A 144,179-nucleotide genomic window follows, 5' to 3' on the forward strand; every position below is an offset into this window, starting at 1 on the left:
AATTATCTTTCATTCCATAACAAAAACACATAGGTATACATTACAATTATGTTTAAGAAGTGAGAGGAAAGAAGTGTTGATATGTTAAATATTCACATAAATAAAGTGTAGTTGACATTAACAAGTTTACGTGAGATTAATCTCACTATAACCTTTAGAAAATAAATAACATTAAAGGAGAAAGAACGAAACATGATTGAAGATTTGAATCAACATCTAGTAAGAGAATATGAGAACAAAAGTGCTACATCAAATTAATTTTATTCTAATAATTATTTTTCTTGTTATAAAAAGTTCATAACATTTTTGTAATAAAACACACTATAATTTCTTTCTTTTTATTTTGTAGGAAGAGAAAACTTAAAAAAAATAGTTTTCTTTGTAGTTATGTGTTTTTATTTGTAAGAGAATATTATTATTTTTTCTTAAAAGATGAATTTATTTTTGTTTTCTTTAAATGTTGATCATTTCTTACCTTTCTAGAGAAAAAAAAATGCAGCATCTTATAATTTTGATTAACTACTAAAAATAACAAAATGAAAAACATAATTATGGTTCGTTTAAAAGACAATGTAATAAATAAATAATAAATAATGTAAAACATAAGTATTTCATCTAATACACTATCAACACTAGACAATCTTAAATAATTGGAATTTCATCTAATACACGATCAACATATTAAAAACGTAATGGAATATTATCTGTTACATTTCTCCAAAATTTTAGTTAGGCACGATATGCTATCAGTCTCGGCATAATATTGTGAGTGTAAATTCATTCTCAAATGAATGTACAATTTAAAGATTATTTAGTAACAGCGTAAAACTATTTTAGTATTGTCATTAATAAATTATCATTTATAATAATTTTTTTATTTTAAAACTATATCAACAGTTTTCTGTAATTGACTGTGTATTATTAATATCTCTTATTTTTAACTCAGTATCACTTTTAGGGAATATCAAATTTTGGAGTTTCTACAACCGACATGAATAAATATCTTTTTTCATATTTTATATTTTAAATTAAGTTAAAATGAAATCCTCGTCAAATTTTAAACTAGCAAATGTGTTTCCATATATATACTTTGTTGGGAGGAATTAGCTTTCAATCTTACGATTGAGTCTCTAATTTTCCAGTGTCCACAAGAGAAGCAAAAGAATGGAGTACCTTCTTCCACTTCTTCAGATCACCATAGTGTGTGTAACCATTTATGTACTCATCTCAAGCTTCAAACCAATGAAAACATCAAAATACCCTCCAGGGCCTCACCCTTTTCCCATCATAGGAAACATCCTGGAGCTTGGAAATCAGCCTCACCAAGCACTTGCCAAACTTTCTCAAATTTATGGTCCTATTATGAGTCTCAAGCTTGGTAGCACTACCACCATCGTCATTTCATCTCCACATGTTGCCAAAGAAGTACTGCAAAAACATGATCAAATCTTTTCCAACAGGACAATCCCAGATACTCTTCGAGCTCTTGATCATCACATACTTTCAGTGGTGTGGATGCCACCTTCAGCACTGTGGAGGACCCTTAGGAGAGCTTGTGCCACCAAAGTGTTCTCTTCTCAGCAGCTTGATTCCACGCAAGTTTGTCGACAGAGGAAGGTGCAAGAATTGATGGATTATGTCAAGGAAAGATGTCAGAAAGGTGAAGCCTTGGATATTGGTGAGGCTTCCTTCACAACTGTGCTTAATTCCATATCAAACACTTTCTTCTCAATGGATTTAGCTCACTACGCTTCTGACAAGTCTCAAGAGTTCAAGGACATCATTTGGGGCATCATGGAAGAAGCTGGAAGGCCTAATGTTGTTGACTTTTTTCCAATCTTTCGCATGGTTGATCCACAGGGTGCTCGGAGAAGAATGAATGGTTACTTTGGAAAGTTAATTGCGTTTTTTGATGGACTCATAGAAGAAAGATTGCGTTTAACGGCATTAGAAAATGAAGCCAAGGCATTCAAGGACGTGTTGGATTCTGTGTTGGAACTCATGCTTGAAGACAATTCACAAGTGACTCGCCCTCATGTTCTGCATTTGTTTCTGGTAAGTGGTCGTGTGTGTGTAAAATTTTTATGTGATGTTGTATATTATTTTACTAATTGGCCGCATATGTCAGGATTTATTTGTGGCTGGAGTAGACACAACATCAAGCTCTATAGAATGGGCTATGGCTGAGTTGCTACGTAACCCAGAAAAGCTAGAAAAAGTGAGGGAAGAGCTTCACCAAGTTCTTGTCAAAGGTGAGCAACTAGAAGAATCACATATCTCAAAGCTTCCGTACCTACAAGCAGTGGTTAAGGAAACTTTCCGCTTGCATCCACCTATCCCAATGTTAGTGCCACACAAGCCAGAAGTTGATGTTGAACTATGTGACTTCATGGTACCTAAAAGTTCCCAAATTCTGGTTAATGTATGGGCCATGGGTAGAGATTCAAGTATTTGGACAAACCCAGATGAATTCAGACCTGAAAGATTCTTGGAAAGTGACCTTGATTTTAAGGGCCAAGACTTTGAACTAATACCCTTTGGAGCAGGAAGAAGGATCTGTCCTGGATTGCCATTGGCTTCCAGAACTGTGCATATTGTATTGGCCTCTCTTCTATGCAACTATAATTGGAAGCTGAAAGATGGACAAAAGCCACAAGACATGGATATATCTGAGAAATATGGGATTACCTTGCATAAGGCACGACCTCTCCTAGTCATTCCAATCCAAGCATAATACCTAGGAAGATTATGTGTAGTGAAAATACTCTTGAAACCCTCTATTTAGCATGTAGATGGATTAAAATAAGTGAATGAGTAGTAAAACCTTGTTACTTTTATCCCTTTTACTTTTTCCTAACTTGGTTATACTAAAATTTTTTAAATTCTAGGATGACCTCTTCTTTCACCTTATATTTTACTTTTCACAAAAAACACAAGGTTAACGTATGATAGTCGCAAATCTTTGATGGAAGTAGATAGTAAGATTCAGAACAGCATTTTTAACACTAATTTTTTATTGCTACTGGTATAAAAATAAGCTATGACAACTGCTCGCTGTAATGACTTGGAAATTCCTACAAGGTGTTGGTTTTCATTAGCATTATATGTTTGTTAGCTGATAGTGTGATACCTAACTTCACCCTAATGACAAATCAATTGAAACATCACAAGCTTATGGGAATCTTCAATTTGAGTCTGCAAAGCAGTTCGTTAATCAACTTATGAGTAGTGAATTGAGGTATCTAAGGAACACAACTCTTTCTTACATTTGTTAGCATGTATGCTTCATGAAATATCTTTCACAAGCTACTTAAAGTCTGAGAGTAATAAAAAAGGTAGCCATCTGAGAGTAACAAAAGAAGATGGATTTTTCTTGACCAAAGTTTCATATTGAAAGAATAGAGAGGTTAAAAGAAGTCTACCAAAGCCTCTTAGCATGCCTTTGATAGGATTACTAAGGAGTTAAATAGTTACACTAATTTCAACATCCAAAAAGGGTTAAATAGATCTTTAAAACACTTTCACCTATGGGTAAACAGTCTAATAAGATGTTTCCTGGTTGAAAATAGAGTTTGAAATCATAAGATTACATAAGTATTTTTTTTTGTCAGTTCTGTCTTACACAAGTTCACAGAGTCATTCTTGACTACTCTTTTATCTTCCCACATACAAGTATTATTTTAATTGACACCTTTTATTATTTCTCTCAACTTGGTACATATTAAGCAACTGTTATTTTAAACATCTGATCAGCTTGAGCATACAATTCTAGAAAAGGTAGGTTTATTGTGTCAAAATCGACACTGGTTTTCAAGAGTCAACTTGTTATTGCTTCCAAATGGTCCAACAAATTCAAAAATGAATTTGTGTCTCGTATAACATGGCAGGTCTTGATCTGATTTGGCTTCTCAAGATGCATCGTTTGTGGTATTCGTAAAGAGTAGGAGTTTTGGTGTTAATAATATGGTGACTATCGGATTATCTTTTGTTTTGTTTAACACACTTAGTTCAAAATATCAGTACATCAAATCTTAAAAGTACTTTTTATGATAAAAAACATATGGTATCTTATCCAAACTGTACAAGATAATTAAGACTAAACTGTCAATAATAGACGGCTAAGATTAGACTATCCAGGTCTAACAGCAGTGACTTGTGTTTTGCTTAATGAATTATGAGTTTAGATTTTGTTGCTAGCCTGGTGTTCGAAACTTGAGCTCTTTCATGCACTTTATAAAAATTCTGGTATAAATAAGCATGTCTTTTTGCATAGTTCTTTTTCATGAAACTTCTCTTCTGCCTAAACATTTGGTAATTGAATTTGCATAGACTACAAACAAAAAACATAAAGAGTAAATGCTTGAAGTTGTCTAGTACTGACCCAAGAGATTAATCCTTAGTTTGAAGTTTGAACATTAGATGCATAAATATGTTAATGTTGCTGATTGAAAGTTCCAGAACAGGTAGTAAGAGCTATTAGCTTAAGTCAGACTGAAATAATCCTTTTCAGATTTCAGGCATCGTCATTTACTATTCTGTGGCTAAATGAATTAGATATTCCTTTGTTTGGTTCTCTTTTTTGTCTCCCACAATGAAACTAGTGTGTAGTTACTCTGCCTTTGGATTATGTAATCTGTTATTCTAATTATTTTTCTCTTGTATAAATTTTTGTCCAATATATTAGTATGTTCTTTTCCTGTTTCTTGCAGCAATATGTTGCTTGGTAGATGGGCTTGTTCTTGCATTGAATTTATGTGGATTCATTGTTTGGAATGTATGAAGTATGAACCTCATTAGGGTTGTAATCCTAAATTATATATATATGGAAGTAATTTGTTACTGAGTTTTGCTCAGAGAACAACTGATGGTCCAATATTTGCTGGCATACCTTCTGTTCTTCCTTGTGAGGCACATCAATCTCTTCATGCAGTAAAAAGGTTGTGATCCCTATTAAGCCTCAACCAAAATTTCTGAGATGGACTAATTCCAATGATGGATTGTTCTGTCTTGAGCAATCTTATCAGCACATTAAAGGTGCCTCAGCAGGTGTTGGATGGTAAAAATCTATTTACCATAATGCTATACCCTTTTCTAGATCTTTTCATGTTGTGAAGGTTGATCTTTAGCAAGCTACCAACTAATGATATTTTGAGAAAGCAAGGGCTTTTATGATTCATCTTTTTTAGAATGTTGTGTGGCGAGTAGAATTTGGTCTTGGTTACTTGATCTACTAAGGATTCCAATTCTTATTCATTCCTTGGATAATGCTTGGACAATCTTTCACTTGGAATGGAGTGCTCAAATCTAGTTTATTCAAGTTGCTGTGATTGGGATTATAGATGAGATATGGAACAGCAGGAATGAGATCAGATTTGATAACAGCAAGATGAACTATCTTGGCATTAAAAGTAGCATTTTTTTTTCCTTTGTTAACACAGCTGGAATTTGTTGCTCTTATTCCATGCATAATAATATACTTGAGCTCTCTCTTTTGAAAGTACTTTTATGTTGGAGCTCATTCCAAAAGTTAATTAAAGTTACTCAATTATATTGGCAATTTCCTCCTATTGCATATGTAGGCTCCAGAAGCAGATAAAGTGTGCAGTCGTTCAAATTTGTGAGAACAGATAAACTTGTTTCTCTTCTAATTGGTTCATGACCCCTTTTTGGTCCAAAATGCTCTAACTTTTATGTATCAAATACACTGATATGTTTATTTTGAAAATAATAAGATACGATGTACATTGAAAAATATACAAAAATTCTTAAAAACATATAAATATATCATTGTTATGGTGTAAATTCAAATTAAAATCATATATATTAAACTTTGATAAAATATAAAATAAAAAATTATTGTCATACTACTCTTTTATAGATTAGATATTTTATAAATAAATATGGATAAAGTATCCTAAAGTATCGAATACGGATAGGTTACCTAAATTGAGGTATTGATACATTAGGTAATTGATAGGTTCAGTGGGAAAGTGTAGGTTTGGAGAAATAAGAATAACATGCAATTATAATTGCCTGTTATGGGGTTGTAGTCTATATGTGGGTTGTTTTGGGAGTTTTTTTAGGAAGTTTTTGTAAAAGGAAGGCTAGGGGGAGTCTGGTCTTCTCGAAAGACCAAGGCTAGTGTAATAGTTTGGATTATTGTGTTTGTTTTATTGTTGACAAAGCTATCTGGCTTTTTTTGAACATCCAAGAACTTGTCTTAATAGTCTTATAGTTTTCAATAAATCTGAGTACTTGTCATTAATAATTAAAATAGATAACTTTTAAAAATACTATATAAGTTTAAGAAAATTACGGAAGAAGTCGTTATCACATCGTTAAATAATTGACAGTTTCAGTTTTTATTTTTAAACTAGTCTCTTGACCTATGCTTATGCATAGGCTTTTTTATTTAAGTAGAGATGGTAGAAAGGATTAAGTCTAACATACCAACCCATCTATTGAGTCTAGAGCCATCGAATTTATTTTAGTCTGGTACGTTTGGCTAGTACGACCATCATGTCAGATTAACCAGCCCATCCATCAGGGCTAACCTTTCAACACGTCTAATGCAACCAACTCGACCATCCATTACATCCCAGTCGATCCAGCCAAATCGAATAATATATTCATTCCGATCATTTCGTCAGCACATCAACATGGCCATCACACCAACCTGCCAACTTTTCCAGCCCGTCAATCCCATCAGTCTGCTCATCCAGTCCATCTTGACCAGCTCAAGCAAATAGTCCAGCTCGTCCATGTCAGGCATTCCGTTAACCAATTCATCCTAGCCATCCAATCAATCTGGTTCATCTTATCCAACCAGGTCAATTGGTCCATCTCGATCATTTCGTCAGTTTGTCCATCCTAACCAGTCCAACCACCTTGTTAGAACGTCTATTTAGTCATCCTCGACCTCCCGTTAGCACACTCAACAGAGTTAGTCCAACCATCTCGTCAGCACACCCAATATAGTCAGTTCAACCATCCCGTCAATCCTAGCTTACTCAACCAGATCAACCAGCAAGTCCATCCCGGCAGCCTGTCTTACACGGGCATCCAGTTAGCCTGGTCCATTTGTTCCATTCTTTTTATTCTGCCTATCCCTATTAGTCCAACATCAAGGCATGTCCTGTCAAATCTAACATCCTGACCATCTCATCAGCCCGTCCATCCCTTTGTCCATCACAGCCATTCCGGCCATCCCGTCCATTTTGGCCAACCTGGCTAGATCGTCCAACAGGTCCATCCATGTCATCCGTTTAGCCCGTCAACATGTCCATCCTAGCCAGGCTACCCATCTTGGCCATCCGTATTAGCCGAGCAATCCCGGCCAGTAGGTTCATCTTGGCCATCTTGTCAATCGATCCATCCCGACCAACCCAATCATCCCTTCAGTCGGTCCATCTCGTACGTTCTAGTCATCGAGTCAGCCCAATCCATCCCAATCAAGCCCTCCATCCATTTAGCCCAGCTATATCATTAGTTTGTCCATCCTGACCATGTCTTCAACCTAACCATCACAGCCAACTGGGTCATCCTATCCATCCTGGCTTGCCTGTCCAAATCGATCAGTCAGTCCTTCTCAATCATCCCATCAGCACAGCCATCTTTGTCAGTCCGATCATCACATTCATCCCTACCATCTAGGTCATTCATCCCTCCATTACAATTAACTCGTCCATCCTAAGCATCGACATAAGCTCGACATCCCAATCAGCACGGTCATGTCTTTTAAAAAATCAATAAATTTTACAAGTGTCATGATACCAAGCTTGACATTTTCATTCAAATGGCCAAAAAAACTATGGTTTGGAACAGGTATCAATAAAGTATATGGTAATTTTCTATGGTTTTGTTTTCTCAAATATATAATTGATTGTCATGGTAATTTCCTATGGTTTTGTTTTCTCAAATATATAATTGATTGTCAAATAGGTTGTGTTATATATATATATATATATATATATATATATACATTTAAATTCAAAATATCATAAAAAGAATAAAGCTGAAATTGACACTTAATTTATTAACTTTAGTTAAAAAAAATCAAAGTCAATGACTACATTTTAGTAATAGAATCAGAATTTGGCTTGTGATTTATTCAAAATTTTAATATTTTGGACGTTCGTTTACCTATTTTAATGATATTAGAGAACTTGTATTGGTTTTCTTGTTTAAATCTTGATATAAAGTGAATTCGTTCTGGAGAAAAGAAAAACAAATCATTATTCCGTGTAAGAATGTGGATTAGGCTTTTGCTTCACAAAAAGAAAAAAGACCCAAACATATTTCACCATTGAACCACACTACCACTGTCACCATCAAAATGAATTGGTTAGTATAATATTTGCTTTGTTCCATATGGTGGATTAACACAATATTTACTTTGGGAATCCTATGGGAGATCCAATTACAGCATATGCTTATGTTGACGAGCACTTGCAGCTGGAGTTTAATGCTTAAAGTTCCTCATACAGGTTAAAGTGCAACATACCGGCCATCAACTTCAAACATACTTTTCTACCATTTTTTTTCAGGTTAATTTGCATTTCCAGTTCTGGCGAAATACACCTAGGAGTAAAACATGAATTTCTCCAAAGATGCAAATCAACAAAGAAGCAATGTCATACTTTTGTTCACCCGGGTGACAAACCATGAAAAGGCCATTAAATTGTTTATGGGAATATTCAAATTGAGTCTGCAAAGTAGTTGGTTAATCAAGTCATCAATGATGAATAGAGATATGTTAAGAACACACCTCTTTTCTCATATTTGGTTGCGTTCATGTTTCGTGAAATATCTTTCATAAGCTACTCAACAAGGTAGCGTCTAAGAGTAATAAGAAAGCCTTTTTTTTCAAATTCAGATTTTCTTTCTGAGAAAATCTTAACCAAACGGTTCCTAAAACAAGTAACCTAATGATAATGGAAAATACATCCCTCCTACAAGTACATAACACAGACTCAAAAGACTTCCTAGTAGCCAAGTGCCACCAATTCATTCCCCGATGATTAGTAAATCTTCAAGAGTCACAAATTAAATGCCATGATGCCATCAACAAACGTCAATATTCAATCCCCAAAGCTGGCAGCCAGAAAACATATATTACTTTTCTTTTTGGTGCTATATTCCAGTATATAATTATAGCTTAAGAAGCTACAAAATTTATTCGGCATCACCAGATCTACGATACGGCATGTATCTGTGGTCCTTAGCAGCATTCCTTCTCCTCCTTTTCTCAACAAATGCTTCAAGTTTGCCAGATGACTAAAAATGATGAACAGATAGATTTAGCAGAAAAGAGAGACAGTAAACAAGTGGTATAATTGGGTGGGGGCAGGGGTAAACACAAAAAGATGTTCTAAGATGTATACCTTGAGCTGATTATATTTCTCAATCAGCCTTTGTTTCCGTATTTCAGCTGCAAGGAATGGAAAAGGATGTGAGCATATATAGTGATGCTTCATTAAATTCATTTAACATGTATTGATCTGTTTGTGAATAGAAATGAGAGCAAGGCAGGAAGGATCACATTTCTTTAGATAAAAAGGACGTTTCCCCTGCTTTGCTGCTTCTCTCTCTTTCTTTTTATGATTCGTCAATATTGCTGTATCAATATTCTTCGTTGAATCCGACTTCATTTGTTTATCCTGAAAAAACATAAATATATGATGAGGAAATCAATAAATATCATACTTTTGGAGGTAGAAGACAAACTAGTAATAGTGAAGTACGTACAACCCATGATATACGTTCTTCTATTTCACTTATGCGCTTCAGATCTTTATATTTTTTCAGTTCCTTCTTCAGAGCCTGGTACAACAAGATGATGTAATCAGAGTTCATAGAGTAAGCCCTACAAAAAATTCTACACGTATAATCTGGAAGACTACCTGTCTTTCAGCAGGAAGATCGTTTTCATATAAGAAATTATACCTCTTCTTAAACCTGCAAGTCCAAGCACATATTACAAGAGAAGTTCCCAGATTTAGTTGAAAGCATTGTTTAAAATGAAACTACTTGGTTATGCACTAAGATACAGATCAACATAAGGATCCTTCAACATAGTAGACGCATAATATGTTTTAAGTAAGGATATCAGAAGCTTTTTATATCTTGAAAGATAATTATTTATGACAGTGAAAAGGTTATTATCTACAACAGGAACTATGTCATACTTGACTGTTTAAAATTTCCTCACATTAAGAAAGTCATTCATTTGAAATTTACATGTTTCTCTTCACTGCTTTAACCACTCTCACTAAGTTGACTCCTCTATAAGAACGGAACTAGCGTCTTCTTAAGATATTAAGTAGTGGCACTTGGCTAGACATGCTCTAAAACAGCAAAGGCAACCAGAACTAACACAACTTAAAAGTAGCACAAAATTTCTTGAAGTTTATAATGATAACTGCATTGCAACTAAACAAGTGTACATGATAACAACATTAAAAAGGAAAAGAAGAATAAAGAGCACATGTCAAGAGGTGAACATACCCTTCAGGGTCAAGTGTACCACAAAGAGATTCAAATCTTGGATCACGTACAACCTGACATTATTAACCGTGTAGAAACTCAGAATAATAAACGACACGTAAAATGATGAAAAAATCATTAATCATATCAGTTTTCAAATTTAACATAACTTCCACAACTCAACATCATAGCAACAGCACAAACATTTTAAAACTTCTAATAAACACTTACATAGCGAGAGGTATTGCAATAATTCACTTAACCCATCTCACATCCAAAGTCTACATACATGACACTCAGAGTCTTCATAATATGTGAGAATGTGTGCCCATGTGTAAAGCAAACAAGATATAGACTGCAATTGATCTTCCTACTCTACACAAGCTTGCAAATGGCCCTATAGGGTAGAAGCCTAGTAGGTCTAAAATGTAAAAATGCTACGCAAGCTTCTACAGGGCCTCATTAGAGTTTAAGGAGTTAAACCTCACGAACTCAGTGACAGAAAGTAACATAAATTTAAAGCAAAAACTAAAAGAAAGTTACACTCTTTACAAGGAACAAATAAATCTACCTTCTTTGGAGCTTGGATGACTTCTCTAAAAGCAGAAACTGGCTTCTTGCTACTGGCCTCCATCGGCCTAGTAAAACATTACAGATTTCTTTGCATGAGGTTTCATGGACAAAAGAATCAGAATTAAAAAAAAAAAACTCTAATAAACTGTTAAAATGCAATACCTATTCTTGTTAGCCCTTTTTAACTTTTTGTCTTCTTTGGGTTTCTGAATAAAAGCATGTGCCCCGTTCGAGCGTGCTTTCTGCAATTCCTCAAACGTTACATCTGCTAACTCCTTCTCTATCTCCTGCTCCTCCTGTAGTCATCAAAATCAATCACACTTCTCACTCACTATAAACCTAGTTTTGAAGAAATCCAAAAAAACAAAAAATATAACTTTATGAAACTTTGTCAAGTTACCCACATCTTCTGAGGAACTGTCGGTAATAGAGTCTTCTCTCTCGAGTTTTTCATACTGCGTTTCCATGGATTCTGGGACTCTGGCTCCTTGCTTTACCCTTTTTACAAGTAAATGAAATCAATTAGTCCCCAAGAAAAAAAAATTGTTATCAATTTTACGTGAAAAAAAAACGTTGAAGTTGAAAATGCATAAATTGATTGTGGGAAGAGTACCTTAGTCAAGTAATTTAGGAGCAATGGCGAAGGAGACAGTTAAAAGGTTCAGATTTTGCGACGAAATTAAAAGGACTGTGGTATGGTGGCTGAAACGAAAGGAAATTAGGCATAGAATGAAAACGACGACGGTTTGTGACCAGTAAACGGGGAAGACAATGACTTCTGCACCCTACTCTTGCTACCTGCACCTCCTCTTTGTTGCAATCTAATATTTAATTTTCTTCTGTTTCGCAGTTGGATTTATACTTCAATAACAAATTAAAAAAATATGCACAGGCAACCTCTAAAAATAATACTGTATAAAATTAAAATTATCTTTTAATATTTTATTTTGATCACAAACTAAAAATACTTTTATTATGACATTAACAAAATTAATAAAAATATTTTGTAGATTCTCCTTTTAAAAAATATTTTATAATTTCAATATAAATATTAATGGCATTTTTAAATTAATTTAGTTTTCAATAATATAAAAACAATTGTTAATGCAATCTTTGTATTTCTTTCACTAGTTGAAATTTAAATAATTAACAACGTTACTATGTGAGATATTAACAATTCAAAATATTTATATATAATATTATAACTAATTACCATAATTCTGGTAACAGCATTTATTTATGTTATATATTTTTTATTCATTTATCTAATAAACCTTAAATACAAGATATTGCCATAACAGATATAATTCGATTCAGTTATTCACTATTGTATTCATATATTATGTTTTTTTTTTTAAGAACTCAAAGCTTTTTTTACTACGCGACAACCCGAAAATTTTTCAGTAACAAAAACATGCAATATCTTATAGATTAAAAAAGTTGAAATAAACTTAAATTTTAAGAATTTATTAATAATTTTGATTAAATTTTATTTTATTAGTTTTGGTTTTAATAGTATTTAGTTTAATTTTGATAAAGATAAAATAAGAATAGGTAATTTTGATTTTTTATTTATTTAGGTGGAATATTATTTTATTTTATTAATATAAAATAGAGATAGATTAAATATTTGTTTTTATTTTAAGTAAGTTATATTTTGTTTTTAGTTTTTATTATTTGTACTTGGCCTATTTGTATTTATTTAAAGGTTGTCAAGGTTCAATAAAAATAACCAGAGTGAATTGAAGAGTCTAATTATTTTTGCGAGTCGGTTTTTTTTTCTACTTTTCAGAGTTTGTGCTCTGAGTACGGAAGAAAAAAAAAGAAAGGAGAGAGTCCAACACCATGAGGGAAAAAAGTGAGTGATTGAGTTTTTTTAGAGATGACAAAGGAGATATCTGCATGAGGTAAGTCTGAGTACAAGATCTCGTAAGAGAGTTTGAACATATGGAGATGGATGAAAATGGGAGTTGCGGAGTTTATAGTTCGAGCAGTGCGGAAGATTGCCAGCCATGAACGGAGAAGAGGTGTCTCCTAACCGGGTTGCGAAAAAGATCTTAAGAAATCTAACGAATGATTTTGAAAGTATTGTGGTCAGAATTGAAAAGATGAAATTATATGTTAATTCTTATTGTGAGGAGTTAGCTAGGTAATTAAAGGCCCATAAACTGGGAAAGAAAAAGAAAGATAAGGAACTTGACGACAACCAAAGTTTGACTTGAATGAAACTTGGATTACTTAGAGCCGAGGTTGAGGAGGCCGAGGTAGACGTGGTCGAAGTAATTTTTAGGATGATAATCAAGAACAAACTGGTCAGCAAAATTGGCATGACCGAGGAAAAGGGAAAGGTCGAGGAGATCGGTCATGCCAATTCTGTTGACCGATTTGCTCTTCACTATCATTTTCAAAATTATCTCGATCATGTCCATATCGTCCTCGACCTCTTGGACCTATTCTTTGAGTAATCTGAGTTTCATTCGAGTCAAACTATGTCTGTAGTGTTTTAAGTGTGGCAAGCACAACCATTATGCAAACGACTGCAGATCAAGGAAGTGCTACAATTGTGATAAGTTCAGTCACACTGCTAAATTATGTTGAGTTGAGAAAAAAAAGTGAGAGAATCCTCCCTACAGAAGAAGAAGATGATGAAAAGGAGTGTATAATCATATATATTTTGTTTTTATTTTGGCTTAATATCCTATTTTGTCCCCAGTTTCGCTCGAAAATGTCAAATTAGTCCATCCTTTAAAAAATGCGTCAATTACGTCCTCACTTAATAAAATTTGCATCAATGAGATCCCTTCCGTTAAATCCGTACAAACGGCGTTAATTATCTAAGTAGAAAAAAGAGAAAAATAATTAACGCCGTTTGTACGGATTTAACGGAAGGGATTTCATTGATGCAAATTTTATTAAGTTAGGACGTAATTGACACATTTTTTAAAGGATGAACTAATTTGACATTTTCGAACGAAACTAGGGACAAAATAGGGTATTAAGCCTTTTATTTTTTGTACTTGTCCCTATTTACACTTATTAAAATAATGTCAAGGGTCAATGAAAATAACCATGATGAATTGAAGAGTCTAATTATTTGTGTGGATATTTTTTTTAACAAAAATGTCATTATAATTTTAAATTTTGAGTTTAAATATAAACAATTTAAAGACTATATATATTCATATTTTAAATTTGAAGTTAGAATTATATCAAAATTTTGAATAATGAAAAAATTCAATTCCATATTAAAATTTAAAACTAAAAATATATTTAACCTTTATATAATTACTTACTCTTAGTAATTTTATGGTGATATATATATATATATATATATATATATATATATTATTTTATAGTTAATTTAATGACAAAATATTATATAAATGATATATATTAAAACTTGATCTATAATTGACTTTATTCAATAATTTTATGCTCCGTAATAAAGTAGATTGATATATGATATTGAGTTTATTCAATAATTTTGACATTATGTTGCGATTTCGATAGGACGAAGAGGAACATGAAAATAAATAAAGTAGATTGATCTATGATTTTTCTTTTTAGTCTTTAATTTAATAATTAATTTTATATTTTTTTCTTTTTGATCCAATTAAACTTTACATCTAACATACGGTTAAAAATACCACAAAAATATTTAATTAATACAATAAAAAATAAGCACACACGTATATCCATCTATTCATATTTATATATACATATAAAATTACGAAATTTGTAAAATATATAAAATAAAAACAATTTTAAAAGTAAGGGATAAAATTATTTAAAGAAATAAAAACTGAAGTTTATAATATAAGAAATATTAATTTAGTCTCTATTTTAGGATTTTATTCAATTTAGTCCTTTTTCTTAAAATTTAGTTATAATTTTTGTCAATGTTGTTTAATTTGATTATTTTTTTAATATTATTTAAATGATTAATGTACGTTAAATCATATATGTTATTATCATTTGTGACTCTTTTTGTCTTTTATTTATTATTATTTTTTTAATTTATATGTCATGTAGTCATGGTCAATGTTTTATATTTAATTTTGTTTTATATTCGTTATTTTTATTCAATTTAGTCTCAATTTAAAAAAATAGAACAATTTTATTTTTTTCAAAGTTGAAACCAATTTTAATGTTTATATAGTGATATTTTTATTAAAATTAACATTTGTACTTTTAACTTAAAGTTATAGTAGGTTTAAAATTGAAACAAAAATTTAAAAAGTAAGGAGTAACACCATTTGTTTAAACTTTTAAGATTTTAAAGACACCTGATGCGTTAGAATATGACTTTTTTGTTTTCTTTAATTGTTTTAAAATTTAAAAGATAATAAAAATTTGTCATGTGTCAACTTGATTTCATGTCACGTGACACTGTGATAACTCAGAAAAACTTAGTCTTAAAAGTTGATATGATGTTTAAATGATAAGACCACATTATTTTAATATTAAAATAACTAAATGTATAAATATAATTTTCATTAATGGTCTCATTACTTAAAACACAAACCATCTTTCTAAAACTTCTTCTCTTAGTCTCCATTACCTTCTCTCTTCAAGTTCTAACCATAGAGTAATCTCTTTGAATATTAGGAAATGTCTAGGTAATCATGACAACAAAATCTTAATCCTTATTCAACTAATCTTCTTAAAAGAGTAAGTTAGTTTCTACTCTTTTCTTGAACTGTATTATCTTCCATGCATGAGTACATTCTTATGTTGCATGTGTCTCCTTAGCTTTATAGTATGTTCTCTATTGATCAATGATTCGAATCGCATATCTTGATCCGTGATTTGTAGGTGTAGATAGAGTTATTTGAGCTGAGGGAGTGATGGTTACTCCTTTATAGGTGTTGAAGCTTCCTATCGAGTAAGACAAGCTAATTGTGGTTTATAAAGTCTTGGTAAGTTGTTAATTTGTGTTGATGTTCTTTATTTCAAATGAAGTTTAATTGGTGTGATATTTAATATATAACTTGTTGAAATATGATATTATGATAATGAGTGTTTGAAATTGAACCAAACTGTGTTATATGGGTTGGAAGAGCTTTGATGTGAATCCTTGATGATTGATGATTGTTTTAAATCACTTGAGATGAGGTTATTGATAATGTTGAATTTTACTATATTTCTATAATGAATAAGTAAACAAAATCAACTCTTTCTTAGCTTTCTACCTTTTTTATGCCTCAATTTGTTGTGTTTCTAAGTAGTTACATCTTGAGTTGTATTGATTCAATTTCATCATTAATCCCCACTGATGTAATCCTGCCCGACGTAGTCCTTCTTTGTATTTTTACCTTTCATAGGTTAGCTTGTAAGGAGCATGGGTTACTATAAATACCCAGCTTCTCTATTGTAATGGGGACTTTTGAGAATAATGAATTAAACTTTATGCAGAGAGAACTCCAGAATTTAGTTCCCTTGAAAGTCAAGGCTAGAGAATCCCAAAGGATCTCCTCTAGCCACCTTCCATCTCACACTATCATTCTCTCATTTTCCATTATCATATTCTCTCTCCTCCGTAGCATCCATCTCACGCCACTCTCACCCATTACTAGCGTCCTCGTGGCTTGCGTCAGGTCTACTGCCACGCGTACCTTTTCTCTCACGAGATTCCATCAGCATAGCTTCCATATCCTCATTTGGCGTCTTCACCTACGTTTTCTCTATCGAAAACTCTTCAACCACAAACCTCATCCTCATCACCGCTGGACCTTCACCGTGGTGACTCTCATCACCAATCAGGTTCCTCGCTTCAGTTTGTCGTCGATCCAACCTTCGAACTACATCCATTCGAGCCTCTTCACCGAACATCATCAGGAGCCTAGGGTTTCTTCCGCCTCTAGGTTATTTCTTAGATTTCCTTCAGTTCCATCGGTTAGATCTTCTTCTCCACCGATCAAATCCTCCCTTACCTTCAACCCTAGAGTTTTCAGCGATCAAATCCTCCCTTACCTTCAACCCTAGAGTTTTCACCGATTAAACCTCCAAACCTAGGGTTCTTAGTTCTTCTGCTGTTTCCGCTGCTTCATTTGCTTCCTCTGCTTCTTTCCGCTACGCATCGATGTCAAGGAGGCCTCGAGGAGTCCAGATCTCTCAAGTTTCATTTTCTCCTCGGAGCGTCGTCTATCATGTGGTAATCAGAGCTCAGGTTCCTCCGCGCTTCGCAAGCTAAGTATCTCTCTCCATTGATTCGCGTCTTTGATCTGACTTTAAGTTTCTTGTGTTGTTATGAAATTCACGAGTTGTTTCGATTTTGTCTTGATCTTATTCATTCTTGTTGAATCTCTTCAATATTCGTGTTGTTCATTATGATTCCTTCTCTTTCTTGTGTTGATTCATGTGTTTTGGTGTTGATCTGTTCATTAGGTTCTGGTTGAGTCTATTTGTGTGTGCCAGCTTTTCTTTGAGTCTTTTCCTCATTTTAATCGGTCCATTTGTTCATTTCAGTCATTTTCATTGACGAATCATATTCTGTCATGTTTACAGTCATGTTTACAGTTATGTTTAATTGCTTAAAATGTCATAAATTCTGTGTTCAAAGCTGTATTTGATTTTTTTCTGAGATTCTGAATTATATGATCAGTGGTTGTACACCATATGAGCTATGATACAGTCATTGTGAGCTCGGGTGCATGCAAAAGTGACCTTAATCTCAGATTTAAGTGTTGTTGATGTGTATTCTGATTTGCGTTTATTGCCATGGCCAATACATATTATTTCGATGATAAAAGGCTTGAATGAGTTCGTATCAGATGCACACCACTTAAGCCATGAATTGCTGAAGCAAATAGCTTGGTGGCATCTTGTGAAAACTCCAACAGTATCAAAGTTGCAGTTTATCGATCTGCATTGTCTTGTTTGAGTCTAGTTTTTGTTTTAAAATTTGTTCTGGCATATAGATCTTGCTGGAAATCTTGCATTAACTTCCCCGTGTCGTGTTTAAGCTTCAAATTACTGTTTTAAAGTCATTTTCATCAATAATTTGTCAATTGACTCCATAAAACTTAAAACTGGTGGTGTGGTTGAGCTGTTTGATTGCATAATTGGCTATTGCAAGTTCAATTTTCGAATTACTATGTTCTGCATCCAATTTTAATGCAAAACAAGTTTGTTTTGATGTTTTAAACATGTTGAGATAGTTTAATTCGAGTTATATCAGCCTTTGTGCGTTTTTCACCTTTTGAAACCACCATTTTAAGTCAATTTTTTCTATGAAGCAAGTATGGTGCAGTACTGACATTTTGATTTGTGCATTTATGATTAAGTTGGATTGTAGTAAGAGCTAGGGTCTGTTGAATGAAATTAAAACAAGTGAAAAAGAATATCTATACAAGTTTAAAAGGCGTTCAGACCTTGTGCAATCCAACTAAGACAAGCTCCAAATCAGAAACTGAAAACATTATCAGTTATGAACTAATTTTGTTGGGGCATTTTATCAAATGCTTTTGTAAAATTCAGTACTGGAGTCACTTAACTGTTTATGCTCTAACTTGCTTGTTTTTCTTGCTTTCTTAATCCCCTCTAGAGCAATTCTTAGGTTCATTTTGAGTGCTTTCCTTCTTCATAGCTTTGTTTCTTGTTTGTCTTTGTTGGTTATCTAGTTTTGTCTGCAATGCATGTGAAATCTATTCTGCCAATCTTTAATTGAAGCTTTTAATTGCTTATTTCATCTGGTCTAGAGTTTCCTTTAGTAGAGTCTGCTCTGCTGTTTAAGTGGTTGTCCTGTTTGTCCATCACTTTGCCTTAGCCTAACCATTTTTTTTCTGAATTGAGAAATCTATTTCCATTCTGGTTTTTGGGATTTGAAAGAAGGTAAGTGTGAATGGTAGCATATTAGGTGGTGGTGATCCACAGGATTTTCTGGCCTAAACTGAAAATTTCCCTTTTAAACCTTTCATTTGAGTGCTTTAACTTTTTAAAGAGAAACCTCAGTGCTGTGAGCTTAGTGTCGCAACCGGAATCGCGACGGGACGACGATCCAAAAAGAAACGGGTTTCGAAAAGAGATTTTGGAGTCGCCACCATAGTTTATTATGGAAAACTATGGAAAAACCTCAAAATGATAAAGCATGATCCACGAAAACCATATTCTGGGTTCGGGAGTCGGTTACGTGTAGGGAAAGTGTTAGCACCCTACAACGCCTGCCCTAAGGCAGTACCTTTAACTAAATGCGCGAATATGATGTGGTTTTCAAAATGTTTAACTATCCCCTAAAATAAAATTATAAATAAACAAAATATATTTTTTTAGTTTTTTGGGCCCGACAAGGATTGACCTTGCTCCTACGTATTCTCATTCAAAATGAGAAATCAGGGTTACGTAGTTCTAGCTTGAAAGACTGTTTGTTTGTTTGAAAAAGCAGATGTTTTTAATTTTTGGAGATTTTTATGTTTTTAATATTTTCGAGAAAAAGAAGGTAATGAGTATTAGGCCGACGCGAACGGTCGCACGAGTACTCATACCTTTAAAATGATATTTAAATATTTTTAATTATTTTTGAAAAGAGAGATAACGATATTAAGCACTAGGCCGATGCGAACGATCACACGAGCACTCATACCGTTATCTACTTATTTAGGAAAACTTAAGGGTATTGAGTGCTAGGCTGATGCGGACGATCGCACGAGCACACATACCATTATTTACTTATTTAGAAAAACTTGAGAGTATTGAGTGCTAGGCTGATGCGGACGATCGCACGAGCACTCATACCCTCGTTTAATATTACGTAAATAAGAGAGAAAAGTATTGAACACTAGGACGATGCGAACGATCACACGAGTGTTCAACCTTTAAACGTATTTTTGAAATTTTATTTAAGAAAAGAAGAAAAAGGTTTTTAGCACAAGGACGACGCGAGCGGTCACACGTGTGCTTAAACCTTTAAAACATATTTTTGTAAATTTATTTAAGGAAGAAGAAGAGGCTTTTAGCACAAGGACGACGCGAGCGGTCACACGTGTGCTTAAACCTTTAAAACGTATTTTTGAAATTTTATTTAAGAAAAGAAGAAGAGGGTTTTAGCACAAGGACGACGCGAGCGGTCACACGTGTGCTTAAACCTTTAAAACGTATTTTTTGAAATTTTATTTAAGAAAAGAAGAAGAGGTTTTTAGCACAAGGACGACGCGAGCGGTCACACGTGTGCTTAAACCTTTAAAACATATTTTTGTAAATTTATTTATTTAAAATATTGTATTATTACATATATATTTAAGGCTAAATAGATGTTTAAAATAAATAGAAATAAAATAAATAAACAAAAGAAATGAAAATGGCTGAACGGACGTTGAGAAATTGAAGCTGTGACGAACGCTCGTTATTGAATGACGAACGAACGTTCAACAATGGAAGCTTAAAGACGAACGCTCATTGTTTGAAACTACAAACGGACGTTCAAAAATGGAACCATAAGGACGAATGTTCATTATTGACAGGACGAACGGTCGTTCAAAAATGGAAGCCTAAGGACGAACGTTCGTTATTGACATGACGAACGGTCATTCAAAAATGGAAGCTTAAGGACGAACGTTCGTTATTGACATGACGAACGGACGTTCAGATATGGAAGCTTAAGGACGAACGTTCGTTGGGGAATATAAAGGACGAACGTTGGTAACTAAGGCTGAATGACGAACGCTCGTTGATAGAGGATGAATGAACGTTGTGAATGTAGGCTGAATAACGAGCGTTCGTTGGGTGATACGACGAACGTACGTTGAGTACAGGAAGGTAGATGACGAGCGTTCAATGGATGATGTGACGAACGGACGCTGAGAAGAGGAGGCTAGTCTACGAGCGCTCGTTGGGTTGAGCGTTCGTTGGGTAGCTGAGGTGAGTGGAGGCCAAATGACGAGCGCTCGTTTGGGACGAGCGTTCGTTAGGAAAATGAGGTTGGATGGCGCATACTCGTTATGGACGAGCGTTCGTTGGGATGATGAGGCGGGATGACGAACGACGAGCGCTCGTTTGCACGAGCGTTCGTTGGGAAGATGAGGCTGGATGATGAACGACGAGCGCTCGTTTGGACGAGCGTTCGTTGGGAAGATGAGGCTGGATGATGAACGACGAGCGCTCGTTTGGACGAGCGTTCGTTGGGAAGATGAGGCTGGATGATGAACGACGAGCGCTCGTTTGGACGAGCGTTCGTTGGGAAGATGAGGCTGGATGATGAACGCTCGTTATTAACGAGCGTTCGTTGGGAGGATATGGGTTGGATGGCGAACGCTCGTTATGGACGAGCGTTCGTTGGGAAAATGAGCGTTGGATGACAAACGCTCGTTATGGACGAGCGTTCGTTGGAATTGTGAGGCTGGATGACGAACGCTCGAAAAACAAAGGTTCCCGGACGTACGCTCAATTTTGGGCCTGGCCCAATTGAATGGTTTCTAACCTAGAATTTTCTAGGGGTTCAGAGATTCATCCTCATTCTCACTCCTTCAAGCCGATTTGCACCTTCTCCAGAGATTCAAGGTTTCTTGTTCAATCACCACAACTGATCACCACCTCTGCCATGGCCGACCACCGTCACCTCAAACAGAACGCGCCTTGGCTTCACCGGCGACCCCTTCGCACCACCAGAACCACCGTCAGCCAAGACACCATCGTTTCCACTTCTCTCTCTTCGAAAACCAGCGATTCTCAGGGATGGTTTTCCTCCGTCTTCATCTCCGATCCGCTCGTGCCATCCTCATCCATCAACATCCACTTCACCATTGCTAAAACCTCCACGACGAGCATGCACTGTCACGATGATGTCCCTCCCCATGCCTATACTCATCCACCTCCTCGGCCACCTCCACGGCCACCAAATTCCTTCTCAACAGCTCCAGGCCGCCGGGACTCAATACCCTCGCGCCACTGCTTCCTTGCTCTTGTCTGCACTCTCCGATACCGGCAACCCAGGGAGGGGTTCGTCTCCGCCAGTTCAAACATACGAGCTGCCTCTTCTTCGTCGAGCTCTCCGCCTTTCACCGCTGAGACCATCATCGGCCATCGCTCCAGTTCATCTCTTCATTCTTGGATTGTGCGATGGGTTTTGGATTTTGATTTGTTGAGATTGGCCGTGAGCATGGGAGTTATAGCAGAGAGAGGAAATATGGTGTAACAGAGAATGAAAAGAAGGGGAGGTTGGTGATGAGGGAACTCATGGTGTTCAGAGGAAAAGCATTCATCATGGAATAAGCATAAGAAGCAGTTATGCAGTAAGCGTTCACGATGATTCTGGAAGCACAGAGACTTACCTGCTGTTAAGGTGGCTGCTATCGTTCGCTGCGTAGACGGTGGCCTCTTCTCGCCGGTGCCGGTGCCAATGCTGACTCTGGATGATGATTCCAGATAATGCTCTTCTCGTGTGCCCTCCTCCTTTCTATTCTCTCTCTCTGATCCCCCCAAAATCCAATTCTGCTCCCCAAAATCTTGGAATTATTCTCTTGTAACAACCTGGTCTCCCCTGCTGAGACACGTCTCTTCCCCCATTTCCCACGTTTTCTCCCCTTTTTCTATTTTTTACTTTTTCCAATTTTATTTTATTTATTTTTTTTACTTTATTTTTAATTTTAATTTTATTTTTCAATTTTTTAATTATTTTGATTAATTAACACTATTAAAACAAATTGAAAATAAGAAATAAAATAGAAAAAATTAAAAGCAAAAAAAATCTAAATACATAAAAAAAAATAAAAATAAAATAAAATAAAAGCCAATAAAAACACATTGTTTCAACCCGGACAAAATTGGGTGTTGACACTTAGTATGGCTGATTTAGCCCACTTCCTTGGCACATTTGTATGAGAGAATCAGTTTTACTTAACTGTGTGCTGACGGTTTACTTGTGCAGGAAAGTGAGATTGATTAAGCTGGAATGCAACCCATTGGACCAAGAGAGAAAGTTTTCTTGCATTGAATCTGATTATTACATTATGTTGCATTCATTTTAGATTTTAAGTTGTTTACTGAAATCATTGGTATATTAATTGTTTGGAATGTGAATGTTGAGTCTTATTTGATAAGACATATGGGAATTTGGTAGATGCATAAGAATTGCAAATAAGGTGCTGATTGTTTTATGAGCATTTCTGGAAGTGCAACAACACTATTTAAAAACTGCCAATTTCTGATTTGCCTCACATTACTCTTTGTCCATTGATTTGATTAACATGGTCCACTGATTTCTGAATTAGTTTAGGACATTATTCTTGACTGGTTTGGTCCATTGTTTCTGCCCAGTGTAATTCATTGATTTGTTGAAAAGGCTGCTCTTGTCATAATCAGTTGTGCATCAAATTGTTTTTAATTGCCAATGCATCCTCCAGTTTTAAGAAGTGATTAAAGCACCTAAATTCCAGTTCTGACTTGGCGGTTGAATTAATTAGGTGGTTAGTTTCTGCATTGAATTACATCCAATCTGAATTTAATTTACTGTCCATTTGCACTTGCTGGATTTTGTTGAGATTTATGTGTGCAGAGTTGATGTTTGAGAGTTTACTTTTTACTATGTTTAGATCGTTCACATGAAGCTCGTGTGTCAATCCAAAGAATCAAAGAACCATAGAAGCAAGAAGAAGTGTGAAAAAGAAGAACATTGAAGATGACATCGTAGCTTGGGTGCAGTTGATTCCCATTCATCTTGGCTTGTTGTAGCTAGGGTGCAGCTAGCCTGCAACTGAGTGCTTACTCTCTGGAACGTTGCTGCTAGGGTGCAGCTGAGCGCCTACTCTCTGGAAAGTTGTCGCTGGGTTGTAGTTGGGGTGCAACTGAGTGCTCTATCACTGGAATTCTTTAGTCGGATTGTAGTTGGGGTGTAGCTGAGTAGTGGCGACACTGATGTGGCAAATTTGGTTTATTTAGGGCTGAAACGTGAAGGGATTTGTATCTTTGGGCACCCAAACGTGATTGCTCTCTAGTGGAGCACTTGGAGGCGAAATAGGAGCTGTGGGAACAATCCTTCTTCTTCCTTGGGTTCTATACCTTCTTCAATTTCCACCATTATTGTAAGCTTAAGCTCTCCATTCATGGAGAGCTAGTTTCATTTATTGTTGGAGATTGATTTAACCATGAATCTCTTATGTAAACTACAATGTTTTGAATTATTGTATGCCTTTTTCATTGATTGTTAGTGTTTACTTTCTTTACTTAAAGTTTGTTATGATGTAATCAACCATGACATGATTTTAGGGTTTGCTTAATATTGGTAAATATTGTGTGAATCTGGAACTGGATTAAACACCTAAAGGAAATTGTATCTAGGAATAGAACTAGGACCTTTGGTTGTCGTTAATCTCAATTCTGAATGTGGAAATAATTGTTAGGTTTTCCAAGGGATTGGAATCTAATAAGGAAGTCTAATCTTATCGGTTTATACATGAAATGATTTGGTACACTTGCCAAAATCTCAATAAGTTTTTGGAGCCGCTGTTGGGGACCCATCTCTAAAACTAGACTTTTGTGTGATTTTTAACCGATTTAGACTCTATTCTTTTGTGTATATTTTTTTGTTTTATTGTAATTACTATCTCTATATTTTTGGGCTAACTTGTGGCTCGAGTTTGGCTGTTCTCTAATGTATGCAGGGAAATATCTGTACAAGGAGGACTGTGTCATCTAAACCACTCCTTGTCGACCCTGAGATCGAGAAAACAGCTCGCAGAAACAAAAGTGGCACAAGGAGATGACGAGTTATAAGTCAACAAGCTGCCCTTGAATCTTCAACTTCTTTCAACAATCAAAACAGTGAACTTCTTGATACTTCTTTAGTGAACGAAATGACTGGCACAAGACCACCTCCAAGGAGAACCATAGGGGACTCTATTGCTTACACAAGCCCGAGAAACTTCTCAAGCATTGTGAGGCTCACTATGAGTGACAAGTTGGCAGAAATGAAGCCTGGTATACTCCAGCTCATCAATTCAAATCAATTTTCTAGCATGGAGAATGAAGACCCTCATGCTCATTTGGTCACTTTCTATGAATTGTGTGGCTCTGTGGGTGTAATGGGACAGGATGAAGAAGCGTTGTACATGAGACTCTTCCCATTTTCTCTGAATGGAAAAACAAAGGCTTGGCTTCAATCACAGCCTAATCAAAGTTTGACTAGTTGAGAGGATGTGGAACACAAATTTCTTGCTCGCTTCTTTCCACCATCAAAGAGCACAAAAATAAAGGCTACAATTGCTACTTTCATCCAAGGAGTAGATGAACCACTATGTGAAGCTTGGGAAAGATTCAAAGCTTTATTGAGAAAGTGTCCCAATCGTGGATTTAGCCTGGAAAAGCAAGTGCAAACTTTTTGTAATGGGCTACAACCTCACACTAAGATGATACTAGATACATCTTTTGGTGGTTCGGTTCTATTCAAAACTACTGATAAATCCATTGCTATTATTGAAAATATGGCTTCCACTAACATGAGGAGTCAACATGGGAGAACACAAGCACAAAAGAGAGGAGTTTATGAACTTAGTGCTCAAGATGCATTGCTTGCACAGAACAAACTTCTCGCTCAACAAATGTGTTGATAGGGGGAGCACTGTGTTAGCTGAACTCAATCCCTATATGTTAGTTTTTAATGATGACAACACATTGATAATAAAAACATATGAATGTTGTCATGTCACAACATAATGTTTCTGTATTGTGTTATATGTTGAATGTGTACATGCTTATTGTGTAACATGCACATATTGTGTTTGTTCATTTGTTGGACATATTGTGTTGATTGATGCATATTATTGTGTTTATGAAGTGATTATATATGTGTATGCACAATGTATGTTTCTATGATATGAAAACCACATGCATAAAAGCATATCTGCATGACTTAATCGATTATAGTGTTGTGATAATCAATTAAGGTCATTAGACAACTTGAGTTTTGAACTGAGGCAAAACAACTAGATGTGAATCGATTACATTAGTTGATGAATCGATTAAAACTCGTGTGTTTGCACATATCTTTTTCAAAAGTTTTGTGATGTGTTTTTAGAAAGAAAAGTTGATCGATTACATTTGTTGGACATACTATGTTTATTGATGCATATTATTGTGTTTGTGAAGTGATTATACTGTGTATGCACAATGTATGTTTCTGTGATATGAAAACCACATGCACAAAAGCATATCTGCATGACTTAATCAATTATAGTGTTGTGATAATCAATTAAGGTCATTAGACAACTTGAGTTTTGAACTGAGGCAAAACAACTAGTTGTGAATTGATTGGATTAGTTGATGAATTGATTAAAATTCGTGTATTTGCACATATCTTTTTCAAATGTGTTGTGATGTGTTTTTAGAAAGAAAAGTTGATCGATTACATTTGTTGGACATACTGTGTTTATTGATGCATATTATTGTGTTTGTGAAGTGATTATACTGTGTATGCACAATGTATGTTTCTGTGATATGAAAACCACATGCACAAAAGCATATCTGCATGACTTAATCAATTATAGTGTTGTGATAATCAATTAAGGTCATTAGACAACTTGAGTTTTGAACTGAGGCAAAACAACTAGTTGTGAATTGATTGGATTAGTTGATGAATTGATTAAAATTCGTGTATTTGCACATATCTTTTTCAAATGTGTTGTGATGTGTTTTTAGAAAGAAAAGTTTTCAAAAATCTTCTAAGTGTTAAACCTTAATCGATTAAATGCTTTGTGTATTCAATTAAGTCTGTTATGTTTGAAAACTGACTTATGCTTGTCATAATTGTTATGACGGTCATATTTTTTAAATGTGTTTGAACAACATTTAATGAGAATCGATTGCATTAATTGTGTATTCAATTAAAAGCTGAATTAGTTGTATTTTTGTTACATCTATCTAATGTAACCAATTACATAAGTTTGGTAATCGATTAGTTTGCGTCAAGACTGATATAAACTATACAAACTATATATTGATGTAGTGATTGTTTTCTGTAAGAACTTTTGATTATTCTAACATTGTCATATCTGATTGTAATTGAGTTTAGAAACTTTACAGATTACAAAAAGGCTCCAAGAATCAAGAACGTGAGAGTTTGACAGATCTTGGAAGAATTCTTGTGAAGCAGATTAGTAGACTGCTATGACTGATCGCTTTAGCACACTGAAGGTGCATCTTGATTGATCAGGAGAGAAGACTTGCAATCTTTGATTTGTTATTTTCCTGTACATGCGGCGTTAGGAAGAAGAGTGGTGTACTCTTGACTTTGATAGGGGATATCTCAAAGGGTTTGCTGCAATGATAACAGTTGAAAAACTGTTATTTTCATGCTTAAATTGATACTAAAAGCAACCTTTAACACTTAGAAACTAGCTTGAAATCATGCTTTTAGTCATATTTTCAGAAATAAGAGAGCTGGACAGGTTTATGCTTGATTTCAGTGTTTTTGTGCAGGTTTTAAGGTGAATTTGGTGAAAGAAGTGAAGAAGGAGAGAGATGGAATCAGAAAAGACATCAAAAAGTGCAAAAGGAGAAGCCGCAACTGCCGCTCAGCGGCAGTTTACCGCTGAGCGGCACTCAGGAGTTCACGTTGGAACCGTTGAGGGGCAAAATGGCCGCTGAGGGGAAGAAACTACTCACGCACTTACCGCTGAGCGGCACTTTACCGCTGAGCGGCACACTTATGGGCTTGGACCTAGATTTTCTGTAATTTTAGAATAATATATAAGTTTTAGGACGTCCTAGGGTTTGTATCTTTGGCAGAAACGAAGCAAACACTCTCTCTCCCACCCCTTTGAAGGAGGATCTTGGATGCTTAGGCTACCTCTTCACCTTTCTAGGGTTTTATCTTTCATTCTTTCATTATTGTTCATCTAGGTTCACCATGAATATGGTGAACTAACCCTTATATGTTTGTTGGGGAATCAATGTAATCTTTTGAGGCTCTCATATATGGAATTTGTGCTTGCATCTTAATCTAAGACTTATGCTTTCTTTCATCATTAGTTAGGGTTTTTCCTCTTTGCTCAATGCTTGCTTTGTTTAACTCATTCAATGCATGATTATTGATTTTGTCGATACGGGAACGTACGGGGAAGTCTAGATCCGGGGAATTTCTCCCAATAGTATATTGGTTGCCTTAAGCTCCTGTGCTAAAAAAACTAATTATTAGGAATGATAGGAATCGTATGAACTCGTAATTAGGGAGAAGCCTTCTTGAAAGGTAATTTAGAGAGTGGCATTAACAATGATGACTTGAATGTTGAATTCCTAAAATATATGAGAGTGAATAAGATGAAATTGACCCCCAACAACATATTCATCAATATATTTCATTGAAAGTGCTTGTCTTTTGTTTTAGTCATTGATCAACCTCATGCATACATGTTTATTTTCGTCTTTTGCATAGTAAAATCCAATTATTTTGTTCTTAAGTCTTAGCTAATCAACAAATCACATAACTAAACTAGGCCGTGAGTCCTTTGGGAGAACGATACTTGGTCTTACCGAGTTTATTACTTGAAACGATTCGGTCATACTTGCCGATTGTTAAACAAGTTTGTGACATCATATTTTGGTGATCATAAATTTGTGCATCAAGTTTTTGGCGCCGTTGCCGGGGACTCGTGGTTTAACTGGTTAATTTGTGTGATTATTGATTATCTTTGACTTTAATTTTGAATTTCTGTTTTTATTTTCTGTTTTTATTTTTTTTCTGTTTTTATTTTTTCTGTTTATATTTTATTTTATTTTATTTTCTGTTTTTATTTTTATTTTTCTGTTTTCTGTTTTTATCTTCTCATCTCAAATCTTATATCTTCTCCTATATCTTTTTGTGCTAACCAAATATTCTAGGGTTTTGTGTTCTTGTGTATGCAGGAGGCAATTATAACAAGGAGCAAAAAAACAACCGAACCTCTTCTTGAAGGTCTAGACGAGAGTAGACGGAGGAGAAGAATCCGAACATCTAGAGAACTTTTCCCTCCTCCGGAAACTCTGTTGCAACCATCACCACAAGGTTCTGACTATAGCACAGAAAATATGGAGAACAACAATGTCAGAAGAACTCTTGCTGATTACACCAATATAGCTGGACCTCAACACTTTAACAGTATAGCTAGACCTAGAGTCAATGCAACTAATATGGAGGGCAAACCAGCACTGATCCAACTGGTGAAAAGCAACCAATTTAATGGGTTATCTCATGAAAGCCCATATGAGCACCTCACTACATTCAATGAGATTTGCAATACAGTGAAGATTAATGGGGTGCCAAATGAAGCGATCAAACTTAGCTTGTTTCCTTTCTCATTGGGAGGCAATGCTAAACTTTGGTTGAATTCTTTCCCAGAAGGAAGTTTCACAGAGTGGGAAGCAGTGGTAACAAAGTTTTTAAACAAGTACTTTCTACAATCAAAGGTGACAAAAGGCAAGCAAGAGATTTCTTCATTTAGGCAAGGCATGGAAGAATCACTGGGGCATGCATGGGATAGATACAAAAGTTTGCTAAGAAAAACACCCACGCATGGCTTTGAAGAACAGGAAGTAGTCTTAACTTTCCTTGGAGGGCTTGGTTCACAATCCAAGATGATGCTTGATGCCTCAGCAGGAGGCAATATTAAATGGAAAACTCTAGAGGAAGCCACAGAAATTATAGAAAACATGGCTACTAGTGATAATGAGCTGCACAGTGAGAGAGGAGCTCCTATGCAACAAAAAGGAGTTCTCCAATTACAGACACATGATGCCTTGCTAGCTCAAAACAAAATTCTAACTCAACAGCTGGAGACTCTTACTAAAACTCTTGCATAATTACCCAAAGAGTTGAAGATTGCTGCACAGGTACAATCCCAGTTGTGCGAATTGTGTGGAGGCGACCATATTAATGGTCAATGTGCCTTTCCAGTAGAAGCCGTAGAGGATGTAAACTACATGACCAATCAATACCGTCAAGGGAACTACAATCAAGGGTGGAAACCGCACCCAAGCATTGGTCAAGGACAAACTGGGCAAGCTGGTCAATTTAATAAGCAGCAGCAGCAACCCACCTTATGGCAGCAGATATCTATGCTTAATGAAAGGTCCATGAGGATGGAGGAAACTCTTAACAATTTCATACAGAAAACTGAGTCTACCCAAAAGAGCACTGAAGCTGCTATCAAAAATTTGGAGACTCAGATGGGGCAGATCACCAAGCAGGTGGAAGAAAGACCAAATAGAAATTTTGGGGCTAATACTGAGGTTAACCCCAGAGAAGAGTGCAAGGTGGTAGAGAGTGTTGATGATGAGAAAGTTGAGTTAGATACAGAAGAGAGAAGAGAAATAGAGAGCAAAAGCATTTTTCCTTTTCCAATACATCAAGGGAAACAACTGGATTTCACTGAATTATTCAAAATGGTGGATAATGATGCACCTTGGGAGCAGATTCTACAACAAATCACAGTTTACACGAAATCTGATGAAAACATCTCTACAAAGAAAAGACGTAGAGATGATGAGGTAAAGGAGTGTATAACTGTTAAAAAAGAGTCATTCCCTCATAAAGCAACAGATCCAGGAAGCTTTTCTATCCCTTGTACCATAGGGAAGAAAAGGGTTAAGAAAGCTCTTCTTGATTTAAGTTCAAGTGTTAACTTGATACCTTACTCTTTACTAGAGCAAATCAGCAATGTTAATGTGAAACCTGTAAAGGTTAATCTAGTAATGGCCGATGGATCTTCAAAGGAGCCATGTGGGATTGCAGAGGACATTATAGTTTGTGTTGGCAAACTTCAGTTCTTGGCAGACTTTGTGGTGATGAAGATGGAGACAGAGAAGATACCTATCATTCTTGGAAGACCGTTTATGAAAACGGCCAGAGGTATCATTGATGTAAATGAAGGTATAGTGGTGCTCCAGGATCGAGAGGAGAGAGTGGTTGTAGACGTCTTTAAAGATGAGACGCAAACACAGGAGGAAGAAGCTAGTTATAAAGCTGCATTTCAAGATGCACACATGACTAGCCATAAAGATGAAAATCCCAAGGTTGCAGGTAACCATTGTTTGTTGTTTCAGGTGCACAAGGAAGAAAAGATTGGAGGAGGAGGAGAAATTCATGATGATTGGGAGAAAGACCCCAACTTGGTGAACCCGTGAGAATCAAAAAAAGTTGTGGGTTGTGAAAGGCTTTAAAGAGAAGGAGATGATAGAGATAGAATCTCCACATCTTAGAAGAATCAAAACAGTTCACAGGAAACAACTGAGGAGTTGGTGGGATAACAACATCAACTATGAAGAAAGAACTTGAGCTTTACTAGGTCAAACTAATGACGTTAAAAGAGCGCTTGCTGGGAGGCAACCCAGTGATTTTAAAACTTTTAAATTTTACTTTGGTTTGTAATTTTTAAATTTGTTGAACATTATTGTGTAAATATTTTGTGGATATAGCATCTACTGAAGGATGCTAAGTAGTAACATCTACTGAAGGATGCTAAGTAGTAACACCTACTAAAGGGTGTTGGTGAGAAAATTTTGCACCTACTGATGGGTGCTAGTAAGTTTGTAACACCTACTGATGGGTGTTGGTGGATTTTGGGTCAGGCTCGTGACGTTAAACAAGCGCTACCTGGGAGGCAACCCAGTTGATTGATTGTTTTTGTTTGTTTTATTTTAGTTGCATAATAGGGTTTGCATAAGTATTTTAAACATTGAATTGCAGGGAACCAGTGAGGGCCTTGTCTAGGAGGCACGTAGGTTAAGAAAAGAAGGAGAAGAGCACATCACGAAAGTGCCGTTGAGCGACAACTTACTGCTGAGCGGTACTCTCGCAGATGGGCTTTAGTTTCCCCTCAGCGGGACTCGAGCCCATTAGGGTATTTTTATACCCTAAGCTGCGCATATGCTCATTCTTTCAGGCTCTTCTCTGCACAAACACTCTCACATACCTTCTCCAAGGTTTTCCACATCTTTTCACTCTTCCCTTATAAGAAAATTTCTCTTCCACTCACTTTTTCACTAGTGTGCCATCAAAGTTTGGGGTTAGAAGAGAGCATTCTAGCTTGGAAGCATTTTCATTGCATCTATTATCTCCACCCAAGTAAGTAAAAAGCATTTTGTTCATTCTAGGGTTCTTGATTTGAATGTGATTGTCAAAGCATGAATATTTAGGGGTTTTGGTTTTTATGCATGATTTAATGATATATTTGATGTTTGAACCGATTAAACTGCATGATTATGAACTGGAAAACTGAAAATTGCATTTGGGTGGAGTTAGGACAGCTTAAAAGAGATTTTTCAAAAATCTGCAGGGTTACCGCTCAGGGGTAAACTGCCGCTGAGCGGCACTCTGCCAGACTTGGTTTTTCTGTTTTTTTTTGTGATCTGGAATGTGGCACTGGTGGCGCTGAGGGGAAATTATGGCCCTCAGCGGTGGTTTAGCTTCGAAAGGAGTTGTGTTCTGTGTTTCACTAATGATTAACATCATGTTCTGTGGTTTTGTATTTATGTTGAATGCAGGAATGACATCCTCTTCAGGAAAGAGATTAAAAACCATGGCAACCAAGAGAAAGGAAAAGGAACCACAGCAAACCCACTCTAGCAGGTTCCTCTCTAGGAAACATGAGAAGCACTTTAGGGTGGTTCAGGACAGGAGACTTCTGATGGAAAGAAAAGTTGGAATGATACCTAACTTTGCTCCTCAATTTGGAGAGCAAGTGTTAGGAAATGACTGGGGAAAGCTAGCCACATATCCTGCACCTGCCAACATAGCTGTGGTAAAAGAGTTCTACACCAATGCAAAGAAGATTGGTGACTATCCAGCTGAAAATTATCTGGGCTATGTCAAAGGCCATGCTATCAGGTATGATCCTGATTCTATCAATAACTTCCTGGACACTGTGTGGGTTGGTGAGCAGTGCCAGTTTGCTCTTTGCATGGAGGAAGTTGCTGATTATGAGGATGTGGAGAGAGTACTATGCATACCTGGAGGACACTTCCAAAGGAATAGATCTGGCTTAGTGGTTAACATTAGGAGGACGGATTTGACTCCTCTTGCAAAGTATTGGATGGCATTTTCTCATGCCAACATTCAGCCATGTTCACATGTGTCAGATATTACTCTCAACAGGGCACTATTCATCTACTGTGCTATCAGAAACTTAAATGTTAATATTGGGCAGGTGATAGCTGATGAGATTAGTGTGTGTGCCAATACCTCAAACAACAAAGCACCACTAGGACATCCCTCCTTGATTACTCACCTTTGCAAGATAGCTGGGGTGGACACTTCTGCTCCACCATTTGAGAGGCCAAGAAAAGCTATTGATGAGGCTTATTACAGACAATACTATGGAGGTGAGGAGGCAGCTCAGCCAGTTCCACCACGCCGTGCTCGTAGAGAGAGAGGGCCAGCACAGAGCCAGACATCTGCTGAGACACATGAAGCAGAACCATTCCAGATGAGGGACATGTATATGTCTCTTATAGGTGCTCAGTTGCAGTCCATTCACAGAGGGCAGGTGGCTACTGCTGAGATGATTGTAGGAATGTATGATACACCTCCAGCCCACAGGTGGACTATGGATGAATTCCATAATGTGGTAGCTTGGCCAGAGGAGTCAGTGCATGAAGGAGGAGCTGAAGCAGCTGAAGCTTCAGTTAGAGAGATGGAAGAAGATGAAGCTGATGATGATGATGCATTTGAAGATGATGAAGATGAGGAGGAAGAGGAAGATACAGAGGACAACTCAGATTGATGAGGAGCTGAGATAGCATTTACTGATGAATGCTATCATATGCTTATGCTTTTGTTGGTTTAAGTTTTCTGAACTTATTTATTTGTTTTTATTTTTAGATTAGGGTTTGATGTACTCTATTGAACACCTGGTTTGTTATGATGGTTTGCTATTAACTGTGATTGTTTGATAAGTAATGCTTGATGATGCTTATTGATTGATTGATGTTGAGATGATGTGCACATTAAAATGCTTATACAGGTGATTCACAAGCTTTGTGAACAAATGCAGGATATTATGATTGTGATTGTGAAATTAAGCAGGATGTGTATGTCAAATGTGAATGAGCTTATATGTGAGGTTTTGAGCTCCAGAGTTGCTATTGTTAAATGCTATTACTTTGAAAGCATGAATGACTTTGCCCAGGTTTTCTATGATTGAATCAATTGCTTGTTTTGCATCATATGATCAAGGTCGTTTGTTGGAACCCTTTTTATTGGCCAAATTCATAAAGTTAGCCCACTAAAAGAGAACACTTTGTGTTCTATCCTTTGAACCCTTAGCCTTGAACATAAATTGAAAACCCTTGATTGAAAATCTTTACCTTGAGTTAAGTAGAAGATATTGTGTGGTATTGTTAAATGTTCAAGTTTGGGGTTATTGGGAAAACATGAAAAAGGAAAAGCATTGAGCTAATAGCTAAAAAGTAAGAATATGCAAAGAAAAAGAAAAGAAAAGAAAAAAGAAGCAAAGCTCAATGCAAATGCAAAGGCAAGTTGGAAAAAATAAGAATAATTGTGTTGATTATGATTCTCTTAACTTAAGGATTTAATGATCCAGAAAAACCAATTTTCTTGTTAGCCCAGCCACATTATAAGCCATTGAAAAGTCCTTGTGATGATGCATGCTTGTGAATGTTTTTGATTGTGGTAAAATGAAAGGCAAAGTTGATTCATGTGACATTGTGATAGTAGAGTGAATGAGTGATTACCTCTTATACACTTGTGTGTGAGTGAAACACTTTACCTAGTGAGGAAATATTCCATGAACACATGAACATCCATGCTTAATTGATTGATCATTCATGAAAAATAGCATTTGCTGGAATCTAAATGACTTTGTGAACACTAAAGCATGTGCACATCTTGATTGAACTCTTGGTCATAAGTTTGATTGTAGTCTTTACTTATCTTGAAAAAGAGCATCTTTGAATAAGTGAACCATCATATGAATTGGTAGAAGATTGAGTCACATCTTGTTTGCTTGAGGACAAGCAAAGTTCTAAGTTTGGGGTTGTGATAACAGTTGAAAAACTGTTATTTTCATGCTTAAATTGATACTAAAAGCAACCTTTAACACTTAGAAACTAGCTTGAAATCATGCTTTTAGTCATATTTTCAGAAATAAGAGAGCTGGACAGGTTTATGCTTGGTTTCAGTGTTTTTGTGCAGGTTTTAAGGTGAATTTGGTGAAAGAAGTGAAGAAGGAGAGAGATGGAATCAGAAAAGACATCAAAAAGTGCAAAAGGAGAAGCCGCAACTGCCGCTCAACGGCAGTTTACCACTGAGCGGCACTCAGGAGTTCACGTTGGAACCGCTGAGGGGCAAAATGGCCGCTGAGGGGAAGAAACTACTCACGCACTTACCGCTGAGCGGCACTTTACCGCTGAGCGGCACACTTATGGGCTTGGACCTAGATTTTCTGTAATTTTAGAATAGTATATAAGCTTTAGGACGTCCTAGGGTTTGTATCTTTGGCAGAAACGAAGCAAACACTCTCTCTCCCACCCCTTTGAAGGAGGATCTTGGATGCTCAGGCTACCTCTTCACCTTTGTAGGGTTTTATCTTTCATTCTTTCATTATTGTTCATCTAGGTTCACCATGAATATGGTGAACTAAACCTTGTATGTTTGTTGGGGAATCAATGTAATCTTTTGAAGCTCTCATATATGGAATTTGTGCTTGCATCTTAATCTAAGACTTATGCTTTCTTTCATCATTAGTTAGGGTTTTTCCTCTTTTCTCAATGCTTGCTTTGTTTAACTCATTCAATGCATGATTATTGATTTTGTCGATACGGGAACGTACGGGGAAGTCTAGATCCGGGGAATTTCTCCCAATAGTATATTGGTTGCCTTAAGCTCCTGTGCTAAAAAAACTAATGATTAGGAATGCTAGGAATCGTATGAACTCGTAATTAGGGAGAAGCCTTCTTGAAAGGTAATTTAGAGACTAGCATTAACAATGATGACTTGAATGTTGAATTCCTAAAATATATGAGAGTGGATAAGATGAAATTGACCCCCAACAACATATTCATCAATATATTTCATTGAAAGTGCTTGTCTTTTGTTTTAGCCATTGATCAACCTCATGCATACATGTTTATTTTCGTCTTTTGCATAGTAAAATCCAATTATTTTGTTCTTAAGTCTTAGCTAATCAACAAATCACATAACTAAACTAGGCCGTGAGTCCTTTGGGAGAACGATACTTGGTCTTACCGAGTTTATTACTTGAAACGATTCGGTCATACTTGCCGATTATTAAACAAGTTTGTGACATCATATTTTGGTGATCATAAATTTGTGCGTCATGCAACAAGGACAAGTTGTTCTATGTTGGCAGGTTTTGTTGTTCTATATTTGATTGAGAGTTTGTGAGGTGTTTACATTGGAGAGTTTCTCTATAAAGCCTTAGTTGTAATACTCTGATCATTATAGTGAATTACTCTCCAATCTAAGTTTGATTGTGAGGGTGACTGGATGTAGGCATTGAGGTTGAACTAGTATAAAAGTTGAGTTTGTTTTTCTTCTCTCTTTCTCTTTACATTTGCATTTGCATTGACATGTTCGCATATTGTTTTACTGCACACGTTTGATTGCTGCGCAAGAAAGGTTTCAAGAACATCATTGTTTGTGAAAAAGATTTAAAAAGTGAAGGTTTTTATAAAACACCAATTCACCCCTTCCCCCCTTTAGTGTTGAGAAACAAAGTCCATCAATTTTGACAAAATGGAGCTCCTAACTCAACATATGGCCAAGCTACCTCAACAGTTGCAAGCAAAGCAAGCTCATGCTCAATCGCATCATCAGGTAATGAGATGTGATCTCTAAGGAGATAATCATCCTAATGGTCATTGCCAAGTTCCTAGTAGTTCCCAGTCTGAAGGAATCAATTATATGGAAAACCAAGGACGACAAAATTTCTTCAACAACCCTTTTTCTAATCCTTTCAATCAAGGGTGGAGGCAAACTCAAGGAGCTTCTAGCAGTACAAATCCATATAAACCTGCTCAACATTATCCATCTCAGAATGATCGGACTTCAAAACTAGAAGAAACATTGCAAATGTTCATGCAGCAGTCCATCCAAAACCAGAAAAATACTGATGCATCCATAAAGAATCTAGAAGTGCAAGTTGGTCAGTTAGCTAAGCAATTGACAAACCAACAAGGTGGACAAGTTTCTGCTAATACTCAAGTCAACCCTAAGGAAGAGTGCAATGTTATATTCACTAGAAGTGGAAAAGAGCTTGGGAGTGATGAGTGCATATTTATGCCCATATTTATGTTTTAAAATTCAATTTTTTTATGAGATTCTTGTGCTTAAATGATTGATTTAAAATAAGATTTGTGATGATTGGCTTTATCAAGTTTCAGAATTAAAGTGGCTTAAAATGTTATTTTAGTTGCATAAATTATTTTGGATAATCTAATGTTTGTTTATGTACCTGGAATTAAAGTCTGAATTGCAATTCTGAAAAGAAAGATGTTTTGGTCAAGTTATCTAGCTTGATAGACTATCCTGATTCATGATACTAATGCTTGAATATGAAATGATGCTTGAGATTGTACAGTTAAGTTCAAATTGTGGTTGTTTTCATCATGAACAGTTTGAGAATGCTTTTTGTTTAACTGCGATAAATAATCAGGGCAGTTGCCTAATGATGTTTGTGGAACCTTGAGTTAACCTTGTGAGATGTTGTTCCTTAGATTTTTCTCGTGAATGCTATCATGTTAGATCACAATTGACTTTGCCTGAGTTTCTCTGTTTGAATCATTTGCTTGCTTGTGACATATGATCAAGGCCATCTTTGTCTTCTACCTCTTCTGCATGTTTGAGCCAAATAAGCCAATACAAACCCCTTGAACCTTAATGAAAGATGTGTTCCCTCTCTGGACCTCAAGTCTAATGAAAATTCCCTAATTTCCTTACCTTGAGCTGAATAAAGCAATCATTTGTACTGCAGGAGAATGGTTTAAGTTTGGGAGAGTTTGTTCTATAATGGTGTATTGAGAAAAATAGAAAGATAGAAAAATGAAAAAAAAAAGGAAGAAAGAAGAAGATAAAGAAAAATAATTTAATGAAAGAAAGTTGGGATATAAGTTAGAAATTGGCTGTAATTTAAGTGAAGCAAAAGAGAAACTTATGTGCATGATTTGAATTTTTTAATCTCTGAACTCAAGGTGTTTTGTTATCTAGGAAAACCATGTTTTTTTCTTAGCCCAGCCACAATACAAGCTAATGAAAGTCCTTGTGATGCTGACTTGCTTGTGAATGTGTTTAATATGGTTGAAACAAAAGACAAAGTTCATTTGTGTGACATTGTGATGGTAGAGTGATTGACACACATCCTTATACACTAGTGCATTAGAATGAAACACTATCTTGAGTGAGGAATGGTTCTACACATTTCAGTAAAGCATTCTGCCTTGATTGTTGATCTCTTATAAACTGTGGCATTTAAATGATTCAATGTGTTGTGAGCACCATCGTGGAAGACTAAGATGTTACTTATTTCTAGTTGTTTCAAAACAAGCGAGTATTATGAATTCTACAATGTTTTTGAAATAGTTGTTTTGTGTTAAGGCCAAAAATACCTTTTGCTTGAGGACAAACAAGGTTCCAAGTTTGGGGGAGTTGATAATATTGAATTTTACCTATATTTCTATTATGAACAAGTAAACAAAATCAACTCTTTCTTAGCTTTCTACCTTTTTTATGCCTCAATTTGTTATGTTTCTAAGTAATTACATCTTGAGTTGTATTGATTCAATTTCATCACTAATCCCCACTTTTTTCTATGTTTAAGTCATTCACATGAAGCTTGTGTGCCAATCTAAAGAATCAAAGAACTTTAGAAGCAAGAAGAAGTGTGAAAAAGAAGAACATTGAACATGACATCTGTAGCTGGGGTGTAGCTGAAGCCCCATTCATCTCGGCTTGCTGTAGCTGGGGTGCAACTGGCCTGCAGCTGAGTGCCTACTCTCTTGAATGTTGCCGCTAGGGTGCAGCTGAGTGCCTCCTCTATGGAATGTTGCCACTAGGTTGTAGTTGGGGTGCAACTAAGCGCTTTATCACTGGAATTCTTTAGCTGAGCTGTAGCTGGGGTGCAACTGACCAGTGGCGATGCTAATGTGAAAAATTTGGTCTATTTAGGGCTCAAACGTGAATGGACTTGTATCTTTGGGCACCCAAATGCGATTTCTCTCTACTGAAGCACTTGGAGGCAAACTAGGAGCTGTGGAAACAATCCTTGTTCGTCCTTGGGTTTTCTCCCTTCTTTCATTTCCACCATTGTTGTAAGCTTAAGCTCTCCATTCATGGAGAGCTAGTTTCATTTATTGTTGGGGATTGATGTAATCACGAATCTCTTATGTAAACTACAATGTTTTAAATGATTATATGTCTCTTTCATTAATTGTTAGTGTTTACTTCCTTTACCTAAAGCTTGTTATGATGTAATCAACCATGACATAATTTTAGGGTTTGCTTAATATTGGTAAATATTGTGTGAATTTGGAACTGGATTGAACACCTAAAGGAAATTGTATCTAGGAATAGAACTAAGACCTTTGATTGTCGTTAATCTCAATTCTTAATGCGGAAATAATTGTTAGGTTTTTAGAGGGATTGGAATCTGACAAGGAAGTCTAGGCTCTCTCTACCAAGGGATTGAGTTTGAGTAAATTTATAGATTGACATTGCCATTTTAATGAAGAGGAAGCAAATTACCATGCATAAAAGTGAAGTAGGTGAAATCATACCCCCAACAATATCATTCCATATAATCTCAAATCTTTCCATTCCTAAGTGTTTGAGTTACCAAAGTTCACTTTTACTATTCTTGTCTTATATTTACCTTAATTGCATTAAAACCCAAATTATGGAATCATTCTTTAGTCTAAGTTAGTTAGAAATTATATGATTGTTTGGTGACAACGAGTCTCTTGGGAAACAATATCCGGTCTTACCAGTTTATTACTTGAAACAATTTGGTACACTTGCCAAAGTCTCAATAGTTATGAGATCATAATTAGTTGAAGTCTACTGTTACTTCTTGATGTAGTTAATTAGAGTTTAGTTTTGGGTTCTTTTTGGGTCTACTTTGGGGATTTTGACATGTGAAAATTTAAAAGAGTGGATTAGGGAAGAAGGTAAATGTTTGAGATCTATTTTTGAGTTATTTGTGACTTGTTTAACCACTTAGATAATTAAAACATAGTTTTTAACATGTAGAAGTTAAGTTGTGAACTTTTGAATTATTGGTTTGATCTAGTGAATCTAATTCATGACCAAATAAGCAAATTGATATTCAATTTCAGTTATAAGCATGTTTCTCAATCAAAGTTTCAAGGATACCAATTTGGTCATTTGGATAAGTTTGGGATGAAACCAAATCAGAAATCAAAGTTTGTTATAATGGAAGATGAAAAATTAATAAGGATAATCGATTATCTTACTTGATAATAGATTTTTCAGTTATTAATTCATCTTTTCTTAAACACTCTTTGGAATAATCGATTATCTTACTTGATAATTGATTATTTTAGTGAGAAATTCATCCTTGCATAAAAAACTATATGGGATAATCAATTATCTCAAAAGAAAATCTCTATGTATCATATTTTTGGCTTTTTATGTTGTTTTCTGACTTTAAATCTTTTGTTTGGATTTAAGTTGGTTAATATGATGTTATGTATAGTTTGTAGTATGTTATGAATGTCCTTTGAATGGTAATGGCGGATATGTATTCAGTTTTAAGTTTATGGTAAAAGGAATTCCATGGAGAAAATCCTAATATTGTGTTTAGTGTAATGTATTGTTGTAAGGACTCCGAAATGGGAAAATGTTTTCGACACTCCAATAGTCATCTAATCTCAAGTCGAGAGGGATTGTTATGCGGTGAGGAGTAGTAGGAGATCTTTAGCCTAAGATAAGTTTAACCATAGGTGTATGATGGATTAACCTTATGTGGTAATTTGGTTTGTTGTTTGACCGCACATGCACAGGTCTCCTAATAGTTTGACATCAATATATGTATCCAGATGGTCAAGTCTAGAGTTTAGATGATTTGATTCTTTGATGGACTTTGAGAATGAAATTGTTATATTTTGAATTGATTAAATTGCATGTTTGGATCTTTCAAAATTTGCTTACCGTGTTACTTGTGTTGGTTTGTTTTGTGTGAATCTTTCTCTTAGTAATGATCTCATAATTTGTGTGAGCTGAGGAGGATATTTCAGTGGAGCAGATGTTGGGTGATGTGGGTGCTGACGCTTAGATAAAGTCATTTGATTTATTATCAATGTTTTGAAGAACCTTAATTATTTTATAGATATTACTAGTAGTATATGATATATTGTATATAAAGTTTTGATTTATGGTTTTATTTTGGATAACTGTAATCATATTATATATATATATATATATATATATATATATATATATATAATATATATATATATATATATATATATATATATATATATTAGTTAATTGTTCTTGTTTATTGAAATGTGATGATTCCCTGATAATTTTAACACTATAACTTTTAGGATGTTATAAATGTCAGTCTCACATATCACTATCATGTCATATGTCATTCTCTTAGTTTGAATTTAGTATTATTTTTATTTTGTCTTAATTAAGTTCTATTTTTGTTATCTTAAGCAATTTTGTCTCTCTCCATATTAAAACAAAATTTAATTTTTATATAAATGTAATACACACATTTTTATTAAATATTGATACAAATGTTAAGTTTATTATTTTTATATTTTACATTGAACTTTATTTAAAATTATTTTTCAGTTTTTAAATTTATTTATTTTAAATTGTTATAAAAGATTTTAAAATTTTACATTTTAATTTATAAAATTGTTATTTTCAAATCAACTTAAATTTTATATAGAAATAATTGAATTTTACATATTTTAAAAAATTGAAATGAATTTAATAAACAAATTTAACGTAATTGTTAGTTGAAATTAGTTTGGAATGTTTTTCTATTAATATTACTTTTTATTTATTGACAACTTTAAAATAATTTTAAATAAAATTCAATATAAAATATAATATAAATAGATTTATTAAAAATGTTTAATAAAAATATTAATTTTAATAAAAATATTTGTATAATATTTATATAAAAATTAAATTTTATTTTAATTTAAAGGGACGAAATAGTTTAATTTAAAAAAATTAGAACTAAATTAAAAAATAAAAATTAAAAAATTAAATTAAAACTAAAATAATAACAAGAAATAAAAAATAATTAAACAAAAATATTTTTAAAAAATGAAAAAATTATGAATTGAGAACTTACCATTGTTAAGACATTATTATAAAAAAAAACTGATGGTATTAAGATTTTTTTAATAAAAAATAAACTAAGATCTATAAATAAAAGATGATTAATTTGAGATATTTCTATAAAAATAGGAGCTATATAAATTATTTAACCTTGTGTAGACACATTAGTAAAAATGTTCGAATAGAATTGATGAGAATTAAAATTAAATTAAAAAAATATTATAATTAAATTGAATAAATTAAAAAAAAGGATAAAATTTAAAGAAGGGTTAAATATGTTTTTAGTCTCTAAACTATCAAGCAAATTTGTTTTTAGTCCCTCTTTCAAAATAAGGTACATTTTAGTCCTCCTCCTTATGTAAACTTTGATTTTAGTCCTCAAAAATTAACATCAGCTGATGTGACTAACGGTGGACTGACACAATTTTTTTTCTTGCGCTGACAGTGTTTCTCATCTTTTCTCCCTCTTTCTCCCTCGTCTCTTCCTTCCATCTTCCACCCAACCTCCCCACCCTCTGCCATTGACACTGTAAGTTCATTCTTTGTTTTCGTGCACATGTTGAAAAAGTTTCCACTGTCAATCTTCCTTATCCCATTCAAATGGAGAAAGCAAAGAAGATACTGAAAGTGGGTATGAACCATTTTCTTAGTTCCAGCTTTATTTAAATCTTAAGTGTGATTTGATAGAAGATAATGGAGAAAATATTCCTGTAACCATCAAACAAAAAATCAACTCAACAAAAAATGCTCCTAGACAAGGGAACACGACCAAGACCATGAAGATGCGTTTCCCAGCTCAGCTTAGAGGCAACTCTTTCATGTTGTGGAAAATATTCCTGTAACCATCAAACAAAAAATCAGCAAATAAATACAGACATTTACATGTAAAAAACAAACCATCATATTTTTCCACAAACATAGTCTATAACATTAACCATCATTCACAAACTGTTTTAAAACTATTAAACCAGAAAGAGAGATTGCAATTACCTCCATCTTTTTGACAAGCTCTTTTGATGATGGGGAAGATACAATTATGTGGTGAGCTTTGGGGCTAATGAAGCCTTCCTCCATAGCTTTGTCATTGAAAGACAACAAGGTATTGTAGTATCCATTTACATTCAGCAACCCCACCTTCCAAAACCATGATATCTTTGTTAAGAAATTACCTTTTCATTAACAAAAACAATTCTTCAACTTAATACATTGTAAATCTTTGAACATTAAAAAGGGTCCTTATTGGTTTATCAGATAATTAGCCAAAGCAGCAATCAAACTCGATTTCCTTCCAGGGGACCCGAAAGCAAGTACCCTCTCTTCCACGCCTTCCCAACACTCTTATATAAACCCTTCCTCTCTACAAACCTCTATCCAAATCCCTAATTATCATCTCCTTCAAGTCCTAATCCATCGTCATAGTCACAAACTTCGAAAAACTGCACCGCGACGTTCGATTTGCCGCGTTAGGACATAAGCCTCTACCAAAACAGCACATCGTTGAAGGCCAGATGTTAGCGGTGAGGGCAGTGGTTGTGGTGGTATTTTTGGAAGGTTTTGCGGTGAGGGACATGGCAAGGAATTTGAGGAAGCGGCGCGGGAAGGGGCAGCGGGTGGCTGAGGGGATCGTCGGTGGCTGAGGGGCAATGGGAACATCTCAAGGGCAACGGGGGGTGGAGGGGGGGCGTTGCGCCGTTTGGGGGTTGAGGTCCATGGTGGGGGATTGGGATTGGGTTGGTAGAAGAGGAGAAAATCCGACAGGAGTGATGTCAGAAAAAAAAATTATGTAGCACTACATCGTCAGCCAGCTCAGATGATTTTAACGGTGTTAGTTTTAAAGGATAAAAAATTAAAGTTTTCTTAAAAAGAAAGACTAAAATATACGAGAGGATTAAAAACAAATTCACTTGATTTAAAAACTAAAAATATATTTAATCCGGTATTTTTTCACTTTAGTATAAAATGATATATGCCGCTTCACTTTAAATAACGAAACCTCACAATAACCGGAACGAAACCGATGAACAATGAAATGACTTGCGCAGGAAAGAGGAGTAAGGCAGAGTTCTGTTGCATTTCTCACGAATTCTTTCGAACAGCGTACGCAAACCCTAACAAAATCGCAGTGATTCATGCTACCGGCGGGGCGCACCTTAGCCGGGAGTTTCGCCGGGAAAATTCCACCACCACGGACTTCAACGGCGACATTGCCGCCCTCTTAGAGAAGCACGTCGAGTCCATATCTCCGCCATTTTACGACGGGGACCGGTGCTTCACTTACTCTCATGTCTTGGATGCGGTTCGTTCCCTCAGCTCACGCCTCCGCTCTATCCTGCTTGGTGCGGATGACCCACACTTGATCACTGCACAATCTCCAGGTTAGTTATTCACTCGACGATGGAACGTTTTGGTACTTAGATTGTTAGCTAGTGTGTATAAACTTTTGAAGGAACACTTAAACAGAGAACAATAAAACGAGTTAAAATTAGTTTATGTATATAAGTTTTTTTGGTAAAGTTCTCTCATATTAGCTTATTCATAAGCTAATTTGAGTTTCTGGAAAAAGGTTATTTCGGTTTTCGTCTTCTAGAATTTTTTGTAGAGGAATTTATTCGAATATAGTGTTTCACTTAAATGCATTGTTTTAATTAGTTCACAACATTCAAAGTTTTTTCTGCTTTGCTTTAGTGGGTTCAGTGAGTTTAGGGAGAAGGGTGATTAAAAGCCGTCCTTGGCAACAAATACCTAGCACCTAATCAACGTGAGATTTTCGGGAGGGTTGCAACGGTTAGATAGGTAGTCAGTTTTCAGTTTCAAGAGCAAGCTTCTTGCTTGTAAATGGCAGCATTGAGTGAAATTGCCGTGAATTTTTCTTGTGCTGTTTGGTTCGATGAAATTGAAGGGAGAGTAAGGGAGTAGTTTTTTTTTTTCATTTTTAGAATTGTGAAAATTATGAAAATGTTTATAAAAGTGAACAACGCACCAACATTACGTTGCTTGGAGTAGAACTGGACTCGAATTTCTTATTCAAGGTATTGTGTTTTAGTTTTGTAAATGGAAAAATGTGGTTGGAAGGGAAAACTTTGCTTAAGGTGGCCAATCAGGTCTTATAATCAAAATTAGTTATCGGCGAAATCAGTTATATTTCACACCTATTACATGGTAACGAAAAAAGTAAATAAGGAATTATTGGATGGTTAGTCCAGGTTAAGAAAATATGTGATTCCACTTCTCAAATGTCTGTATTTGAAAAGATTTTACATATGCCTGAATGTGGAAAAGTTTGTGTGTATGAATGCGGAAAAGCTTGTGTTTGCATCCTGTATTCTGCTGCAGGTAGCAATGGTGTCAACTGTGAAAAGAGAACTGTGCAGAAACCTGAGTCCTTGGAAACTGTCATGCCCAGTGAAGAGGCGATAGCTGAATCAAGTGAAGAGTATAGGCCAAAGATAGTGGGGATTTATATGCCTCCTTCTGTTGAATATATCGTAGCTGTTCTTTCGGTACTTTGGTGTGGGGCAGCCTTCCTGCCTCTAGATCCTTTTTGGCCAAATGAAAGGATATTGTTAATTGCCTCTTCTTCAAACGTTGATCTCATTATAGGATCCCAATCTTCTTTTGGTAAAAGAAATTTGGAGAAGCTTGATGAATCACATTGGCTGGTAAAGTCAAGTAGTTGTCCAGTTTTGAATTACTCCATTGGCCAAAAACTACAAGATTGTAGTGGTCCAACAGATTTGGCATGGCCATGTGCTAATGGAAAACAAAGATCATTCTGCTATGTGATGTACACATCTGGATCAACTGGAAAACCTAAGGGAGTGTGTGGCACTGAACAAGGTAATTTACTATAGTGGTTTGCTGTAGCTGTTATTGCATGTAAAAGCAACATTTCGTTGTTAAAATGTTACATTCTTTCTTATCCTTGTTACACATGAGAAGAAGCATGTATTATTAACATCATTTGATTGTGTTTCCAAGTTTCTCCCATGTTTCGGTTGTTGACTCTGAAGCATAATGTATTATTGTTGCAAATTTCATGTCGACTAGAAATATAGCTATATTATAGTATATGTTGGGTTCTTCTAATGGATTTACCTGGGAGAGTTGGTACCTAACCTGAGACATGTGGATTTGATACTTCTTGAGCTATGAACCAACCCCTTATATTATATTGACGCCACCATTAACCTAAAATATTAAGACAATGAGTTTGTGGGTTTTTCTCTTTATATATATTTCTAATCTTACTTATCTCTACTCGGGGACTTTTGACTCCATACTTAAATTCCCCACAATCTTCCTCTCAAGTGTGAGTCTCCAGACATTGCAAACTTTCATTCCACCTCAAAAGTGTTCTACCCACGAGTCCTCTACTTGTATAACACCTTCGACAATGCCAATTGTTGTTGGGTTCACAACAGTAACAAAGCAAGAAACACTAAAATAAGATTGAAAGAAAGCACTCTATTATCATTGGAAGGTATCACAATACATCATACTTTCCATGCCCATAACAGTTTCTATATAAAACACCTAAGCTAAGGAATAACTTAAAACGATTCAATGAAAAACTGTTAAGATAGTTACAACAGAACTGACTACACGGTGTAATTAGCCCCAACATTACTAGATGGTCTCTAGTAGATAGTATTCTATTTTCTTCCATCAGACAGTTTAATCGTCTGATTGGGCTCTCTAACATATCATCCGTTGTACAAGATTTAGAGTCAATAATTACATGATAATTTTAAAATAAAAATATATAGTTTTTTTGGTTTTGAGACTATATTTTCTGTTTTTGTTTAGATTGATAGAATATAATATAGAACAAATAGGCAAATAAACAATAACAACCTTACAAAAAATGCTTATATATATATGAACTTTCATTTTTAATTTTTTATTAAAGGTGTAGGAAAGGAAAATGATTTAAAGTGATATTCAATTCTTTTATTCTTGTTATTGTTTATGAGTAATGCTTGATTGAGTGCATTTTATCTCTTCTTTTTCCTTGTTGTTAAGGTATACCTTGTTATTAAGGTGTTCTTCTTTCCTTTACAGGCTTTTTTTTTTTTCATGCTTTCCTACTAATTTTTTTTCTTATGTAATATTTTATGTATTTTTAAACATATGTAATAATAGATGACTTGGTGAGTAATAAAATTGTCAGCAACAATACCAAATTCTTCTAGTTCTATCTCAAAAATTCTAAGTTTATTTCAAAAGTTGTTCAACAAGTTGATTATGCTCCTTTATGGACTTATGTCGATTTATTAGACAAATGAACAAAAAGAAGGGGTAATAATAGATGGTCTTGTAATTTTTTTTAAAAGTTCTTAATCTAGAGTAGAAGCCCATTTATTGAAAATTTATAAGACTGAAATTATTATGGGCTCAAATGTCAATGAAAAATATTTGATGAATTGAAATTGGTTGTTGAAGGGTAGAAAATAGGGTGAAATCTAAGTATGTTTCCTTAGCCACAAAAGATAGACATGAGAATAATTCATTAAAAGGGGAGGAAGAGTAATATAGTAGAGAGAGCATTCAACACAGAAGATAGAGACAATCTCAAAGCTTTCATAGCTAAAATGTTATATTCTTTTGGGTTGTCTTTTAATGTTACAAGAAACCCCTAGTATGTGAATTCATATTTTTTTACTATAAATCATAATCTCAGTGGCTTTATTCCTTTGGGTACAATGCATTAAGGACAACTCTATTACCATAAGAGAAAACACATGTTGAGAGGTTACTTAACCTAATTTTGATGGATTGAGAAAATTTTTAATTAATTTTATTACTGCTAGGGGGTTCAACTTTTTTTTTAAGTTGTTGATGCTACCAATAAAATAAAAAATAAACATTACATAGCTAACACATTGATTCTAAGTTCTTAAAGAAGTAGGAGAATGCTCCTATGTGCAAATGGAATATCGTTGAAGTTTCATATCCTAAATATTTTTTTTGGACACCATCAAACACCTAAATCTTTCCTTGAAGAACATAAGTACAACAAAGAATACTAAAGGAAATGATGTCATTTGTGGGGAATATAGTTGGGTTACAGAAATTGCGAATGATGTTTCTTATGTTAGGAACTTTATAATGAACCACTTCCTGATATATTAAGGTTCACGTTTTGAATATGCTTTAGTGATTATGTTCATTGCAATCCATTAGCAATCAACTTCAAAGAAATGGTTGAAAATGGTCAATTTCATGGAAATGCAAAATGTGTATCCTAATCTGTCATAGAGTGGTTCATGATAAAGTTCTTAATATAAGAAAAATCATCAACCATTTTTGTAACCCAATTACATTCACTATAAATGACATAATTTCCTTCAATATTCTTTGTTGCACACATGTTTTTCAAGGTAAGATTAATAGAGCACACAACACAAGGTGATAGGCTTCTTTGGTCAAGAAGTCTATCTTTCTCTCAAAACAGCACACACCCACAAAAAATACTGGACAACAACAGTACTGAATATTATTCTGATGAACAACCCTCTCCTTCTCTGAAGAACACACCAAACAAAACTGAATAGAATGTATTATTGATGTATGAGTGAATCAGAATACAAAGAATCACCCCAAGGAAGCCTTTCTCCCTCCACTGGACAATATTCCAGTCTAACAATTCACAAATCCAAAAACTGCCCTCTACCAGACCCCCCTTGCCTTCTTATAAAGACAACCCACTTCTAACTACCCAACAACAATTAATTCCTAAAACTATTTTCTTTGTCCTGCACCTATTACCCATTATAACCTTGTTAGAATATGTACCCTATTTATCATGATTTTATTGTGTCTAGAGTTACCTTATTTATCATGATATTATTGTGTCTAGAGTTATCCTATTTATCATGATTATATTGTGTCTAGAGTTATCCTATTTATCATGATTATATTGTGTCTAGAGTTATCCTATTTATCATGATTATATTGTGTCTAGAGTTATCCTATTTATCATGATTATATTGTGTCTAGAGTTACCCTATTTATCATGATTATATTGTGTCTAGAGTTGTCCTATTTATTATGATTATATTGTGTCTAGGGTTACCTTATTTATCATGTATTCTTGTATCAATTTATTCTTATAAATAAAAGATTATGAGAGGGATCAATTAAGCCCTTAAGAATTATTTTACAGTTTCAATCTCAAGTTGGTATCAGAGCATGTTCTCTGAGTCTCTTCCTACCCTGTCTTTATTGCCGTTGGTGGCTAGTGGCCGCCGCCACCGGCGGCCTTAAAAATTTCATCTTTTCTGAAATACCTCAATGAGCAGTCTCGTTCTGATTTCTGTCTAGTCTCCAAACCTTAGTTGTTGTTCGCAACTTGTCTGACACTGTTTGTTGCTGTCCAACGCCGTTTGCCACTGTCCGACGTTGTTCGCCACCGTCCGTCCGTCGCTGTCTGTTGTTTCCCACTGTCCGTTGCTGTTCGTTGCCGACCACCATCCGCCAGTGTCCGCTGCCTACCATCGTCCACCATTGTCCGCTGCCGACCACCGTCCATCACTGTCCTCTGCTGACCACCGTCCATCACTGTCCTTTGCTGACCACCGTCCATCACTGTCCTCTGTTGACCACCATCCGCTGCTGTCTGCTGCCATCCACTGTCTATTGTCGTCTGTTGGCATTTGCTTCCACAATTTAGTTCAATGACTAATGGATCTAGATTTCCTCCTTGAGCGAGAGGGCTAGTTCTCATCTAGGTGTCGCCACACGCACCACATCTATCTGACGTCCGCCTTCGTCGTCGTCACATTTTCTCTGGCGAAGTTAGGGGTTTTGTGCGCCTCGAGGAGTGCGACCCATCCCTGTTGCCTCATTCTCATCCACACGCGTTGTCACGCACGACTTCTCTCTGATAAGCTTCTAGCGCGTGTTTGTCACATGTCACCTTCCCGGTGTCGGAATCACATCGTTCCACTGCCGTTCGTCTCACTCGACCAAATAAAAAAAAAAAAACTCTTTCAACATTTTACCTTTGTTCCTTATTGTGGACTCCTTTCACAATATTTGTTTAGCTTTGCAAATTGTAGCAACTATGATGTTCTTGATGACTTGTGTCATTTATTTAAAAGTCTCTAAGGAGAGTTGGTGTTATTAACTGGTTAACACCAAGGAATTTCAACACTAAAGTCATGGGTTGAAGGTTGCTCATGACATGAGGGGGAGTTTATTTCTGGCAAGATTAAGAATCTTAGTCAAAATAATTTCACCAGCCCCTTGCCAGATGTGTTTTTGGATGTTTTGATGAATTATGGAGACCATTATGATCTTCCACCTTCACGATTTGTCATCGGCGCGTCATCATTTCCGTCGTTCGCCGTGAGGAGGAGTATGTTTAAGCCACTACAAGCCCCATCAATCAATGATGACAATTTAGTCCTGTAGTTTGTTGCTTTCAACCACAGGCCCCCGTTAGTCAATGATGGCAGTTTAGTCCCTGCAGTATGTTTTCGCTATTGCAGATCCCATCAATCAGTGATGGAAGTTTAGTCATTGCAGTTTGTTTCAGCCACTACAGGCTCCATCTGTCAGTGATGGCAATTTAGTCCTTGTAGTTTATCGCTTTTAGCTACTACAAACCCCTTCCATACTTAATGGAATCCAATCTCTACAGTTTATCGCGTTTAGCCATGCAGGCCCCATCCTTACTTGATGGAAATCCAGTCTCTATAGTTTGTCGTTGTCTACCACTTGTCGTCCATTTTTTATGGAAATCAACTTTGTCAAAGTCATCCTACTTGAAGGTTCATGGTGCCAGTTGAAGTTTCGTGGTTGTCCAATATTATTCTCCATAAGCTCATGAGAAGTCTCTTTGGTTACGCTAGTTTGAGTCCAATTTGGTTTATAGACATTCTCTCTCTATGGTCTAAAGCATACGTGCATCTTGTTTGAAGCCAAAGTTATCATGTCTATTGTCTTGACATTCGAGACAAGTTGATTTTGTTGGAGTGAGTTTATTTATTCCAAGTTTGGTACATACAATCTATATGCTCTAGTTTGAGGGGGAGTATTAGAATATTTACCCTATTTATCATGATTATATTGTGTCTAGAGTTACCCTATTTATCATGATTATATTGTGACTAGAGTTACCCTATTTATCATGATTATATTGTGTCTAGAGTTACCCTATTTATCATAATTATATTGTGACTAGAGTTACCCTATTTATCATGATAATATTGTGACTAGAGTTACCCTATTTATCATGATTATATTGTGACTAGAGTTACCCTATTTATCATGATTATATTGTGACTAGAGTTACCCTATTTATCATGATTATATTGTGACTAGAGTTACCCTATTTATCATGATTATATTGTGATTAGAGTTACCCTATTTATCATGATTATATTGTGTCTAGAGTTACTCTATTTATCATGATTATATTGTGTCTAGAGTTACTCTATTTATCATGATTATATTATGTGTAGAGTTGTCCTATTTATCATGATTATATTATGTCTAGAGTTGTCCTATTTATCATGATTATATTATGTCTAGAGTTGTCCTATTTATCATGATTATATTGTGTCTAGGGTTACTTTATTTATAATGTATTATTGTATCAATTTATTCTTATAAATAAAAGATTATGAGAGGGATCAATTAAGCCCTCAAGAATTATTTTACAGTTTCAATCTCAAGTAACCTATCTTATTATATCCAATCACAAGGTGTCCAAAACAATTTAGGAAACGAAACTTCAATGACCATTCCAACATCTTTCTACATAGGAGCACCATTTGATATAACTTTTACAAATTTTCTTCTCTTACTTTAATAACGTCAGTCTTTTTTTAGCTATGTAATGCTTACTTTTTATTTTAAAAGAAGCGTTAACAACTCTTGAAAAATAGGAACCCCTCACTAGTGGCCATAAAATTAAATAAAGGTTTTCTTTGGGAATCCATTCATCCATCAAAGACTATGTTAACCCTTTTTTGGTTCCAAGTTGATTTAATTGGTTTAGTGACCTCTCAACACGTACTTTTTCTTGTTGTAATGGAGTTCTCCTTAATGCGTTGTATTCAAGAGGAATAAAACCATTGAGATTATGATTTACAACAAGCAAAAAAGAATTCGCATAATAGGGTTTCTTACAAGGTTAAAAGGCAACCTAGAATAATGGAACATTCTAGATATAAGAGCTTTGATATTATCTTTTTCTTCTTGCCCTTTCAAAGGATGTTACGTATCCGAGTCGGAGATGTAATTAAACACGATCACAATAGGTAGAAAAGACAACGAACGAATGATAATAGACGAATGAATCTCTTTTATTGATGTTAATATCTGAATAAACAAAAGTAAACAATAATTGGGAGCATAACCTCCTTCAATTACTTGGGAGCATAACCTCCCTCACAGGACGCATAGCCGCCTGTCAACAAAAATCAATAATCAAAAGCATACCTTTAACCCTAGACTTTCCCTTTATTTATACTAATTATTTCCTAAATAAAATATTTCCTTAGAATAAAGTATTTCCCTAGAATAAAATCTTTCCCTAGAATAAAATATGAATATTGTTCTAAATAAAATATTTTCCTAAAATATATTCTTATTTACTATAATTATTTCTAAATATTTTCCGCCTAGCCTAACGGTTGTCCCAGTTAGGATGGTCAATCTTCAACCGATCGGGTCCAGCTCCCGTTCGGCTTTGCTTCCCCTGCACCCCTACCGTTCGGCTCCCGTTCTTCACTGCCTTCCACCGTTCGGCCTGACCTTTCTATGCCTTCCACCATTCGGCTTGACCTCTTCCCGCCTTTCACCGTTCGGCTTGCTTCCCCTTGCCTCTTACCGTTCGGCTCGCTTCTATCCTATTACCCAGTATCCTATCAAAGGACTACCCCTCCTTTTTAATGAACTATTATCATGTTTATCTTTAGTATGTAAGGGAACATATTTTGGTTTCACTCTACTTTCCCCAATTGAACAATCATTCAACCTAATATTCTTCATTGACATTTGAAATAAATGAGCTTTTATTCTTAAGTAAGAAATTTTAGTATTTTTTTGACGAAAATTACAAGATCATCTCTTGTTTGACCCTCCTATTCCTTTGTCTAATAAATTGATACAAGTCTACAACAGGAGCATAATCAACTTGTTGAACTTTTTTTTGAAATAAACTTATTAGGAGTTTTGAGTTAGAACTAGAAGAATTTGGTATTATGGTTGACATTTTTTTTGACTCATCAAGTCATCATATTTAAAATATTACATTTGTTTAGAAATCAAGATTAGGAAAGAATGAAAAAAAAATTCTATAAAGGTAATACAACATAAAATGCACTTGGTCAAGCACTCCCAATGTAAGGATGAGCAATAGCTATAAAATGTGCGTACTTAGTTAACCCGTCCACAACCACTAAAATGGTGTCGACCCCTTGGGTTTAGGCAATCCTGCTATAAAATCCATCGAAATGTCAGACCAAGTGTGAGTAGGTATTGGCAAAGGTTGTAACAGCCCACCTGGGTTCAAGGCTTGATACTTATTTTGTTGGCAAACTACACAACTCAACACATATTGTTGTATTTCTTTCTTCATCCCTTACCAAAAGAACAATCCAGAAATTCTCTTATATGTTATGAAAAATCCAGAATCCCCCCAAACACTGAATCATGAAGTTCCTTTATGATACAATCTTCCTTTTATTAAATGAATCCTATTGTTTCAATAAATCCTGGATGATCCCTCTTAATCTAGCATTAGCTTGAATCTCATCTTCCAACCCATCCCATTCATTGAATTGTACGGTGGAAAGTGCTGAATATTGTAGCTTCCAAGAGAGGGCATCTGTTGCCCTATTTTCACAACCAGTTTGTACCTTATCTCAAAGTCAAAACCCATTAATTTTGAAATCCATTTCTGCTGCTCCTCCCCCATAATCCTTTGGTCAGCCAAAAATCTCAGACTTTTCTAATCCGTGAGCACCACAAAATGACTACCCATAAAGTAATTCTTCCATTTCTGAACAGCTAACACTATAGCCATTAATTCTCTCTCATAGACAGACTTACATTGAGCTTTATCAGACAATGATTGACTCATGTAAGCTATGGGTTTACCTTCCTACATAAGCACTGCTCCTACTCCCTTGCCAAAAGCATCTGTCTCTATTAGAAAAGGTTTCTCAAAATTCGGAGCAGCTAAGACAGGTAAAGTGGTCATTGTAGCCTTGAGCTGTTCAAAAGCTTGTTGAGCATCATTTCCCCACTTGAAATTGTCCTTGAGCAACTTTGTGAGTGATCAAGCAATCTTGCCATAATTTTTAACAAATTGCCTATAATATCTTGTGACCCCCAAGAATCCTCTCAACCTTTTTAAATCCTACGGAACCGGCCAATTTATCATTTCATTAACCTTGTCTGGGTATGCCGAAACTCCTTTTCCCGAAATCAAGTGTCCTAAATATCTCAACTGTTGTCCAAAATTACATTTCTTGGAATTTGCAAATAAATTATTTTCCCGCAACAATTGAAGCACCAATTTGAGGTGTTTTTGGTGGCTTCTGTCATTTGGACTATAGATGAGAATGTCATCAAAGAATACCAACACAAACTTCCTTAGATATGGTTTTAAGACCTTGTTCATAAGAGCTTGAAAGGTAGAAGGGGCATTGGTTAACCCAAATGGCATGACCAAGAATTCATAGTGCTCCTCATGTGTTCTAAAAGTTGTCTTCAGAATGTCTTCTTCCCTCATTCGAATATGGTGGTAACCAAATTTTAAGTCCAGTTTGGAAAATAATATAGCCGATCCTACTTCATCCATAATTCATCTATTACATGGATGAGAAATTTATCAGGTATTGTCAACTTATTAAGTGCTTTATAATCCTCACAGAATCTCTAAGCACTATCTTTTTTTCTTACCAGAATAGCAGGACTAGAGTAAAGGCTAGTACTAGTCCTAATAATCCCTGCATGTAGCATCTCACCTACTCTCTTTTCAATCTCATTCTTTTGATAATAGGGGTACCTATAAGGTATGACATTTGGAATTTTAACACCTTTGAGATTGATTGCATGATCATGCTCTCTCCTTGGCGGTAGCCCTTGTGGTTCCTGGAAAATGTCCTTATACTCCTCTAGGACAGCCTTGATCTCATCATATAGCAGTTGTTGATTTTTTTCTATATCTTCCAACTGCTGATATGTAATATAGTAGCCTACTCCTTCATCTTGTAAGGCTTTAATCATGCTCTTCCAGGATGCTTGTGCCTTGCTTAGTGAAGGGTCTACCTTTAATACCTTCTTGGCTCCTTCATCTCCCCATTTAATGATCATGTTTCGAAAATTAGCTTCAATGTCACCAAGGTCAGCCAACCAGTCCATACCTAACACCACCTCAGTTCCACCTAAAAAAATCTTGTTTAATTTTGACTCCTTGCACCTCAAGATGAACTCCTTTACACAGTCCTCTACCCTTCATCTTCTCACCCGTTCCCACCTCCATGGTATAAATAGGGGTATTCTCCACTAGAAGAGCCGACTCAACTACTAATTTTCTAGAAAGGATGCTGCTGGTTGCTCCATCATCCACCAATATTAGCACTCGTCTTTGGCCAATAGTTCCCCAAACCTTAAAAGATTTGTGAGAGGTTAGCCCCACCTTACTTTTTAAAGACAATTGAAGTGTCTTGTGCTCCAACTCTATTTTTTCTTCCTCTTCCTCATCCCTAGCCTCCGATTCTTCCTCCTCCCATTCCTCCATCAAAACCAACTGATAATGCTTCAGCTTGCATTCATGTTCAAGTCCCCACTTCTCCCCACATTTAAAACACAACCCGTTTTTACTCTGTTCTTGCAACTCAACTTGCAAAAGCCTTCTACCCATAGTGATTTGTTTTTCTCTACTAGGCCCATTTTCCGGTTTGGGCTTAGTTGGACCCACACTCCCATAATTGGGCTTCTTAGCATACAATTTATTCTTCATAGAATCTACTGTTGTATTATACGATCTACCCATCTTGGTCACCATTGGAGAAGTCTCCTTCTCACCCATGCTTACTTTCTCACCCGAGCCTAACACCCTTTGCTTCAAAGCCCAATTCTTCTCTTCCAACAATAGGGTCTGATCCATGAGTTCTGATAATGATTCTATGTTATATAGCTTCAGTTCGGCTTGCAATTCTACATGGAGTCCGTTTAGAAAAAAATTCCTTTTAACATCACCTGGTCCGCATTCTTCAATGGGGCTGAAATCATCTCAAATTATTCCCTATACTCCAATACTGTCCCAGTTTGCTTAATGCTCAACAATGGCCCAAAAGGATTCTGCACTAAGTCCAGTTGAAACCTCCGAATCATTGCTTCCTTGAACTGGACCCAGCTTGGTGAAGGTGTTTGTTCCTCCTACCAATGGTACTAATTCAATGCCCGGTCCTCTAATGTGACTAACACCGCACCTATCTTCTCATAGTCATCCATATCGTTCACCTTGAAGTAGCGTTCGACTCTGTGAATCCATCCATAAGCATCATCACCAGCAAATAGTAGAATCTCCAATTTTCGCCCTCTGTAATCCTCCTTCGGTGGTCGACTCCCCTCCATGAATCACGAGTTATGGAACAGGGTTTAGAAACTTGTGATGAAACAGCTCGACTACCTTGACTCTCCCCCTCCGTGCATCGTTTCGGAGAACGTCGTTGTCATGATCGACCACTTGTGTCCCCTCGATTTTTCTCCTTCAACAGCTGCTTGATTTCGTCCATTTGGATTTGACTCTGATGCTTCCAGTCAAGCATACTTTTCTCTAGATTTTCAATCCTCGACTCCATTGTTGTTCTTGTAGTAACCATCCAAACCCTAAAAATCATGGGCTCTGATACCAATTGATAGATACCAGAAATAAGGAAGCATACTATAGCTGAATATTCACTTTATTAGTAAAGAAAACAGATTGTATATCCCAGGGAAGAGAATACAAATCTGTAAAGCAAGTAAAAAGTATCTCTAGACAGTTAGAGAGTGTCTAGTCTCTCCCAATTCCCGGCCAATTCCAGTCTCCCTCTCTCCCACTAACTTTGCACACCTTATACCCACACAACGATATCGCTCCTTTCCTACTGTGCCAGCTCAACAGTTTGTTACATGGAAGGATTCTTCTCATTCACTCTCTTGCCATTTTGATCCCCTACTTTGCCATTCCTTCTTTGTCTAACATAGACCTTAGATATTTTGGGTTTGGGCCTAACTATTTCCGGGTTCCTATCATAGACCAAGATAGGTAGTTTTTACTATTTACCTTCTCAAAAGTTATAGGATGAGTCCTTGAAAAAGATGAGATAGTCCCTTAATGCAACAGAGAAAGAATGGAGGGCAACCCTAGGGTTGCAAAAGAGAGAAACCATGAGCAACTTTGGACGACTCGCCAAATGGTACAGGAATAAAGAATACATGGTTGAAATGAGCTCAGAAGACTTTGGCAAGTTGACCTGTGGTGGTCTAAAATGATTCTGACTATTGGAATACGACGCAGGAGACACACTCGCCTAGTTCGGTTGATACATTGATGGTGCGTCAGCTAGAGTTTGGATGCACGACCATTGAGTCTGGCTGCAAATGGTAACTGGATGGCAATTTCTTTGATGTATAGAGACAATCAGAGCAGGAGTCCGATACCAACTTTAGAAAAATACAAAAGAATAATTTGTCTTAAATAAGATTTATTTAAGAACAGTTATTCTAACAATAATTTTTTATTATGTATATTAGATACATTGTGATTGTAGTATATTACAATTTGTTTTACTTTTGTATTCTTATCAGGTCTTTCTAATCGTTTTTCATGGATGCAAAGAATGTATCCTCTGAATGGACAGGAACTGTTGTTGTTTAAGTCATCAATTAGCTTCATTGATCACCTGCAAGAATTTCTCAGTGCTATTTTGACTGCTTGTGTGTTAGTTATTCCTCCTTTCAACGAGCTAAAAGAAAATTTGTATTCTATGATAGATTTCCTACAGGTATGGTAGTTCTGGTTGTGCTTTTCTGATTTATGTATTGCCAATATTATCCAACAATATTACAAATTTATATTTTAAATATCACATGTTGGAAAGCATTCTGTTAGACAATTAAGAAGGGTCGAAAACAGTAGGATATCAGTTAGTTGTTAGTTTGGAGGGAAAGGGGAGAGTATAAATAGAAGTTAGTTTAAAGGAGAGGAGATCATTCTGTATCTTTGAGTTTTTTTACTGGAACATTGTCCAATGGAGGAAGGTTCGGCTTCCTAGAGAGAGGCCATTGTACATTGAATTCTTTGATTGATTCAATAATGAGTATTATTCATTGGTTTTCTGTTAGTTCTTGAGAGTTTCAAGAGTTGATCGACTTATTGATTAAAGAAGTCTATCAAGTTTGGTCCGATCTGTCGGATCCCAAAAGTCAAAAGAGAGAGCACAATGGAAGGCAAGGTGAACCTGTTGGAGGGAAAATTCGATGCCCTAGAAACGACGATGGAAGAGTTTCGTGCTGAGATGAGAGGGATGGCTCAAGATTTAGGTCATGTTCTTGGCAGAAGAGGAGAGAACCAGGGGAGGAGCCCCGAGGGCAGTCGCGACTTCGTCAATGGAGGTTGGGAGAGACGCGATGAGGAATCAGATGACGAACCGGAGGAGGAGCGCAAAAACGTGTAGAGAAGCTGGATGAATGGAGTGGAATTACCCACTTTTAAAGGCACCAACCCCATGGGTTGGATTGGTTGGGCGGATAAATTTTTTGAATTGCAGAACGTGACGGAGGAGAAGATGATGTTAGTTTACATATGCATGGAAGGGGGAGCGAGTTACTGGTTCCGCTTTTGGCGAAAGAAAATCAAGAACCCAACCTGGGCGACTCTAACGGAGGCAATGGTCAGAAGGTTTGGTGGTAGGCATCGAGGAACGATATTTCCAGAAACTAGGGGCAGTGCAGCAGAAAGGGACGGTGGAGGAATAGTGCAGGAGTTTGAAATTTTGGTGGCTCAGGAGACAGGATTTACAGAGGAGCAATTGCTTGGGTATTTCTTCGCCAGTTTATAAAGAGTTGAGGGATCTCATCAGGCCCCATGATTCGCGCGACCTCTTAACAAATTTTGGAGAGGGCTCGCGATTTGGAACAGGCTAGGGTTTATCCGTGGGTGAATCGTGGTGGAATGATGCATAGAGGAGGTCAGGCGTGGGGGCGATACCCGGCCAACATTGGCATCGTTTCGAGGACGGAGACTTACTGCGGGGCGTCGGACGACCATGGGGCGTGGCAGGAGGAAACGTTCCAAAGAGAAAAGGGGTATCGAATGTCGCGAGCTCCAAAGTGAGTAGCAACGCAGGAGGTTGACTGTAGAATCGAGGAGTGCGCACATTGCCCTACCAAGAATACATCAAGAGGAGGGAGGAAGGGTGTTGTTTTCACTGTGGGGGACCCTATAGCCCTGGACATAGATGCGCTGAGAGTTCTTTAAAGGTGATGATTATGGGGGCAGAAGATGAGGAAGGAGGGGTAGAAGAAACAAAGGAAGCAAAACAAAGGTGCATGGAACTTTCAGTGTTTTCCGCAGGAGCATTGACTCAATTCAGCACCATGAAGATGCAAGGTTGGATTTGAGGAAGGAGAATATTGGTGTTGATTGATAGTGGAGCAAACCACAACTTCATCTCAACCAGATTGATCAAAGAGCTGAGCCTGGAGAAAGAAGAAACGCCACCCTATCGGGTGTGTTTGGGTGATGGGCAGTGAAAGGAGACTCAGGGGTGCTATGTGGGGGTTACACTGAATCTGGAAGGGGATGAGATTAAGGAGAACTTTTATCTCTTTGAACTGGGGGAGTGGACATTATTTTACGGGTAGTGTGGCTGGCAACCTTGGGAGAGATCAAGGTGGATTAGAACGAAATGTCTATGAAGTATGGGCCATCAAACAAAGAATTAGTGTTTAGGGGAGATCCCACGCTGACTAGAAGGATGGTTACTCCTGAGGCCATACTGAAGGAGACGGAGGTTGAAACTATGGCCTTAGTTTGGAATCTTAGCCAGGCTGAAGTGGCAGCAGTAGACCCAGGCGAAGAAGGGTTGTCCACTGGCAGGAGGAAAGTTTGGGACATATATTGTAAGAGTTTAAAGGGGTGTTTCAGGAGCCTCAGGGGGCTTCTTCTTGTTAGGAGAGTAGACCATCAAATACCCATAAAGGAGGGTACGATGCCAATCAACATGAGGACATATCGATGCCCACATTTGATGATGACCGAAATTGAGAAACAAGTGGAAGAAATGCTAAGTCTGGGTATCATCTGACCTGGTAACAACCCCTATTTGAGTCTCGTGATCTTGGTTAAGAAGAAAGATGGGAGTTGGCGATTTTGTGTAGACCACAAGGCATTAAACAGGGTCACAATTCCTGACATATATCCTATACCGGATATTGAAGAGCTTCTAGATGAGTTAGAGGGGGCAAGATTTTTCTCCAAGGTGGATCTCAAGTCTGGGTACCACCAAATAAGGATGAAGGAGGACATATCCAAGATTGCTATCAGGACCCATCAAGGGCATTATGAGTTCAGGTAATGCCCTTTGGCCTCACCAATGCTCCTGCAACGTTTCAGGACATGATGAATTCCTTATTACGGCCTTTCTTAAGGGGGTGCATGTTACTATTTTTTGATGATATTTTGGTGTACAACAAGACGTGGGAAGAGCATGAACAACACCTTAGACAAGTGTTAGGGGTGCTGGTTCAACATACGTTGTTTGCCAATTGGAAGAAATATGAGTTTGGTAGAAAACAGATTAGATACCTGGGGCATATGATATCTGAAAGGGGGTTCAAAATGACCGAAGAGAAGGTAGCGACAATGATGGAGTGGCCTGAACTCAGCAACATTAAGGAATTGAGGGGTTTTCTGGGACTTACAGGATACTATAGGAGGTTTATCAGAGACTATGGAAAGATAGCACGGCCCCTCACGAATCTCCTGAAGAAAGGAAAGTTTGAGTGGTCACCAGAAGGAACAGGGGCGATGCAGACACTCGAGAAGGCAGTGACCATTGCCCCTATTTTGGCATTACCAGATTTTTTCCAAACATCCCAGTAGAATGCGATGATTCAGGGAAGGGGTTAGGGGCTCTGTTGTCGCAGGGTAGGAAACCTATTACTTATTATAGCAAAGCTTTGTCTGAATCTTCACTTGGGAAATTGGTATATGAGAAGGAATTAATGGTATTGGGGTTGGCTATTCAACATTGATGTCCATACCTGTTGGGCAAACAGTTCAGTGTTTATACTGACCAAAAGAGCTTAAAGTACTTGTTGGAGCAACGTATAACCACACAAAACCAACAGAATTGGCTGGCCAAATTAATGGGGTATGAGTTTGACATCTATTATAGGACCGGAGCCTCTAACCGTGTAGCTGATGGGCTGTCCAGAAAAGGAGAGGAAGGGGAAGAGGGAGAAAAGACCCTACAACTAATAACCAGGCCTTATTGGCCAAATTTTCATGAGGTGGTGGAGGAAGTAGAGTGAGATGAGCTTTAAAGAAAATTGTAGAGGAAGTCGAAGCTGACCCCAACTCACATCCTGTTTACACTTTAGAGAATGGGCGACTGCATTACAAGGGGAAGTTGGTTCTTTCAACTAAATCGGGGTGGATACCGAAAATCCTAGCACAGTTTCACAATACACCAACAGGGGGACATTTTGGAGTGTACAAGACATATAGAAGAATTGCCCAAGCTCTTCATTGGGTGGGTATGAAGAAGATGGTAACGAATTACATAGCTGCTTGTCTAGTATGCCAACAACATAAGTACTTGGCTTCTCTCCACAAGGACTCCTCCAACCCTTATCGATTCCCAAGGCCATATGGGAAGAAGTAAGAATGAACTTTTTAGTCAGAAAGGGAACCAGCCCAATCAGCATCTAAATAACAAACGATTTTTGTATCGTTGTTAGGACCATATAGCAAATCTTTTCCAGGTGATCCTTTAATATACTTCAGTATGCGAACAATTGCATCCCAATGGTCTTCACATGGGGAGTTTAGGAATTGACTCACCATGCTAACTGTGAAGGAAATGTCAGGATGTGTAACAGTAAGATAGTTTAATTTACCAACTAATCTTCTGTACCGTTCAGGATCTGAAAAAGACTCCCCCTGATTTGGTAGGAGTTTGATGTTAGGATCCATAGGTGTCTGAACAAACTTAGAGTTCATTAACCTTGTTTCCTCCAAGATGTCTAACGCATACTTCCTCTGAGATATGACAATACCAGTGTTGGATTATGCTACTTCAATACCCAAAAAGTACCGGAGTTTGTCAAGATCTTTGGTTTGAAAATGATGACAAAGGTGCTGTTTCATCTGAGAGATGCCAAGATAGTCGCTTCCTGTGAGAACAATATTATCGACATACACTATTAAGTAGATACATCCAGCACTTGAATGGTGATAGAACACTGAGATCCGCTTCACTGCGAGACATACCAAATTGTTGAACTACACAGCTGAATTTATCACACCAGGCCTGAGGAGACTGTTTTAGGCCATATAAGGATTTGCGAAGACGACATACCAATCCAGATGACTCCCCCTGAGCAACAAAGCCGGGCCTCCATATAAATTTCTTCATGCAAATCACCATTAAGGAAAGCATTTTTGACATCAAGTTGGTAAAGAGGCCATTGTCGAACAGCGGCCATGGCAATGAATAGGCGAATAGAGGTCATTTTTGCCGCTGGAGAAAAAGTATCACCATAATCCAAACCAAAAATCTGTGTGTAGCCTTTGGCAACCAGTCGAGATTTCAGACGATCAATTGTGCCATCAGGGCCAACCTTTATAGCATACACCCACCTGCAACCAACAACTGACTTTCCAGATGGTAATTGGACAAGCTCCCAAGTTCCACTTTTCTGTGAAGCACTTAATTCATCCAGCATGGCTTGACGCCAGCCAGGATGAGTTAAGGCATCACCTACAGACTTGGGAATTGACACAGAAGAAATGGATGAGAGACATGTGTAAAAAGATTGAGATAATCTATGGTAACTAAGAATAGTATAATGGGGGAAAGGGTTACGGGTAGAGCGTATACCTTTACGGAGGGCAATAGGCAAGTCAGACTCGTTTGCTGGAGCCGGATAAGACACAGGAGGCGGCACTGGAAGTGAGTCATGAGGGAGACAATTGCGGCGACTATAAACATGAAGGGGGGGTGGTGAAGGACGATCCTGTGGTGAATGAGAGTCTAAAGAAGGAGGAGGCAAAATGGGTGGAGCATCACGAGGAGGATCACAGAAAATAGGAATATCAACAATAGCAGGTAGAGGTACAAAACTAGAAGATAGATGTGAAAAGTAAAAAGAAGATTCATCAAAAGTGACATCAGCAGAGATAAAATGACGATTGAGGGAAGGCGAAAAACACTTATGGCCCTTTTGTGACCGTGGAAATTTTAAGAAGACACATTTGTGAGACCTAGGAGATAACTTATTGTTAGAAGTGGACTTTAAACCTAACTCAACCCTACAAAATCGGCTTTTAAGGTGAGGTTTGCACATCACTTATATGTTATAAATTGACCTTATCTCTAGTCGATGTGGGACTTCCAACACACCCCCTTCACGCCGAGGTATAGACATCTCGTGCGTGATAGTAGAAATTGGATGGTTCGATAGCGGCCCGACAACGTGTGGAAACAGAAATGCCCACTTAGAACTCGCTAGGATAGGCTCTAACCATGACTCTGATACTATGTTAGAAATGGACTTTAAGCCTAACTCAACCCCACAAAATCGGCTTTTAAGGTGAGGTTTGCACCTTACTTATATATTATAAATTGACCTTATCTCTAGTCGATGTGGGCCTTTCAACACTTATCAAGACCAGGACTAAAATCATGAACAAAACATGTAGACCAAAAAAACTCTAAGAGGTAATGGATGTAGAGGGTCTTGAGCAAATAAGATAGAATGAGGGATTTTGTTATCTATGACTGAAGATGGCATGCGGTTTATAAGATAACATGCAGTGAGAACTCCATCACCCCAAAAACGTGAGGGTACTTGACCATAAATTAAAAGTGTACGAGTTGTTTCAATAAGGTGTCTATTCTTGCGCTCAGCCACCCCATTTTGTTGAGGGGTATAAGCACATAAGGTTTGGTGAAGAATGCCATGAGAAGCCATAAAATGTTTAAATGGTTGAGAAAGGTATTCACGGCCATTATCACTGCGTAAAGTTCGAATAGGAAACAACTCAAAACGATTCTTCATTAAAAACAACCAAGTACATCTGGAATAGTCATCAATAAAGGTAACAAAATATTGAAAACCTAATGTGGACTTAACACGACTAGGTCCCTAAATATCAGAATGAACCAATGAAAAAGGGACGACGCTCGTTGTGAGACACTACGAGGAAAGGAACTACGAGTATGCTTTTCTAACTGACAAGACTCACACGACAAACTTGATAATTTCGACAACCTTGGGACAAGTTGTTGCAGTTTGGCAAGACTAGGATGACCTAACTGAGCATGAAGAAGGGATGGTGACTCCATGATTTCGCCAACATGAGGAGAAGGGCAGAGATGATATAGGCCATGAGACTCACCTCCTGTGCCAATCATGTGTTTCGAACTCTGATCCTGCAACCAAACAGAATCTTTAGTAAATGAAATAACACAATTAAGGGTACGAGTTAGACGACTTGTGGACAATAAGTTGAAGGGAGACCCAGGGACATAAAGTACATGATCAATGGATATGGACGGAAAAATATGAACAGTACCAACACCATGAGATGAGACTCTAGACCCATCAGCCATTGTTACCGAGGGTAAATTATCCGGACATGACAAGGAAGAAAACAAGGACTTGTTACCAGTGATATGATCGGTGGCGCCTGAGTCAAGGACCCAAGGTTCGAGGGAGTGAAAGTGAGTCAGACCAACAAAAGGTGTACCTGTACGTGCAACAAATGCAGATGTAGTGGAACTAGAGTGCTGACGATCCTATACCATCTGAGAAATTCGTGAAAGATTGCAGGGTTTTCTACGGTATTAGATGAAGTAGGATGGTTTGCAGATGGTGATCGGGAAGGTGGATCAGAATTAACCATTACAGGTCGAGGAGGACGTCCATGAAGCGCATAACATCTATCAATTTTGTGGCCTAACTTGCCACAGTGGTCACATTTTGGACGTCCTTTACTTGGCTTGCGAGACCGACTTCGATCATCACGTTGGGCAGCCATAACTAAGGAATCATTAGTATGAGGAGATGTCTCAGTGATTGGTTTGCTCGGTATACGCAAAAGAGTAGAACAAGTAGAAGTAAAGTTGGGTATGACAGGAGAACCCAAAATCTGATCACGGACATGAGAGACATCCGTATAATGCCAACAACATGAAGAACTTTGATCGTTGTTCCAGTTCTTCAGTAGGAGTGGAAGCAGGAGTGGAAGCAGGAGGTAACATCTCATTAAAATCATGAAGAAGGGCATGAACTTTAACCAAATGTTCTGCCATGGGACCAGGACTGCGCGGACCAATAACAGTTAATAAGTCCTGACAAACACCATAAAGACGCTGAGTGTCATTTGTGTATAACAACTTCGCTTGTGCCCATACTGAACATGTTTCATATGATCGAAACATTTGTTTTAGTGAGGAGTGAATGGTGGACTTTATAAGAATACATAACTGGGCATCAATTTTCATCTAGAGGGAACTGTCATCTGTGGTAGCAGTAGTCACTTTTTGAGTAAGGTGATCTAAGTACCCTTGACTCTTCAACCAAAGTTTGATGTCGGACGCCCATGTTGCATAATTTGTGCCATCTAACTTGTCAATGGACAAGTGTACATTCACATAATTGGTGTATATTGAGGGATCAGAAGATGAGCCACCAACAGAGGTGTTTGTAGACGAGGAAGACGCCATGGAGAGGGAGAAACCCTAAAAATCCAAAGTGCTCTGATTGACGCAACGACAACAGATCCAGAAATAGGGCGAGTAGGCGATTACAACGATTCTGATCGGCGGTGGAACTCTCCGGCGACGCGCCGGCAAGCGCGGCGGCACCGTTGACTGTTGCGGCGGTGCGTGGGTGGTCCGTTCGCCGCGATCTTTGTACCACAGTGGTTGCTTGGCCGAGACGATTCTGAAGGTGTGGTTGTCGGTCGATTCTGGAACTCTGGCGACGACGGCGGTGGTGGCGACAACGACGGTGATGTGTGCCGGAGAAATAGAGAAGATTGGGAGAAATATCCCTTGTGTCTTTTGCATACACATAGGGTAGTTTATTTATAATGTAAGATATGAACCAAGGCCCTTAATACAAAATGGGCTGAGCCCAATTATCATAAACATACATCTTAACATCTAACAGTAAGTGACAAGGATTCCACCTTCCTCAGCATATTCTAGCAGGAAATATTTCGAATGTATGGGGCTCAGCTTAGAATGAGCACAACATACCACCCAGAGACGGATGGTCAAACCGAGGTATTGAAATTCTAGAGACCTACCTGAGGTGTTTTTGTTCAGAACAACCAAAGGCGTGGAATGCAGTTCTGCCATGGGCAGAATAGTGATACAATACCAGTTATCAAGGGGCTTCTAAATGCACTCCTTTTGAGGCTGTTTATGGAGGTTGCCTTCCATTCTAACCAGGTTCATACCAGGTGAAACAATAGTGGAGGCGGTGGCATAGGATCTCCAAACTCGAGATGAGGCTTTAAAGCAACTACAACATCACTTAACCCAACCTCAGGATCAGATGAAACAATATGCACACAAAAGAAGGAAGGAGTCCAAGATTAAGGAGGAGGATTGGGTTTTCCTCAAGATTAGACCACAAAGGCAAGTTTCTATGCCTACCAGGTATCCCAAGTTGCCTGCTAGATATTATGGACCTTTTTTGGTAGAAAAGCAAGTAGGACCTGTAGCTTTTAAACTACAACTACCAGCAACCGCTCAAATTCATCCGGTGTTCCATGTTTTGCAACTGAAGTTAGTGGTGGGGGCTCATCAGGTGGAAGCCAATTTACTAGTGGGGTTACAGGTGGATGGACCTTTATACATGCCATTAAAAGTGTTGCAACGAAGAAGTAGACAACAACAAGGCGAGGAGATAGCACAAATTCTGATCCAACGGCAGGAGGGGGGAATGGAAGGTGCTACATGGGAAGATGAGATGTATATAAGGCAACAATTGTCTGATTTCAACCTTGAGGACAAGGTTGTAGTTGAGGAGGAGGGTATTGTTAGACAATTAAAAGTGTACGAAAGAAAGAAAAGGAAAGGAGGGAAGGTTATAGAGTAAGAAGGGCGGAAACAGTAGGATATCAATTAGTTTTTAGTTTGGAGGGAAAGGGGAGAGTATAAATAGAAGTTAGTTGGAAGGAGAGGGGATCGTTTTGTATCTTTGAGCATTTTACTGGAACATTGTCCAGTGGAGGAAGGTTCAGGCCTCCTAGAGAGAGACCATTGTACATTGAATTCTTTGATTGATTCAATAATACGAGTATTATTCATTGTTTTTCTGTTAGTTCTTGAGAGTTTCGAGAGTTGATCGACTTCTTGATTAAAGAAGTCTATAACATTCTATATTCTATTTTTCTCTCACAGTACCAGTTGGTACTTGGTAATAAAATTATATTTCTTTCAATTCCTTACTTTGCCCATTATATTAATTTCTTCTGTAGGCATATTTTGTTAATAGGCTCACAGCCGTTCCATCACTAATGAAGACTATTCTTCCGGGATTGAAAACCAATGCTAACATGCGAGTTGAAAATTCATTGAAATTGATTGTGCTCAGCGGTGAAACTTTTTCTTTGACCTTGTGGGAGATGCTTTCAACTATATTACCGAAGACATCAATCTTGAATTTATATGGAAGCACTGAGGTTAGATCAGAAGGTTATCTTTGTATATTATATTCTGTTTCAACAATGTTCATAATTTAAATTTGCTGTCTGGTTCCTGTTATGACATTCTTTTCCCCACAATTTAGTATAGCATTGTTTTGTTTGATGCATCAAGGTAATTTCAAATATTTCCTGGCTGTTGTCGTGTTTTAGTGTTTGCTTTGTTCCTGCTATTCAATGCTTATCTAGTCATGCATGTTCGATATTACAGACTAAGGTAATTAACTAGAAAGGAGTTGACATGGTGCTTGTCGTATTGCACTTTTCTAGTGTTTTGTACAATTATTATTGGCTAATGCTTTTATGTTTCTTTTCCATTTTTTTAACTAAGGTCTCTGGTGACTGTACATATTTTGATTGCAAGAGAATGCCATTGATTTTTAAGGAAGAAAGGCTAACCAGTGTTCCAATAGGTTTACCCATTCCTAACTGTGATGTGATTCTTCTTAGTGAAAATGATGCATCAAATGAGGGAGAGCTATATGTTGGTGGTCATTGCATCTTTAGGGGTTACTACAAGGAATCTAAGGAAATGTCATTTGCAAAATTGCTTCCACATTACAGTTGTGGTGATTTTGTTAAAGGATGCCAAGATAAATTATACTTTAGAACGGGTGATTTAGTCAAACAGTTGCCTAGTGGTGATTTTGTATTTTTGGGAAGAAAAGATCGCATTATAAAAATCAATGGACAGCGTATTGCCCTAGAAGAGGTTGAAGATTTGTTAAGGGAGCATCCACATATAAACGATGCTGCTGTAGTTTGTCGAAATAATAAAGCAGAACTTGTGCTTGTTGAAGCCTTTATCATACTGAAGAAAAAAGAAAGCTTGGGTGAATCATTAATTCCTGCAATCAGAAGTTGGATGATTAACAAACTTCCTTCTGTTGTACTTCCCAACCGTTACTTCTTTATAGAATCATTCCCCCTGTCTCCTAGTGGTAAGGTTAATTATGAATTGTTGTTTGGCTCAGAATTATTGACAAAGAATGTCAAAGATAAAGTTGGTGACATCGACTGCAGCAATCTTTTGCAACTTATTAAAAAGGTATGATTTCATTATTTTATAATGACATTATCATTTGTCTCAACAGAAATCACAATTTTTTGTGGACCATGTTGTACTGAACTGAATTGTAAATTCAATAGTCATAGTTGGTCTTGAACCATGGTGTAAGCTGTAAAGTATTGGACATTTACGTTGTTTTAATTGAATTAGGAAGGGATATTTTATAAGTCAGCTTGTTCAGTTTTTTTTTTTCATGAATGTTTATTTTGTTAAATACACCTCTATGATTGGTTATTTTTCTTTAGTCTTTTTTGTTTGAAGAATTCTTCACCCTGTTCTCTCATAAAATTTCCTGAGAAAATTTCCTTTTCTGAATATACATTTCTTTCCATTTTGTGATGTATATGATGACGACAAATCATGAATGAGTTTATGAACCTCTGATATACATGTAACTTCTTGACCCCTAAACTATTTATGCAATAGCTTTGAGTCCTCTAAAGTCATGTTTCCTTCTGCAAATTAAGTCAATTATTATTGCTCAATTAATGGCTTTTCTTAAGATTAAGGGTTCTGATTTTGGTAATTGCTTTAACAGGCATTTCATGATGCTTTGATGATTGAAAAGGTTTGTGATGATGATGATTTCTTTATGATGGGCGGTAACTCTCTTTCTGCTGCACATGCTGCTTACAGTTTGGGGATTGACATGAGATTTCTTTACTACTATCCAAGTGCTCTTAAGCTTTGTATGGCTCTTCTCCAGAAAAAAGGATCTTGCACTTTGCATAACAGTCTGGACTTTTGTTTGCAAATAAACACAGACAGACAAGATAACCATATTTCTATTAATCAAACGGAAAATTCTAGTCCTCTTGAGTCTAGGATGACTTGCAAAGATAACAATGATGGTCCGTTTCCTTCTAAACGTTTAAAGAGGGGTTTGACAGATGTTACATCATGGGGTGATGAATTATTCCCATGGTATTCCCCTTCAGTATTATCATTCTCATTGAACCGATGCAACAAGGTCTTGCATAGAGGGCAGCAGGAAGTAATTGATACGCACCAAAATACATGGTCTGCAGACATTCCAAGAGGCAACAGAGGTCACATGAAAGACTTTTGGAAAGTTTACATGGAGTCTTGTGTTGATGCTTCACCAATGCTTGTGTTTAAAGGCACACACATTTATTTGTTCATTGGATCTCACTCTCATAAATTTCTCTGCCTAAATGCTAGAAGGTAATTCTGTAGCTTCATGTTTCTCTTGTTATTGAACTAAAATTAATCAAAGTTGTGTTTGCTTTTTCATTTTGTAGTTTACTCTCCAGGTTCTAACGAAAGTTTGCATACCAGCAATAACTCACTTTCTCATCTAATGTTTGCCAAATTTTTCATTTGGCATCATGATCATTTCCTGTGCACTGAAATACTTTTTGTATAAATTGATGAATGATGTGGACCTGATTGAATTTGAGCTCCTAGTGGACTAGGAAGCATTTGTTGAACGATTTTAGGCAACTATTATAATGAGTGTTTCTGAGAAAAAGTAATTTATTCTGTATCAGAAATTTTGCATTAATTATGTAATAGAATCTGCGTGATGGTGGCTATTAACTGAAAGTAACTAATGACAATTATTATTTCTCAAAGTAGGGTACGTGGTTAGGCATTATATTTTTATTTTATGTTTGTTGACTGAGAACACTCCTTTTATGAGATTTTTTTTTGGACAACATGTGTATGTGTATTACTACACTTTATGTTATTTGTATCAGGTCACAAATAAAACAACTACAATCTTGAAGATAATATAGCTTTTGTAACAAGCATCAATATGTCAGAACAAAGTTGATGTATCATGTTTTCTTTGGAGGTTTTGACTACTACTCTCTAAAATTTAGTTTGTACAATATGACAGTGATAGGTTTCCGATTAAGAAACCTAGTCAAGAACCCTCTAAACCACCTCTCAGAACAGAAAAATAACAAGAATGGGAACAAAACTGTGTATTATTCACAAAAGAATACTCTGGACACTTACAGAAACAAGGGCATAACCCCTTTCACAAGACTAAACCTGTTAACAAATCAACTACCCAAAAACTCCCTTCTAACTATTCAAACAATCCTTTTATACAATTCCTCTACCTTCTATCCTAATCCCATTTCCCATTATACCCTTATATCCCAAATACCCTATATCCTAACATTACACCCCTCGTGAGAACAACCTTGTCCTCAAGGTTGGAATGGGGAAGATTGGTCTCATGGTTCTTCTTCCTCATCGAATTACCCACTGGCTTTGCCCTTCAATTCGAATCAGGGGGCTTGGGCGGTGGCACATTTTCCTCTTCTTCTTCGGCCAAGATCAGCATTCGCAATTCCCGCTCTGGACATCGATGACCTGGGCTGAAAGGCCCTCCGCATCGGAAGCATCTTCCCTCTTCTCTCCTTTTCACGTACTCCGAATATGGTAGGTTGCGGGTATTCCTTTCCCTCCAGTCGTCAGTGGTTCTTACGGTGCCGCCTCCGGGGGTCGCCTCTTTCTTCACGGAATCGACACTTTCCGCGGCCCCTCCTTGACTCTGCGTATCGCGTTGGAACTCTACTCGCGTAACAGCCCCCGCCGATCGTCCCCACGTTCCTTGATTCTTGGGCGCCGATCCTCCTTCCTTTCTCGAGACTGTAAATCTCTCCACATCTCGCGCCACCCGCATCGCCGTCATCAGGTCTGGTGGGTCGTGCGGCCTGACATGGTCTCCCACCTCTTCCTGGAGTCCCGCCATGAAGTAACCCAGAATTTGCTCCTCTGGAATCTTGGATGTCTGTCCCACCAACGTCTCGAACTCCCTGACATAATCCTCCACCGTTCCGACTTGCTTGATGGTCGACAATTTCTCGTAAACGGTTCCCCTCGTTCCTGCCCCGAACCTAATCCCCAAAGCTCTCTTCAACCCTTCCCAAGAATGGTTCTTGGTTTTCTCTCTCCAAAATCGAAACCAACTCCCCGTATACCCCTCCATACTAATGAAAGCCATTTGTAATTTCTCGTCTTCGTCCACTCTCTACACCTCGAAGAACTTTTCCGCCCTACTGATCCAGTTCCACGGTTCGCCACCTTCGAACACGGGTAACTCCACCCGTTTTCTCCAATTAATTTGTCCGTCTTGTCGCTCTACTTCCCGTCTTCCTCTTTCCCCTTCCGGTCCGCCGTCGTTATCATTTACGGAGGATTCACTACCTTCACGGCGCGGCCCGTGTGGGTCTTGTTTGTGATCTCCCAACAATTTCATAATCGCTTGGATGTCTCGGCACATTGCCTCCTAGTTCTGCCGCAAGAAGACCATATCCGCCTTCGTTTCGGCCAGCGTAATCTCTACCGCCTCCAGCTGACCTTCTACCGCCAACTCTCCATCACGCGTGTACTTCACTCCTCCAATTGGGATCCGGCAGGTCGGACCAATTGATAGGTTTCCGATTAAGAAACTTAGTCAAGAACCCTCTAAACCACCTCTCAGAACAGAAAATAAAAAGAATGGGAACAAAACTGTGTATTATTCACAAAAGAATACTCTGGACACTTACAGAAACAAGGGCATAACCCCTTTCACAGGACTAAACCCGTTAACAAATCAACTACCCAAAAACTCCCTTCTAACCATTCAAACAATCTATTTATACAATTCTTCTACCTTCTATCCTAATCCCATTTCCCATTATACCCTTATATCCCAAATACCCTATATCCTAACAGACACGTGAATTGGAAAGAATACAGAAAACACCAACACCACTATAGTATGTTGATGGAGCCACTTTGAGTTGTATATTATTGAAGCCTTGTGGGCTAATTCCTAGTATTTGATGAATGTGAATTGTTTATGTTATTAGGCTGGTATATAAAATGAAAAATTTGTTGTTTGAACCAGTTGGACTGAGATTTGAAGAGCTGTTTGGATGGAGCCATAGGTATTGATGTTGAGAGTTGATACAGATGAATGGAAAATATGAGTTAGTTTGCTTTTTTTTTTTTATATATATATTGGCCTTTAAAACATAATTTTCTTTGAATGAGTGATAGACAGTGAAATTATGAAAGACATGTTAATCTAAGAATGGCTTCTTCTCTCAAAAATAAGTTAATAACATTATCATATATTTATATATATTGCCATATCGTAATATATTAGTTTTGTTCATTTAAAATGTTATTAACTTATTCTTGCAATTGTTTTGTTTATGGTTTTTGTCGACCTACGATGATCATATTCTTTTTATGGGAGCCAATGAAAGTGCACGTAAATACATTATGAATATCTAGGTAAATAATGCTAACAACTCATATATAGTTACTAACCACCTACATTAAATACCTATCTGTCCACTGATCCATTCCGTCAGAATCGCTTTGTACACATCTAGGTTTTCCTCCTCCCTCTTTGATCTTGAATTGCCGTAAGGTAGCGATTTAGGTTAATTGTGTCGAATCACTATTGTAGATTGCACTCAGGTGGGAGCAGCTATCCTTGCGGCCTTGATGTTCTTCACAATGGTGCCTCTTGTGCCATTTCTCGCTTGTGACCTCGGGACGACACCTCTTGCGGACTTACAATGGTGTTTCTTGCTTGTGGTCTCATGGTGCTCTTCGAAATGCATATCATGGCAGCTCTCACAGTGAACCTCTAGCAGCACACCTTGTGACCTCTTGCATTGCATCTTGGGGCACCTACCTTCGTTTCTAGCTTATAACCCAAAACTTCAAGCCCAAATTTTTCCCTGCAAAATCTTGTTATTTAACAAACCTCAATCCCATTGCTTAAAAACATCCCTTAACCGACACAACCCATTGCCTATTGTCTAAAACCACACCAGTTCTTGAATTATCTGTACATTTTAGATTTATCATGTTTTTCAATTTTTGTAACGCTGATTTTCAAGGTAGCATATAAATAGAGGTTAACAATGTAAATACCTTCAGGTATAGCAGTGGAATCCACTATTGATGCTAGAACTATATTTTGGTTTCTATTTTCTTTTCTAGCTCTACTGAAGCTTGTACCTAATCAACGTTTTTAGTGGTTCTGTCCAGTGGGAGATCAAACTGGAAGGGCGAATTGAAAGTACAGCAGCAATTGTTTCTGATTTTTCCCAGGTTGATATTCCTTTGTTGTTAATATGAAGTTACTTTAGTTATAAGATTCTATCCATCTATTCTAACATGTGACATTTCTCTAGGTTGTTGTTGGTTGTTACATGGGAAAAATATATTTTCTTGATTTTTTGAATGGACACATATGTTGGATTTTCCAAACTTCTGGTGAGGTATCTTCTTCTAATGCTCAAATTTTTATCTTTTCTTGTTTGTAGTTTATGGTGTCTTTCTTTTATGTAAGCTCTTTTTCTTTTTAATCACAATAGAAGAGGTTACTATGTTAAGGAGGCTTCAGTGTTGGAGGCTTCAGTGTTAGAAACATCTGACACTTCGAGTGTTAGTGTCCATGCTTCATTGCTTCGAGTGTTAAGTCATTATATATACCACTCACCTAACAGCATAAGCATTACTAAGCCTCCTTGTGACCCCATTTTTCTAAATAAAACTGAATTTCTCTGCATAGTAAAAGTAGGTCATCAATTTCCATGTCTTCTTAGGGATCTTGTGAGAAGGGGTGTCCTAGAGATGCAAGCCATTTATGTAAGTGCTAGTTTGTTCATGATGATGACAACAATGATGAAGTATTTGTGTGGAAAAAAATGACTGAGTTTCTTCATTTCTTTAGGTAAGTTGATGTATTTTTTGTTAATGAGCAGAATATTAACATATTGTGTTCATGGATTCATATGGATGTTCTGCTCGTGTCTGTTTCAAGGGAGTTCCATTTCTGATATGCAGAGACACAACAGCATTGTGGCATTCTTTAATTTTTATAATTTTTTATTTTATTTTGGAGGATGTGATTTGCTATTTGACTTCATTGTTCATACAAAGGAATAAGTCTATTGTTATTCTTTGTTTATCATTTGACTTCATATAGTCCCCTGCCCCTCTAATTATGTTTTTGAACTCCTGAAGGTAAAATCACAGCCGGTTGTAGACAAACGCAGACAATTGATCTGGTATTTTGTTTTCTGATTTTGCTTCTCTTTATGTTATGTTGATAAGGTTAGCAATATAGACAACCATTGAGAGGACAGTTCACTGATTATGAAGGTAATATTCAGAAGAAGAGGACGAGGGGGGCGCCAGGGGGCAAGGGGTTGTTTAGTCCCTCATTTACTAATGATGTAGCTAACATATAATGTATAAATGAGGTGTAGTTTTTACAAGTCAGTTTGTTAAGAATAAATTAGACCCAATTCCAAATTCTAAAAAAACCAAATGAAAGAGACAAAAAACTTCTTATCCTTGTGACAATAGCTAACATATAATTATAAATGAGGTGCAATTTTACTTAACAACTCAGTTTGGTAAGAGTAAATTAGATCCAATTCCAAATTCTAAGAAATACAAATGAAAGAGACAAAAATTTCTTATCCCTGTGATAATAGCCATTCACAAGTCATAGCTACCCAAATGATTGATTGCCTGCACGGTCATTTTCCCTATCTTCTCTTATATACAACACAGACTTAGTACCTCCCACAATTATTGCAATGTATGCAAGTTTGTTATATAGTCTATAATCTCTCTTTTAGAACCCTTGTAGATGGGCTGAATGCGCAATATACTTCCTTTAGAGGACTGCTGCTGGTTTGTACAAATCAATCTTCAAAAATGCTATATTTGGCATTTTGTTTTTTGAGGAGAGGAATGAAAGAGACTAAAATTTATGAGGGTTGTAGGTTGATATATTTGTTTTGAGTTTGACCTCTTCTCAGTTTTATTTTATTGGAAATTCTATATTGACTAGAAATATGACCAAATAATAATATATATGTGGGCAAGCTAGTTTTATGAGATTGAGTTAGGCTTAAAAGTTAACTTTCTAAAATAATATCAAAGGCTATCTTAATGAGAGGTTTATTAGGCCTATCTATTTAGTCTCACTTTAGAGATGTCTAGTCCTCAAGCACGATAGGGGTGCGTTGGAAATGTCCAGTCCTTTGACGTGAGGGGATGTGATGGATATTGCACATCAATTAGAGATAGTAGATGACTTTTAATGGGATATATTAAATCCAATTTCCATCACATCTGAGTTGTTTTGCTAAGAAATTTACAACCTACATAGTTACATTCAAACATGTCCTTTTTATTTTCAATTAAAATGTAATATACTTTGGAGATTATCTGATGGCCAACTTCTATTCGCATGGAAAAAATTGACACACCCTTTAGCACAATACAAGTTGTCAAACCTAGAAAATCATAAGGGTGGAAGGATTCTCTATAAATATATGAAAATTAAGGATTTGGATGTGTTAGATATATTATTTTTATTTTTATTTTATTTTTTATCTTTAGTTAGTTTGTTATTCTTCCTTATTTGTATTTTGGACTTAGCCCATATATCTTCTATTATAAATAGAGTATCCTAAGTGTATATTCAACACAAGAGAGATTAATCCCATATATAATTTCTACTATATTCAACATGGTATCAGAGCCAGGTTCTTTTAGGAAAAAAATTTTCGTTTCTTGCACCCGCCATTGCCGGTGGTGGCAGCGTCTATCACCGTTACCGGTGGCGACAGCATCTGTCGTCGTTGCCGGAGTTCCAGTTTCGACTAGCAACCACACAGTTATGATCGTCTCAACTAGACGACCACCGTTCCTTCAACGATGCCTTCATCGGAGCTCTTACGCGCTATTAGTGCCTTTCAAAGTTGTGGATTTGTTCCCCTTTTTGTCCTGCATGGTGGCGCGTCCTGTCTCCTCTCAAGCAACAATTCAAAGCAAGGTTGTTCTTTTTCCTCTTTCAAGTTTGCCATGCGTGGTCGCATGTCCCGCTTCCTCTCAAGCAGCTATTTAGAGCGTCGAGGTCGCTCTTTTCCCTCTTTCTGGTGTCTTGATTGGAGAATCTTGGATTTTTAGGGTTTTTCTCTCCTGTTCATCCATGACTTCTTCTACTGCTGTCTCTTCTGTCATCGATACGTTTGATTTGTCCATATATGCTTTTTCTTCAATGGCAAATATGGCTTTTGTTAGGTTTTTTTATAGTCGTGGTGGCTCTTCAACAATGGCTTCTTTATTCACTAGATGTCAATAATGCATTTGTCAGTAGCGATTTGCAAGAAGATATTTATATGGAGAAACCTCAAATTTTTTTGTTAAGGGGGAGTCTTCTGAGATGGTATTTCGTCTTCTATGTCGTCTTTTCAAATCATTAACAATTTAGTATCACTCGAGTACAGAAGCATATATTTTCACTAAGTCTTTATTGATTATATTAGTAAAAAGTTTGGTACATACGATTTGTATGCACCAATTTAAGGAGGGTGTTAGATATATTATCTTTATCTTAGTTTTACTTTTTATCTTTTAGTTAGTTTGTTATTATTGTTTATTTGTATTTTGGACTTAGTCTATATCTCTTCTATTATAAATAGAGTACCCTAAGTGTATATTCAACACAAAGAAGATTAATTCCATACATAATTTGTACAATATTCAATGGGGTGCATGGTTTAAGATTTCATTCAAGACTCTCAGGTGCTGAGTTTCCTGGCCGTGGGAATAAATTCCCTGCCTAATGTGCTTCCCTTTGATACCCTACAAATTGTTGTTTGAAAGTGTTGTCATTTCTTATTAATAAACTGAATGGGATTTTCTGAGCTATTTTTTTTTTTCACGTTCTTGTTTCTTGACTTTTCTATTTAGAAGAAATCATATACTCTTGTATCATGTAATACTTTTCTTTCCCCTGTAATAATTTTTTTCTGATAATATAAATAAAATTAGTAATTCCTAATAAGTACATGTTGGTGACCATATTTACAATCTAAACACCATCACACACAAAAATGTTAAATATTAGACTAGAAGCAAAGATGGAACTTCTCTCTGTAGAGTTCATGTTCAAAGAATCTATTAATGTGTCAGAAGCCTCTCGTACATGTTGAAAAGGTATGTAACATGTAGCTTGATTGGAAATTATTTAAGTTTCCAGCATGGTTTGATGTTTATATAGGTGTGGCTCACATGATCATAACTTATATGCTCTTGATTATGAAAAACATTGCTGCGTATTCAAGCTACCATGTGGAGGCAGTATATATGGGTCACCAGCAATTGATGAGGTGAATTTCCCTTGTAATGAAATAATACATACATTTTGTTTAATTAAGTATTACTATTGATCTCTTACTAATTTTTTGTGAAGGCTCGTGCCTTGCTTTATGTGGCCTCCACTGGTGGTCGTTTAACAGCTATATCATTATTGGTATGTGAATTTCTAAATGCATACATATATTTCTTTACCGGGGCTTCAATTCTGCATTTATATAGACTGCTTTGTTTCTGGATGTGCAAATTTCATCCTTTGGATTTAGTTTCTTATGGAAATATTTTGTAGAAATGGCCAATTCTTTCCTATAGATGCAAAGGTATCCATTTCATGGTAACTCTATTAAGTATGATACGGCAATCATTATATAATCATAGAAGAATGAACCTAAAAAGAATAAAAGGAACAAAGAGGAAGCAGAGAGTTTTATACTTAATGTTTATCTTGCAAACTGACAATTATTGATGTTTCATAGAGGAAAGAACAAAGAGAAAAAGAAAAGAAACATGGATTTTTTCGTGATAGTATTATATTAGCAGATATAGAGGTCTTTTCAAGTGTCAACTAAAAGTACCGGCTAAATTAAGTCTACCAAATCCTCTTTGCGTGCCTCTGACAGGATGACAAGGAGTTAGACAGTTACACTAACGTTTAACATTTGGAGTTATTATGAGTTAGGATTTGTTGCCTGCCTGCTGTTCACAACTTGAGCCATTTCATGCACTCAATTCATGACAAATCTGGTATAAATAGACACATATTTGCTTTTTCATAGTTATATTTCGTGAAACTGTTTTTCTACCGACATCTTTGGTGATTGATTTAGCATGGGCGTGAAAAGGTACAAAAAGTAAATGATTGAAGTTGCTCCGTATTGACCCAAGAGATCAATCCTTGGTTTGAAGTTTTAGCATTGAATGCATAAATCTGTTAGTGTTGCTGAATGATGAAATTGCCAACATGTTCAAGTCAATTATTGGCATAAGTCATACTTAAATAATCCTTTTCTGAATTCAGGCTTCTCCTTTTACTATTTTGTGGCTAAATGAATTAGAAGTTCCTGTGTTTGGTTCTCTTGCAGTCGCCCACAATGGAACTGGTATGTATTGTTACATTGCCTTTTGATTATGTGTTATATGCCCTTCTAACTATTTTTGTCCTGTATTTTTTCCTTATAGTAGTATTTTTTTTCCTCTTTCTTCTAGTGATATGTTGCTTGGTAGATGGTCATGTTCTTGCATTGAGTCCAAATGGATCCGTTGTTTGGAAGGTATGAAGTGTGGACCTCGTTAGGTTGCAATCTTTAACTATGTCCCGGATGGAAGTAATTTTAATCTGATTTGTTACTGAATTTTGCTCAGAAAACAACTGATGGTCCAATATTTGCTGGGTCATGCATACCTTCTGTTCTTCCTGATGAGGTAGATCTATCTCTTCATGGATTTTACATAGTCATTTACTTAATTCTTTTTCTACTTGCCTTGTTACATCCTTTTTTCAAGATCACTAAAAGATTGTGAAAGTTTATGCCGGTTTCTGTTTAAAATACACTATAGTGATAACTAATGTGGAAATGTGTTCACTTAGTTTATCTGTAGTGCATCCAAGTAAATGACATTTGTATTTTTAAGAAGTCTCCTCCATATTAGTATACAAATATTAGAATTACAGGTGAAATATATTACTATCTCTCTTAATAACCAATGAAGGATTTTTTTACATTGGTAATTGTTTTATTTATTCCACCTTAGGTGCTTGTATGCTCCAGAACCGGAAGTGTATACTCATTCAAACTGGTGAGAACTGACAGATAACCTTGTTTCCTTTTTATTGCATTTTGGCGGGTTTTAATTTTTACTATATTAGATTCATGACCAGCTACTTTTTAACTTCACAATATTTATATTCCATATCTTGGATAAAAGTTAATTGCTGAATCTGTGTATCAGTTCATTGGCTGTTTGCTATTAGACATTTTTTCTCCCTCCCCTTTCCCTTTCTGATAATACTCCCATTCGTTGCGTCGTGTTTCATAGCTTGTATGCTTTGTTTGGTTAGGGGTGTGGAAAGCGGAGGATTGATTTGTAGTGTGATTTGAAGAGAAAGTAAATAGGAAGTTTATTGATATATGTGTTTGATTTTATTGAAATAGAGAAGGTTGATACGTTATTTTTAATGTAATGTCAAAATTGTTCTTGGGGGTATTTCTTAAAATATAAATATTTTTTTGTTATAAAAAATTAGTTGAGAAAATAAAAAATATTATTTCTTTAAAATATTAATGATTTAAAAATATTATTTATTAATTTCCAATAATATTTTGTAAACAGTTAAAGAAAAGTTCAATTAATAGAATTGTTTAAAAAAAACAAATATTTAATACTGGTAAATTAGTATTTTACCTAACAATTCCCACAAATCCACCACTTTATTATCTCTTTTAAAACTTTTCCTACCAATCATCATAAATCCTCACAAAACACGTAAATTAAATACACACAATCCCTCATAAATCATCTCAAATCAATGGTCACAATCACTCCTACCAAACAAACCATTAGTCTTACATATTAATACGCCTTGTGTTTTCTGTCACCGAGTGAGGCGACAAAATAGCTTGAAATTTTGTACTGCTAACAACTGATGTGCATTCTAGTCCCTCCTCACAAAGTATTTTACTATGCCTTCAATGTGCCTGATTAAAACATGAAATTTTCAGTGTGTATTGGAAATACATCTATTCTATACCTACCTACACTTTAAAGCACTCACAATTTGTCCAAGTTTTGAATTTGCATTTTCTTATTTTCAATAATATTCTAAACTTTGTAAAAGTTTTCTTGTGTAAGACTTGAAATGAGATTAATTCCTTCTAGAAAAACAATATCAAATCATTTGTCCCATGTAAGAATCCGTGTTATTATTGTGTTGGTCCAAGTTTCAGGGGCTCAGATTTATGCTTACGGAAAAAAGTATAATTGGTAGGCGTCCTTTCATGTCTGACCATATACTGAAGAAATTATTCTCACTTATTGTGTTAATTAATGGGTATTCTGGGGGAAAGTAAGTATGTGCAGTGTTCAAAACGAATTGTTTAAATTAATATTTGTTTTGTTCCATATGTTGGATTATCACCAGGAGGAGGGGGACCTACTATGGGAATACAATGTTGGACATCCAATTACAGCATCTGCTTATGTTGACGAGCACTTGCTGGTAGAGTCTGATGCTTCCAATTCCTCAGACAGGTTAACTTGGTCTTCTTAGGGTCAATTTTGATAAATTTGTGCATTAGTACTTTTAGGAGAAGAAAATAATAAGAAGAATTTCATAAATTAAAATTAATTTACGTAGGAGTAAACTAACACAAGAAAACTTATATCATTTTTTCATGTAAAAGTTAAGTATTTATGAAAAAATTTACTCAAACTATAAACTAGAAAAGAAAGTGTGTTATACCATACCAGCTATCAACTTTAATCCTATATTTTACCAATTTTTTCAGGCTAATTTGCATTTGTTCCAGTTCTGGAGGCATACACCTTCTTCGAGTGAATATGAATCTCTCCAAAGATACTTATCAACAAAGAAATGTGCAAGAATTTGCAAGGCTAAACTTGGCAGGGGATATATTCTCTTCACCTATAATGATTGGTGGTCGGATTTTTGTTGGTTGTCGGGATGACTACTTGCATTGTATTGCCCTTGAAATTTCTAAACAACAAGAAACTTAAAGTTTATATATTTTAAATTTGGTGCACTGTGTAGGTGGACTGATTCTGTTTGTAAAGTCTGAAATGTATTCAAAATCTTTAACTTATGTTAGACTTTTAATCTACAGTTCTATAGTGATAAAAATGAAAGAATGACTAAAAAAAAGTTATTGAAGGCTGATTATGTTGGTATAAATACATTCAACATAAGATTTTATCTCACGATCAATTTTTTCTTGCCTAATCGAAGAATATTGTTTACTTGACTTGGCAATGGATCAAATAGTTGCCATTTTAATTTAGAAAAAAAAGTATAGATATTATAATGAAAATTAAATGAATGGTAATTTCTAATTATGGGTGAAAATTATGAACTAAATTTTATTCATATTTCAATAAATTTTATTATTGACATTTCACTATTTTTTAAATATTTACTTTATTGTTTTAATCTATAACTATAAATACTTAACTGCAATATAAAAGCTATTAAAATATCTTGAGTATGAAGGAATATGATAGGTTTTTGTATGAAACTAGGCAATTTTATACGAAATTAGGCAAATTTGAAGAAGGAATTACCAATGTAGGCGAAAAAAATTCCAATTACAAAAATAGGCAAGTCGTGGAGATCCATACGACTTCAAATGAAGAAGTCGTGTCTCTCTGCACGACTTCACCTTGTATCATTGACCAGAGTTGAAGTCATGCACCCCAAAAACGACTTTAGGCCGTTGTAATCGATTACCAGCATGTTATGTGGGCATAAACTATTTGGTAATGAATTGCAACCATGTTGTAATCGATTACTAGATGCATTTTGGTGTTAAATAAAATATATTTTTTGATTCTTGACCATCAATGTAGGTTATTTTTGTGTACTTATTTTAATTTTTGTAAACACAAGGTTGTTGATGACATTGACATGTTTAGGATGAGTAATTTTTTGAATGTAAATACAAATGGAAAGCGTAAAGCAAAGTCATAAATGAAATTTCAATTATTTTATTAAATTAAAAATGCATTACAGAAGTAAAAGCTAAAAATAAAATAAGAAGAAAATACAATGAAATTGAAATCTATCTATGAAGAAGATCCGCCATGTGGACCAAAATGACGACGCAGATACTGCATGTCGTACTTTAGATGTTCAACTCGAGCATCAATTATATAAAAGTGGTCACCCATGTTAGGTCCAGTTGTTCAAATCTTGCATTCATATTATCATTCATAGTATTGAAGTTGTCGCCAACAAATGTTCGGAGATCATTGATCCCCATCATGACATCATCAAATGAAGAAGTTTGTTGTTGAAGAAGGGGTGGTGGTTGTTGCTGAGGATGTGCTTCACTATGACGTTGACGAGGAGGAGGAGCATTTCTGTGAACCCATGTGTCGTCTAGGTTTTTTCTAAATCTAAAGGACACTATCACTTGTTTCGCTATTCTCATCTTCTTATTTTCTGGGCTAGGTATTTCATCATCCAATGGAATTTAAAAATGTTGCAGGATCCGGGTGATGAAATATGGATAGGGTAAAGGAGCCCCTGGCCTCAAAGCCTTCTTCATCCTATATCAGATGAGATGACTCCAGTTTATCTGCTTTTCCGTCATTATAATCCACATTAAAAGTAGATCTTCCTTGGTAGTCAGTCCAACGTTAGAAACACGTGGAAACAAAACACGACATATAACATAATGTAATATTCTAGCTTCAACCGTCATAGAGCCAAATAGAATTCTACCCATACGGGGTTTGTATGGCAAACAAATCAAGTCTCTTGCTACGTAATACTGTATTGATCCTCCCATTCGTCAAATAATTTACCTTCAAAATTCAAGCTTGGCTATGGAAGCTAATAGGCTGGGTTTGATAATCATTTTAACATTTTTTACCTCAGTCTTAATGGTTCCATTGTCAGAAAATTTGAGGTTGCTATAAAAAACACGTACTAAATCAGGGTAGTAGTATGCACAGTCACAAACAAAATTATCCAAACCCATATTTGTCAACATGTGGAAAAACTCATAATTTTCTTGGTTGAAATATTCTTCATCAAGGAATTTTGGGTCAATAACGTGACTGTCACAGAAAAGTGAGAAATATCCTTCTGACTATCCAGGGGTTGAAAAGAGAAGATTTAGACGTGGTTGAGTCGGTAACGGTGGTGATGAGGGTGAGGGTGAGCTTTCACTAGGTGAAGGTTGACGGCGGCGACTTCCCGCACTTGAAGAAGATGAGTCCCTAACCCTTTGCCTCTTTGAAGATTATGCCATTTCAGATTCCAATCGGTGCAAATTGAAGAGAATTGAAAGGGGAATGGGAAAATGTTGTTTAGAAGTGAGTAGAAGAAGAGGTGATTTTTGAGCTTTTGGAGGTGCTCTAATGGAGGACAGCCGCTATTAGAGCACCTCCATTAGAGCACCTCCAAAAGCTCAAAAATCACCTCTTCTTCTACTCCTGGTGCTCTAATGTTGTTTAGAGTTGCGTTTTAATTGATTACAGGGTTTCTGTAATCGATTTCCAGAGAGTTTTTTCTATAAACCCACGTTGCAATCGATTCTAGAAACCTTGTAATCGACTACCAGAGTTTTGGGTTAAAAATACATTTGTTTCTTATTTTTGTTTTAATTTAAATCATTGTACAATATAATTTACGTATATAATTGTTATTTTTTGTATAATCCATAATAGAAATTAAAATCTTTATATAGAAATATTATTTTGACGATTTGTATCTAAATTTATATTTATTATTGACATGTAAAATAATAAAAACAAAGTAGTAGCACTAATTAGAAATATATAAAAGGAGAACTTTATCTAAAACTCAAAAATTATTACAAAACATTAAAAAGTATTATTACAATCATCCGACTCGAAGTCTTAAAGAGTCTTAAACAGTTTTAAACAAAATAAAGAGTGTTAAACATTACAAATTATCATCAAAATTAATATATGAATCTTCTTCTTTTTTGTCCGTGTTCGTCTATGTAAGTCTAATCTTTGAGATCCTCGTAGTGTTCAGCTTGAGTTGGAGGACGAATATTGTTTGGACGAAAATTGCAATATACTCATAAGTTTTTGGACATTTCACAGATTTATCAATAGTTTGTGCTCTTTGCCAACGTCTAATCATTTGTGCAATATCATTATCACATTTTATTGAAGTTGTATCATGAATGAGGTGGTTGTTACATACCTTTACTAGACGACGATAGTCAATATACGTGACAAAATTTTCTCTCTCCACATTGGACAATTTCACTTATTTGAGTTAAGAGTTCATTACATGTTGAAATGTGATTGATTGAGGTGTTGGCTTTTGCATCTAATCGGAATTTGAGCCTGTACCCAGACCGACTTTCTATGATTCCCACACCTTTTAGTGGACCTCCGAAATAGATTATTGTTGGTGAGTTCGGAGTGTCAGTTGTGTGTGTCGCAGTTGAAGTGATGCATTTGTTGGATTCATAAGAGCCATGATTTGGTTCGGAGATCTATTTCGTCCGGGTAAGTAAATAAAAAAAATAAGAGAATAATAATTAATAGTGGGTAAAAATGATAAAATAATAACTATAATACCGGTCACAATATTTTTGAAATGTTAGTTTAATATGGTAATAATTTGAATTAGGATTAAATATGTTTTTAGTCCCTCAACTATCAACGATTTTATTTTTCGTCCCTATTTCAAACTTTGTACGATTTAATCCCTCTCCTTAAGGAAACCATAATTTTTGGTCCTCTAAAACTAATGGAGTTAAAAATCGGGTGAGGTGGCTAACGTCTAGCCACGTGTCGTTTGCCACGTTGATATTTTTTTATTTCCCAGGAGGTCGTCCGCTGTTTTCTGGGTCTCCACCGCCGTTCTCTCATCCACAATCGACGAGGATGACACCTCAAACGCTGCAAGGGGCTCCTTCACGGCGAAGAAGGAGCTGTCGGAGAAGAAGTGGAGGAGAGATCTAGGACAACGAAGAGTCGCGACACGCCGAAGAAGCTCGGATAGCTTTCGCGGCAAGGGAAGACGACGACGACGAAGCTAAACCTTTAACGACATCGTTTGGCTGCGGAAAGGAGTTAGGGTTTCGCACTGACATCGTGTTGCTAAGTGACGCTTATGGGGCAGAAGGTGAACTGGGCATTGTTTTATCTAAGAAATTCATCGAACATGATGCTTATTGTATGTTTGATGCTTTGATGAATGGGGCTCGTGGTTCAATTTCAATGATCGATTTCTTCTCCTATTCCCCTTTGCCTGGGTCCCATACTGGCTTACCTTCTGTAATTGAAGCTTCTGCTGCATTGTATCATTTGTTGTCTTATGTGGATTCATCTCTGCATGCCCATCTTGTTGATCTCGGGGTTGAACCCCAGTACTTTGCTCTCCGCTGGTTGCGAGTTTTATTTGGGCGAGAATTTTCACTCAGCAACCTTCTAATAATCTGGGATGAAATCTTTTTATCAGATAATAGTAAAGTGGAAAAACATGTCGAGGACAATGCAGACCCTGGTTTTAGGATCTTCAATTCTTCTCGTGGAGCATTTATTGGCAGTAGCAATGATGCTTCATTTAATATCTTCACTTCTTGCTGCAGAAAATCCTACAACCTGTCTTCAGAGATTATTAAACCTCCCTGAGAACACGGATAATGAAAAACTAATAGAGAAGGCTAAATCCTTGCAGGCTCTTGCATTAAGTACTGAGATTTCATCGTCAATGCCTTCATTCGTCGAGTATCATAACCAGGCCAAACCAGTTATTGCAAGATCTCACACCCTTTCATCTGAATCAATCTCTCCGAAAACTCCTGTGAATTCGGTACCTGAGAGCTACTGGGAAAAAAGTGGAGAGTTGTAACCGCTAGTGCCACGGCCTCAGAGCTACTGGGAAACGATTCGCCCTGCTCTATCAATCTCTCCAAGTGGTTTTCTTCCCCGACTCTACCTTTCCTCTGTCCTGGTAAATCTGCCTTCTCAAAAACAGATTTTGCTCCTACGCTAGAAAGAACAATAAACCGTGAAAGAGAGAGAAAAGGTGAGAAAGATGCAGTGAGTGTCAGAAAAAAAAAATACTTGGCATACACCGTTAGCCACCTCAGCTAATTTTTAACGCCGTTTGTTTTGGAGGACAAAAAATTATGATTTCTTTAAAGAGGGATCAAATCGTACAAAGTTTGAAATAGGGACGAAAAACAAAATCGCTTGATAGTTGAGTGACTAAAAACATATTTAACCCTTTGAATTATAAGCAGTGATTAAAATAGTATATTAATATAATTTGTTGCGTCAGTTGCTTTTAAAGAGGAAAATATGATTTTAAAAATGGATATATTTTCTGACAATAATTATAATTAATGTTTTGAATATTATTTGATTTCTTTTTCTTGGAACCAAGACCATTTATTTCCCTATTTTGTTCATCGTCAATTAATTCACATTTAAGACAAGATTATCATAATATTACAATGTGTGTATATAAATACGCACCCTGTGATAGAAAGAAAAAGGGACGAAAAAATAGAGAGAAATACTTTGAAATAATAGAGATAGAAAGAGTATGGAATAGTATAGAGAAAAGTAAGTTCTCACGCTAGAGGAACTCTGCCAAAAGAAACTACCAAGGGAGAACTGGGGGAATACTTAGAGCCAAAAAAGGTATGTCATCTCTACACCTTTCTCTTTTTATTGTACTTTGAAGGTCTTTCTAAAGGTATTATTTTTTTACTACACACTAATAATGTTTTTCATAAAAAAAAGAATATATTATCTCGTTTCTTTTGGTATTGGTTATATATCTCGCATCACGTGATATTTATTTATTTTATTTAAAAAATAAATAATAAATAAATAACTTCAAAATAAATAAAAAAATATTTCTTATCACATATTTTCCTATAAAAATAATAATAAGCCATAAAATAAATTTTACAAGTACTCGTCGGCCTATGGCCGGTTTCATTCTTTTTTCCCACCATTTTTCAAAACAAAAGATTTTCTTCAAAATAAAAAAAAAATGTCAATCCTAATCGAGTTCACTTTTCAAAAATCCAAAATAATCCATAATAATTTTCAAACAAACTCACAAACATTTTTTTAGATAAAGAACTACGCGATCCTTGATTGTCCATCATAAATGGATATACATAGGAGCAAGGTCAATCCTTGTCGGGTTCATAAAACAAAAAAAATATTTTTTTTTCTTAATAGTTTCTTTATATTATTTTTTTAGAAAAAATTAAACATTTTGAAAAACCACGTCAACTTTATACATTTAATTAAAGGTACTGCCTTTGGGTAGACGCGATAGGGTGCTAACACCTTTCTTACGCGTAACCGATTTCCGAACTTAAAATCTAGTTTTCGCAAACCATGTGTTATTTTTTGGTTTTCCATAGTTTTTCCATAATAAATTATGATGGCGACTCCTAAATCTTTTTCTCAAACCCGTTTGTTTTCGGCTCGCCGTCCCGTCGCGATCCTGATTGCGACACATACATTTCTATAATTGCGTTAATGGGAAAGTGAGACTTACACGTTATCATTTGTGAGACATCTTCGTCTGATCGTAGTTTAACTGCATCATATGAGATTGTTTGATCACCATGAATTGTCAGTCGCGAAAGTACAACTTGTTGATGGCTATGTTAGTTGGTTTGTCAGACGCTATGCAAACTTTTTTCTTAAGGAGTTTGAAGGTGCAATCGCATGGGAGTCATAACAATTTTGGATGTTGACATATAAATTCGACCCCATGATCACCATTTCTAATTTTTTCGTCTTGAAATAAGGTAGCAAGGTATGAGTTATATAGGTTGTCTATGGCCTTGATGCCAACAACTTCATTATCATACGTGTTCATCTTTTGTGGGGGATGAGGTTTGGAATGAGTTGAAATTGAATGGGAATGGAGAATTGACTTAAGAGGAAATAAGAAGTACGACAAAGTTATGTTTTGAGGTTGTGTGGAATACCACATGATGTTTGGTTGTATTTATAGTGGAAATGTGTGAAGTGATGTTCATTCATTGAAAATGACTTTAAAATGACATATTATTCATATGAGAGGATTTTTCATTTGATATAATTTATTCATTATAGAAAGTAGATAATTAAATACAATTGTTTCCCACTTTCACTGCATATCTACCTATGTCTGTTAGTACCACAAGTTGGTCTTCTTCATTGTCGTTGCCCTTGTCTTTGTTGTTGTGGTGGGGGAGTCTATGTGTCTTCATCTTCCCCACTTTGTTGAGTTTCAATTGATTATTGATGGTGTTGAAAATATTTGGTCGGTCGATAAATGTTTTTTGATGAAGAACTGTGATGGTATGCAAACGGTAGAGTCATTGTCGAGGTTCCAAATACATGTGAAGGACTCGCACTAAATGTTAAAGGACCTGCACTGAGCGGTGTTGATACTGGAAAATAACCGTAAGATCTTCCAACCTGAGGATAGGATGATGTGGGTGGGATGTTTTGTTGGAAGGTTGGATATGGAGATGGATAATGCAGGTAGTCATAAGAAGACCTTTGTGGGTCATGGTATGGTTGTGGTGGACGATATGTAGGTGATGGTTGAAATTGTTGTTGATAGTCCATGTCATACTGTTCAATACAATGTTGAAGTTAGTTTTTCAGGAAAAAAACAAACATTAATAAATTCAATATGAAAATATTGTCCTACCTCTTCATCAAATTACTCTTCAATCGGGGCAACATAGCAGATGGTATGACTTATATACCATTGCATATACTCTGTATCGTCATGCACATGACCATTTTTGTTGAATGGAATCCCGTTAAATACACAATTGTGCCTGTCATTCCATAATGCAATCCATTATTGATGGTGTTGTTTCCAATTCCAATCTGCACGTCCTCCTCATATCCTCTTTATGTACGTCATCAAGATTCATTGGGGTTGACGGATAGTCTGTCGAAATCCAAATTCATTCATCAGACGTTTCGATTGTTGGTATTCTACAATAGAAAATGCTCATCACATATGAACGGAGTCTATATGAACTGAAATATTGGAATTATTGGTTACAATACAATTTATATGTTTATTCCAAAACACAACACTTACATAAACCAAATGTTCAATGTCTGTCTGGGTGAGAGGTTGATGAATCACTAATATGTACTATTCACTTATTTTTTCGCACCAAATTGTGTTAGTGAATTTTGTTTAATTCTCCATTATTATCTCATTTTCACTATTTGGGCTTAATTTGACTAATAATTCTTATTTTAATTAATTTGAATTATTTGGGCCTAATTATTCCAATTATTATTTGCAGAACAATTTTGGAATTATTGTTGGGACATAAAGAGAGTTTCCACATCATTTATTGTTTTGCACATCAACATTTCTTTTTAATTTTGTTTTTAGGTTAGCTTGGGGCCATTTTTTGCTATCTTTTGTAGAAGCTCATTAGAAGGGCATTTTTGTAATTTGGGGTTTTTAAATCCCCAATTCAGATTTCACTCCACCTTGTCTCCCTCATTTTACGTTTTTCTCTATAGGTTTTGGCTCCTGGGCGTTTTTCCACCCCTCCCCCCTTTGTGGGTTTAGGTTTGCTTCCATTTTCTTATACCAAATCATTTTATTTTAATTCGAATTTTGTTTTGTGCTTCAATCCCATTTTGTTTCAATTGTAATTTCGTTTCTACATTGAATTTGAGTTCGTTTTCAATTCTTGTTCCTGTTTGAATTCCAATTTTGTTCTTCCATTGCAATTTTCGTTTTACCTTTGTTTATGTTGCGTTTTGCTGGTTTAATTTCGTGTTAATGGAAAGTTGACACTCTTTTGGTTGGGCACTATGGAGATTGCATTGTTTCCATGAGATTCTTGCGTTTGGAAGTGTGTTTTTGCTGTTTTGACTAGGCTAGTATTGAATCTGTTTTGCGCTTGCGATTGGGTATACGATTAGTTTCCTAATTGGTGTTCAATCTTCGCTTAATTGATGAAACTGTATGGTACAGAATTGGTTGAATATTAGCATTTCGTTTGCTTAATTCACTTTTAGGAAAACATGGTTAGTGTGGGTTATGTTTGTGTTGTGAGTGTGTTGTTATGTTTTGTTTGTGTGTGTATTAATTGCAGCGGGTTATGTTTTATGCATGATTTGATGAATTAATTACAGTTTGAACCGATTAAAATGTTTGGTTTGAATCTGGAACTAGAAAGATTGCATAAGCGTGGAGTTAGGAAGTGTTAAAAGCAAATTTTGAAAAATCTACAGAATCGCCGCTCAGTGGAAATTTCCCCTGAGCGCGATTATGGCAGATTGGTGTTTATGACTCCTTTGCTTGCTGGTTGCGCTGAGGGGCTCTGTTTGCCCTCAGCGGTGATTTGGCATGGTTTTGGGGTGTTGTTTGTGGTTTACTAATGATTAACAACATGTCTTGTGGTTTTGTGAATTGTGTTTGATGTAGGGATGACTTCCTCATCTGGCAAGAGATACAAGACTATAGGATCCAAGAGGAAGGATAAGGAACCATAACGCACTCATTCTAGCAAGTTCCTTTCCCGCAAGCATGAGAAACACTTCAAGATTGTTCAAGATAGGAGACTCCTAATGGAAAGAAAAGTTGGATTAATTCCTGATTTAGCTCCTCAGTTCTGAGAGCAAATGGTGAGTAGGAACTGGAGGAGGCTAGCCACTTAACCTGCACCAGCTAACATAGTAGTGGTGAAAGAATTTTACACCAACGCAAGGAGGATGGGTGATCATCCTGCTGAGGATTACTTGAGCTATGTTAGAGGCCACACTATTCGGTATGATCCTGACTCTATCAATAGATTTTTTGATATTGAATGGGTTGGTGAGTAGTGTCAGTTCGCTCTCATTAGGATGTTGTAATCGATTACCAAGCATTGTAATCGATTACTACGTGTTAAAGTTGTATAGGGAGGGCACGACTTCACCTCAGCATGTTATATGGGCATAAACTCTCTGGTAATCGATTACAACCATGCTGTAATCGATTACCAAAGGCATTTTGGTGTTAAATGAAATATTTTTTTTTGTTCTTGACATTTTAGTTTTGTTGATTGTGTTACACAAAAAAGAAATTGTCATTATAATTTATTGAATCGAAAATCAAAATAAAAACCTAAACAAAATTTATAAGAAATATTAATATTAATTTATTAATTAGTGAATGGATTACAAAATGGTAAGATTAATAAATAACTATTGACGAAATGGACATGTCCCCCTATGATAACCTTCGTTACGGCAGTAAGAGCATATTTTCGGCTGATCTGAAGTGGATTGATCCATCTCATTACGAATTATATTTGTAGTTGGTCTTTCAGATGCCTTACGTCACATTTGAGGATCTGGTATGAAGTTTGGACCAGTATATGCAGACCAATAATCTTCATTTTGGATTGGATGAAATTGTACTTCGTATGCCTTGTAAATGTTGTTAAGACTGTAGACTGGATCGATATATTGAGTCAGTGGTACATGGGAATATGCACAAACGACAATGACATGATGACATGGGAGACGAGTAGCTTGGAAGTGATCACAATCACACCACCATTCAATTAGCCTGACATTATACGAAATTGGATGTGGGCGATATTGGTGAGGTGTTGAAATTTTTTAAACATCAAATTCAGAATTTTCACGATTGTACCACTGAACATGACAAAATGCGGATTTTTGTTGATTTTTTCGAATAATGTCGTTGATTTCTTCAGGAAATTGGTGACCTGCTTGTAGCATGTAGTGTGCTTTTAATCCTCGTTCAACAAACCATGATTATGTTCTCTCAAATGTTGTTTTGATGAGAGGACAAATTGGTAATGAATGTGATTCCTTTAAAACGAAGTTCATGCACTCAACAAGATTAATGGTCATATGTCCATATTTTCTCCCTTCATCAAAAGCTTGAGACCATTTTTTTAATAAAATTTTATCTATCCAAGCAACTTGGGGTATTGGTCTCTCAAGTGTTGTAAGTTCTGTCGTCACAGTGGATTGTTTAACCTTGTAAGTTGTAACCACGTAATAAATTAAAAAATTTGAAGAATTTTGTTAACAAAATATAAACTATAAATTGATGGTAAAATTTATTATAGTAGTATCTAAATTGATGAATTGTTTTTTGAGTTCCTAATTTTTGAATTTGTTATTGAAGTTAAAGGCTAAATGAGGTATAAGAGAGTTCAAACCATTTTCTTCCTAACATGCTTGGACGTAACTTAACCGACTTTTATTGACCATTGAATATATACTTATTTTATATACTTTAGTTCCTATAATTAAATATAATATTATGTTTTATAAATAAAAGAGGTCTATATTCAAAAAAATTAATCACCATGACTTGGTAAAAAAAATAATTTCTGATCCACTTCCTTCTTGAAAAGAATTATATCTTACTGTGTGTGTGAGTTCCGCAGCGGGATCTGTTTTTGAATACTGACAGCGCAAACACTAACAGGAAACACGGATTGTGTTGTCGGCGTCAGTTGGTTGCGAGGTTGTTCTGTTGTGTTGTGTTGTCAGGGAAATCACCCTCATTCCGTTAGGTTAGTTCCACTTCTTCTCTTTGATCTCACTTTCACTCTTTGTTCTGTTCATATTTCTTTTTCGTTGTTTACATTTTCTTTATTTTTCATCATCCCATCATATATTTTTTTTTTCAACAAATAGTAGATCGAATCTATGGTGAGGTTTCCTGGGAATAGAAATTGTGGGTTGTACTTTCCCTGGAACTGGTTTTAAAACATGTTTGTTTCAATTTAGGATTCAGTTCGACACTACTGTTCCTCTTTCTTCTCCAAATTCATCCGAATTCACTGTTCAAATTAGGCCTCTTTGTAGAATCTGTTTTGTTCTATTTTAATGATTTGTGATTATTAAAGCAGGAAATCTCTCTCTCTAGGGTTCTTGTTTTGGGGGAGGGGAATGCATTATGTAGGTAATTATGAATTTGTATTGCTGAACTCTGATGTGTTGGATTATCTGTACCTGTTAATGTATATTATAATTTAAAGTAAGATTAAATGGAACAAAGGGAAAAGGTTAAATTTTTTATATTTCCATTCAATCATGATGTTCATGAATTGTAAATTGTTGATTTTAATAATAATGGTTTAATTACATGTTTGGTTTCTCTGACTCCAATATTAAAAAAAAAATCGTTTTTGTTTAGACACCTGCAATTTTTAATCACTTTTAGTCTTTTTTTTTCTAGGAACTAAAAATTATATGAATAACGACTAAAAATAATTATAAATAAGTGGTAAAGTTTTAATTACTATAGGAACAATATTGGGGTGATCTCTAATGTAGGTTGATTTTTAATTGTTTTAAGGGTAAGAAGTTAGTCTTACCATTTCTTAGAATTAAATTCTTTTTCTTAACATATGTAGGATACTGACCTTTGCTTCTGATATAATATATTTCTTTCCAAGGGAAGCACCAAAGCAAAATAATCAAATTTCTTAGTGAGTTAAAATTAACCAATTCACCTCAGATTTTAGAGAGATTGGGTTAAGAGCTTCTGGAAAAGTTGAAGAGCATAAATTAATTTTAGCTTATGAGAGAAACTTAATTCAGTTTACCTTTCTTTTCTTTTCAATATGTATTTATAGAAAAAATCATCATAAAGGCTTTATCTTAACAGGAATATAGTACTTTTAGGTACATGTTCTCATTGGTGTTAAGCTAGCTGTGTATGGCTATGGTTAGACTTAGCTTTAGATGCATGTATATTTGAGTTTTAGTTCAATAACTAAGGATTTTTTTCCTTTTTTCCCTTTGCACCAATGTGATTCAAGTATTTAGTAACTATAAACTGTCATCTAAAGGGGTTTTAGTTTACCAATTTGAAGGTTTTTAATGAGTGAGCTGAAACTCGTGTTTGAAAACATGGAAATTTAAGATCATTGTGGAAGGTTCTGGGTGATGGCTGTAAGTGCTGAGGGAGAGACTATGGCTGTGGATGCTGCACCAAGGAGGCCCCGAATTCTGCTTGCTGCTAGTGGGAGTGTTGCTGCTGTCAAATTTGCAAATCTGTGTCATTGTTTCTCTGAATGGGCAGATGTAAGAGCAGTTGCCACAAATGCATCTTTGCATTTCATTGATAGAGCTTCAATGCCAAAGGATGTAACTTTATACACTGATGACAATGAATGGTCTAGTTGGATGAAACTTGGTGATAATGTGCTTCACATTGAGCTTCGCAAATGGGCTGATATCATGGTTATTGCTCCATTATCAGCAAACACCCTTGGCAAGGTAAACAACTAAAGTTCTTATTGAATAAATGCTTTGGTTGTTTCTATAATTGAAAAGAAAATGTGATTACACTGTTCTCAGAAAAGTTATAACTTATAAACTGTTTTCAAAAGCTACCCTGCATAATAACTAAGGGTTAAATATGTTTTTAGTCCTTTAACTTGAACCTGACATTAGAATTAGTACCTATTCCAAAATTTGATACATTTTGATGTCCATACTTTAAAAATGAATGAGTACAGTCCTTTTAACTTGATGACATTGATTTTTTTGGGATTTGTTAAACAATGTTCCATATTGACAAAACAGTGTAAACAACTCAAACATCGTACTAAAATGTGTTGGATACATCAAAAAAATCTAATGCAGTTGATTAAAAAGACTATATTCATTCAACTTTAAAGTTTGAAGACCAAAATGTATTAAAGTTTGAGGAATAATGACGAATTCCAATTTCACGTCCAAGCTTAGGAACTAAAAACATATTTAATCCAATTACTAATATAAGTTATTTCATTTTCTCTCGTAGACATTTGCACAAGTGCTTATGTCATAAGATAAAGCCTAAATAAGTTGTAAATAAGTTCTTATAAGCATATCTTTAGTATACAAAATGGTGGTATAGCTTATATTTCTCCACAATAGATTAAACAAACTAGCATGTCTATGACATACCTATTCTTACACAGTGTAGGCAAGTTCAACCAATGATGTGTTTTTCTGTCCATCTTTTGGTGTTCAGTTTTGTGTGTACATCTTTTATAGGGTTCAGATGAGTTTCTGTTAAAGTAAGTTGAATATATGTTGTAGATTGCTGGAGGGTTGTGTGACAATCTACTGACATGCATTGTGCGAGCCTGGGACTACAGCAAGCCATTTTTTGTTGCACCAGCCATGAACACTCTTATGTGGAACAATCCTTTCACCGAGCGGCATCTCATCGCCATTGATGAGCTTGGAATTTCTCTCATCCCACCTGTTACAAAGAGGTTAGCTTGTGGAGATTATGGCAATGGTGCCATGGCTGAACCCTCTACCATTTACTCAACTGTAAGGCTCTTCTATGAGTCAAAGGCTCAGCAAGGTAATGGTGATATCTGACAGTGTTGACAATTGGAAACAAGTATGAATGCCTTCCTAGGACATGTCTTGGCCCCTTGTTTTATTGCATTTGTATTTCTCTTACATCTAGTCTGATCATAGGTTGTGTGTATTATTTAGGACAAAACTTAGATGTTGATCTTTCGCTGCTTTTTAATGTTGTTCTCCAATTAGAAACAGAGTCTCATCTCAGTAATTTGGAAAGAAAAAAAGTTTACATCAAGTGTCAACATAGTTTATTGAGATAAATATCCAATTCTGGTTAGAGAACAACATCAAATGCACATGAAAAACTGTATCAGAGTTTTGTCGTATTTTTTAATGCAAAGGGGTTGTGCTGCAGATTCCTTTATGTATCAACATTGATGCATGTGCATCTCCTTAATCAGAGGACCATGAAATGAACTTCTTTATGCAGAAAAAAAATCAGAACATTTTATGCAGATAATGTCCTTTTGATTGCACATAATGCCAACCTTTTAATAACCAATGAGTTAGCATGAAATGTAACATCTATAAAAATCCTATGCAGTTGTTTTTAAACCTAAACCCTAAATCTTTAAAATATTGAGTTCATATTACAAAGAATAATAAATAACAGTGGTATTAATAAAAAAACGTTGAATTCATGCACCAGGTTCAGTTTATATTTGGCCCTCTCGAAAATAGAGTGGCATAGCAGGAACAAAGCAGAGGAACCTGAGAAGTTGTGGGATTCAAATAGCAGAGTGGTTTTTCAATAGCAATTATTGAAATTTCCCAAATGGGTAAAATATTTATTCTTGGAACATCATTGTTTGAGTTTTTTGGGTAAAATATTTTGCAAAATGTTATGTTTGTTTTCATCTTTATACTCACATTAGGTAAAATGATGATATGTCAAGGTGTGCTAGTTTATCAATTTTAATCAAACACAATATGCCACCAAATCTGGTAGCTTGTGATGAGATTGAATCTGACCTATTTAAAGGGGTTGTCCAATTTAAGAAAACTAGGGTTTAATTTTTTTTATAAAAGATTATTGATGTAATTAATTATTACTTCTAAACAGTTCATACTATCTTAATTGCATGAATGATTCTTTTTATAGAATTATAATGTTAATTGAAAACAATGTTTATATTAATTGAAAAAAAAAACATTGATGTTGATATTTGGAATACAATCAAAAAGAAAATGTTCATGTTAATTGATGGAGAAATCAATTTTGTTTGCATTGCATCAATAGTTGCAATGTCATTTGTCTATGCATCATTCACACCTGAAGTCCCTCTCTTACACAATCACCACTCATTTTTAAATAACAATAATATTTATCACACAAGCTAGAGAAAATTGTGTATCTACTATATAATTCTTTAAAAATTTTATATTTTTTTGTGTATGTATATAATTATTTTAAAATCGTAACTATGATTTATTATACACAAGTTTACCATTGACAGCTTATAAAAATAAATAGATAAAAACCTCAGAAAGACTAAACATACATCCATGCATCATTCATTTTATTTTATCATTACTCACAAGCTAATTTGTTGAGATTACTTTATAAAGCTGAATCTAAGGATCCTCAAAAAACTGAGTTTAAGGAATTAATAGCGGACAAAAAGTTGTTAAAAAATGTTCATAACACTTTCATATTTTTAATGTACTAAACTTATTTTTCAATGTTTTTTCTTTTAATTAAATAAAATCAATATGATGTTAGCATTTTTTTAAAAAAAAAATTATGTCAAACAAGTTTTGTAATAATTTTAAAAAATGTAATCGTTTTTTAAAAACAAATGAAAATTCTGTAATAATTTTCTTTTATAAAAGGAAGATTTTTTTGTAAACTAAGAAATAATTATAATTAGTTTTTTATGTATATAATTATTTTATTTATTTATAATTAAATTACATTATATTTAATTATCCTCATTTTTAATTTAAATAATAAAAGTTTGCATTGAAATATAAGATCAATTATATAAAGGGAGTTTGAATACATTTAAAAAACATTTTTTCAAAGCAGTTCATCATGTCCGTATGATGATTTATGAAGCAGAATCAAAATACTTTCGAAACAAAGTTTAAAGAGATAATCAAGAATAAATTAAAACGTTCGATAAATAATAACAATTCACATAAAATGCACCTTCTATTATCTCCGTCTAATACTTGCTTTACACGAAATAATTTATGCTAAACAAATCAAAATTCTCTTGTTTATCATTGTTAAAATATGCACATGAATGACATGATTGTAAAATCAACACTCACATCTTATTGTTGTCACTGTAAAATAATTTTAATAGATGATGAAAACATATATATTATTGTATATATTTCTTGTTCTTTTGTCAACTTATATCAACCAAAATTTTGCTGTAACTCTTATTTTATAATAACAAGTAAAAAAAATATCGCGATTCGTCATTCATAAAGAAATTAAGTTTCAAGTCATATATTTTAATGATTATGATTTATCTAAATGTTATTTCTAGTAGAAATAAAATAGTTGATATAAAAATACAACAACATTATTGTTTGATGGTGCACAAGATGAGACTCAAGACTTTTTAGCTTAAGTAACAGTGGTGGAGTCTTTTTATAGTATAACTTGATGTGGTACTTGTTCAATAGCCTTAATCTTAATAATAAATTGTGTTGTGAAATGAATCTTGTTAAGAATCTTGGTAATATATTAGTGAAATCTAATTTTTTTTATTGGTATATCTTTCTTAAACGATGTCATTTTCATGTATGATTCCCATAATTAGATTCAACTCATAATAGTTTAATAATAATTTTTATTAGTTTAATATATAAGAAATAAGAGTTGCAAAAACACGTTAGACCGACCTATTTTGACTTATTTTACTTTTGGTTTGTCAAAAATAATCAGCCACCTAAAAACTTGCTAAAGTATATTTAGTTATATAAATATTTTCATAAACTTTGAATTGATTAATTTATATTTTTAATTGAATAAATTAAAGATCAAATCTTAATTTATAAGTATTAATAATTTAAGTTATAATAATATTATATCTTTATATCTTTATAAAAATAATTTAATCTTTTTAATTATTTTAATTTTAATTTTTAATTTAAAAATTAAAATAAAAATAAAAAACAATAAGTGGGTCAGGACAAGCTAGTCTACCTTTTGGTCCACCAATTTTACGAGTATTGGATTGAAAATTATAATCCAATCAATCTTGTTTTAATAGTCCGATTTGGCATAACCTAGAAGATATTTTCATTATTAAATTAAATCAATTAATAATTAGTTCTCTTCGAATTTTTTTTTAGACAATAAATGTATACACGTTCCATGGTTTTAATAATGCAATAAATGTGTATGTACATTCCGTATTGAATGTTTATACTTTTATTATACTTTGTATTGTGTTTGTCAGCTGTTTTTGTTTTAAGTTTCGTGTGATTTAATTTTTCTTATTTTTACATATTGGTTTGCGTAAGTTCAGTTTAACTTTACATGGTTTTATGTTTTTCTTTTCCATTTAACTTAATCTTTTATAAGTAATTGTTTTATTCTAATTATTTTAAAAATACTTATTTATTTGTAATTTGTTACCAACGATGTTATATTTTATTTATTTCCATTAAAATTATTTTAATTTTAAGTACATCTTTATTTATGTCTATACATTTGTACTTTTAACAAAGAGAATAATAAACTTCAGTGTGAAAAAGTTTCAATATGTTATCATGCCAACAAAAGACTCTTTTAATAATAATTGCAGCATCTAGTTTTTTTTTTCTAAAATAAAAATAATATAATCTATTTATTTATTTAGATTAACTAATATTATTTAATTAGATTTAAAAAATAAACTAAAATTGTGTTGTTGAAGAGAGGAGAAAAAAGAAAGTTAATTGTAACTTGTGTTTTATCTTTATATGCGAACGTAGAAAAGAATTTAAACAGTCGTGGTGGTTTTAACGAGATGATATTATAATATTTTAATAATAAAATATTCAAATTATAAAACAGATTCTAATAATATTATAATATTCTAACAATAAAATATTCAAATTATAAAATATATTCTAATAATTGACGTTCATTTTTATACAATTATTATTTATCTAAAAACTTATTTTAAATTTTCTGTTTTTTCTTTCTAGGATATTGATCTTATCTTTTTCTTGTGGGAGTTCTTGAAGGAGAATTTTGACGAGGAATTATACGCCCTCATTCGATCAACGAGTCGAACAAAGTTTGTTTTTAAAATACTCCAATTTTTGTAAAATAGATTGAATAAATTATATTTTTGGGTCAATTAATTAGCAAATTTCAGTTTGAATTTATTTTCAAGTTATAATAAAGGTTAAATTTTGGAAACATAGACATTAGTCTTTATGAATTTAATTATTTTGATTAAATGCACAAGTCAGGTTTCAATGCAGATAAATTAGGATTTTATCCTTTATATCTTAGTGAGAGTGATTTTCCTAGGTTCTTGAGTGATTCAAGAATCCTTGGCTAGATCAAAGGACTTTCCATCCTTTGTGTGTTTGCCTCCCGTGGAAGAGTGATTCTTTCCTTTTATTTTTATCTCTGTTTCTTTGTTTTTAATTCTTCTTCTCGATTATAGAATCTGAATCTCTGTCCAATTTAATCTCATATTCATAACTTTCATTCTACATATCCAAATAGATAGAATTGCTAAGTGGGGTTTGAGTTGCATAATCCTGCAGATTTTCGTTCTACAGATTATGCAAACTCGCTGAGCGAATAGATTCGCACAGCGAGTCGCACCTGACAAGATGCTCTCTGCCAGGGCATTCATACAGCGAACTGGTGCACTATGCGAATAGTTTGAGAGATTTGCTCTCTGTTTGATGATCCGCATGGCGAATCGGGGCGCTATACGACTGGTTGGGGGTCTAGGACTACGGCCATTTTTTATTCGAATAGGGAAGGGGTGCACTCAGCGAGTGTTTGAGAGGTATGGACCATTGTCTAGGCTTTCGCATAGTGAGTTGAAGGCGTTATGCGAGTGGGTGAAGTATGGTATCATTGAAAGTTTATTCGCATAGCGAGATGGGTCGCTGTGTGAGAAGTCTCTAGATTCCCTATGTGAGAGTGTGCACTAAGCGAATGGTCTAAGTTTAGTTCACTTTTTTCATCCTTGCTTTAATCTGATTTAAATGAAGTTCTAGCCTAAGTATGAAGTATGTATGATCATGTATTATAGTAATTGGTTGTTCATGTATTAAGTTAAGTTTTAAAGTGAAAGTATGGTTGATGGACGTAATTCCATGATCCTCACGGGGAGGTTACATGGTGGTGCCCTGTGTAAGTTTAAAATGATTGCAGGAAGCTCAGTCTTGAGGGTTATCCTGAAACTCCAATGGTCTTTCATTCTCATGTAGAGAAGATTTATCCATGTCGTGAGGAGTCGCAGAAGGTCCTAGTCTTGGGTGCTTCTAGTATGATCCAAGGTGAGTGATAACGGACTAACCTCATGAGTGTGGTAGGGTGAAACTCATTGGCAATGACTTTGCAAAGTAGTAGAGGCCACCACGAGTGCACGACCCGCCATAGCTTGACAATCATTCTAAGTCCGGACCGTCAAAGTCAGTGTAGCGTCTTGCATAAAGTATTTTATGTTGGAAATGTCTATGTATGATTGTATGAAATATAGTTGATAAATATAATTGTCTTATTTTATTTAAACTAGCTTACCCTTTCTTTTTTGTGGTCTGTCTTTGTTTATTGTTTCTCTTTGGCAATGATCACTTTAATGGTGTGAGCTTAGGGATAAAATCTTTTAATTGTTTGAGCTGGAAATTGGGAGTGACGCTTGCATAGTAGGTTCTACTCTTATTCTTCAGGTGAAGAATTTTATTCTTTGAAAGATATGTAGTTATGTTTTATCATTATTAATGTAAGGTTCATTTTAGTAGTTTATATTACTAAGATTGGATCTTACATTAATGGTATCAGAGCAGTTCGTCCTTAGTAGGACCTACGAATTGTGGGTTTTTCATGTCTTCCTTGTAAAGAATTGAGTCTAAATGGTATGATTTACCATTTCCTCCTAGTGTAGACAATATAGTTATGTATCTAACTGAAAGTTTTGAGAACAGAAAATGTCTTGATAGAAGTAATGAGGGTGCACACTCATGAATTTTACCAGAGATGATTGTCCTTTCTTAATTCTGAAGGTTTGAGGAAAAGAAAGGGTTGTGATTCTAGTGTTGTTGTCGATAGTCGTTCTTGTCTTGTTCTTGCCTTCGTGGTAGTGTATTGTGCTCTATAGTGGTAGAGGAATGCAGATTCAAGGACAACTTGGCCTGTATACCTACTTTAGAATTGGTTTAGGCCTTTGAGACAAATTCTTGCCTCAAAGATAAGGAGTTAGAAGACCAACATTTTGGTTTCAAGGGATGAGTGAAGACATTGAAGTTGATAAGGAATGTTTTTAGGTGAAGAAGTTTTTAAGAGTAATGTCAGAAGATCAGATATCGTACGTTTCACAAGAAGAGTTAAGTTCAAAGGCTAGAATAAAAGGAGCTTTGGGTAAGCATGGGTGTAGCAAAGTTTAAGAAAATCAGTTTGGTTCAGTATATCAGTAACGACAAAGGTTAGGAGAAAGGAAAGCGTTGTTGAGCAACAGAGTAACATTGGGTGAGATTGGTAACATGGGTCAATGTGTATCAGCAATGGTTGATATCTAAATAAAAAAAATGGTGGAAGGTTTGAATCTTGAGTTAAGAAAGGAATATGACTTTTAAAGTGGACCAAAGGGAATCAATATCTAGAAAGGAAGTAGACGAAGAAGAGTTTGAGAAGCAGTTGTGTAAGACATAGAGCAGATTTAAGGAGAAGTTAGTAGAAGGCAGAATTTCCAAGTTGAGAGAACATGAGGTCTTTGAAGAAGAATGAAGTATTGTAAGGATCTTAAGTTAAGTAAATAATTGGAAGGAGATAGTCAAGTTTTTTCAACAAGTGGATGATTCAGAGTCATGTTTAGAATGATGTTTCAAGATTTGTACTTCGCATAGAAGAAAGGTTTGACCATGGGCTGAGATGAAAGGTTTCAAGTGTTGAAGGAAGAAGTACATCAGAATGTTAGTTTGGTAGAACAAGGTAAGATTAGGGAATTAAGAGCGCGATGATTTAGGAAATGGGAAGAAAGGTCTCAAAACAGATAAAAAGGGGGTGTTTATAATATAAGTTGTTGAAGTGATTAGCAAGATGATTCGATTGAGTTGGGTTGATGGAGATCTTCAAGGATATGAGGATACGGATTGAGTTGAAGTTAATTTTCATCAAGAATGGTTTTGTGGTGGTGTTGAGTGGCCGATTGAGTTTAACAAAGAGAGAAGAAGTTTTTGGATGTTGGGTTATAGAAGACAGTGAGACTGTGAAATTCAGAGTGGGTCAAAAAGTTTGCTTGAGGGGTGATGGTACTCAATGGTTCAGAGGTTCAGAGGCAAGCTTTGTGTTTCTGAAGTTCTGAGTCGAAGAGGTAATTCTTAAAGAAAGTTTGAGGGTATGTTGACAATGTTCGTTATGGTAGGGCTTTCATGAAGATTTCTTTGTTATGTGGCATTTGAAGAGGTTATCAAAGTGATTAAGTTGGAGGTTTATGTGAAGTAATTTCTTTGCAAATCTGAAGTTTGACATTATGTGAGAATGAGTTGTTTATAACCCTTGTTCTAAAGGAGTTTTAGTTTTTCCAGAGGTGTTCCTTGTTTTGAGAGAAGGAAAACAGTGGTGATGCATTAAGGGTGGATTAAGATATAGTTGAGAATCGGTGTTATGCGAATCAAGGAAGTTTGGCAAATGTAAGTGAAGGAAAGATGAACTTGGTTCTTTTATAAGATAGGAGTACGATCGCAAGGATGGTTTGATTGTGCTCCAATCTCCTTTCTAGTGGTTTTTGATTTTCAAGAGAAGTGTAGTGTTTTCAAGAAGAATAGTCAGTGAGTATATGTCAAGTATGAATCAACTTAGAAAATGAGGACAAGTGTGGAAGTGAAGAGTAAGTCTTTTGATGTAAGAGTTTTCGGTTGGCGTTCTGAAGCAGGCACTAAAATTTTCACATTAGAGTGGTGGGGTTAACTATTACATTGGTGTCTAAAGTAGAACCAAGGTTAATAGTTCATAATGAGATAGTTCTTGTTAAGAATAAGGAGTGCAAGATGCAAGTAGTGGATTGGTTAAAGCAGTGGTGTTTGGACTTAGTGTAATCATAGGGAGAACTACAAGGTTGAAGAATCTTAGAAGAGAAGTAGAGGGTAGGTTGGAATAGTCTAGTATAAGTCTTAACAATCAGGAGTGGGTTCAAGCATGTATGTTTTCGAGGAGTAGAAATAATGTTGAGGTAACGGAATGAAAATGTTAGTGCAAGAGAAGAGTTCTCAGGGTTTTGCAAGATCATAGAAGTTTTGAAGACGGTTCTTCAAGGGTGATTATTTTTTGGTTATAATTGTCATGAAGGAAGTGTTCTTTTCAGTAAACTGGTGAGTAAGGAAGTATGAGGATCAAAGTAGCACAGGATAATGGTGGGCATGTTCTTATCATTAAGAGGTGTGCATGAAGAGCTATTGTAATCAGGTGTTGGTGGTTTGGGTGGTGATGTCAATATTTGAGAATGAGTTGAGAATGTGTAGTGATCTTTAAAAGTCAGAATTGAGTTCATGCATGCAGGAAATAGGTAAAAGTTAGAGAAGACAGAGTTAGCCTACAGTTTCAAGTTGCAGCGTCAACCTTAAAGTGGGAAAGTATTAATGGACGATGAATAGAGTAAGTGGGTCAAGGGATCAAGGAGATGAGTTGAGTTATGGTTTCAAGTTATGGTGTCAATCTTGAGGTAAGGAAATGTTAACATATGGTTTGAACAAAGAGGAGATTCAAGTTCTTGTTTTGGTAAGGATTAAGTAAGAGTTGGTTGAAGAGTATGAAGAATGAGGTCTGAAGTGAAGTTGTACAGTGATTTCATTAGTATAGTTGAAATGTTATAACTAGTGGGTTTCTCAAAATGGTTGAGAAAGCGTAGTTCAGACAATCCTAGTTGAGATGTATCATAAGTAGGCTTGGTACTATCAAGTTAGTGATCTCAAGTCGAGGAGGATACATATCTAGTATGATTGCCGACTAGTGGGTTAAGAAATGCATAAGGTTCAGGGTTAACAAAGTGAAGATGGGGTGCTAAAATTGTTGTTGTTGCTGCAATTGAAGAGAGTTCTACTTTGATAATGGGATAACATAGTAGGAAACTATGTTACTCAAGAGTGGGGATCAATATAGCAATGTGAAGTCTTAAAAGTGGATATGGATAAAGGTAGTCAAGAGCATAACAATTGGTAGTTGAATTAGAAGTTGCAGTGATCAGGTTAGTGGTATATATGTTCTTAGAGGAAGCAAGAGAAAGAAAAAAAGTATCAGTCAAGGGTTAATCTGAAGTCCAGGCTAGCAGAGGTTTTAGAAGAAGATTTACAAGAAGTGCCAGAGGATAAATGAGGGGTTGGCAGTGTGGCAAACTCAATATGGTTGGTTATGTGAAAGAAAGGTTCTTAAGAGTTGAGATTTAAGGGTTCAAATTTGTTTTGAGAATAATGGCTAGACCAATCTACACTATTGAACACTAGAGCATTTTAGCACAGAGGCAATGTTTTCATGTTAGTAAGGTTGTTGAGGAGTAGTATCTTTGTCAAATTGGTAGTTGTAATAGAAAATGTGATGAGAGTATGTTGTTCCTTCTATCTAATGAGTAAATTTTCGAGGACGAAAATTTTTCTTGTTGAGAAGAATGTGAAACCCCAGAAAATGGTATTTTAGAAGTGGTGGTAGTCTAAAAATAATGAGACTTGATTATTTTAATATTAAACGGTTTTATTATAAATAATTTTATTATAAACGAGTTTCATTATTTTAAAATGTACCATCTCTCTAGAAACTACTTTTCTAGAGTTCTCTACCATCTCTCTAACCTTTCTCACTCTTGGATCATCTGTTCGACGATCAGGAAATGCCTAGACGATCCTTGCGTCAAGGGCAACAATCTCTATCGATCAATTTCTTGTTTTGAGCCGGTAAGTCGTTTCCCCTTTTTCCTCCGTACGTTCATGGACTGTGATCATGCAACGATTTATGTTGCATGTATCTGGTTATTCTCCTTTTCAAATTCTAGCTCAATTAGGTACTAAGATGGATTTTCTATCACCAATTGGTAATTTGTAGGGTTTCCTAGAGTTACCTTGCGGTGCAAGCATCGATTGGAGTTTTCTAGAGTTGGGTTGTATATCTCAGAGGTAAGTGAAGTTGGGTTTGTTTTAAATTAAAGATTGATAGTATATGCATGATGAATTTGTGAATATTGAGTTGGTTGAACTGAAATTGATTTTAAAATGTATGTGAAGTGTAACTTGAATGTGATAATGTGCAAATTTATGATCTGTGTAATTAAGTATGTTTGGATGTTGTATGATCTGTAAGTGGGGGTGTGAAAGGTTTAAAATCTGTTAGGAAGGTGTTTAGTTGAAATTGAAGTGATCTATAATTGTTGTAGGTCATTGGTGAGGAAGTGGGGTAGTGAAAATAATAATTAGAGGTTAGATGCTCAATTGGCTTGTAGGGACAATTTAGGTAAGTCAAATGTGACTTGTTTGAGTCATCAAAATGGTCAAAAACAGGTTCAAAGTGGTAGATGTTGATTTGGGTCCCTAAGTTGATAAATTTGATGTTCTAGAGTAGGAATTGATCCATAAACACTTTAGATTGATGTTAGGGAGGTTTAGAATCACTTAGTCAAGTCTAATTAAGTATATAACACAATCTAGGAGTGTTAGAAGTTGGGAAAAATAGATAGAATTGGTAAGTGGGGTTTGAGTTGCATAATTCTGCAGATTTTCGTTCTACAAATTATGCAGACTCGCTGAGCGAATAGATTCGCACAACGAGTCGCACCTGACAAGATGCTCTCTACCAGGGCATTTGCACAGCGAACTGGTGCACTATGCGAATGGTTTGAGAGGTTTGCTCTCTGTCTGATGATCCACATGACAAATTGGGGCGTTATGCAACCGGTTGGGGGTCTAGGACTAGTACCATTTTTTATTCGAATAGCGAAGGGGTGCACTCAGCGAGTGTTTGAGAGGTATGGACCACTGTCTAGACTTTCGCATAGCGAGTTGAAGGCGCTATGCGAGTGGGTGAAGTATGGTATCACTGGAAGTTTATTCGCACAGCGAGATGGGTCGCTGTGTGAGCAGTCTCTAGATTCGCTATGCGAGAGTGTGCACTAAGCGAATGGTCTAAGTTTAGTTCACATTTTTCATCCTTGCTTTAATCTGATTTAAATGAAGTTCTAGCCTAAGTATGAAGTATGTAGTATCATGTGTTATAGTAATTGGTTGTTCATGTCTTGAGTTAAGTTTTAAAGTGAAAGTATGGTTGATGGACATAATTACATGATCCTCACGGAGAGGTTACATGGTGGTGCCCTGTGTAAGTTTAAAATGATTGTAGGAAGCTCAGTCTTGGGAGTTATCTTGAAACTCCAATGGTCTTTCACTCTCATGTAGAGAAGATTGATCCATGTCGTGAGGAGTAGCAGGAGGTCCTAGTCTTGAGGAGTAGCAGGAGGTCCTAGTCTTGGGTGCTTCCAGTATGATCCAAGGTGAGTGATAACAGACTAATCTCGTGAGTGTGGTAGGGTGAAACCCATTGACAATGACTTTGCAAAGTAGTAGAGGCCACCACGAGTGCACGACCTTCCATAGCTTGGCAATCATTCTAAGTCCGGACGGTAAAAGTCAGTGTAGCGTCTTGCATCAAGTATTTTATGTTGGAAATGTCTATGTATGATTGTATGAAATATAATTGATAAATATAATCGTCTTATTTTATTTAAACTAGCTTACCCTTACTTTTATGTGGTCTATCTTTGTTTGTTGTTTCTCTTTTGTGATGATCATTTTAATGGTGTGAGCTTAGGGATAAAATTTTTTAGTTGTTTCAGCGGGAAGTTGGGAGTGACAATTGTAGAGTAGGTTCTACTCTTATTCTTCAGGTGAAGAATTTTATTCTTCGAAAGATCTTTAGTTTTGTTATATCATTATTAATATAAGGTTCATTTTAGTAGTTTATATTACTAAATTGGGATGTTACATTTTTTTCTCCATTTTTTTCTAAATTTCAAAATTTCTTTCAAGGTTCTAACACTAAAGATCCTCCATCAACCCTTTTGCAAATGAGGTTCACATCAAATACCCTTTCTGATATAAAAATATTATTTAATTTTAAGGGTAATTGGCTTTAGTAAAAAAATATTAAACTTTTATGAACATGGAAGGAATGAAACTAGTTATAATTGGGCTTCCAAATGCTTAGAGTATAACCTAAAAAACTAAAAACCTGAAAAAATATACAAAAACATTACATTGTTAGAATCCAAAAGTTAAGAAAAAAAAGTATCATATAATCCTTTCACTTTCACAATAAAAAGAAAAGACAAGAAGAATATTGGCGGGTGGCGATGACGATGGGGATGATGAGATTGCAAGAAGGACTTAAGGGTAATAGAAAAGCAAACAACAGTGGCGATAACAACAAACAGTGGTGGTGGAATGCAAAACAATAAAAGGGTTGTGAATATTGGTGAACAAAAAAAATGAGAAATGGAGAAGTGGAACGTAAAAGGGAAGAGAGACAAGAGTCGTTGCAAATAGTGGTGAACGAAACTATTGCAAACAGTAATGAAAGAAGTAGAGGATGTTCGAAAATGTCGTTGTAGAAATAGAATTGTGAGGATTTTGTAAATATTATGCCTAATTTTATCCTAGACAAACTTTTGGCTTCGATTTTATAAAGAATTGAAACCTAATGTTTCCGAATAAAATAAAAAATATTAAAATCTATGCTAATTTTGAATTTTTATTCAACTTTTTGGTTTCGAGAAAATGAAGTCATATCTCAGTTCTCTACCCACCAAAGCCAAATTTCCTTTCTCAGATAAAATATTAAAATAAAATGATTGATAATTTTGAAATTTTATTTAAATTTAAGTAAATGGTAAAAATTTTGAAAACTTTTGACACGACTGTCAACCTCGATTTTCTAATAATCGAAACCAAATATCTTCTCTCAAATTAAATAATTAAAAAAATAGCTAAAGTTTTGAAAATTTTATACAAATAACTAAATCCAAAAGTTTTGAAAATAGCTAAAAAGAATTTTTGACAAATTTTTGAAAATTGTCACCATATTTTTATATATTTTATTTTCTTCAAAACCAAACATATTACCGAAACAAAAAAGTTAAATCTAAAGTAGTGATGATTAATGTAAGCAGAGGAACCTATATGTGAAAGCGAGAAATAGATGATAAGACGGATGATTCCCGTGAGTCTTGGATATTTTGTTTAAGATGTATATGTAGCAGTGGTTTGGTGTATTAGTCCAAGTGCTGTAAACAAACTATTTCTTTTTAAAAACTATGTGAATATCAACTCTAACTTCACATGATAATACAATCCGAAATATTATTTTTATATCCAACTAAGATAATAAATGGATAAGAGGAAATAATAAAACATGGATAGAGAATTTACACTTTTATTTGTGTAGATGTTTATATATATAAACCATAAACAATAGAAATTAAAATTATGTAATTTTTTAAAACTGTACAAGATCTATATGAAACAAAAGAAAGCTTTAGCTCAAAATAACAAAAAGAAGTACCAAATGGTTATTTGAGGATGAAGCAAATGGTTTGAAAAGTAGAGAAAATGTAGTAACCTAAAATATAGGGACTATGATTCCTTGTCTTTTGGAAAGTAGGACCCAAAATGCGACTAAGGAATATCATATTCTCATTCTCATTCATCATCCAGCTAACACTAAGCTGGATATTTTTCTAATTTAAATAAATAAATTAATAAGACAAACAAAATCCACATAAACTTTTCACGATAATAAAACACACCATAAACTATTTTAAAATGCATAGTCTCTTTTCATTATGCACCTTAATAGTTAAGCAATTGGGGGCATGACATGATATTGTGCTTATCTTAGTCGAATTTTCCTCTCAAACAACACAATTCGATTTAAAAATTATCCAAATAATATATTATGTTAAATATTTACATAAATCTAGTGAGTTTTTTAATCAGACCAGATATTATATTCTAAGCTATTATGTAATTTTCTGCAATATCTTTTTCTGTTCAAAGATCTCTTCCTTCTTTTAAATGAAAAAGAAAAAGAAATTAAGAAGTCTAGTTTAAAATTCCATTTAAAGAAAAATCAAATTTTAACTTATTTTTTAATTTTTTTTCAAACACAATTCGGAATTCAACTTTTTAGAATTAAAATTATAACTTTCTATCTTGAAAATAGAATAAACCGTATTATGTATTTAAATATTTCACACAATATAATATTCAAATACTTTTTAGATTTATATATATTGTGTGTGAGAAAACCTATCATCTTAGCCAAAAATATATTAAAAGTACACAACCTTATTGTATAGAAGGAGTTTGAAAATTGAATTTTAAATTTTAAATTTGCAAACAATGCATTTTGTACAAAATCTAATAAAAAAATTCAGAAATATAGATTAGGGATAATTTATACATATTTTTATTTATTTATTAAAACACTTTTTAGGAGAAAACGTATTGGAATTTTTTTAACTCTAAAAGTATAGTAACTGGTATTTTGAATTTGATAATCCTGACAATATAGATCAATTTAAGAGTAGAACATTAATATTGAAAAGAATAATCTAGACCATTTAATTCTCATTTATACATCTAAATATGCCATACACCTTTTCAACTAAAATTCTGATGATCATTAAAATATATATGATAATTTGATTGTGAAACCTTTATTTAATTCAACAGAATTGAAGTTAAAACAAAAGTACTTTTAAATAATTTTTACTTGTAATTTTTTAAAGAACTGTTCCTTTTCATTAAAGAAAAACAGTTGAAAAATGACAATGATTACAAAATATCTTTGAATAAGGTACAATTAAAACTATTGAATACTCTTTAAACTTAAAAAGAAGTACTTCTGAGTTTGTGTGTTATCTAATTTTGGACAACAATGTGAAGTTATAAAAGGGACTATGAATTTATGAGTTATAATAAAAACAGAAAAAGGAGCATCTGAAACTGTTGTAAGAAATGTAAATAACTGGTTCATAATGAATGGTAAAGGCAAATTTAGGTCCTCAAAACCCTATTCAGAAAACAACTTGGTCTGAAAAGTCAAGGTAACACATGATTTTCCCCCAAAAACTGGTAAGGCTGGCGGATATGATAGGACAAAGACATTGTGAGAGGAGCAAGAAAGAGACAAATTCCAAGTGTCATCAAATCACTGGAAATACCACCTTTCATTTTTCACTCTCAGATTTTTCTTTTCATAACCAAATGGTCAACACCCACAAATCTAATTTAAAAAATTAACTTATAAAGCACAAATTATTTTGTCAAGTTTAAACTTTTATATGTATATAAAAAGATAAAATTTATTAAAAATTATGAAGAGAAAATGACTTTTGCTCTTCCACCTTGTTTGTTAACTTCATAAGAACAAAAAAAATACTAGTATCACTCTCTTTTCATTTAGTTAGTCTGTCTTGAATTAAAGGAAGGATTCACCACAAATTGTAATGTTTAGGAAATGTAATAAAAGATAAGATTTTTATTATGATTATACCAACATGTGTCTAATTTGTGGATAGTGTAAAACAATTTTTGTTTTAGCATCAGGCTTGTAATAAATCTGTGACATTTAACTTTTTGAGTTAATAAACTTACTCTAATTTTTATTAAAAATTTGAATGAATGAAAATAATTTTAAGAGGTCAAAGAGATAAATAATTTTACAGTGATGGGAAATTATGAATAGATAAATAAATTTAAGAATGCCAACAATGTTGAAGATGTGGAGACCCTACAAGTCAGCTACAATGCTTTTAATGCTTTTTTTATAATCTTGTGGAGGGAGAGAAGATGAACCCACAACACTGAAAGTAACGTTAGAAACGAGAAGGTTTGCATAATTTACAGTTTTGAAAACTCACTCACACGACACTGGAAGGAATCCCTGTCCATACATCCCACCATTACCACAAAAATTAACACTTTGGGATTTTCTTTTGCTTCCAACTTTTGGTCTCTCTGCAAAATCTCATTCCAATTGGCGTTCATCTTCTAAAGTGAGACCCTTTGGGCTGTTTTACTCGAATTTCACTGAAAGTTTGGTTTTTGGCTTGACTTGGGTTTTGTTTTGCGGTTTCGAGGGTTGAGTTTGTGTCTTTTTCTCATGTGGGTGTCTCTGGTTTGACTTTTGGGTTTGTGTTTTTGGTGTTGGAAGGGGAAAGGTGGTGTTTGGCATCTCGGAAGATGGGTTTGTTTTCTGGAATTTTCATGGGGTTGGTGTTCGGCATCGCATTGATGGCTGGATGGGCACGCATGATGAGGTACCGAAGCGCCAAAAGAATTGCAAAGGTATGGGTGATGATGGTTTTTGTTTTCAGTTCAATCATACTTTGACTTTTGCTTTGTTGATTCGTGTTTTGAGAGATGGTGAGGATTTTATAAACTAGGCTGTGTTGGGAAAAATGTTGATGAATAGAGAACATCACGGTGGGGGAATTTTTCAGTTTTGCAATCAATAGGGAAAAATGTTGTGAATAGAGCATAAAATTTGGTGATGATTGGGTTCAGGGGGGTGTGAATAATCCACTTGTGGGTTATAATAGAGATTATCATATGGGTGTGGTGCAAGTAATCAATGTGAAAATGGATCATAGGGAAACGATCCTAGTTTGATTGATGAATACTAAAAGTTAGAGGATGAAACATCATGGCTCAAAAGGAGATGCTTCAACAATTTACAGAGTTTTCTGTTCAGTAAAATGCAGAAGCAAAACCTAATGAGTAGTAGTACTGGTTAGTTTTCTTTTGGTTAGTAAAATACAATCTTCCATTGCCTTCAACAACTGATGTGGGAATTAGGACGTCAAAATAATAACATGTGTTACGCTAATTATGTTTATAACCGGTTGACCCTAATTAAATTTTTACACTATAATTAGCTTTATGAGTTATGATTGAAATACTCAAATGCCCCTTTATATGAAAATGTTGCAATTAAACTCTATTACAACATTAAAGAAAACAAACGAGATTTGTGGAACTTTAAACTTGTGATGCTATTATTTTTTCTACCTCTTTCATGAACAACAGTTTTGTTTTCTCATGTGGACTTGAGAAGTGAACAAGTCATAACGATGTTGCACTTACCGAATAGACCTTACATTAGTTAGTGCCTCCTTTGGCTACTGTCTCACCTTTATAATAGATAGGTTAGTGAAGTACAACCTCTTATTCATGCTCAACTCAAATCTATCTTTGCTTGTTCATAAGACAAAACAATTTGGACTTTGTATTGTTCTGGAAGATTTTCTTGTAGATCCTATTTTCGATTTCTAAACTCTATTTCTAGGAAACTAAGTTCCCAATATTGGCAAGTCCATTTTGAAGTCCAAATCTCCCTCAAAAGGTTAGGTCTAGTGGTACTTAACAAGATTAATACAGACAACATGTTGCATATTCAGAGGCCTCAGGTGGCCCTTTCTCCTGATAATTGTAAATTAGCCACTTTCCATTGAAATAATCTTGAAGTATTCCTAGATAAGCATTATGTGAATGTGTTTCACAGCTTTGGTTTGGAACCCTTTTTGGTGGTTTAGAATAAAGGTTATGGTAAAAATGAAGGAAGCTCAAAACTGTATTGCTGTTTATTTATAGCCACTTTCCCTTGAAACAATCTTTATGGATTTTGCAGCCGTGTGCTGTTTATACAACATGCTTACACTTTAAGAGTGTTTCTTTGCCCTTGAACTTGTTGTGAAATAGGATTATGTCTGTGGCCTTTTTTTGGTGTTTCTCATGGTTGTTTCCATTGATAGCTTGCATTGACTTATAAGAACTGCAGCTTTACTGCATTCTTGAATCTTCAGATGTGTTGTTGTCTGCAGTATATCTCTGTCCCTATTTGTATTCTTCTGTGCTCTCTAATAAAGTAATTTTTTATATTAAAAAAGTTAAGTTGTGGAAATTTAAACACGGTAATGAGATCTCAAGAATGAGATTGCTCGAAATTTCAGGGTAATTGCTTGACTATTCTGTCACTTTAGATTGATTAAAAATTACGATGAAATTTCATTATAAAAATGGCAAATGATATAGTAGGGAAGGGATGCAGATTTCAATGTGTGTTAGTATTTTTGTGAGTAAATGGAATGAAATGGTGGAAAGAAATGAGATGTGTGGAAATAAGTTCCCTTTTTTGATATTTATAAAGGAGTTGATATAGAATGCATGAAAAGTGTAAGTCATCTAATGACAAATTGCCATATGTGTGGTTCTGATTCTAAACCTCAGCCTTATTTTTTTTTAAAACTAAATCTCAAAAGAAAATTTATCAATCAATAAAGTAAACCAAAGGACCAAAAATTACTTGAAATGTTCCGGTTTGAACAGAGCACATCAGTTTTGAAATGTATGTAGGAATGAGAAATAAAGAGAGAGGAGAAAGTTGAAATTGAGTTCTAAGCTGTTCATATGTTCTGTTTAAACAGATATCTTGTTTAAACATTTCTTTTCTAGTCTTACCTTACATTTAGATAGGGAATTTCAAAATTTCTAAGACATTCAAATACATTAAATTTGAATTGTTTTCATTTAAAATTGACCGGATTTAAAATATTTTGCTTATATAAGGCAATTCAAATTTGTTGAAAATTTTTCTCATTTGCATAAAGTATTTCAATTACCACCAAATGCAAAATGAAAAAAAAATTAAATATCAAACAATTGTTAATAATTCAAATATATCAATATTGATCATAGTTTTTAGTTGATACCGGTTGATGTTATTTTTTGGTCATAGTTTGTCAAGATTTTTTCAACTAATATTGATGAAGCTGTTTCTTGATTTGACGTCTTATTGACTTTTTGATCAATATTAGCTGAAAAATTTCCCCGAGTGACATGAGTCAAAAATTCCTAGTAAATGTTGACCGCAAGTTTTCCTATTAAGCATTAGAAAAGAAATCCTGCCATACTATTGACAAAGAATAACATCGTTGTCAATGATAAGAAAGTAATTATGGCAAACATCAACAAAAAATAGCCACGATAAATTTCATATGCTAGAAAATAGCCTCCTTGAAATTGGCTGATAAAACCCTGGCTGATATCGAGCGAGAAAATAACCGTGGTCTACAACAACAACAGTAATCCTAAAAATTTAAATAAGCATCAATAGAAAAACTTTAGTTTACATCAATTAAAAAAACTGATCCCAATAATGTCTTGATCTTAGTCAAGTTGACGATGTTCTAACCAAGAGTAGGGTAGAGAAGACACATGAATTTGAAAATATGAAGAATTTCAAATTTTTACTTTCTAGGTTGAATTTGATATTCTTTAATTTTAAGAAATCTAATTATTCATGGAATTTTAAAATTACAGTTTCTTTTAAAATTTCTTATCCAAAAAATATATATAGCATTCCAAATTCTCTATAAAATTGATTTACCATCTTAAAATTCCATATCTAAACACACTATTAACGTTCATTATTTATTTGCTTTGCAGGCAGCTGACATTAAACTCCTTTCATCCCTTAGCAGAGATGATTTGAAGAAAATTTGTGGTGAAAGTTTGCCTGAATGGATATCATTTCCTGTATATGAACAGGTGGGTTTGAAAGAACTTCATATAGTGTACCTATTATTCTAATATGATTGTGTAGTGTGCTTGACATTTCCTTGCATGGGCTCTCACAGGTGAAATGGCTAAACAAGAAACTGACCAAACTTTGGCCATTTGTGGCAGAAGTGAGTATGCTTGCACACCGTAATGTATTTGTATGATGATTTACAACAATTTGGGCAGTTTACAAGATTTTCTTTATATGTTTGAACTTAAAAGCTCCCAAAATGTCTAGTTGGGCTTGTTATTTTATAAAAATATTTTGTTTATACTGTTTGTAGTCAAAATTAGATTGTTTATTGTTCAGAAGTCATCTTAACTGTGGTTACCCATCGTCCACTTTAGTAACAGTCTCTTTAGTCTGTTTTGTTTGCAGTCTCTAGGGTGATGTTTAGTCTGACATTTAAAGCTTATAAAGTCTTGGCAGTCCTTTCATTATAAGGGTTGAGTTAGATATTAAATCTGAATTCTGTAATGTTATTGGAGTTTATCCTAGATCTATTGTTGAACCACTCACATTACTATATCCTGCAAGCCAGTGAAGTCAGTGTTGGAAAATTTCTGTAATTGTGACCTCACCAGCTATCATGCCTTAGTTGGGACAACTTTAGGACTGCCTTAGTTATAGGCTCAAGAGTGGTGTTTAATTTCATTACACTAGAGTTATGGTTTAAATAGAGCTTATATAGCTTGGTCAAATCCTTACCTTACAAATTGACTTTATGGGGTTAAGCTTGAATAATTTCTGAATTCTAGTATTGGACTATGTTGCTTTTAATACTCCAGTTCGAAAGAAATTTTTTCCTTAAGTATTAGTTTTCACGTGTTCATGAATCTTTTTTTACCAATAGAAATGCAAGAAAAGTTATGTACCAATAATAAGTTCAACCATTGAATCATTTGATATTATCTTTCTAATTACGTATACAGGATTAATTTTCACATAAATTGGACATTGTTAATTTGTTATCTGGTAATAACATTTATTTATCTTTTTAATAGCATATTATTCGTCAGAATAAATTAGTGTGATGAAGCTAGTAGTTATGTTTATCTAGTCTGTAAGAACTTTCAACTTAATGGTTGGATTGGTTTATTTCATATTTTATCTGAAGGTATTAAGTAGTATAGATGCACACAGGTTTGAAATCTAGTGTGTTGGTTATATTTTGCTTTTAGTAAATATTAATTTTTAAACATAGTGTCTAATGAAGTTTTAGGGTTTAATGTTATACTTATATTTATTTAGACAATTTACCAGGTTAATAATTTGTGACTTTGACATTATATTTTTTATTTATTTTATAATTTGGTATGCCAACTTATGAATCATGCCTTTTTATAACTTTTTGTTTCAAATTTTGGTTGGTCAATCCTATCCAATCTGCAACCCACTTGATAGGGTGAAATTTTCAACCGATCTTAAAGTTGTCCAACCCCACCCATTTTTATGACGAGTTAACTGCAAGATTAAAAGCTCTTTAAAGTAGTCAATGTGCGTTTTCTTTTAATTTTTACCTTTAAAATAAAATCCAATGTCCCATATTTATAGTTCTAATTTCTTATTAGAGATACCTTATCAATTAGAGATATGATTATGATCATATATATATATATATATATATATGTATATATATATATATATGTATATGTATGTATGTATGTATGTATATGTATGTATGTATGTATATGTATGTATGTATGTATATATATATACTCAATTATCTTTCAGCTTTATACACTCAATTATCTTTCAGCTAACTTTTAGGGTTGAATAAATTTAAGATGATATTATGGTCTATCCTAGAAATTGTTTGTTGTTGAGTTTATTAAGTCACTCAGTATTTGGCCATCAAAAGATTTTTGGTCATGCCAACTTTACACTTTAGATATTCAATCCTCAGCCCAAGCCCAAGCCAAGGCTTTACTTTAAAATGTAAATTTACTTATAACAATTACATATTAATAATAAACTTGTATTTAATTGATAATATTTTGTTAGACATGATGTTATATCTAAAAAGATATTATGTACTTCAAATACATATTATAAAATATAGCTTAATTTAAGTTTGTTCTTTAACTAATCAAGATTTTTTGTCGGATAAGGACAAAGACAAACTTGTCTCCACCCATTCCTTGCTAACCCCTTTGGAGATATATGATCAAAACAGAATATATAAGTGAAAAATTGTCTGCTATTATCCACTTAATCTTTATGGTTGATTTATGTTCAAATCCAAATATTAAGATTTCCAACAAATATTCTCATTTTATGTATATTATTTATCTTTTTTTGAAAAGTTTTATGAAAAATTGTATTTAATTATGTGCTGTTCAATATGAACCATGCCATGCTTAGACACAACCCCCTTCTCTTCGTTTTGGTTTAAATTTCCTTGCAAGTATCTGGAGTTGTATTCCTTCTTCGCTTAAATACATAATTTGATATTGATGGATTTTGTTTGCCCATAGGCTGCAACTTTGGTGATCAGAGAATCTGTTGAACCACTGCTAGAAGAGTACAGACCACCTGGAATTACTTCATTGAAGTTCAGCAAACTCTCACTTGGAAATGTGGCCCCAAAAATAGAAGGTAGCAATCAATAGTAATTCCTCTGCACAATCTTTGTCTAGTAAATTTACCAATTACAACTGGTTGCACTTAACAACTTAAGCTTTGGGAATTTTTTGTTCATGACAATTTGGTTAGAAGATTATAGCTATTTTTCCCGGGTATCTCTTTGCCCTTTGGGTTTAGGATTTATATTTTTTTTGGGATTGGATTCTGTCCACTGATAATATTCTTCTATCAACAAATAATAATTTAATAGAGAAAAAAAAACTTGTTTGGATTCCATGAGATAAAAGAAAAATGCGTTCATATATTGCAATCCATAATTTGAAAGCAAAAATCTTGTTAGACCAGTGTTGGAGCCATGACCAAAACTTTGGAGCTAATGATGTTTTTTAAGAAAACAGATTTTTTTAACTTGTAAATACACTGATACTCTGCATATGGTTTCTTGCTTCCTACCGAGGTATTGATGGGTGAGAAATCAATATGATGGAAGTCAATTTGGAAGCTATTTAGAGGGAGGAAACTGGGATGTTTTTAACTAGTTACATAATATCTATAACATATATATATATATATATATATATATATATATATATATATATATATACACACTGTTCCATTTTATCATTCTAAATTTAGGGAAATAAGTAATTTATTCAATTACCAGTTGGATCAATAATTTAACTGTTTTGGGCGATAGTTGACAAAATTGTTTTTGAATGAAATTTATTTTACAAAATTCATTTGAAGTGATGTGATCTCTGTTTTTGGATGTAGTTTTTATTGCAAAGGGTACTGGCAAAAATTGTAATTTTTTTTAATCCAACATAAAAACTACCTAAAGTTGATTTAATTTATGATCAAATTTGGACCCAGAATTAATTCCTCAACATGAAGCCAAGGTTGACCTTGGGCACATTTGGTAGTGACAGCCTAGGGCCCACAAGATTAAAATAATGCTTATACTTGTGCAGTAAATGTTAACTATATCATTTTGTTATTTTCATGAACGAATGAAATTGTTGCTTTTTTTATTCAAACTATAATGTAGAACGTGCTTTAAATAGGGGATTATTAGGATAAAAATATCTTAATATCTCCATGGTAGTTAGCAAAAACATATCCTAGAATCTTCACATTCATTCCATAAGATTTTTCTCCTTTTATAAGAGAAAGTGATTGTTACAAATAGAGTAGTTAAGAATTTAATTAGTATGATTTTGTTAATAATATTTTCCTTTTTTCCCTCATTATTGAAGTGAAAGTATCACATTGATTATTTGTTTTTTAATTTAGAAATTTGAAGGGAAAAAATAGAAGCCTTGAACATTATTCGAAATGTTTGTTGTATACATTTTGGGTTGTGTATTCATCTTTAGTAAGAGGGCTATGAAGAGGAGAGAGTAAATGTGAGATGTATTAGGAGACACAACGAGAGAGATAAATAGAAAGAAAAAGAAAATGGAGAAAATTTAGGAAATAAAGTTGTATAAAATCTTTATAAAAATGTTACATGTACATATTGTGTGTGTGTGTGTATGTTTCTTTTCTTTTTGGACCATAAATCGAATGATAAACAATAATACAAGTAAAATTGAACGAATAATGTCATACATCTTTTTGAGATTTGTTAGACTTATGTTATTTGCTAACTCTAATAATTTAATAAACCTTATCATTTTTTACATGTTTACTTGTTCTTGCAATATATATTTTACATTTTCAATTCATTTATCAATTGCAAAATGTAGTAGGAGTCAAATATTAATATAATTCGAAAAACGAAGTCCACATATGAATTTCTATTTTTTTAGTATATAGTTATATATAGGGGGCCTTTATCTATTATTCCACTATGGACTTATAATGTGGAACCAAACATATGAACATATATCAAAAATCATTGGTCTGTATCTTATGCTTTTCTTTTTTTTTTTCACTAAAGAATTACTTTTCCATAGTTTTGAATGTATTTGTTTCTCTTAGAAAATGATTTAGGCATAACTAAGCCTTGCAAAATCTGTTTGAAAGATAAAGTTTACATCCATTTATATACTACAAAAGTTAACCATATCTTTAGTTGATGTGGATCTCTAACATAACTCATCTCGTCAAGGATTGAACATTGTGTGGGACCCGATATTTATGGGTGATCTTATAGTGGCCTAATAGTGAGTGACACTATAGGCCTAATGGACTTTGCTAGGATTCATTATAATACCATTTTATAAAGCAATTAAGAACTAATTCAACCTCACAAGGTTAGTTTGGAAATTGGGGTTTGTATACACTTATATACTATGATTTGGCTATATCTTAAATCAAATAGGGGATTTCCAACATTTTTATCTTTTCAAGATGATTAGAATCTTAAAAGAATCTAAAATCTTGTAAAAGTTCTGAAACTATGATTGAAATCTTATTTAAATCAGCTGTTTTTAAAAAGCGAGATTTTATGATTTTAAATCAACATAAATTATTTTTTTTAATCTGAAAAATATCTAGACTATTTTATATCAGAATTACTCTTTTTATTTATCTTTAACAAATTGAGTCTGAAGGCAACTAGATGACATGGATAATAAAAGAAATCTTAAGTTTAATGTGGTTATGGAATCTTTCTTTTCATACTCGACATAAGTGATGAAAATGTTATTCTACTTCGGACTTAGGTGCATAGCATTCAATAAAACCGATTAAAATTATCTGTGTTTCTTTCCCTTTATCAAGTTTTCCTCTCATTTTGTTAGATGATAAGATGTGTGTTTCTGTTATTTGGGCTTAGTCTATTATGTATTAAGGGCATTGGCCCATATCTTACAATATAAATAAACTACCCTATGTGTATGCTAAACACACAAGGGATATTCTCTCCCAATCTTCTCTATTTCTCATATGGTATCTAGAGCACAGGAATAGTTCCAGTCAACTCCACGGTCTCCGGCACCCCTCACTGCCGCAGTCGCTGTCGCTGCCGCCGCCGCCGTCGCCGTCGTCGCCGGAGTTCCAGAATCGACCGGCGACCACACCATCGGAATCGTCTCGGCCGGGCGACCACCGTCGTACGAAGATCGCGGCGAACGGACCTCCCACGCGCCTCCACGCGCCGCCGCAAGAGTCGCCGCTGCCGCCGCTGCCGCCGCGCGTGCCGGCGCGTCGCCGGAGCTTTCCGCCGCCGATCAGCACCGCCGTGATCGCCTCCTCGCCCTCTTTCTGGATCTGTGGTCGTTGCATCCATCGGAGCACTTTGAATTTTTAGGGTTTCTCCTTCCCTATGGCATCTTCCTCGTCTACAAACACCTCTATTGGTGGCTCATCTTCTGATCCTTCAATATATACCAATTATGTGAATGTACACTTGTCCATTGACAAGTTAGATGGCACAAATTATGCAACATGGGCGTCCGACATCAAACTTTGGTTGAAGAGTCAAGGGTACTTAGATCATCTTACTCAAAATGTGACTATTGCTCCCATAGATGACACTTCCCGCTGGATGAAAATTGATGCTCAGTTGTGCATTGTTATAAAGTCCACCATTCACTCCTCACTGAAACAAATGTTTCGATCCTATGAAACATGTTCAGAAGTATGGGCACAAGCGAAGTTGTTATACACCAATGACACTCAGCGTCTTTATGGTGTTTGTCAGGACCTATTAACTGTTATTGGTCCGCGCAATCCTGGTCCTATGGCAGAATATTTGGGTAAAATTCATGCCCTTCTTCATGACTTTAATGATATATTACCTCCTGCTTCCACTCCTGCTGAAGAATTGGAACAGCGATCAAAGTTCTTCATGTTGTTGGCATTATACGGACTCTCTGATGATGTTTCTCATGTCCGTGATCAGATTTTGGGTTCTCCTGTCATACCCAACTTTACTTCTACTTGTTCTGCTCTTTTGCGTATACCGAGCAAACCGGTCACTGAGACATCCCCTCATACTGATGATTCCTCTGTTATGGCTGCTCAACGTGATGATCGAAGTCGGTCTCGCAAGCCAAGTAAAGGACGTCCAAAATGTGACCATTGTGGCAAGTTAGGCCACAAAATTGATAGATGTTATGCTCTCCATGGACGTCCTCCTCGACCTGTAGCAATGGCAAATTCTGATCCACCTCCCCGATCACCGTCTGCAGACCATCCTACTTCATCTAATATCATAGACAAACCTGCAATCTTTAACGAATTTCTCAAATGGTATGAGGATCATCAGCACTCTGGTTCCACTACATCTGCATCTGTTGCACGTACAGGTACACCTTTTGTTGGTCTAACTCACTCCCTTGGACCTTGGGTCCTTGACTCAGGCGCCACCGATCATATCACTGGTAACAAGTCCTTGTTTTCTTCCTTGTCATGTCCGAATAATTTACCCTCAGTAACAATGGCTGATGGGTCTAGAGTCTCATCTCATGGTATTGGTACTGTTAATATTTTTCCATCCATATCCATTGATCATGTACTTTATGTCCCTGGGTCTCCCTTCAACTTATTGTCCATTAGTCGTTTAACTCGTACTCTTAATTGTGTTATTTCATTTACTAAAGATTCTGTTTGGTTGCAGGACCGGAGTTCGAAACACATGATTGGCACAGGATGTGAGTCTCATGGCCTTTATCATCTCCGCCCTTCTCCACATGTTGGCGTTGTCATGGAGTCACCATCCCTTCTTCATGCTCAGTTCGGTCATCCCAGTCTTGCCAAACTACAACAACTTGTCCCGAGGTTGTCCACATTATCAAGTTTGTCGTGTGAGTCTTGTCAGTTAGGGAAGCATACTCGTAGTTCCTTTCCTCGTAGTGTCTCACAACGGGCGTCGTCTCCTTTTTCATTGGTTCATTCTGACATTTGGGGACCTAGTCGTGTTAAGTCCATTTTAGGTTTTCAGTATTTTGTTACCTTTATTGATGACTATTCCAGATGCACTTGGTTGTTTTTAATGAAGAATCGTTCTGAGTTGTTTTCTATTTTTCAATCTTTTTTCAATGAAATAAAAACACAGTTTGGGGTTTCTATTCGAAATTTACGTAGTGATAATGGCCGTGAATACCTTTCTCAACCGTTTAAACAGTTTATGGCTTCTCATGGCATTCTTCACCAAACCTCATGTGCTTATACCCCTCAACAAAATGGGGTGGCTGAGCGTAAGAATAGACACCTTATTGAAACAACTCGTACACTTCTTATTCATGGTCAAGTACCCTCCCGTTTTTGGGGTGATGCAGTTCTCACAGCATGTTATCTTATCAACCGCATGCCATCTTCCGTCCTAGATAACAAAATCCCTCATTCTATCTTATTTCCTCAAGACCCTCTGCATCCATTACCTCTTCGAGTTTTTGGGTCTACATGTTTTGTTCATGATTTTAGTCCTGGTCTTGATAAGTTATCTCCTAGGTCTCACAAATGTGTCTTCTTAGGATTTCCACGGTCACAAAAGGGCTATAAGTGTTTTTCCCCTTCCCTCAATCGTCATTTTATCTCTGCTGATGTCACTTTTGATGAGTCTTCTTTTTACTTTTCACATCTATCTTCTAGTTCTGTACCTCTCCCTGTTACTGTTGATATTCCTCTTATATGTGATCCTCCTGGTGATGCTCCACCCATTTTGTCTTCTCCTTCTTTAGACTCTCCTTCACCACAGGATCATCCTTCACCTCCACCCCTTCAGGTTTATAGTCGCCGTAATCGTCTCCCTCATGACTCACTTCCGGTGCCGACTCATGTGTCTCCTCCGGCTCCAGCAACTGAGTCTGACTTGCCTATTGCCCTCCGTAAAGGTATACGCTCTACCCGTAACCCTTCCCCTCATTATACTGTTCTTAATTACAACAGATTATCTCCATCTTTTTATACTTGTCTCTCATCCATTTCTTCTGTGTCAATTCCCAAATCTGTGAGTGATGCCTTAACTCATCCTGGTTGGCGTCAAGCTATGATGGATGAATTAAGTGCTTTACAGGAAAGTGGAACTTGGGAGCTGGTCCAATTACCATCTGGAAAGTCTGTTGTTGGTTGCAGGTGGGTGTATGCTATCAAGGTTGGTCCTGATGGCACGATTGATCGTCTGAAAGCTCGACTGGTTGCCAAAGGCTACACACAGATTTTTGGTTTGGATTATGGTGATACTTTTTCTCCAGTGGCAAAAATGACCTCTGTTCGCCTCTTCATTGCCATGGCCGCTCTTCGCCAATGGCCTCTTTACCAACTTGATGTCAAAAATGCTTTCCTCAATGGTGATTTGCATGAAGAAATTTATATGGAGCAACCGCCTGGCTTTGTTGCTCAGGGGGAGTCATCTGGATTGGTATGTCGTCTTCGCAAATCCTTATATGGCCTAAAACAGTCTCCTCGGGCCTGGTTTGGTAAATTCAGTTGTGTTGTTCAACAATTTGGTATGTCTCGCAGTGAAGCGGATCATTCAGTGTTCTATCGCCACTCGAGTGCTGGATGTATCTACTTAATAGTGTATGTCGATGATATTGTTCTCACAGGAAGCGACTATCTTGGCATCTCTCAGATGAAACAACACCTTTGTCATCATTTTCAAACCAAAGATCTTGGCAAACTCCGGTACTTTTTGGGTATTGAAGTAGCACAATCCAATGATGGTATTGTCATATCTCAGAGGAAGTATGCGTTAGACATCTTGGAGGAAACAGGGTTAATGAACTGTAAATCTGTTGAGACACCTATGGACCCTAACATCAAACTCCTACCAAATCAGGGGGAGCCTTTCTCAGATCCTGAACGGTACAGAAGACTAGTTGGTAAATTAAACTATCTTACTGTTACGCGTCCTGACATTTCTTTCGCAGTTAGTGTGGTGAGTCAATTTCTAAACTCCCCATGTGAAGACCATTGGGATGCAGTTGTTCGCATACTGAAGTATATTAAAAGATCACCTGGAAAAGGTTTGCTATATGGCCCTAATAACGATACAAAAATTGTTTGTTATTCAGATGCTGATTGGGCTGGTTCCCCTTCTGATAGGAGGTCTACTTCTGGATATTGTGTCTCTATTGGTAGCAACCTGATATCTTGGAAAAGTAAGAAGCAGAGTGTTGTGGCAAGGTCTAGTGCAGAAGCAGAATATAGAGCTATGGCATCAGCTACTTGCGAGCTTGTGTGGCTTAAACAATTGCTTAGTGAATTGAAATTTGGAGATGTCACTCACATGATACTTATATGTGATAATCAAGCTGCTCTCCATATCAGCTCTAACCCTGTCTTCCATGAGAGAACCAAACACATTGAAGTTGATTGTCATTTCATTCGAGAAAAAATCATATCCGGAGATATCAAGACTGAGTTTGTTAACTCAAGCAACCAGTTGGCAGACATATTCACTAAGTCCTTACGAGGACCTAGAATTGATTATCTTTGTAACAAGCTTGGAACATATGATTTATATGCTCCAGCTTGAGGGGGAGTGTTAGATGATAAGATGTGTGTTTCTGTTATTTGGGCTTAGTCTATTATGTATTAAGGGCATTGGCCCATATCTTACAATATAAATAAACTACCCTATGTGTATGCTAAACACACAAGGGATATTCTCTCCCAATCTTCTCTATTTCTCATACATTTCATAAATTAATAATCTTTATATGCATAATTCTTCATCCATACAGGGATTCGTGTTCAGAGTCTTACCAAAGGTCAAATCATAATGGATATTGATTTCCGTTGGGGTGGTGATCCTAGTATTATTTTGGCTGTTGAGGCTGCACTTGTTGCATCAATCCCTATTCAGGTAAGACTTAGCTTGTCAGTGTACTTTTCCCTTGATTTTCATCACTTTCCTTGCACAATTTGTCAACATTAGAGTTTTATTATTGCGTTTGGTTTCAGTTGAAGGATCTACAGGTTTTCACCATTATCCGTGTTATATTCCAACTTTCTGAAGAGATCCCTTGCATTTCTGCTGTTGTTGTAGCTCTACTTGCTGAGGTAAAGGAAAAAGATAAAATGATAAGGTTGATTAAGAAAAAAAAAACAAAAAAGGTGGATAAAGTGTCCCTTCATATTAAACGTGTTAAATGTATTTAGATATCAATTTAAGTGAATTGCCATAGTGATTAATTGGGGACATTATTAGGATAATACACTTTTCAAAGATTGTGAATGGGGGAAACTACTGTTAATAACCAAAAACTGTTCTATTTTTGGCCTAAATGTGTATTTTAGTTTATTCTTTAAAACTTGTATCAGCCTTGCCACATGATACCCACTAAACTTATTTTTACTCTCTGAATTCTGACTTTTCCATTTAAATATAGCCAAAGCCAAGGATTGACTATACTCTGAAAGCTGTTGGTGGAAGTTTAACAGCTATTCCTGGAATCTCAGATATGATTGATGTGAGTCATTTATTGTCTACTGCATCTTTCCCTTGGGAGCATCTTTGAAGTAGCATGCATAACTCTAACATTTACCCACCATTTTATAGGATACTGTGAATTCAATTGTTACTGACATGCTTCAATGGCCCCATAGGATTGTGGTTCCACTTGGTGGTATTCCTTGTGATCTAAGGTAAATGTGAATCATCAAGTTTATCCTTTTGGATTTATTCTTTGTGACTGCAGATAAAAAAAAACAATAGTTATGTTGCTATATCCTTTTAACAAAGTTTTACATTTGATTTTGAAATTTGTGTGAGCAACAAAACAATAATATAGCCTTAAGAAAATCAATCTGCCACTATGAGATTCTCTCATGTAAGTAAGCAGGTGTTTCTGCCACTTCTTTCCAGCAAATAACCTCTTCTAAACCCTACCTTTGAAGAAAATAAACTGGGAATGCAAATTTCAATGTTAGTGCTCAAATATGTTTACAATCACACAGCATAAAAAGCACTTTTTTTGTTTTCTTGCAGTGAGCTGGAGCTTAAACCCCAAGGAAAACTTTCAGTGACTGTAGTGAAAGCGACTGCTTTGAAGAATATGGAAATGATTGGAAAGTCAGATCCGTATGTAGTTGTGCATATTCGACCATTGTTCAAGTATAAAACCAAAGTTGTTGACAACAACTTGAATCCTACTTGGAATGAGAGATTTGAGTTGATTGCAGAAGACAAGGAGACCCAATCACTCATTCTAGAGGTTTTACCATACCAATACTTTATCTCCTTTTTATTCTGAAGTCTCTGCCTCATTTCTTAGGGACATTTTGTGACATTTTTGTTTTCATAAATATATGCCCTTAAATTAAGCCAATTACTTACTGAAGAATTGGAAAGAAATATTTTCATATATGCTCAATATGTTTGAAAATAAAAATCTGGTTATTTACCTGCTCTTGTTTCTGACACGGGGATTAGAAACATACTGCATACTTCTTTCTAAGTATGATTACTTTTGTTTAACAGCTCAATTTGTTTGAACCTTGTTATTGTGATCCTGTACCATCCATGTTGTAAACTAGAATTTCTTTAATACATAAAATTCTGTTGGTATATCTTGTTGCCTCAAGTCAACAAATTTTGGATCTTCCACCAGTGGCAGTTCTATATATCAGTGATATATATTATAATCTATGTTTGATTACTGACTTCTCAAAAATTTGTGATTGTTTCTGTAATATTGACAGAGGTTGTGTCTTTGTTTAGCCTGGTTGAAGCCCAAGATTTTATCCATATTTACAGGGTTATTGCAGTTATTATTTTGATTTGAAATCTAATGTTTTTCTCCCTATAACTCAACTTAAACTGCTTCTATAATTTGATTTGTTTAAGGCAATTAACACAAATGATGTCCATGACTCCTCAAACAGGTTTTTGATAAAGACATTGGGCAAGATAAGCGATTGGGAATAGTTCAGGTACGCCTTAATGATCTAGACTCACAAACTGAAAAGGAGATGGAATTGAGGCTGCTGTCATCACTTGATACACTGAAGGTGAAAGATAAGAAGGATCGAGGAACCTTGACAATAAAGGTACTTCTAATAATCTGACGTACTTGGCAGTGACAATATTATGGAGCTCTGCATGGTGTATATAAAGTTTTTTCTCTTCCCTTCATATGTTCTGATCTTACCATCATTTGGATAATTTAAGCCCTCCTATATGTTGGTCACTTGTGGCAATCCTGGTTGATTGAAAATCATTTGAAAATCATAATCATGTTTCAATTTCAGGTCTTATACTATCAGTTTAACAAGGAAGAACAACTGGCTGCACTAGAAGAAGAGAAAAAGATACTAGAAGAAAGGAAGAAAATGAAAGAAGCAGGAATGATAGGAAGCACAATGGATGCACTAGGATCTGGTGTTGGACTGGTTGGTACTGGTGTTGGACTGGTTGGTACTGGTGTTGTGGCCGGTGCCGGTCTTATGGGAAGTGGCGTTGTGGCCGGTGCCGGGCTAGTTGGCAGTGGCATCGGTGCTGGAGCAGGGCTAGTTGGCAGTGGTTTTGGAGCCGTTAGCAGTGGATTGAGCAAGGCAGGGAAGTTCATGGGAAGGACAATCACAGGCCATAGTGGCTCTAAAAAGAGTGGCTCTTCAACTCCAGTCAATAATGCACAGGAGAATGGTGGTGGTGCAAAGCCTCTTTGATTCTTTTCTTTGTGTATTGTAAGACTAATGAATGAATCTTTGCAGCTTCAGGCTTTGATAATAGATAGATTACATGTGTATTTGTTGCTTTATTTTCTTACCATAATGTTTTCTCCATGGCTGTTATAATGTTTCCTCCATGGTTGTATCATCTTTGTCTGTGATTATGTTTACCTGAATTTGTATTTAAACTCAACAAATTTTAAGCATTCCTTATTCAGTTCACCTACTTGATGTAACAAATTGTTTGACATGGACTTGTAATGTACTTTAAAATGTAAAAGAAAATCATATTTATTGGTAATATGCTTATAAAAACTTACTAGATTAGATTTCATGTGATTTTAAATATCAAGGATGATCTAATTCATGAACAAAATAAGGATCATATTGAGGTCAAAATGTGCGACATCAAGCAACAACAACCATGGAGTTTTATAGTGTTTTTGGTTGTTTCAAATCAAATTAGACATAAATTTGTATAATTCTAGTCTGTCGTAATTGAATATTCCATAATTGAGAGTTTTTGTTGGGAAATGAGACATTGACAAATTGAGGGAAAAAAAAAACAGATTAATGATAAAAAGTGGAGAATATATAACATTAAAATTCTAAAACTATGTTGAACCAGCTAAATTTTATTGACATTACTTGGGTGTGAACAATTCCTATTATTAGTGGTTATAAAGTAATCCATAACTGAGAATAATACAACATGACAATACAATTATTTCTTTACCATTTTTAGTTATAAATTATTTGTCCTTTCCCTTCTCCATAATTGAGGTGGGACTAATGGAAGGCTAATTGGTTATCAAATATAGAAAAGAGGAAGGGATGATTTATTGGTACACATGTATATAAACTATGAATGAAAGAGGTGGTGAATGATGGGTTTATACACACATATAAACTATCCATGAAAATGAAAGGTCATAGGAGTGTGCTACAAATTAAGAAAAAAGTCTTTATAAATTTTTTGCAAAAATAAGAATGTTTTTTTTTTTTGGGATTCTTTTTTAAATTTTTGCATGTTTATAAATTTTTTGCACGGAGTCTCAAAGTGACATGTCTAATAACAGTGTCTCTAATTTGGGCTGTAAACATGCAAAAGAAACTGGATGTGCTTTTTGGTGAAAGATGCATACCAAAACATCCAATCCGAAAGGTTTTATGTAAGATTCTAAAAATTATATATTTTGAATTGTACAATCTAGAAAATATTTTTATTTTTGAAAATATCCTTTTGAAGTATAAACTTTAGAATTTTTTTTTCAAAAGTATAGTATAGATTGTACAGTAAAAAAAGTATTTTCAGATAGAAACATATTTTCAAATTATAGAAATGTATTTATAAATATATTCCGGATTCACATCTTAGAATATCTTTCTAGATTTAGAAATGTTTTTCAGAATATATATATATATATTCTGAAATATAATTTTTTAAAATATGATGTAATCTTAAAAAAATACTTTTTAAATTATACTGTCAAATATATTTTTTAAATAGATTTTGTATAGTACAATTCAAAACATGTTTTCGAATCCAAAAATATTTTTCGAATTTCACTAATCGAAATGCATTTAAAAATAGGGTGCATGTTTTTAATACAATTTTAATGAAATTTATAAGTATATAGAAATGCGAAAAAAAAAGTACAGGAAGAAATAGTTGGTAATGAATTGTAATATATGAATTGGACCAGAAGATAAAAAGAAGTTAGTGATTGAAGTAATGACGTATGAAGCTTCTTCCTTCACCACATCTGATTGATGGGATATTCAGAAAGTGAGATGGTTAGATTAATTGTCTAAAATCATATTCTAAATTTAAAAAAAAAATATTTTTAAATTTAGAAATATATCATAGTTTTTGAAAATATGTAATTTAAAATATTTTTTAGATTAAAAAATATATATAATTTTTTTAATTTTACAACCTAAAAAATGTAATTTTGAATCCAAAAATAAAATAAATTATATAATTGAGAAATATATTTCACAATGTAAGATCCATAACCCCCGAAATAGATAGTATCTACTATAGTATATAATGTAAATACATTATGCATTGTTTTGAGTTTATGTTACAAAATCCAAAATATGTTTGAGTAATCTGAAATATAGTTTTGAACATGATTCAAAATGTTTTAGTATCATCCATAAAAAAAAAAAAAAAGTTAGATGGAAAAGTTATGGCAATAGTGAAAGAAAGAGCGTGAATGTTGATACCAATATATTTTTTTTATAATGATACTTTAACAATATTTTTTTGACAACGTTTTAATATTATTTACATGTGATTGATCCAAAATTATTTCACAATCAATAATAACAATCATAAACATTAAAATGTACCAATCACAAAATAACACGTAAATGGTATTAAAATATTGTCAAAGTATCATATTTTTTAATAGAAAAAAAGAAAAGAATAAATGGGACCCAGTTTGATAAAAGTTATGAGGAGAAATTAAAGGACTTGTCTCACGGGATTACTATGATGCAGATGATAGTATGGTGAGTTTTGTCATTTAGTTTGGGTGCCATGACTCACAGGTAAGAAGCAGTTTAAGGCTTACACAGACACCATTCTTAATTCCTTTGCCTTTTCATCTCAAATAGGCTTCAGATCACACGTCACATCCTCCCATGCTCCTTTTATTTAAAAAATAAAGCCTCACTCTACCCTCTCTCTTCCACATTTATTCTATCTTTGAATTTTTGTACATGTGTTGTTCGCACCTCATCAAATACTTGTTTTTCATACCATTAAATAAATATATATTCAAAATCCCAATTAATATTAAGAAAGGTATACGATAAAATTGTTTAGATTGGGAGACAAAAATACAAGAAAACACGTAAGAAATTAATTGAAGTAGCTTTATTATACAATAAGATGAAGGTATTCTTATAATACCTCTATGAATTGTCTATGTTGAAATATTGCTATTAAGGTGTAAGAAATCTTAGTTAAAGCTTCAATGAAGAGTGTAATCATAGTAAGATATCTTACAACAGGTATCAATGCATATTCCACTGATGTATTCTAGAAATAGTTCATATATTTATTTATTCAATCGATATATAATTTACATGATAAATCATTAGTGAAATCAACATATCTTATTTACTTAATAAATTGACATGCTTATTATTCTATCGCAAACTGATACCATGATCTTACATGATCATCATGTCCATATGCATATCTTATAATAATTATATATCTCGAATATATAATTAGTCTAATAATCTATATATAACCAATTCTCATTGCAACTCATGCCAACATACATATATGTATATATATACATATATTGAAACATGTAGTTTGAGCGAGTTTATATAGATTGGGAAACCTCTTCTATAATTGGGAACAAGCTTTCTCATTAAGTTGTTAATCATCACTTGAGTAACTTCTTAATCCATCACTTAACTTGCTACTTAAGTGTTCATCATTTTAGCAACATTCTTATGTTTGAATAATATTTACTTATTATCGGAATTGTTCCAATAAACGTCATAACTTTTGTCTTATCTTCATTGGTGGGATGACAATGGGACAAGACAGTGTTGGTTTGACTATCCCATCTTCATCTTTAAAGTAAAAATTCATCCTTATATCTAATAGGTATATAAATTTGTGTATCATCCTTATTCACATCGAAAAACAAATATATACTTGTATTTGCATCCATATCTGCCTTATTACTATTCCAAATATTAATTAAAGTTTTTTACTAAAAATAAAAAATCACAACAAATAAAACACGATATTATCAAGTATTTAATGTTGAAAGGATATGCACAAATTATAATAATACCTAAATTATAACTAACACAATATTTGATTGCCTAATATTTGTTAATAGAATATTTGACATATCTTAACACCCCCACTCAAGTTGGTGCATGGATATCACAGATTCCCAACTTGAATAGAGACTCATTAAACACTATGCTTGACACTCCTTTAGTGAGAACATCAGTCAACTGTAGTTCTGATCTTACAAAGAGAAAGAAAATTATTTCAGCTTCAAGCTTCTCTTTGATGAAGTGTCTATCAATCTTCACATGCTTTGTTCTACATATTGCACAAGATTGTGAGCAATTGCTATAGCCGACGTATTGTCACAGTACAAATTCATAGTTTCATTTGGTTTAAAGCTTAAATCTAATAACATATTTTTAATTCACAAAAGTTCTCATACACCTAGTGTCATGCCTCTAAATTTTGCTTCAGCACTAGATATTGATCCTATAGGCTGTTTTTTACTTCTCCAAGTTACAAGATCCCCTCCTACAAAAGTAAAGTATCCAGAGGTAGATCTTCTATAATCTTTTGAACCTGTCCAATCTGCATCAGTGTACCCTTCTACCTTTAAGTTTGCATGATTTAAAAAATATTTTTTTTCCAAGAGTGTACTTCAAATATCTCAAAATCCTCTCAACAACATCCATATGATTCTTTCATGGGTTGTGCATAAATTGACTAACAACATTCACTGCATAGGTGATATATGGACATGTATGGGACAAATAAATTAATTTTCCTACCAGCCTTTGGTATCTCCCTCTATCTATGCTTGCTGAATTTGAGCATTGAAAGAGTTTATTATTTTGTTCAATTGGTGTATCAATTAATTTACTCCCAAGCAACCCAATTTCTGATAGTAAATCAATAGTATATTTTCTTTGGCATAAGAAAATACCTTGTTTTGATCTTGCTATTTCAATACTAAAAAAATATTTGAGGTTTCCAAGTTGTTTCATCTCAAATTCAAATGCAAGATATTGTCGTAAGGTTTAATAGTCAATTTAGTCTCCAGTTTCGTTGACAAATATCAATTTGGTCCCTCGTTATAAAAGTGTTTGGAATGGGTCCTCACTTTTAAAATTTTGCGTTAAATTAGTCCCTTCCATTAAATATAACCAAACAAAGTTAATGGGATGATCATCTGACAGTAGTTAGAGGTAACATGTCATTATTTAGTTTTGTGCATGCTGACGTGTTATTTAATTACAGGTTGAAGTGGATATTAAGTAATCTGGTGTTTGAAATTAGGGAAAAATTGAGTTAGGAAACCACCACCCTCAAACTCAAACGCTGACCGAAACAAAGATGTGAGGTCACGAAACCTAAACTCAGATCAACAGAAGAGCCAAAACTAAAACTGAAGACCCACCTTCTCAAATTGCAAAACAGAAAAGAGAATTAAAAGCTTTTATTCAAGCCTTGAATCAATGTAGAAGAAATAGAATCTCAACCCATGGCCACTCCATCTTCAACCCCAACAAGAACAAGAATTGCAAGATCAAGATTGCAAGACTAGAAACCACATAAATCAATTTGGAACAAAGCCCTACCTCCCAAATGAATAAAATCAGATATCAGAACAAAAACCTCCAAAATTGAAGAGGAAAATAAAACCCCAATTTCAAAACCCAAATTCCAAGAACGATTTGCAATCACAGAAACCCTAAATTGAAAAATCTAGAACGAAAACCCCCAAAATCCGAGAACAAATCAAAACCCTAATTGTAATTTCAGAAGAGGAGGAGGAGGATTGCGTCGCGAATCAAAGCCTGCAGAATAGGGAACCAAAATCATCCACCCCAAAACGCTAGCCTCACGTGACAATAGAGAACCCAAAAATCCCCAAACGAAACCCTCACCACAACACGTAAATGCCCTCTCCGCGAAACGCAGAAGCTTTCAACGTGCTCTCGCCGCACCTTCGCCGCGCCTCCACCTCGCAATAGTCGCGCCTTCGCCGTGCCTTCGCCGTGCCTTCGCCGTGCCTTCGCTGTTCCTTCGCTCTGTCATCGCCGTCGTGAGGTCGTTGCCTCTGCTCTATTGTAAATACCCATTTGCAGCCCACAATTTCTTCCATCTAGGTAAGGACAAAAGATCCCAAGTGTTGTTTTTTCCAAAGCTGTCATCTCCTCAACCATTGCTTTGGTTCATCTAGGAAAAAAGATCCCAAGTGTTGTATATTACTAGGAATAGAAATTGAAGATAATTGAAATACAAATGATGCATATGACTGGGATAACCTGTGAGATGACATATATTTACTAATGAGATAATTAACTTTGGCTTTGAGGTCTGGTTCATATTTAGCTAGAGTTGACCATGGTTAGAACGAGGTGGAAGATTATATTGAACAGTAGTACACTCAGTGTTTGGTGTGCTGGTGGTCTCATGCAGTCAAGAATCAATTCCTTGATGAGTTTTACCTAAATTAGTATTATCAGATATAGGATCAGAAGGTACCTCCGAAGAGTCAAGTTAAACCTATGGAGAAGATTGATCCAATTGGTTATGATAAGAAGACATTGTATTATCCAGAAAAGATGTGTCCATATTTAGGATTGGCTCTCTTCTTGTAGAATGATCCTCACACGATAATTTGTCTTCACAATATAATTTTATATCTAAGATATCAAACATATTAACATCATGATCACTTCACTTTCATTGTCTCCCTGTACTAGAGAATCAACATAAAAACAATGCATGCTCATTAAATGTCAAACTCATAGAGATATAAAATTTCTTTGATGATGGATGGTAAACACGATAACCTTTTTGAGTTGATCCATATCCAATAAAAACACATTTGATCGCTCATTCTTCAAGCTTTGTATGTTGATGTGGGTGTAAGTGAACATATACAACACATCCAAAAACATGAGGTGGTAAATAAACTATGGGAGGAAGGATACAATGATCAGATAACACATCGAAAGACCTTCGAAATTTAAACACACCAGAAGGGGTTTGATTAATTAAATAAACGACAGAGCTCACAGCCTCACCCCATAAATGAGATGGGACATTACCATCTATCAAAAGTTTTCTTGTCACCTCTAATATATGTCTGTTTTTCCTCTTAGCCACTCCATCTTGTGTTGGCGAATAAAGACATGTAGTTTGATGCAAGATGCCTTTAGAGTTCATGAATTCTATTAATTCAGTCTTTTAAAATATTCCCCTCCATTTCCTGATCAAATTACCTTAATAGATGTGTTAAATTGTGTAACGATAATATGATAGAAGGAACGACCAACATCATATATATCACTTTTATGTTTAAGAAAAAACACCCAAGTTACCCTAGTACAATCATCAACAAAACTGATAAACAATTTTTTCCCATTATGTGTAGGTTGTGGGGTAGGGCCCCAAACATCAATGTGAATTAATGAAAAAGGAAAATCAATTTTTGTATTGCTTAAAGGAAACACAACATGGTGACTTTTGCCATAACACAAGTTTCACAAAGAAAATCAGAAATATTGCATTTATGAAATAATGATGGAAATAATTTTTTTAAATAACCAAAAGAGGGATGTCTAAATCGTTTATGCCATAACCAAATTTTCTTCTTATTTTTATATTGTATGTGGTCATTTACAAGACAAGTCAACCCTCTTTTATGGGTTTATTGTGAGACATTTTCAAGATAATACAGTCTTTCACTCTCTCTACCACTTACAATTTTCTCCTTGGAATGAATGTTCTTAAAAAAACAATGGGTTGGGTAAAACAAGGCAACACAAGAATGTGATTTGGTTAACTTGCTCACGGAGATAAGATTACAGTTTAATGTAGGAACAAATAAAACATCAGGAATCGGTAAGAAGGGTGAGAGAGATATAGTACCTACATTATCAATAGGAGACGAGACTCCATTGACATTAATAATAACAGTTTTAGAACAATTAGAGGAAAAATTACTAAATATATGAGGATCACAAGTCATATGATCAGTACCACCTGAATCAATTATCTAATCACTACCCTTAGTAACAACAGAAAGATTAAGGGCAAAGTTAGATATACTTGACTTGATCACTACCCTTAGTAACAACAGAAAGATTAAGGGTAGAGTTAGATATATTTGACTTGGTCACAAATCCGACAACAATAGAAATATAACTCTTGGAAGCCGCAAAAGTCCCATAATCATGTTTCTTCGATTGATTTTTATCGGAAGGAGCCATCAGAATATTCAATAAAAAAAAAAAGAAGCATTGATTCTTATAGAGGATATCAACGTTTGGCTCTGGATACCATATTAAAAGGTTTAAAGAATAATTCTGATGTATTATTTCAAATAGTAGTGTACCATATAAATACATACAAAGATACTATAATTCCTCATCTATTAAAGGAATGGCAGTTGCACAAATTATAATAATACCTGAATTATAACTAACACAATATTTGATTACCTAATATTTGTTAATAGAATATTTGGCATATCTTGACATGATACACATTTTATTTTCTCCAATATCAAACATCAATAAAGAAATTATAATAATATAAAGGCGTAATCCATTTGTGGTCCCTATTTTTGTCAGCTTTGTTCAATGTATGACTCATTTTTTTTCGAATGTTCAATGTAGTCCCTTATATCGTAATTTATGTTCAATTTGGTCCTTTTTGCTGACGATGTCTAAATTGTTAACGACGTAGAGTCCACGTAAGAAAAACAGAATAAGCTATCACGTCATCATCTCGCCACGTCATCACCATCTTCCCCAAATCAAAAACCCTAATTTCTGTAGGTTGTGTTTGATTTTGATTTCTGTAGGTTTTTTTTGATTTAATTGAAAGCGATTTGGGGGTTTCGCTTCTTGCAAATGGTTTTGCGTCATCAATGAAGGTTAAACGAGTTCAATGGTGGTGTAATTTGTGATTTTGCAGGTTTTCATAGAAGAGACGCGATTTCGCAAATTAGGGTTGATATTCGATTTGAGAATTATGGGTTTTCTACAGGTTCAATAGTTCTGTGATTTTTGGGGGTTTACTTTGCAAGTTCTCGCGAAATTGAAGTTCTCTAGTTCGCGATGGAGAAGATCAAGATTTGATATGTTGATGGTGGTTCTCGTGGTGATAGTGATTTGGGCTCACGAAATTTGTGTTTATTCGTTGTAGTGGAAGGTTTATTTTGCATATTGGGTTTCTTGGTTGATTCGTGGTGGCTTGTGCGGTTGCTAACGGCAAAGCTCATGGTAGTCCGGCGACATGAAGAAGATGATGGCATAAGTGTGGTGCACTACGGCACACTAGTGAAAAGAAAATCAAGGTTTTGTCTTAGGGAAGATGGTGATGACGTGGCGAGATTCGTGACAACTCATTCCCTTTTTTGTTACATGGACATTTAGCCATTAATTATTTAAACGTCATTAGCCAAAAGGACCAAATTGAACATAAATTACGATATAAGGGATTACATTGAACATTAAAAAAAATGAGTCCCACATTGAACAAAGCTGACAAAAATAGGGACCAAAAGTGGTATTAAGCCTAATATAAATATCAAATAAGATTATTAAATAATAATTCGATAAAGATTAAATAATATAGAAAAAATGAAATGATAAAAAATGTGTGTCTTATAATAAGTGATGAATTTAAACCAAAAAAATGTTAATGGGCTTTTTTAGATCAATTAACAAAATGAAGATGTTTTAGTAATTTAAAATAGAAATGATTTATGAAGACGAGACAGATGGATATGTATATATTAATCCCCATTTCCATACTCAATTTAAATAATAAAGTATTACTCATACTCATATTCATACTTATTCAATCATACTCATATTTATACCTATTCAATGTAGATATTCTTCGTAAATCTCTATTCACTAGTACTTAAGCAACCTAACCTCAATGTGGTTGCATGATACTTCAATTATCTATAACTCATGAACACTTTTAATTTCCTCGTCCAAGTGTTCAACAAAACACTTGAACATTTAGCATATCACTTGACCGATATGTCTCTAAAGGAGAAAGATTTATCTCAATCTCTCTCTTTCTCAAGCTTTATTATGTTTTGAGTTATACACTTCATTACTTGAGCGTCATATTGTTGTTTGAGGTAAGTGAAGAGTATAATTATATACATATTGATATTCAACTCAAGATCAATGTTTTTAAGCTTAACAAAGAAATTAACTAAAAAGTAATTATCATTTTATACTTCAAATTCATCAAAACCCCAATCGCATTATACACTATCATGTTTTCAAATTGTTAGATGTATTATATTTATCTTATTTTTATATATTTTTTTAGTTAGTTTATTATTATTTATTATTTGTATTTTGGACATAGCCCATATTTCATATATTATAAGGGAGATTAATCTCATACATAATTTCTTCAATATATTCAACATGGTATTAGAGTCAAGTTCTTTTAAGAAAATTATTTTTATTGCCTCTGCAACTACAATCACCGCTGTCGACGACGGCGCCATCTATCACTATGGGTGGCGTCGTTGTCTACCATTGTCACTACAGGAGTTTCATTTTTGACCGATGATCAAATGGTTTTGATCATCTTGAGTAGGCGACCACCATGCCGTCAATGACGCCTTCATAAGATCTCCTACGCACTCTTAACGCCTTTTGAATATGTAGATTTGCTCCCTTTTTGGTCATGCATGGTGGCATGTCTCGTCTCCTCTTAAGCAATGATTTAAAGTGTCGATGTTTTTTTTTCCTCTTTCAGGTTCGTTGTGCGTACCTGCACATCTCGTCTCCTCTCAGACAACTATTCTGAGCATCAAAGTCGTTCTTTTTCCTCTTTCAAGTGCCTTGATCGAAGAATCTTGGATTTTTAAGGTTTCTCGCTCCTGTTCATCAATGACTTCTTTTGTTGTTATTTCTTGTGACCTCCCTTTTATCACCATTGTGTTTGACCCATCCATATATATGTTTTCTTTTTCTGTGGCAAAGAAGACTTTTGTTTATTTATTTATAGTCGTGGTGGCTCTTCAACAATGACCTCTTTATTCACTAGATGTCAATAATGTGTTTCTGCGATTTGTAAGAATATATTTATATGGAATAATCTCCCAGATTTGTTGCTAAGGAGTCATCTAGGTTGGTATTTCATCTTCTATGTCGTCGTCACAAACCATTAACAATTTGGTATCACCTAAGTACATAAACATATATTTTCACTAAGTCTATATTGATTATATTAATAACAAGTTTGATACATACATTTTGTATGTTCTAGCTTAAGGAAGAGTATTAAATATATTAATTTTATTTTATCTTTATCTCTTATCTTTAATTAGTTTATTATTTGTATTTTAGACTTAGTCATATTTCATTTATTATAATCAGACTATCTTATGTGTATATATTCAAAACAAGATTATACATAATTTTTTCATTATATTTAACCTAAACAATATTAACTTTAATCTAATAAGCATTCTCACCTAACTTCATATATGTAACTATGTATATTTCCACTTTTATATACATAAAATACACTACCGCATAGTCTAAACATTGATTAGATTTAATTATTAACTTGTCTTACATGGATTAAAGTATGTCTATAAGCAAATTTTTTCTGTCATACTTTTAAAAATCTCAAAACAATTCAGATAAACTACTAACTAGTAACCTTTCCTCTCAACAAAACATCAAAAAGGAGAATAAAAGAATAAATTTTTAGTAAAAAAATATTTACTTATTGATAGTCAAATTAATCGATCTAAACAAATACTTATATAGCTATGTATCTTCTCAAAAACAATATAACATAATAACGATATGTTCTTGTTCTTTAGATTTATAGATTTTTTATATTATAGTGTAGAAAAAATAGTTTATAATTTTAAGATAAAATAAGAAATTAATATCTAACTTTCGTTTATAAATTTTTGAATCTTTACTCTCATTTTAAAATTTATAAGGAATAAGAATCAAATCTTAATTATAAACTAACTCAAAAGAAGATATAATAAAACAAAAACAAATACCCAAACACGACAACCTATAGATTGCAATAATCTTAACTAACAGTTTAAATAATTATATACACAGCTACGCTAAATATTTGTTATAACCTTCTTTCTATATGTTTAATTGTTATATATAAAAAGTGAAAATACATGTTCGTAACATACGAGTAATACATAAGTGTTCACTTTTATTTATGATAATAAAAATTAATAAAATTATTTTTATTATTATTATCATAATCATAAAATTAAATATAAATAATTTTTATAATTTTATTATAAATAATTTTTGTATTTAATTTTTTAATTAAAACATAATTAAATTTTAAAACAATGGTTTATTTTAAAAAAATAATCATTAAAAATAAAATTAATAAAATAATTATTTTAATTTAATAAAATATTTAAAAGATAAAATTAAAACAAATGTGATATTCAAAAAAGATAAATATTTGTTATATTTAAAATTTTTATTTTGATTATATTTTTCAAAAAGGTATAATAATTATCTGGTTGAGGTCAATGGTATGATGCCAGGCGACAAGATCCACAGGTTGTAACAAGAGGAAGTTGTAATTATTAGTTATTTTTTAAATAATATAATTGTAACAACATTAATCTTAATCAACAGTTAATTTTTGCATGTTTAAGATTTAATCAAGGCAGAAGAACTAATGAACTGTTTTCCATTTCTAAGAAGAGGCATCAAATCCTTTGTGAGAATATCTCTTTGTGTTCACTTTTGAGGATTGTACTGTTAGAAGGAAAAGCGAAGACGAAATTGAGAGATTGGTGGTATTTGCTTTGGACGATTTGCGAAGATGGAATACAACGGATTTGAGAGATACGTCCTTTTTTATCACTCGCAGATATGAGATGATTTGTAGTGAATTGAAAGCAAATCTCATAGTTGTCCTTCCTAGATATCATAATACCATGTAAAAAAGAGAAAGTTGTTGTTGTATTCGGTTTTGGGGTGTGCTGGGGTACTGGGGTGTGTGTATTCGGTTACACTAGGAGGCGAAAGCTTTTGGTGTATTCGATTCTAGTTTATTGTATTTGGTTATAAGCGTTCATTTCACCATGGCGTAGGCTTGGATTCGGTTCCGGGCCTCTTATGTTGAAAAAGATCTCGACAGTTCCAACCAAGGGCGCTCCATCGTCTTCTTTAGCAGCAGCAACAGTAGATGGCGATGGTGTTTGAGTGTAGAAGGCAACGAGCGTGGTAGTGTTGGGTAGGAGCGTCAGGCATTGGAGGAGGTATTGGTTGATGAGGAAAGCAAGGAGGTTGACCTAAGCGGCGTGAATGAGCAAGGACTTGACAAAGGAGTGGGCGAGGAGGAGAACGGTCGAACGGGTCTGGTGGGGGCGCATGAGGCGTATAGAGAGGGAGCCAGATGGGAGGTTGCGGCGGTAGAGGAAGGATTCGAGGGAGTTGAGGCGGTGGAGGACATCGTCGATGAGGAAGCCGATGGTGAGAGGTGAGAGAGGAGAGGAATAGTGGGAAGAGGAGAGTTTGAAAGCGGGGAAGCATGATTTGGTGGAGGTGAAGAGAGAGAAGTGAGAAGGCAGGGAGAGGGAGAAAGAGAGGTTTTGGTTTTAGATCTGAGGGTCAAAGGGGAAAGAGAGAAGTTAGAAAGGCTTGGGTGGTGGTGGTTCTATGATTATTTTTTTTATTTTTAAAAATATTCAATTTCACCTTGGTAATAAATAATATTTACAAAAATATTATAATTAAAAATAAATTCATTTTACTAAAATAAAATTTTTGTACAATATTAAAATTAATTTTAATAATTAATGTTAATTTTTTACTCTTTATTAGCGAGACAGAAAAATTCGAACCCGGCCCGATCCACCACAGGTTGGTAGGTAAACGGGTTGGCTCACTGGCTCACTTAATTACATTTTTTTTAAATAAAAAAATTACAAACTTTCTATAATACAAATCTAAAGAAATTTCACTTCTAAATTTCACTCCTAACATGGGTGTTTAATTAATTTTAAAAATAAGGAACTTAAATAATTTTTTTAAGCAAAAGCAAAATAATAAATACTTTTTTATAAAATTAAAATTAAATTTTAAAAAAATAAAATTAGTTAGGTGGGTTGGTGGGCCAGCCCGGCCCACCACGGGTTCAACCCCATGAGCCGGATTGAAATCTGACCTGCATAAAAAAAATACAATTTTTTCAAACCCAACCCGACTCAAACCCGTGGTGGGCCGGGTTGTGACCCATTTTGACAGCTCTACCCTTTATAAACTTTTTTACAATTAAATATAACATTAACAATTATCATTTTATATTACATTAATAACTAGGGACATTTTGGTGATCTTTAATTTCTAACCGTTAAACAAATTTTTTTTATCTCTCACATCAATGAAATCCTACATTAATTCTCATAAATTTTACTTCCAAATCCACTCTTATTTACTTGCAAGTCTAATCAAATAAACAACAATTAATTCTTCCTCAAATCCATCCAATCACTCTTCCCCAATTTGTCTCCCCCAAGTGGACAAAGCATTAAAGAAAGGTTAATTAGCAAAAAGAAATTCAATAATTGACAAATATATCCATGTAAGATCCTAACATGTTACTTCCGTGCATAAATAAGTACTTCACAAAGAGAGTTATTTTTATTTATTTAAGGGTGTTACTCACTCCACCACCACCTTTGCTCCCTCCACCTCCCCAACTTTCTGCAATTTTTTTAATTACAAAAATAACCCTTTTTTACCTTTTTTAACTCTTAACCCTATTTAATTATGAAACCCTAATTTTTTACCATCGCAGCAGCACCACCTCTCCTTCTCTCTTTCAGGTTCTCACCCCCAACTCCAGATCCGT

General features: G+C 34.9%; 5 protein-coding genes and 2 pseudogenes across 12 annotated transcripts; 6 read left to right on the plus strand and 1 right to left on the minus strand.

Annotated features, from left to right (window-relative positions):
• Positions 1-1,135: 1,135 nt before the first annotated feature.
• LOC148191169 (cytochrome P450 76T24-like) lies at positions 1,136-2,837 on the plus strand. Its single transcript, XM_088101184.1, has 2 exons — positions 1,136-2,055; positions 2,129-2,837. Exons 1-2 carry the CDS (start codon positions 1,165-1,167, stop codon positions 2,732-2,734), a joined length of 1,497 nt encoding a protein of 498 aa, XP_087957310.1. The 5' UTR covers positions 1,136-1,164; the 3' UTR covers positions 2,735-2,837.
• A 6,002-nt stretch (positions 2,838-8,839) lies between these two features.
• LOC124831377 (uncharacterized) lies at positions 8,840-11,835 on the minus strand. Its single transcript, XM_047305345.2, has 10 exons — positions 11,672-11,835; positions 11,463-11,556; positions 11,221-11,354; positions 11,057-11,123; positions 10,507-10,559; positions 9,903-9,957; positions 9,748-9,822; positions 9,542-9,659; positions 9,384-9,430; positions 8,840-9,276 (listed from the first exon to the last, which is right to left on the minus strand). The coding sequence occupies exons 2-10, from the start codon at positions 11,523-11,525 to the stop codon at positions 9,175-9,177; spliced, it is 714 nt and encodes a 237-aa protein (XP_047161301.1). The 5' UTR covers positions 11,526-11,556; positions 11,672-11,835; the 3' UTR covers positions 8,840-9,174.
• Positions 11,836-24,644: 12,809 nt separating this feature from the next.
• Positions 24,645-25,595, plus strand: LOC148191170 (uncharacterized; annotated as a pseudogene).
• Positions 25,596-44,317: 18,722 nt separating this feature from the next.
• On the plus strand, positions 44,318-82,331 carry LOC124823583 (putative acyl-activating enzyme 19). Of its 4 annotated transcripts, none has more exons than XM_088102450.1 (17): positions 44,318-44,691; positions 45,650-46,153; positions 58,133-58,329; positions 68,049-68,252; positions 68,605-69,321; positions 69,881-70,527; positions 74,364-74,439; positions 74,523-74,609; positions 75,358-75,401; positions 78,416-78,524; positions 78,608-78,667; positions 79,529-79,610; positions 79,717-79,781; positions 79,873-79,932; positions 80,263-80,307; positions 81,650-81,759; positions 82,017-82,331. In XM_088102450.1, the coding sequence occupies exons 1-17, from the start codon at positions 44,334-44,336 to the stop codon at positions 82,243-82,245; spliced, it is 3,594 nt and encodes a 1,197-aa protein (XP_087958576.1). In that variant the 5' UTR covers positions 44,318-44,333; the 3' UTR covers positions 82,246-82,331. The 4 variants fall into 4 exon arrangements, with proteins under 4 accessions (XP_087958576.1, XP_087958577.1, XP_087958578.1 ...); XM_088102451.1 differs by having other exon boundaries at positions 81,650-81,727; XM_088102452.1 differs by lacking the exon at positions 74,523-74,609.
• A 3,650-nt stretch (positions 82,332-85,981) lies between these two features.
• Positions 85,982-87,284, plus strand: LOC124823582 (uncharacterized; annotated as a pseudogene).
• A 6,292-nt stretch (positions 87,285-93,576) lies between these two features.
• On the plus strand, positions 93,577-97,692 carry LOC148191171 (phosphopantothenoylcysteine decarboxylase HAL3a). 4 transcript variants are annotated; one of them, XM_088101453.1, is made up of 4 exons: positions 93,577-93,785; positions 95,144-95,499; positions 96,310-96,583; positions 97,238-97,692. In XM_088101453.1, the coding sequence occupies exons 2-4, from the start codon at positions 95,167-95,169 to the stop codon at positions 97,267-97,269; spliced, it is 639 nt and encodes a 212-aa protein (XP_087957579.1). In that variant the 5' UTR covers positions 93,577-93,785; positions 95,144-95,166; the 3' UTR covers positions 97,270-97,692. The 4 variants fall into 4 exon arrangements, with proteins under 4 accessions (XP_087957579.1, XP_087957577.1, XP_087957580.1 ...); XM_088101451.1 differs by having other exon boundaries at positions 93,579-93,785; positions 95,094-95,499; XM_088101452.1 differs by lacking the exon at positions 93,577-93,785 and adding an exon at positions 93,885-94,177 and having other exon boundaries at positions 95,094-95,499.
• Positions 97,693-112,511: 14,819 nt separating this feature from the next.
• On the plus strand, positions 112,512-129,751 carry LOC124841486 (calcium-dependent lipid-binding protein-like). Of its 2 annotated transcripts, none has more exons than XM_088101646.1 (12): positions 112,512-112,645; positions 112,970-113,103; positions 116,263-116,364; positions 116,454-116,504; positions 118,855-118,975; positions 126,601-126,722; positions 126,821-126,919; positions 127,249-127,329; positions 127,419-127,504; positions 127,848-128,073; positions 128,744-128,908; positions 129,110-129,751. In XM_088101646.1, the coding sequence occupies exons 2-12, from the start codon at positions 112,999-113,001 to the stop codon at positions 129,524-129,526; spliced, it is 1,575 nt and encodes a 524-aa protein (XP_087957772.1). In that variant the 5' UTR covers positions 112,512-112,645; positions 112,970-112,998; the 3' UTR covers positions 129,527-129,751. The 2 variants fall into 2 exon arrangements, with proteins under 2 accessions (XP_087957772.1, XP_087957771.1); XM_088101645.1 differs by lacking the exon at positions 112,512-112,645 and adding an exon at positions 112,652-112,811.
• Positions 129,752-144,179: the final 14,428 nt, after the last annotated feature.

Source organism: Vigna umbellata, chromosome 11 (assembly GCF_029865625.1).
Source record: "Vigna umbellata cultivar VRB3 chromosome 11, Vumbellata_1.0, whole genome shotgun sequence".
NCBI classification, from domain to species: Eukaryota; Viridiplantae; Streptophyta; class Magnoliopsida; order Fabales; family Fabaceae; genus Vigna; species Vigna umbellata.

Bases quoted from the DNA above. Each gene is read 5' to 3' on its own strand.
- LOC124831377 (XM_047305345.2), bottom strand. From the start codon at position 11,525: ATGGAAACGCAGTATGAAAAACTCGAGAGAGAAGACTCTATTACCGAC. The intron at 11,124-11,220 runs GTATTGCATTTT...ATGTTTTACTAG, and splicing joins AAAAGGGCTAACAAGAATAG to GCCGATGGAGGCCAGTAGCA. The intron at 10,560-11,056 runs GTAGATTTATTT...TAATAATGTCAG, and splicing joins TCATCCAAGCTCCAAAGAAG to GTTGTACGTGATCCAAGATT.
- LOC148191169 (XM_088101184.1), top strand. From the start codon at position 1,165: ATGGAGTACCTTCTTCCACTTCTTCAGATCACCATAGTGTGTGTAACC. The intron at 2,056-2,128 runs GTAAGTGGTCGT...CGCATATGTCAG, and splicing joins ATGTTCTGCATTTGTTTCTG to GATTTATTTGTGGCTGGAGT.
- LOC148191171 (XM_088101453.1), top strand. From the start codon at position 95,167: ATGGCTGTAAGTGCTGAGGGAGAGACTATGGCTGTGGATGCTGCACCA. The intron at 95,500-96,309 runs GTAAACAACTAA...TATATGTTGTAG, and splicing joins CAGCAAACACCCTTGGCAAG to ATTGCTGGAGGGTTGTGTGA. The intron at 96,584-97,237 runs GTAATGGTGATA...TTCATGCACCAG, and splicing joins TGAGTCAAAGGCTCAGCAAG to GTTCAGTTTATATTTGGCCC.
- LOC124823583 (XM_088102450.1), top strand. From the start codon at position 44,334: ATGAACAATGAAATGACTTGCGCAGGAAAGAGGAGTAAGGCAGAGTTC. The intron at 58,330-68,048 runs GTATGGTAGTTC...TTTCTTCTGTAG, and splicing joins CTATGATAGATTTCCTACAG to GCATATTTTGTTAATAGGCT. The intron at 75,402-78,415 runs GTATTTTGTTTT...ATGTTTATATAG, and splicing joins AAACGCAGACAATTGATCTG to GTGTGGCTCACATGATCATA.
- LOC124841486 (XM_088101646.1), top strand. From the start codon at position 112,999: ATGGGTTTGTTTTCTGGAATTTTCATGGGGTTGGTGTTCGGCATCGCA. The intron at 126,723-126,820 runs GTAAGACTTAGC...GTTTGGTTTCAG, and splicing joins TTGCATCAATCCCTATTCAG to TTGAAGGATCTACAGGTTTT. The intron at 128,074-128,743 runs GTTTTACCATAC...CTCCTCAAACAG, and splicing joins CCCAATCACTCATTCTAGAG to GTTTTTGATAAAGACATTGG.